We start from the raw sequence: 144179 nt of genomic DNA, 5'->3' as shown, positions 1-144179 counted from the left end.
GTGAGAGGTTCACAACCTCTCTGGTCTAGGCTTCATCATCCGTAGAACAATATCATGTACTCAGCAGGGCTGCTCAAAAGGTACAATGAAGTCATGCCTTTAAAAAGAACTTTGTAAGTAATATTTGCAAGTTAGTTTCCTTTCCTTTTTTGTTTTCCTTTCATTCCCTACCCTACCCTAGAGTACATAATTTTGATTTTTTAACCCCTTTAAAAAGAAATAGCTACAACTAAAGGATGCAATAAATGGAAAATCATAACTCACTAGTTTTAAAATGATTAGGGAGAATTGATAGCTTGTTAATTAATTTTCAGATGAAAGGGCATGGGCTCTGGAGTCAGTTCAACCTGGTTTAAATCTTGTCACATCTTAACCATAGGTAAGGTACTAAGCTTTTTTGAGCTGATTTCACTCTTTGATAGTATCCACAAAATATTTACTTATGATCACTGCAAGAATCAAATAGGTAATATACATGAAGATTCTTTGTAAACCATAAATCAATCACAAATGTTGGCCAGAAATACTGCTTGTTTGTAAAAATAAAAGAAATTCTGTCTCCGACTTGAGGAAATCACACCAGCTGGCTCAGTGGTGGTTTGAATGTGAACTGCGAGGCTCAGCTCTAGAAGCACAATTTAGTTGCCTGTGTAATATTCATTCTCCCCCTCTGTTTTATTAACAAACACCTCACTTTATTCAGTACAGCAAAATGCACAGTTAAAAGCTTGTATTTCTCAGCCTTTTCAGCTATAAGTTGCCAATGAGATATAAATAAGGTAAGTCAAGGTATTGGAGAGGCAGGCAGATCTTCCCAGAAGGCTCTGGGGCTGATTCACTTGAGAGATGTGAGAATCTGTGTTTTTCCTCTTTTTCCCCACTGCCTGGCATGTAGATGTGATGCTTAAAACTGCAGACAACAGCTTATGACAATGACATGAACTTGAGGATGGAAACTATATGCTCATAAAGTAGAAAATATGAAAAGAATTGGACTATTTCTGATGACACTGGCGTTGCTATGCTAACCCCAAACTACTTACTTTTCCTAAGTAATAGATAAACAAACAAAATGTATACCTTCATAAAGCCTCTGGAATTTTTGTTGTTCTTGTTGTTATAAAAAGGCAAACTTATTCTTAGTGCATTAAGAAAAGTAAAGATATATGCATTCCCTTAATTTCAAGCAAAGTTTACCCAAAGGTGTTGAAAACTTATATCTACACAATAACCTACACATATGTATTTATAGCAGCTTTGTTGTCAAAACCTGGAAGCAATCAAGATATCCTCCAGTAGGTGAATAGATAAGTAGACTGTGGCACACCCAGAAAATGGAATATTATTTGGTGCTAGAAAGAAATGAGCTGTCAAGCCATGAAAAGATGTGGAGGATCAAATGCATAGTGCTAAATGAAAGAAGCCAATCTGAAAAGGCTACATACTATATGATTCCAACTGTACGACATTCTGGAAAAGGCAAAACTATGGAGACAATAAAAAGAGCAGTGGTTGCCAGGGGTCAGAGAGGAGGGCAGGATGAATATGCAGAGCACAGAGGATTTTTAGGGCTGTGAAATTACTATCATGAAGGAGACAAACCATTACACGTTTGTCCAAACACATAGAATGAACAGTACCAACAGTGAACCCTAATGGAAATTCTGGACTTTGGGTGATGGTGGTGTGCCAGAGTAGCCCCGTCAGTTGTAACAGATGCACCACTTTGGTGGCAGATGTTAATGGTAGGAGAGGCCATGCATGTGGGGCAGGGGATATATGTGAGCTCTCTCTACCTCCCCTCAATCTTGCCATGAACCTAAAACTGCTTTAAAAAAATAAAATCTTAATTGCAAAATATTTCAACCAAGGACCCTAGAAAGAAATACTTTGCTTCCTCAATGCAGCATCTATTACAAACCTAAGCTTACACCTGATACCACAAGGGTCATGTGACAACTCTCTTCCATCTCTTGATTCATATTTGGTTCTCATCTCTGAGCTGTACTACACGTAAGTGCCAGGGCCATACTGCATCCGTAGCTTGCATTCTAACCAGTGCAAGGGCACATGAAAGTGTCTCCCTCCTAGCCATGTATGACATGCCATTTGGAATACACAGTAATGAAAGTTTGCAGCAATACTTCACGTTAGTACTGTGGCACTATGGACTGCCTGGTAAATTGCTGTTACATATGTTTTTGGGGAACAACTGTGTAGATGCTTAAAGAATCCTTCATTTCTGGGTGATTTATCCAAAGTTGATCATCATAAATGTGTATCTAATAAATTTCTTATGTGGGGGTAGAATATTATTTTATATATTCCAATTTTCAATTTTTCTCACAGTTTTGTGGAATTTTGTTACTATGGTGGTATTTGTTATCATTGATAAATCTTGTTTTCTATTTCTAGCTTATTAAGGGGCATTTACAAATCCAAAATGTTCTTTCCATGCATTTGTATAATCATAATAGCATTTAGTGGTCAGCCTTAAAAAAAATCTCAAGAATTTTAGGAACTAGCCAAAGTTAGGCTGAATTATTTATAAGAAATCTAATTGTCTTCTTTTGTTTTTCTACATATTCCAGGAATTTTTTAACTATCCCATTATTAGATAAAGTAGAGAATCATGATTAACTATAGCATGAAACCCTTTAATCATACTATTATAATAAAACAGTAACATTCACTGACTGTGAGACTCTTAACTACCCACCAGGCACTGTGCTAAGTACTTTGCAAATGTGAATTCAATCAACTGTCCTCAGTACAATTCAGTACAATTTTATTTATTAATTGGCATGAATTCCCTCCATTTTACAAAAGAACTAAAACATAAAATTTCAATAGCCTTCCCATAATTACAAAACAAGTAAGTTGTATGTGCTTAAGGAGGTGGGCATGGGACAGGGGTGAGGGTCAGCAAGCAAACCCAGGCCTGATTCCAAGCCCCATCCATAGTCTGTTAGAATCCACAACGTCTCAACCTCTATTATCCTAATTTCATGGTGCATGGTGTAAAAATAAGCAAAAGCATTATTTGGCCTCAGCTTTCTCCCTACAAAACCCTAATATACTTCTTGTTCACATAAGAAGGTGACTAAAGCAACCATGGATAGACAACCTCAGATGCAGGAACATGACACTGTGTTCCCATGAGGACAGGGTAACCCAGGAGAAAGGGGTGTGTCAAGAGTCAGGGCCTGCTCAGATCCCCAGATGAAGGAGCTCACCCTGAACCGGTACAAGCCACTTCCCTTAACTGAGCTTTGTTTCCTCGTCAGGAAACACTTAGGAGTTGAACGAGGTGCTCTCTTCTATTTCTGAAATCTGTTGAATTCACCCCCAGGACATGGGGGAAAGTTCGAGATAAAATTCTCTGGGGAAGACAGATAAGCTCTGGGGCATCAAGCCCTCGGATGGTTTTCAACCTGTAGGACACGTTCCTTGCCTTTCCATATAAGGCTTCAGAGAGTTTTAAGGGGCAAAGGATTCTGAATCTGAGACAAAAATAATACTTTTCTCTTATATTTTTATAATGCTGAACAATTAACTGGGTGCCATCACGTGTATTACCTCCTCAACAACTGCTGTAGATAGTGGCAGCATTAGTGTTCTAACTCCACAGAGGAGAGGTTAAGCCTCCGGGAGAGGGGGCGACTTACTGAAATTACAGAACCGATTGCTGAACTGCTGGATTTGGACCTCATTGAGTTCTTGGATCCAATTCTCTTGCCTCAGAATACTAACTTTATTATGTCTGTAATCAGAGATCAAAACAATGGAAATTCAGTCCTGACTCTTTGGGACCAAAGGTTCATCAGTATACTTAGGGTTAGTATTTGTGAATCGTGGTTCACAGTGATAATTTCTGCAGTGTAGACATGTCCGTCATCCTGATTGCTTTTCTAAGAACATCTCTGACTTCATATCAACCTGAAGTTCTCTCTCTCTTTTTCTCTGACTCCAGTTTTCTGTCTCTCTCTCTCTCCATATATGGTTGTATGAACATATGACATCACTTGTAGAAAGGTGTATTTTTATTTTCTTCATTTATTGATATGATTTTTGGCACCTGTTCCTTCAACAGAGCACCTACTAACCACTAGATGCTGTGTTAGGCACTGCGGACACCAAGATAGATAAGACATCTCCATCACCACTACCTCGCTCACAGAGCTCACAGTCCAATGGAGGATTCAAATGTGCCCTGAAATAACTAACACAAGGCATGAAGTGTTCATTACATAATAATATAGCAAAGTGAACGGGAGCTCAGAAGAGGAACTGATCCCTTTACTCTTTCTTCTGAAGGTAGGGGAATCCCTAGCAGAAGAGGACAATAAAAGGGGGAGGCTTACCAACAAAAGTTCATTTTGAAAAGTCCCTCAAATATCTCCCGTCCTAGTAGCATGGTGCAAAACAATGTGCCATTGGAAATCCCTTAAGAAAGGATTTCTGCAGACCTCCTGGAATGGAATAAAGAAGTTCTTTGGGCCTTGAATGTATTCTTGTTTTAGCTGTGGAAAGAAAGTAAGTCCCACATGTTGTCAGCCTCTTTGTTGAAGGCCCATTACTGGCTCCTTATTCTGAAACCACTAGTTTTCCTGATGATGTAGGTGGGAGAGAAAAATCTACCTATAAGATGTTAAATAAATAATATTCACATAATGAACACTGCAAATCTTACCAACATAAGCTCTTTTCAGCATCCTCTTGAATGTGCACCTCCAAGTTCACAGATGGGAGTGAGTCCATTGCCCCTGCATTTGAGACCCTACCTCCGCCTTCCGTATCTTTCCCTTCTTTCTAATACATATCCCACCACCTCCACCCACTTCCTCAGCCTTACTCTGCAGCCTAACCCAAGGCCCAGCTTTTTTCTTAAGGCCTTACCCATAGCAGTCCCCAAACCACCCCTTTCTCTCTTTCCTAGTTTTATCACTCATTTGCCAATGATCTTTTTTAATACATATTTTTTATTGAAGTATAGTTGATGTACAATATTATATTGGTACACAATATTATACACAACATAGTAATTCCACAGTTATCTACATTATTAAATCTTCACCCCAACTACTGTAGTTAGTATCTGCCAATGTAAAAAGATGTTACAGAAAAGATGTTACAGAAGTATTGACTATATTCTCTATACTGTCCTTTCATACCCATGACTAATTTATATTATAATTGAGATTTGGTGCCTCTTTATCCCCTTCACCTATTTCACTCCTTCACCCCACTTCTCCCCGATGGTAACCACCAGTCACTTCTTGGTGTCTATGAATCTACTGCTGTTTTGTTCATTTTGTTTTGTTTGGCTTTTGGATTCCACATATAAGTGAAATATGGTATTTGTCTTTCTCCACCTGGTTTATTTCACTTAGCAAAATATCCTCAAAGTCTGTTCATGTTCTTGCAAATGGCAAGATTAATTTCTTTTTTATGGCTGAATAATATTCCATTGTTTATATGTTCCACATTTTTTTTATCCATTCCTCCAACTGTTGATGGACACTTTGGTTGATTCCGTATATTGGTATTGTGAATAATGCAGCAATAAACATAGGGATGCATGTATCTTCTCCAATCACAGATTTTGTTTTCTTCTGTTGCCAGTTATCTTTTTAAAATATCATCATAACTATAGTATGAAAATTATACCAAAATTTATGGTATGAAATGACTAGTTATATCAACGACATTTTTGTGGGATTTAGAGTCAAGGGCTATACCTTCAAGAACTATGCATAAACTGAAGTCTATTTGCCTTTCTTTAAGTGACACATACGTAAAACATTTGTTCATCTGAATGAAGGAAGAATAAAGTGTGAAGTTTGCATGCTGGGCCATACTTTGAAGCTCAAGCCACATTATATCAAACATACTAAAATATACCCATATCTCAATTAAATATGGTATACATATGCATATTTCCATATGGAGAGAACAGCATATACATATATATATGTACATATAAATATGTGTATATGTGTGTGTGTATATATGAATTGAGTTCTATATTACTAGTTAACATAATGTTCTGTTTTGTAGATACTTAACTGACCACATTGATTCCAACTTTCCAGTTTTGTTTTTCATTTAGAACCAATACTTCTTTGGGGATATAATTTTTATGGGATCTTAGCCATTTTACATGCTGTAGGCATCAGACCAAGAGTCCCTAAGGGACAAAGTAGATGTGTGTCAGGTGTGGATGGGGGCGGGTTGATTGGCGACCATCGCTGCTGAGCAGTGGTGAGCTCGTGGTTTTACCCTCGCAGCCCCGTCTCCCTGGAGAGAGGACCTCTTTGGGGAATATTGGTTATGTTGACACAGACATTAGGTTACATCCCTCACTGCTGTTTCCACTTGTCCTGATTTTTCCTAGTGTCCTCTTTTACTCTGAGATTATCCAGGATTTTTCACACCACTTAGGAGATTTGGAGATGGAAATTTTGAGTAAAATGTGTTCACTCATTTTTATGTTATGCAAGAGTGAAAACAAAAAAGCCTCAAACTCAATTTAGGATGGAGTGGGATGGTGTGGAGTGGCGCCCGTGCACGAAAAACTCCAAACTGCTAAATTGCAAAAAGGAAACTTTCCTTGAATTTAATTTTTGGTGTGAGTGGTTTTCTGAAGGGATTTTGGAAAAAATGACAGAATTTTAAAGCAAACGAGAAACACTATTGACACGCATCCTTGCTAAGATGGACTTAAGTGACAAACCCATCTCCACATTCAAGTTGACAAGTGAAGGAAGTTCTTGGAACTGGAAGTTACTATTAGTCATTTCCTAGGGTAACATATAATAATTTTAGGAATCTCTAGGCTCACTACCCCTAACTCCCCATCCTCTTCAATGCCCCTATAACTTACACAATTCTTTGTATTTTGCATTTTGATGTTTTGTACAAAATAATATCCAGGCTTGGTTAAATCTCCAAGACACAACTAAATTAAAATTTCTTATTTGAAGGAAAAGAACCTTTTAATGTTCACCCCATGGAGGACAGTTCAGAATGGTGTTGTGATGATTCCTAAGCATCCTTGTATAAGTTAAATGCAGATAGAGTCATATGGCCGAGTCCACTGTTTCACCCCATCTTCCTTCACACCTGCTGATGGGTGCTTAGGAAATTATTTTGTGCTTTCAGTCACCAAGCTTTCATACTTGCTGTTGTTCATTCATAAATGCCCTTCACGTTTGGTCAAATGTCCACTGTTTCTCTGTGTCCTTCTCTGAGTTAAATGATGAGAAGTAACCAAAGCTAGAATGTGCCTGTGTAGTCTCTTGTTCAATCAGGTTGGGGAATCAGGGTAAGCATCCATAAAATTCCGAGTGATAATCAAATAGTAAGAGGTGTTGTGAGGCAAGATTGCTGAAGAGTCAGAGGAACTATCAGTGTGGACGGTGAGAACTTTCTTTTCAGAGAGCAGGGAGTCTCCTAAGGTCAGCGTAGCCAGAGAAATCTCAGGGTCTGAGAGAAGAGGTACCCCTGAATCCTAGTTCTTGAAGAAGTGGCAGCATTCACACTGTAAGCTTGGTTCAGTTCAGTTCTTTAAGCCTCAGTTCCCTCCTCTGCAAAAAGGCAATATAGAACCATTGGAAATTAGATTGAACAGTGTATATCAAGCAACGAGTACAGTGCCTGATATATAGCATAGGCTTAATAGTTAATAGGATGGTTATCATTATTTTCATTGTAGCTGGAAGAAATTCTACAATAAAATATGTCTATGTATAAATCAGAAAGTTCTCAAATTATTTATACCACTTATGTGTTAGGACCATGGACATGCACCCCTTCACTTCATTAGCATGGTCAGTTGAGAGTTGAGTGTAAGTAGTTGGTCGACAGATTGTTATTCCACCAATGCTAGAAGCTCCAGAAAACCAAAGAACTATACCCACATTCTTCCTGTTCACCTGACATCTATTCATTTCTAAATTGTCCTAGTGAGAAAGTGGCTGCCATTGAAGCTATGTTAAAGTATATATAAAATTATTTTAGTTCCTTGGGGGCCACTAAAAGATAAATCCCCACACAAGTTGAAATTCTGGAAGATAATAGCATTTCTCTCCTTATCTGACAAGAAAAAAAGTGCTTCAAGCAGGAAAAAAGCTGTGACACTTCATACCTGAAGGTGTCAAGCCTCACTGAGTGACACCACCAAGTGGGACAATCAGAAATAATTCAATGCTGTAAAAAGAAGGGAGAGAGGCATGTAGAGAAAAGGAGAGAGAACAGGAGAGACGGGGCTGAATATGTTCTTAATTAACAACTGCAGCAAGGGAGAGACCTTAACTGCTGGAACTGGACATTCTGAGATGTGGTCAGAGGAAAGAAATCAGGTTTCCTGTTTGCCTGAGGGCAAAACATTGGCAGTTCCTCATAGACATAGAATGCAAACTCAGGTTCTTAAAATCCAAGGCAACATTGGCTTAGAGTTTATCGACATCAGAGGTGAAAGGTTGAGGTCGGTATAGAATTTGGCATTGGAAAGTTCCATTGCACTGCCAAGTTGGAGTAATGGTACCTTCAGTGTACCAGAGGAAGGTATCAAGAATGATTATGACATATCCAATCATTCCAAACAATAGGCAAATCCCCCCAGCCTGGACAGCAACTCTAGGGAAGGGTGGGCTCTGACATTTGCATCCTTTAAGTCTGTCCAGCTCCCTGCCTCCCTTCCCCTGTCCCTCCCTCTCTCCTCCTCTCTCCCTCTCCTCCTCCCTAGTGCATAACATTTTCATACTGTAGGATATTTATTTAAAGGGGCATAAAATATATATGCACAGTTTAATGAATGATTGCAGGAGGAAAATCTGGTGAAAACAGCACCCAGGTCAAGAAGTAGAGCATTTACAGAATTCCGGAAGCCTGCGTCTGCCTCTACCCAATAGCAACCTTCTTCCCATCCACTAGTGGTAACCACACTGCTAACTGTCGTCACGATCATTTCTGTGTTTTCCTGGGGAGTGTCAATGCCTGTAAAGACTTGTTTATTTTAGCATTGTTTGGAGATTTATCTATGGTTATTGCCTGTAGCTGATGTTCATTTATTTTATTTTCTGCATAGAATCCGCTAGTATGGAATTACCACAACTCATGTAACTGTTCTACTGTTGATAGACTTGGGTGTTTCCGTGTGTGTTACTATGAACATACTTACATGTGTCCCAGGGTGCAGATGTGCCATAATTTCTCTAGTACATCCAGCTGGGGATAGAAAGACTGGATCATAGGATACATGAATCTTCAACTTTAGGAGCTGATGCCAAACTGCTTTTCCAAAGGATGGGACCAGTTTGCACTCCATTCTGCAGTGAGTGAGAATCCAAAGTGATGAAATTTCCAAAAGTCTAAATGGCCTCCTTTCCTGCCTCTCGCTTTGCCCCCACCTCCCACCATTCATTCCATTCCTCACCCTCACTAACCACATACATGATTAGTACAATATTTTTAAACCACGAATTCACAAATTCTTCCTTTCTATAGCTCAAAGCCTATTTTTGGCTTAAAATTAATTGTATTATTGATTTAAGATTGTTAGTACATGAAAGACTGCGTTATGGACTGCAAAGCATGATGGAAGAAGCCAGACAACCTGGGTCCCTAATTGCAGCCCCACTGTAACCTATCTGCTGGGTGATTCTGGACCGTCATTCCAGCCTGCCATCTGTACTTTGGGAGGATAATGACCCTTTGCCCCGGTGACCAGCTGGGCTGTTGTGAGAATCCGAGTACATCCCACTGAGCACGTGCTTGGAGCATACACAAACAGGCTGGGCACAGATGAGGTGCCGTCCTTGGGAGCCAGGGCCTAAACCTCTGGGAACACGTTCCTGGGCTGTATTCCCAGCTGCTGTTTCCTCGGTTTGGTGATTGTGACCAGGGCCCTTGAGGTTTGAGTAGCACTGTTAGCGCATGAATGTAAGAGGATGAGAGAGAAATGATAATATTTCTTTCTCCATAGGGAACTTCCAGCATCTCTGAGGAAACAGAATTTCTTTTGATCACAGAGGAGCAGGAAATGATATTAACCATGGAGTGTCCACAGGGAAAGGATTTCTGTGCATCGGGCTCGCAGAGGAAGGGATCCCTGATTGGGGAGAGCAGACTGGAAGTGACTGAATGTGCCGGCATGTGGGTCACTGGCTGCGCCAGCCTTGGGCCCAGCACCAGAGATCCCTGTATTCAGTGAGCTTTACCATGACTCCCAGTGTCTTCCCAGAAGTAAAAGGAGAGCAAAGTCTTGAAGCTGAAAAACCAGGCAGATATTGGGGCTGCTTACAAAGCCCAATGCCTATAGAACTAGGCAGATAAATTGTGCAAGTCTGGCAAACAGGAGAGCGTGTATTGTCCAAAGGAGACTAGTCACTACTCAGGCTCAGCCCCAGGCAGCCATATGGGAAAGTGGGAAAGCATGTGTGAGTGTGTGTGTGTGTGTGTGTGTGTGTGTGTGTGGTGGGAGTGCTTGGCACCATGTAGGACGCAGGCGTCAGCGTGTCTATGGAAGCAGAAACAGGAACAGCAGTGAATACTCACGTGCCCACCTGACTCTCTGCCTGGAATCCTGCAGGAGCTGCCTCTGTCTAAACAGGGCGTCCACTGTGCTACCAAGGGTTAACAACCCCCCCAGACCTGAGTGTGTCTCCCTCTGGGTGTTAGAGCGCACATTTGTAGAAACAGTAAATTTGTCAGGGCCAAATGCATGCCTCTGTTCCAAAGGGACTCCTCAGGCTGGCCATGGTGGAGCCCGAGACCCTGGGGGAGTGGGGGCCTCCGACAGTGCTGGCCTGGGGCTCCCAGGGCTGCTTGCAGAGAGGAGCTCTGCTCAGAATCAGCTCCCAAGGCCATGCTTCCCCCTGTTCCAGACAGTCACCTTGCTGCCTTCTTTTCTTTCTTCTCTCTTTCCTCCTTTTTCTCCTCCTTCTTCTTCTCTTTTCCTTCTTTTGAGAAAATAAGTTTTTCTTCCTTTCCCACATTTCCTCATCCTGAATTTCTAGCCACAGACCCAGGTAGCCTACACAGAAATGGTACAAGAAAGAGACAGAGCGGCTACTCTTGGAAGGGGTGGGATAGGCTTGGTTTGGGCCTGGGAAGGAAAGGATAAAGAGGGAAATGATTTCCTCTGAGTGACTCTCAGTGTCAAAGTCTCTTGTACACTTCAGTACTTCAGAAACGATAACCAAACACTTTTCAAATTTGCTTTCGGACCTTCCACTCTGAAGAAAGGGCTGCTAACAGCACTGTTTGGAACCCGGGGACCACAGAGGACGACTCTGCCATTGGACTCTGGTCATTTCCTGTAAGAAGGGGAGAGAATCAACTCGACTCCCCCACGGAGGTGGCTGAAGGGCCACTGCACTGACACGGCCTTTGGGGACTCGCAGATGTCTGTCAGGGCACCTTGGACAGCATCGGAGCTCCTGACCAGCCATCGGAACGCGCACAGATTGCAGGTCAAAATGGCATCACAGACTTTGCTGTCCGACCATCGAGAAAATGTCTCTGGTTAGTACCAAAGACAGTCCCGTCTAGCTGTGTGGAAGTAGCACTGCTGAAGCATAAACACACCTTCTTCTTCCAGATGCTTGGGGCTCTGTTTACAGATTAAATCTCAGGATGTGTATATTCAGTGTTCTTATTCCAGGATATTAATGGCAAAATGAACTTGCCTGGTGATGGCTCTGTCACATTAATGTCTGATGGACGGTTCAGATGTGAAAGGTGCATGGAACGTGCAGAGGGCTCTACATGTGCGAGTCGGCGGCTGCAGGGCTGGAATGCGTGCTTGTTTAGAGTGAGCCCAAATGGAGTCGATTTAACCCTGCAGGAGTCAAGCCATCATAAATACCACAGCCACAGAAGGCAAGGTCTTGATAAATAGAATGAAACATGTAAAATATTTATCTTGTGATTTGCAGTCTGCCTAATGCGGTCTAACAGCATTTCTAGGAAGCTTTGTGGGTTTTAACCATTATTTCCAAATGGATAGTCAGTTCAGAGGTCAACTAGCTACAGGACTCTGCAGGTTCCTAACACCTGTGGAAATCTTCCAGAGGTCTCTGGGTCATGTCTTGCCTGGAGTAATCTGCCGACAATTCTCACAGAAGGTGATGGGCGTAGCTAGGCTGAGGAGCGATGTCTTGGGTTTATTGAGCATTTAGCAACACCCATACTATCCCCATCACTGAGCTAGGCAAGAACACAGGTTTGGGTTCTGAATGTTGCGCACAGTCTGACTGGGAGGCAAGGCTGACTCACAGGAAAAAATACAGAGCCCAATGGAACAATTAAACCTAATGTCTTAGGCTGTAGTAGAAGACATAGCCAGATCTTGAGGGACCCAGTAAGACTTGCGAGTGTTGGCCCAACCCAGGGGTGATGGCAGGTTCAAGATGAGTCTAAGGTGACCCAGCCTGAGAACACAGAGCCATGTGAAAGCACTTGGTGTTGCTTCATACATCATCTTGAGCTGGTGTGTGTGGTACCAGGAGTGACTGAAAAAAAGAGGGGCTGAGAGACAGTGGATTCCTTTCTGTGTCTCCACACCTGTCTTTGAGCAAATGTCTCCTCTTTTACCTTCCAACCTCTTCACACATCACACCCATGACCTTTTAGAGATGACAGAAGCCACTTGGCTGAGGAAAGAGGGGCAGCTCTGGGATCTCCCTGTGACTTCTGCTCCCCGCTGCCCGCTTAAAGCATCAAGAACCTCCTTTCTTCGTATCCTGTGAAGGACATGGTAAACCCTCCCTGTCTCACTGAGGACATTCCAGAGTGTGTAAGTCAACTAATCCGGAGCCCTGCAACTGTGGAGAAGAACAGGTCTGATGAAAAGGTTTCTCTAAAGTTTTAAAAACTTCTTATAAAAAGCAACTTTAATTTTTCCTGGGTCTTGCTTTATAATAACTAGTTGAAAACAAACATCAGGTGCATGCCTATATTTATATGGTTTTAGTCATTTCTGGAATACTTAGCTAAGTACAGAACTGCTTTAAAAAGATGAGCCCATTTTTTCTTAGAGAAAGTTTGTCACATGGACATATAAGAAAATAACACAAATATTTCAGCTCTTTAAAACCCATTCCAGTACCAAGAAGGACGGAGGTACTAGCGTTGCTCCTGTGTCAGCGGCCATCAATCCAGCCAACCCTTGCTGCGTGTGCCGGGTGCCAAACCCCACGTCAGGCACTAAGGAGAGAAGAGTGGCTCAGACATGGTCACTGCCTCCTGAAAATGCCTTGCTCTTCAAGAGACGGTAGCTAAGGAGTGCCCTCTGTGGGCTCTTTTATAGGGCCAAGAGCTCCCCCGGGAGATGCTGCACTTCATCTTGCATCCCTGTACTTCCATGACTCGGATACAAAGACGTCCAGGCTGGAGTGAGCTTAAAAAAAGAAACATGGAAAATGAGAAGTAAATACATTTGACAATACGTTTGAAATCACAAACCGTGGGATTCTTTATATAATACCATGTACTTTCAAAATCAGGCAGTATTTTTCATTCAGCGTGGATTTAAAGGTAGCTCAAAAAAAACATAGGATTAAGGAGCAGGACAGCGAGCCTGAGCCGAACTTCCAAATAAACACATCAGAGGCCTGAGCTAAAAAAAGACAGAACACAAATAGCTTCCTCTTGATGCGCCTACGCTTTCATTTAACTGTTCCCAGGTCATGGACTCATTTGCCAAAAAGAGGTTAACTCCAGTGCAGCAAGGTAGCGTTTTCGGAAACAGGTTTTGTGCACGTGGCCTGTAGAGGCTGGGCCACTTGAGGCCCTGCCCGTGAAACGGCTCTCGGATGAGCACTTTGGAAAACTCTCTAGTATAAGCGAGGGAATGGGCAATGCTTTCAGAAGTTGGAGAATAAGGGCCTTAACAAACATGGACTTGGCTTCTACCCAAATGTTGATATCTCCGATCAGAGGATTAGCCTGAATAAATTTGGAGAGTCTATGTGAACTTGGGCATCCTACTTCCCTTCCTGGGTCAGGTATCCTTCCTTTAAAACAAGAAGCTTGAGTGAGTTGCTCTCTCAAATCCCTCCCAGTACATGGTGGCCCTTCCCCAAAGCCTTGGCACGGGAAGGCCGGCCTCTGCCCCGAGGTGCTGCCCGCTGAGAGAGCAGTGAAGGAGTACACATCTCCGGAGCTCAGCTGCGGGGAGATTTACACTCCCACTGATCTTTCAAACCCTGAGGCTGGAGGGTGAGCAGCAGCATTACATCATTTCCAGGCAAAGACCAGTTCTCCGCTGAGGTCACATGATTTCTCCTCGAATGTCACACTTCATCATTTGCTTCCTCATCTGACCTAACTCACTGAGTCTCCTGATTTCCATGTGGGGGGGAGTTACCTGGGGTTCTGTCAAACATGCACATTCCTGGGCTTTGCTTTGAGTGATTCTTACTCAGTAGGTGTGGGCTGGAGCCAGAAAACAGGCATGCTTGACAAGCACCCCATGGATTCCCATGGACTAGGCTTCTACCTGTTCCGAATTTGAGGTCTATCTCCTTTGTATACGTGGTCACCCGGAGACCAGGGACCCATCTGGCAGTGCAACTTAACCGAGAGCATAGCGACAGGGATATGCCAGATGTTCAATCAAAATCCGATGAGGAAAAGTATCAGTGAACAAGCAAGGCACGCGTCGTAGCGAGAGTGTTAGCACCGTGAACGACCAAACACTGAAGTCACATAGAACTCCTCCGGTGCAGTGTGAGCAGCTGCAGTGAGTGGGCAAGGGGCTACCAGATGGGCTCCAAAGACTGGGTCTCCGTGGGGCCACCAGAAACAGTAGGCTGCTTCCAAAGGGATGTCTTCTTCCCTAGCAAATGCATTTGTCCAGAGGGAGTCCCTAAACCTCCACTATATTTTAAGCTGCAGCCCTTAAAATCTCTAAAATGGGATGGAAGTGTAAATGACTGTCAATCCACTCCTGTCCTCCTGGTACTGCGCTGAGCATTACAGGCCACTTGGGATGTAGGGCAGCAGGGGAGGGGACGGGCTGGGGACGGTGAGCTCCGGTGTGTCTTGGGAGGATAAGGCAGTTCACAGCTGCTACTTTTTGTGACATAGCTTTTACGGGGGGAGAGCCAGAATATTAAGCTCATTGCTTCCAGATGGGAAGGTTGGACAAGGCAGAGAGGCCTTGGCTCGGAAAGCCAGGACGCCGCGGTGCGATATGGATGTGACATATTGAAGTAATCGAGATAGAAGATCTGGCTTTAGCCAAGGCTGTCAGATAGATACTTTTTAAAACATTACATGGTTTGTAACAAGGTATTGTGTATCCTCCCAGAAACCCTGCCGTCTCAGTCTCTGGGAAGGCGGTGGGGGGAAAAAGTGTGCTTATTTTGCTTGAGTTACTAAAGCTCCTTTTATATACGAAGAATTTGGCATCTCCTGGCTGGGAGCGGCTGAGCCAACAGGCTGATGCACTTGTAATGTAGATCATGCTATTGACTCGCTAAGTAAGTCCAGGTGCTTGCATAAGAAGCAGGGTCCGAAGCACTCCCTTATTTAAGCTCTGAAGCAATCATGAGCCAGCGCCTCAAATGAGCCTCAAATCTGTTTAATAAATCATCTGTCTATTTATAGAGTTAATCCAGGAAGAAATCCTCAGGGCTGTGTGGCAGGCTGCTTCCACCAGAGGGCGCCCAATGCCCACCCCATTCCGTCAGGGCTGCTCTTGATTGATGGGGGATTTCAGTTCCCCTGGAAGCCGCATCCAGTCCTTTGCTTCCCGTATAACCTTGTTGCGCACTTACGGATCAAGGCACGGTGAGGATGGGGAAGAAAACCCAGACCTCTTTCGAGGGTCTCCTCCTCCATCGTCCCCAGGGAGAATTCAGTTTCCAGGTTGGCCTGCCCGTGCACTGTGGAAAGGGAGACTAGGTCCCCCTGCATTTGGAAATACCGGGTTCACAACGTGCTGGTTTACTTGTAATTCTCTTAGGCGACGTCCCCCTTCACACCTGAGGACAGGCTGGGAGTCCCTGTTGGACCCAGTGTTCCCCTCAAATTTCAAAGGCTGGGAACTGTTAAGCCTGTATTTGGATTAAAATTTGGTATTAGCTTTTCCCCCTTTACAGTGTAATTTCAGGATATTTAATTTCAACCAATCATCTGAGGGGAGGGGGGGCAGGAGGTATTTGATGTGAAACAGCACACAGGGAAAGCCAGCCAAGTCAGAAGAGAGAGCAGCTCCGGGCTGTGTGGATGTGACAGCTGAAATCTCTTTTGTTCTCCCAGGCAGGCTCTGAAACCAAAGCCCCTGAAGGACAGATCAGCTCTGAGCCTGCAATCCACCCACTTATTGTCCAGGCGGGCCTTCCTGCTGCTTTGGGGCCTTGGGCAAGTCCTTGAAAGCTTCCTGATTTCGGTCACCTGGTTGGGTGCTGGAGACAGGAACACCTACCATTTGTCACTGGCCATGGGGATGTCATAGGAAAAACAGCAAGACTTCAGAAAAGCCATTCTCTGGACCCTGTGGTGGACATTAGTTACAATGTCCTAGCCTGAAATGACTTCAGGTTACAATGGCTACAGTAAGATAAATAAAGGAACATTCATCTCACGTTAGTTCTCCTCAGTCTTGCTATAGGGTGGTGATCAGTTGTTTAAATGTCTGCAGGGTCCAGGCAGGCAATGCAAACATGATTATAAGGACTTTCCTGGCACAAAGCAGGTGCACAATAAATATCTGTTGACTGAATGAGTGAGTAAGAGTGAGCCTGGTGTGAGACATTAGGGAATGGTAGGGACTATGTTAAACTGGAAGGTATATAACCTGGTTTTGGTGTTCAAAAAATAATTATTTAAAACATTACTTTAAATATCTTCTGGCCTGAAGGCTACTGATTTGTATCCCTACATCTATATTTAGTTTGCTTTAGGCCTGTTTAAAAGACTGAGAAAGGAGAAAAATAAATGAGGTGATATAAGAAGTCCTAAATCTGCCCAGTTGATCCTGAATATCCTATCCTCATAAATACAGTTCTATTTGCCATTCTCCTGGCCCACTTCAGATGAAGTAATCCAGTCACTTTGGAAGTAGTATGTATGGATGGTGCCATACAGAATGAAGGACCATAGCAACATTCTCTATTGCCGACCTCTATGTGGCAGACAGACTAATAAGCTAATGATCAATCTCTCCATCATCTTCCTCAAAGAAGGCCCCCCATGAACAGAAGCATAGGGTTCTGATGGAGCCCACAGGAAAGCTGGCCTGGTTTTGGACCTGGTCTTGGAACTGGTCTCTCCTTAATTCAGGTTGTTTGTGAGGATCCGTGAGATAAAGTCATGTGAAAAGCCTTTGTAAATTGGATGAATATAAAGAACTCACTATCAGTTCGGGAGAGAAACTGGAGGAATAATCCTCAGACGGGTTCATTACATCCCTTAAACTGTATTATTGGTGTGGTTCTTTCTATCTCTGAATAAAACTCCTCTTATTTTCTGGGTCAAACTTTGCTTTCCCTGATGTTATTTCTGGCTTGAGTTCATAAATCCACAGCTAGTTTGCATGTTACCTCTGACCCTCACTCAATGCTCACCTGCAGTGCCCCCCATTCTTAGAAAGGAGGTAGGGGGCCAAGCCCTGAGGCGGGACACTCCACAGGCTTCCTGTTGTTTGCATTCCTGTTGTTTCTCGCTTTGCCTCAACGATATTTGGTTACAGAGCTCCTACATTTTAGGTAAATGTGCCATGTGATGCCACCGTGGAACCTAGGACAGTGCAGCCTGCATTGCTCAGGAGCAGGTGCAGTGGAGGGGGTGGCTCAGGACAGCTCTTCCTGCCAGAACCCGTACTGCCGCCTGCTCCCGTGGAGCCAGACGCTTAATGTTTCCGACAAGAGGCCTGGATTGGCACTGCCTAATGGTCAAAGTCACCGTCCTAGGCTGGAATTTGAGGCTCTCCAAATCTGGCAATATTTTCTTGCCTTATCCTCCCCCACCTCCTTCCAAGCACCCTGGGCTTCAGTCACCACAGAGCACCCCCTTTCCATGTACACGTCCCACATTTTCTCACGTCAAGCCTTTATGCACACAATTTCTTCTGCATGAAATTTATATTCTGGAATGTCTGCCTGCTACAGTCATGAGCATTTTTAGAGAGAAATGCCTCTGCACCCCTCATATTTCCATAGAGAGGAGGAGGCAAGGCAGAGCATCTAGCCGCTCTCTCCAAGGAAGCAGAAGGTGGAGGACGTTTCCAGCCTTTCTCTCCATCTCTCGCTCATGCTCCCCATGGGAAGAGGAGTGTCTGGGACCAAGACCTGAGCACACTGGGCTCAGCCCGCCCTCCCTCCCTGTACTCCGGCTCCATCTGTCTGCAGATCAACAGCATCTTTGCTGGTTCCTCCAGGCTCCCTTTGGCTGGGGCTTTGGGCTGCCTTCTAGAAGCAGCCATGAGGCCCCACGCTCTGTGCACGTCCCACCCCTGCAGGGGGCAGGAGGCAGGGTGTGCCCCTCTGCGTTGCAGTCCCAGCCCTGCCCTCACAGGGGTCCCCAAGCTTTCAGCTACAGGGGCAGGGGAGGGGGCCATGTTCTCCCATCCTGATGTAGCAGCAGGAACAGTGAGGATTTCAGCTCCTCCATTCTGACTCCGTCTCTCTTGCTTAATGGTTGTGAATCCTGTAGGGCAAGGGAGAAGTTATCTAGTGCATCCTCAGACCTCAACACCCAAACAGTGGGACTCCACAGAAGTCTTCTCCAACCCTCTCGCCAGATGGGCTCATTCCTTCCCTTCTTCCTCTTAGAGTATCTCCTGCAGAATTCCAATTGCACATTATTTACTTATCCTTTCGTTCAACACCTATTTACAGGTGAGATTTACAGGACAGCTGGGTTTCTCCTGAATTTAAAATATGATGAGAAGTCACATTTCCAGTTGTGACTGCCTCTGAAAATCCAATCCTTGGCCCTTGTGTGATATAAAGAGAACAAAATTGAACGGAAGACCTGGATTTAGGGCTTAGAGGGAGACCTGTAAAATATTGAGGACCTAGTCGGTGTAAGTTTATTCAGTGCTTTTTGAGATATAACCTTGAGACAATTGAACAACATCATTATCTGCTTTTTATGTAAAAGAAGATAACTGAAGCTCAAGGACAAAAACAAGTAATACTAAAGACAGCAGTGAAGCAGCCATGGCCTGTAACTGGCGGTCGGTGGAGCAAGAGCTGCAGGTGCCGACCCTGCGTGTACTGCCCCTCCAGCCTCATCCACACTCTCTGTGCCTCTTGCAGTCCCTGTGCAGGGACGAGGATAACCTAAAAACCTTCTGTAGTGACATAAAGCAATGAGTGATAAATGCCCGAGTAAATGCTTCGAGCTGTGAATGTGGTAAAGATTCCATGCAGCTGGTCCCTGTGGGCTTGCGCGCTCCTGGCTGCTTAATGCAAGGAGTGGATGGATGGCAGCCCTGGAAGAGGAATTATGGAGTAGCGTGGAGGACTGGGGTGGGGGGCACTGAAACGGAAGGTCCCATGGGCACACAGGAACAGAAGCCAGACAGGACAAGGGAAATTCAGAGCACAGTGGATTTCCCAGCCTGGCCAGACGCAAGGTTAATATTCAAATGAAATGGTAAGTGGATTCAGGAAAGACAGTTAGGTCTTTACTTGACAGGAGAGTGATTTTCAACTTAGAATGAACCACAGTACCATCATTTTGAAAATACCTATCTCCAGAATCAGCATCTCTGGGGATGGGCTGGGGCAATTATTATTCTTCGTCAATCCCCCTCAGATGACTTGGATGCTGAATTGAGGCTGAGAATTGCTGAGAAAGGGCAAGAGGCAGCAAAGAGCCCTGGTGTGAGATTCACAAATCTTGGATTTGGGTTCTGGTCTTGGCATTTGCAATGCTCCATGTTGGGGTAAACTTCCATCTGCACCATAATGTCTCATTTTTAAGATAGGAGCAGTAATAACACTGCCCACCTCTCTCAAAACGTCATTATGGTGAAAAAGCAAAATGTCATACTTGCAAGGCCCAGAGCCACACATGCCCACAGGAAAACCTAGTTCGAAATGAGCTGATTCTGGGAGGTGCTGCACGTTGCGTGGTGGTGCTTGGGGCCGGCGTGGCACTCGAGAGGAGCGAGCAGTGAGGACTGGAGGGAACCAGATCATGGCTGATGCAATGATTCAGGTGTGAGCTGATAGAGCCCAGCAATGGCCAAGCTTTGAGGACATCTGTGTGGCCACAGGCCAAAAAGACTCAGATTCTTTGTGGTGAAAGGCAAGGCAGTATCCGTACCTAAAAATAAAATGGGCCTTTCCCCACCCTGGCCTGGGTGCCCAACAGGATAAGACAGTGGGATGGAAACTTCATTTCATTTAAGAAAGTTGGCTTTTTTAATGCAAACTCAAAAGCAGTTTTGCTGGGGCAAAGTGTCCATGTATTACGTCTTTCAAAATATTGTCAGTGCCCCAAAGAGGCGTTGGGGAGGTGCAGAAGTACTGAGAGACAGACTGTCAGGCAGGAGGGATGCCAACACCTCCCAGCAGGCAGGGGGAGAGGCAGAGAACCCAAGCTTTACAAAATGATTCCACACTCCCGAGGCTCCCATTGTGGTCTGACCTGGGCCCTGGAGCAATTCCCTCCTATCCCGAGTTACTGCACCTCAGGGAGGGGCTCCCACTCCCTTCCTGCCCTCCTGGCAGCTACAGGACCCATTATCTCATGAACTTTCCCCATATCCCTTTGAGATAACTATTTCCTTATGGTCGTGATTGTTATTCTCATTTTACAGCTGAGCACGTGCAGACAGAGGGATGGTCCTTTTCTTCCTTTTCTCTGGACTCTGTCAAGGTCAAATCATAAAATGGGAAGCCCAGGGAAGGTCCCAGCTTTCTAAAACCGAGGTAGCAGGCACAGCGGGGAGAAGGGAGGTTCAGTGTGGGTCTGGGGGGCTGTAAAATTCACGTTCCTTTTTTGGGGGGGCGGGGGCAGCAGATAGTTCCTTTTTGTATTCACATGCCAGTAAAGAAAGATGGGGCTTCAGAAATAATCTCATGCAGGCTTCCCTTGCATATGAGGAAACGGAGGCCAAAAGAGGGGGTTTGCAAGGCAGGCTGGGAGGGACGTGCTGAGCCCCCACTCCTAGCTGCATTTGTGCGTGCTGCCTCCCTGCCTAAACTATTTCACAAGCTCCCTGGGCGGACTGTCCAGGCACAGGCACAGCCAAGGGGGGTGCTGCCATTCCTCAAGGTCATCGTGAGACCCTGGCTGGAGGCCGGGCTTATCTCTGGAGTTTGAGAAACATACTGAAATTATCAAGACTTGGAATATGGCCGTCATCTGCAGTGAGCTTTCACCACCTTATCGGGTTCCTAGACTTGAACTTCTCAAGGTTTAGCCATCAGTTTTATTTGCCTCATCGGAAGCCCTGCAATCTTAGGCTTGTCCCCTAGGCTGCCCAGGGTGAGGATTCTGGAAGGTATGGCAGCCGTGCTGCCTCCAAGACCCTCCGATGACTGAGCAGGGAGGGGGATTATGGGAAAACTCCCCAGATGGAGAACCAGCCTGGGCCCTGGGCGGTGCTGGTGGGGACGCAGACCCGGACGGCCTGGCTGGCTGCCCCCAGGATGTCCTCCGGGCGGGAGGAAGGGCATCAGCACAGAGCTATGGGCCTGGGTACAAGAACGAACATGGAGGGCAGCACAGGGAGACCCACTTTCTAAAATCAAGTGCTTGACTAGGGCAGACTCACATAATTATAAACCTGAATGATTCAAAACTAATTTCCTTACAGGCGTAAAGAATGAAAGATCCATCTCTGAGACTTACAAATTTACAAGTACCATAAAAAACTGTATTTTTTGCTTCGAATTTACTTTCAAAAGAACAGCTGCCTACTATATAACTAAAGGCTTTCAGGAAACTTAGAGATGTCTGCTTAATGCTGCTTTGTGTTTTTTGGGGGTTAGCATTAGTGTTTTTGTAAGTCTAAATCAACTGCGTGAGTTCTCCTGGCAGATATCTGGTCATCTTCCTAGTATTTTATCACATCTGAATCTATTTCCTAGTGTTTTTATGCTCAGGAATGTTTCTCAGCAGAAGCATCATCTCCACCACTTAACGTACCCTTGGACGACATTGATAGAAGATACAGAAAAGTAGTCCAGTTATAAGACACAGAGTAGTGAAAGAAACAGCAACAGTTCGCCTCCCCTCCCTTTTTGGGTAACAGCAGACAGGTAGTGGACAGGTAAGGAATTGGTCTGTGCTGACCACTATCACATTACAATTGCCATTGGACAACAGGGAAAAACAGTTCACAACTAATTCAGCATTATTATCATTATGTACTTGTCAGTTTTTACAAATCTGGGGGACTTGAGTTATTTCACATTTTGATCATTACATGTACAATATTTAAATTCATCTTATTTCTTCCATACTACACAATATACAAAACCATATGGAAGTTCAGAGAAAGGGATGGCGAAGAAAAGAGGCTAGAATCAGGACCAAAATGCACAACTTTTTCATATGTGATTTATTCAGCAGCATATCCTCTAATAAGGAGCCGTTCCTCTATTCTCAGCACACTTGGCACACTCCATTGCCTGTTTCAGGGAGATCACTGCTGACAAAGGATGGTATTTGGCACGTCATTGTGTCCAGCACTCACGGAAGTACCATAGTGCCAGTATCTTTATGGCCAAGTGCCCACAGACCACGTGGGTCACTTCCTGGAGTCTCTACTCTCCCTAGTGAGTCCCGGCTGCGTTGGCAGTTCTGGACTCCAATGTTTATCTGCCCAGCACCTTATGACTGCCTCTTCCCAACGCCTTCTGCCGAATTTCTTGGCCTCTCTCCCTGCACCAAGAATTGGCAAATGCACAATATCAAAGCAGTATTCAGAAACCTGTGCACGCAGCTTAGCCCTGTGAGTCTTGACTGCCTCCTTTTCTTATTGTTCTCAGCTAGAACATTGGTCTGCTACAGCGACTGCGTCATAATCAGTGGAAGTTAACATACGTTTTTGAGATTTGTATATTTAGATCTACGTCATTCTTTTTAACAGATGAATAGAATTTACATATATAGTACATTGCATTTATTTATAGATGAATGTTTGGGTGTTTTCCAGTCTTTCACTGTTGAGAACAATGCTGAAATGAATATTCTTGCACATGTTTTCTTGTGCACGTCTTTGAGAATTCTTCTAGAACAAACATCTGGAAATGGAATTGCAGAGATAGAGAGGATGCACGTTTTTAGTTTCATGACTTATGGCCAATTGTCTTTCCAAGTAGAATGAACCACTTTATCAATTCTCTAGCAGCATATGAGTATTTGTGTTTACCACTAGCTTTGGTAATATTTGATTGTGAGACCATTTAATTTTTTGAGCAACAAATGGAAATGGATTTCTATCTTCTTATTTTGGTTCTCATGTTTATTGTATTTCAGGGTTCCTTTTCTAGAAATGTTTATTCACATCTTTGGTCTTTATTTCAGTTGGGTTTTTAAACCCACTGGACACAGATCTGACCCATGGGCGCAGTCCTTGCAGTGACGAATCTCAAGGGTGACTTCTTCAAGCAGGCTATGTTGAAAGCCCAAGAATGCTCTCAGCCCCTTCATCCTAAGCGAGGAAAAGGGAGCGATCAGCCCCTTTAGGGTTTAGTTACTTCCTGCCGCTCTCCTATTCTCTTTGCTCAATATTCCAGCCAAGCTCATTCTGACTTACTCCAGGAAGGCTTATCAAAATAGACCTGATCCTCAAAGAGCACCCCTTCCTCTGAAAACCTCCCTCCACTATTTTCAGCATCTGCTGCTCATGGTACAGTCTAGAACTATGTTGTCTTCCCCAGATAAACTTAGCCCCATGAGGCCAAGCCAAGGGAGTCTGCAGAGAATGGAAGTAGACAGGTCACACATGTGAGCTTGGCTTTTGCTAGTGTGTGATCTGGAACAAGCCAGAGAACCTCTCTGCACAGGAATCCTCATCTGTGACATGAAGAAAGCAATACCAACCTCATAGGAATATTGTGAAGATTAATTACACCTTTACCAAAATGCCTCACCTTATATTCACTCAAAAAGTCTTGGCCATTTCCATTATTACCATGACTCTGTTTTTTCCACCTTGTACAACTCTACATGCCTGACGGGGAATCCAAACATGGTAGGTTGGCCTCATCTCCCACAGAAGCCTCTTATGCACCATCACTTTCCTTATATTACCTCCTGCCTGTTTGCTGTTTGGTTCTTTGGACTCTCAACCCTGGGCTGCATGGCAGTAAGTGTGTCCCAAAATTTGAGTACTGCAGTAGTAGCAGATCTGGAGGACGCTTGACGATGGTGTCTACAGGACTCAGGTAACACATGGAATCCATTTGATAATAAAACTGAGTTGAGGGGGCCCACTGCAGGCCACCCCTCTATTAAATCCTCACTGGCTTAGGGCTCCCCAGCTATAGTTCTTGGCTGCTGTGCTAAGTGTACCAAGTCTGTGAAGCAGATTTTTCCTTTGTCAGTTTACTCAGATCAAAATCTTCCCAAAGTCCAAAGCCTCCATGAGATTCTTTGCTTTGTAACAAGAAGAATCCCATATATTTGTATAGAACATTACAATATGCCAAGTACATGCACATCAATGGCATCACAGTCTCCAAAATAGTGCTCATAGACAGTCAGAGCCTGTTAGCCCATTTCACAGATGACCCCAAGAGAATGGCTGGCCCAGGTTCATGGCACCAAGAAGGGACAGGACTGCTTTGAAGTAGGGGATTTTGAATCTAAATGTTTATTGATATAGTTAATATTCAGAGTTCTCATTGTGTGCCATGCCCTACCCTGAGTATTTTTAATCATGTTAACCCCTGTCCACAGACATTACATGCTGATGAGATAAGTTTAGAGTTATGATGTGACTCAGCCCAGCACACGGCAAGTGATGGCAGAACTGAGACTGAAACTAAGGTCTCTGGCTGTATCGCCATTTCTTTTTCCTACACACCGTGCAGCTTCCATATCCAAAGGTGATGATGCATCAGAAGCAGGCCCTCTTGGCTGAGGTGACAATCAGGCCAGCCTTTAGGGAACAGGGATGCTCCCAGTCTTGTCCCTCACCTCCTCCCCGCCACCTGCCACCTAACAACCCTCCTGCCCCTTGTCCCCGCCCCTGGCCCCTTCAGAGTGCCCCAGACCTGGGCCTTCTGCAGGGGCTGCCCAGCTCCCAAGCAGCCTCTGTCCCACTGAGGGTAGAGACCTTGGCCTGAGGAAAGGAGGGAACATTTTTGACAATAATAATAATGCCAACTTGGACATAGAAATGTCATCTAGAAACAGGCATCATTTTATCATGCAAAAAAACTCAACTTTGAAGGAGTATGTTGAACTTTTGAATGTGTGGCTTATCTAAGTGATCTTCATTTTAACACCTTTGATGACAAAATAAATTGTAAAACATCGGTTGGGTATAAAGGAAACTGAGAAAAACGTCTGTAAGGAAAAGCCAATGGGCTTCTTAAAAGAGCCCAGAAAGTCCATTCATTCTCCCATATTAGGCTGGGCTGGGATGCGCTGGGCAAGGGGACCTTTCAAACATTCCCCAGGCATGAACTACTTGCTAGGAAATACTCCAGGTGGGGGATGAGCAGGGCAGGGCCACTGACCTTGCTAAGCACAGAGTTGCCATGTTCACGGGCTGCAGGACCCCATGGACAGCAGGCTCTAAGAGCTCTGACTCTGCCATCAGAGGGAGACACGGCCAGATCGAAACTGAGCTTTCCTCTCCTCCGGAGAATAGAGGAAAGTCTATTCTCACCCTGCAGTCGAAGTCATCCTGGGGTCAGACCAAACCGCTGGTCTGCCCCAAGTATAGCACTGGCTCCTGCTTCCCTTAATAAAAACCTGAATCCTTAAAAGTGCCCCCAAGGCCCAACTACACTCAACCCCTGCTGTCCTGAGGTGCCTTGGCACCACCCTACCTCTTGTTCACTTCTCTCTGGCCACATGGTCCTCCTGGCTGCTGGCTGTGCCTCAAACAATGCCCGACACAGCCCGCGCTTATTCTGACCGGATCCTTCACCTCCTTTCATGGCTTTTCCTAAGTGTCATCTTCTTGCTGAGAGGTGCCCTGTGACCTTCGTAATTATCAGCTTTTCACCCCTTTGCCCTCCCCAGTTGTTGCCCACCACTTCCTTAGTAAATAATTTGACTTAACTAATTTTTTTCTTTATTGATGTCTTCCACAACTAGAACTGAAGCTTCATTATATTAGTTTGCTATGGCTGCTATAACAAAATACCAAAGACTGAGTGGCTGAAGTAACAGAGATGTTCTTTCTCATCGTTTTGGAAACTAGAAGCCCTAGATCAAGGTGTGTCAGGCTTGGTTGCCCCTGAAGCCTCTCTCCTGGCTTGCACATGGCTGCTTTCTTGCTGTGTGCTCATGACCGTCCCTCTGTCTGTGTTGTCTGTGTCTTGCCTGCCCTGTTTTATAAGAACATCAAAAATACTGGATTAGGGATCACCTGTATGGACCCATTTTACTTCTATCACCTCTTGAAAGGCCAACTCCAAACACAGTCACATTTTAAGGTACATAGGAATGTTGAGAGGACACAGTATTGCCCATAACATCCATTTACCTGAGTATTTCCTCCACCAAGTTCCTCAAGGTCACATGGAAGCTGTTTTATAAACATTTGATGAACAAAGGAAAGAGCGAATGGAAGAATGAGTGAGTGGAAAACCGTGTGCTTCCCAGGGCAAGGCAGACCTCTCACCCACACGGCCCCCTTCCTTGCCCCTCCTCCTCCTACGGTGAGTCGGGAGACCCTTGGGAGCTCGCTGAAGTCTACTGGAGTGGGGATTCTGCCTGCGGTGGTGGAGCTCCCCTCTGGCCATTTCGGAGGAGGCAGGGTGCTGAGGGGTTGCCTGTATTTAAATGGGCAGGAGTCTGGTTATTTGAATCCACTTCAGGTCTTCCCCAACTCCGCTCTCTCTTCCCACACCCAGCAAATCTCCCAGAACTGACAGTTCTCCTTCTAAAGTAGCTGCCACTTCTGACTAGCCCTTGCTTGGACTAGAGCATGAGCTTCCTAACTGGTTTGCCTGCCACCACGGTCCCCATCGTTAACATTACCCTTGTCCTTGTGATCATGATCTGTCTGAAATACAGAGCTAACGATGCCATTCTGGTAAGACTCCCATGATGGGATTTCTAAAAAATCGAGGTCATCTCTGTATTCCTTACATGCCCTTCCTACCATCCATGACCCTTGTCTAGTCCTTCTCTCTAGCGTGTTTTTCAGACTCCACTCTCCTGCAACCCCAGGGCCAAGTCCCAGGGCCCCGGCCTGTGCGTCTCCCTCTCCTGTAATCGTCTCCTGTCCCTCCTTCCCTGAGAAGCCCACAATTCCCAGGCCAGCTCAAAACAACATACAGCCAAAGCTCTCTCACCCACCACTCTTAGTTGTCCCTTGAGCTCTTTAATCATAACCTCAATCGTTTAGTATTACAGCTATTTTGTAGGCATGTATTTATCTATACCTGCTGGACTAGGAGTACCTAGATGGGAAAAAATTGGCTTTATTCATCAATGTCTTGCCAGCCCCCAGAACAGTACCTAGAGTATAATAAATACTCAAAAACGATTTGTTGAATTTTTCTGGATGCCTAATGTGTGCCGGGCACAGAGATACTCATGGATCTGACCTGGAAACAGACCCAGTTTACCATAGTGCAGTAAGGGCTCCAGGTGACTTGGGGGTGGGAAAGGCTTCTTGTAGAGGTGACACATGATCTGGGGCTCATCACGTGAGTAGTGAGCTTATGAAGGAAGTGGAAAACAATTCCCTGCCCTTGGAGGGTGAAAACAAGGGGCAGCATTCCCAGTGGAAGTAAGTGGCCCAACTGGAGAAAAATAAGCAGCCATCAAAAAAGCTTCAGGAATCCTGAGGGGCTGAAGTTATCTGAGAAGTACCATTTGCTGAAAGTCTTCACGTTGAAGTGAAGGCCCTTGGCTTGCAGCACAGGTCACCTGTTTTCATGTACTTCCAGATAGCAGAATAAAAGGCGAGAGCCCACATATGGGATGATTTAAACTGGTGCGAGGGAATGTGTGTGTCACTCTGACTGGGGGTGGTACGTGCTGCATTATTAGGCCCAGCCTGAGGCCACAGTACAGTCATAAATCAAGAGGCGGGTGTTTAAAAAACAGTGGAAGTGTTAAGGAAACATGAAGAGGCTGACCTGTGAGGCTGGGCTCTTCCTCCCTACAAGAATTTCAATGACTAATGATGTGGATAAATAAGTGCTTAACTTTCTCATAACTGCACATGTAATTTATTTAATTCTGGGGGTATTATGCAGTTCTGGAAGCCCTTTAAGATGATGGTGATCAGTTAAAAAAGGTTTCCCACTATTTAGAAGAGGTTGGAACCTTTTTCTCCCGAGCAAGATTTTTTTTTTCCCTGGTAACAGGGATTAATGTATAGGAAGATGGGATTTAGGAGTAGCCACCCACCTTTCTAGTTTAATTTATTGTTTTTGAAGTTCTAACAGCAGATAATCATTCAAATGAGTTTCTGAGATCCTTTTAAAAAAATCAAAATAGCTGAGAAGGAGGTGAGTCTCCCTTCAGATTTATAGTATCACACTGACCGAGATTTATGGCAATCTGCTGAGGGAAAGACCTAAACACTTAAAAGTTGGCGGATGACAGGTAAGTGAAGTCTGGGGCTGACGGCCTACTGTACCATTAATTAGCTGCCACTTATATTTCTGAGCCTCAGTTTCATCATTTTTAGAAGGGGGCTAATAATACCTAAGTATTGTGGAGATCAAAAGGCAAAGTCAGATTCCTATTTCCATACATATGTTTCTTACATGTGTATGAAAGTCAGATATATTTAAGGTGAACTAGCAATATAGGTATGTTATAAGGAATGCTTGGTCCTAGATAATTTAATTATAAACTATAAAATTTCTAATTAGTCCTTACTGTTTTGGTGCAATCTTAGAAATAATATTTCTAGCATTTTGTTTATGTTAATTTATGTGTGTGTGTGTTTGTGTGTGTCTACACACCAGACAACTGGACACAGAGATAATGAACTGAAGCCCAATGAACATAATGGATTATTTGCTTTCAGAACATTCATCTCATCATTCATCTAACAAAAACAAAAAGAAAAATTTTGAGTATCCATTACTTGGCACTTTAGTCTCAAATGTGTGTTAGGATTATGTGATTTTTGTTGATTTCCACTTTCCTTTTTTTAAAAAAATTTAACTTATTTTTCAAAAGATTGGTAAAATGCAGTCACTATCTGAATAACATTTTTTTTTGCTTTTTTACTCTTTATCTTTAGAGAATGCAAAGACAACTCATTTCCTCTCCAAATGTACTATTACAAATTCTCAATTAACTAAGTCTAAATACTAAGGTTTTATTCCATTTACAATTACTTAAGGAAAAAAGATGCATTTGTAGGTTGTAAATGTGACTTAGAAATAGTTTTAGTAAGATTTAAGCTATACTGTAAGCATTTGAAAGCTAACTTGAGTTCTAAATTCAAATACTCCTCCTTTTTACTTTCTTATTTTAAAATAACATACTAAAAAAATAAAGTATAGCACATATGCAAATAGTTTAAAGTACCTGTACCCAGCCATTCAAGAGATGGAACCTTCCTAAGACCCAGGACATCCCTTCGTGATTACAGCTCTGTCTCTCCTGGAGTTCCTCACTATCCTGCCATCTGCAATATCCATTTCCTTAGTTTGCCATACTGTTTACCACCTATATGTTTACAGCAGATCAAGATGATTACAAATTACTTGAAACTCCTCCACAGAGAGGTGGGGTTTATGTTCCCTCACCTCGAATCTGAATGGAACCTACAACTAGTATAACTAATATAATCTGGCAAAAGTGATGCTATGCAGATTTCCAGACCCAGCCCTGAAGAAACTGGCAGCTGCCACTTGAAATCCAGATGCCATTCTAGAAGAAGTCCAAGCCATCACATGGAGGGGGTCTGCAAGGAGAAACATCAAGGCCGCCACCCAGCAGTCCTGCCTGCACAACCAGCTGAGAGTCTCACCGGCAATCCAGCCACATGAGTGCGCCATTTTGAAACTGGATCTTACAGCCCAGGAAAGCTGCCCAGTTAGGCCTGGCTACATAATTTGTGGGATCCAGTACAAACTGAAAATTCAGAGGTCTTTGTTTTCAAAGGATGAGAACAACTCTTTTCTTTCTTCTATGGCCCTTTGGTTGATGTGTCATAGTGTGTTTTGTTTGTTGTTTAATGTAGTCTACTCATTGGCACAGGGAAACATTTGCAGACCCTCAAAGTTCCCTGGGACCCCTGAAAGAATAGGGATGGTTGAGGCAGGTGCCTGGTGGAGGTAGGAACGAGGCAGCTAGGAACCTTCTTTGGGAGGCTGGGAGGTGGCAGAAGGCTAGCCTACCTGTGACCTCAGGCTCCTTACCCTCACTGAATGCTCCATTGTCCCATCAGAATTCATAAAAAAAACAAACTCAAAGATAAAATTATCAAGAATTTAAAGGCAGAGATTGAAGAGTATTAAAACCCAAATATAGGGCCATCTTATAAACATGAGGCCCTCTGCAACTCACAGGTCTCATACCCCTCAAACTAATTGCATCCCACCTAATGCCAGGAGGAAGAGATGAGCCACCCATGCAGAGCCCAGTTCTAAGCTGCAGACTCACAAGCAGAATCTGTGGTTGCTCTTATTTTAGAGTGGTTTGTTTCACAATAATGGAAAAGCAGAATACATTTTGGTACTTAGTAATGGAATGATGAAAAAAAGATTAGAATACAAAATGGGGGCATGCTTTGGGGACTAGATAGCAGGCAGAAGTTGGAAGGGTCTCAAAGAGATCGTTGATGAAGCAGGAAAGGTTTTAAAGACTGCCAGCAAGGACTTGAACTGCAGTGAGTTATATTTACTTGTACCTTATCTGTAAGAGGTAGGCCCTTTTTAAAAAAATTATCAAATGTATATCACAGTGGTTCAACAGTCCCCCTCCACCCACCCCGCCCCTGACCACTCCCCTCCCACTTGGTTCAGACTAAGGCTAGGCTAGGCTAGGTTAGGATAACCTAGGCTAGGCTAGGCCTAGTCCATGCATTTAGTTCTCAAGTTCAGGCTAAGGCTCAGCTAGGCTAGGCTAGGCTAGGCTAGGCCTAGTCTATGCATTTAGTTCTCAAGTTCAGGCTAAGGCTAGGCTAGGCTAGGCTAGGCCTAGTCCATGCATTTAGTTCTCAAGTTCGGGCTAAGGCTAGACTAGGCTAGGCTAGCCTAGGCCTAGTCCATGCATTTAGTTCTCAAGTTCAGGTTAAGGCTAGGCTAGGCTAGGCTAGGCTGAGTCCATGCATTTAGTTCTCAAGTTCAGGCTAAGGCCAGGCTAGGCTAAGCTTCTTCTCAGTGTCTTTAATTATAGTGCTGCATTGTTTCTTCTGTTCACTTTGTTTTTACATTCCACAAATAAGTGAAATCATATGATATTTGTCTTTCTCGGACTGGCTTATTTCACTGAACATAATACCCTCTAGATCCATCCATGTTGTTGCAAATGGCAGGATTCTTTTTCTTTTTATGGCTGAATGATATTCTATCGTGTTGATGTACCTCATCTTCTTTATCTATTCATCTATTGATGGACACTTAGGTTGCCTCCATATCGTGGCTATTGCAAATAGGTCTCTGGTAAATATAGGGAGTATATACCTTTTTTTTTTTTTTTTTGTTGTTGGTCTATAAGTGTTAAAGGGCTTTAATTTTTTTTTTTTTTTTGAGAGGGCATCTCTCATATTTATTGATCAAATGGTTGTTAACAACAATAAAATTCAGTATAGGGGGGTCAGCGCTCAATGTACAATCATTAATCCATCTCAAGCCTAATTCTCGTCAGTCTCCAATCTTCTGAAGCATAACGAACAAGTTCTTACATGGTGAACGAATTCTTACATAGTGAATAAATTCTTACATGGTGAACAGTACAAGGGCATTCAACACAGAAACTTTCGGTTTTGATCATGCATTATGACATATAAACAATCAGGTCAAATATGAATATTCATTTGATTTTTGGACTTGATTTATATGTTGATCCCACATTTCTCCTATTATTATTATTATTTTTATTTTTAATAAAATGCTGAAGTGGTAGGTAGATGCAAGATAAAGGTAGAAAACATAGTTTAGTGCTGTAAGAAGGCAAATGTAGATGATCAGATGATCAGGTGTGTGCCTATGGACTAAGTATTAATCCAGGTTAGACAAGGGCAGCAAGACATCCACGGATGCAGAAGATTTCTCTCAAAGCAGGGGGGGTGAGGTTCTGTACCTCACCTCTGTTGATCCCCAAATTCTCACCTGATGGCCCCCCTGCGACTGTGCCTGTCTTAGGTTGTTCCTCCCTTGAGGAATCTTACCCGTCTCTGGCTAACCAGTCATCTTCCGGGGCCATACAGGGAAATGTAAAGTTGGTAAGTGAGAGAGAAGCCATATTATTTGCAAAGGTTAGCTTTTTACTTCTTTGCAGATTTATGCCCTGTGGCTTCTATGCCCAGCACTTGTCTCGAGGTATCTTTACCACCTGGAGGAATTATGATACTTGGTAAATTCGATATGAGGCACGAATTCTATTTAAGGGTTGTAATTAGGAAGGAAGAAGAAAAGCTATAGAGGTAGCATATGAAGGAAACATGGGAGGATTGATTATTTCTTTGACATATCTTCTTGTAGAGTACCTTAAGTATGTATAGGTTTTAAACTACTAACTAATTTGCACACACATATTAACATAATAGGAATACGGTAACATAAACAAAGCAAATCTATAATTACCATCCATCTCCAGTGAAGCCAAGAAAACCATTTAGGCACCCTAGGCATTTGTGAAACTTTATCTATGATATGATGGATATTGTCCAACTGTACTTGAACCATCAGACAAATTAAAGCAGCCCATTTCTGGGATCTGTTCACATCCCATATGTTCTTTTAACCATAGATAGTCTATAATCATGAGATTTTGGAGTGCTACAACTTGCACCCCTCCCAACTCCTGGTTGAGTTCCAACAGTACAGATCCGGTCAAATTCGTTGTCTCACTGTATGCACATGCCAGCCTAGACATCTCCCTCCTCATTCCTATGGCAAGTCCAGGAGACGGTGGGCTGGATGCAGCCACAACCGCAGCATCGTCCGGATCTCTGTGGAGGCTTTTTGATGATCATCCCCCGGCACAAGTCCTCCAGAGAGTGCTGATGCCGGAAGCTCCTCCTCATATCGTATCTTAGTTCATTTTCTGGGTATCCAAGCTAGGCCTTGATCTTCTGCGTAGAAACAAACAGACCCTTTGCCCACACTTTGACATGCCCTCTATACCACTGTGCAGAACTCATTGGAGGTCAGCACACAGTAACTGCTTTTTTCTTTTTTTTTTTAATTAAGAGAAAGGAATATTATCAGAAAATAGTACCTCCATAGCTGATCATCTGACACCCTTTAAGTGATCAACATTAAGGATATTTAAAGCATGCGTTGATCTTTGATTTACCAATAGTTTTATCCTGTTAAGGAGTAATCCCCCTTTTCTTTCTATCTTTCTTTTTTTTTTTTTTTTAATTTTTAATCTACACTTACATGAAGAATACTATGTTTACTATGCTCTCCCCTATATCAGGTCCCCCCTAACAACCACATTACGGTTACTGTCCATCAGTTAGCAAAATGTTGTAGAGTCACTACTTGTCCTCTCTGTGTTGTGCAGCCCACCCTCCCCTTTCTCCCTCCCCCCCATGCATGCTAATCTTAATACCCCCCTTCTTCTTCCCCCCTCTTATCCCTCCCTGCCCACCCATCCTCCCCAGTTCCTTTCCCTTTGGTACCTGTTAGTCCACTTTTGGGTTCTGTAATTCTGCTGCTGTTTTGTTCCTTCAGTTTTTCCTTTGTTCCTATACTCCTCAGATGAGTGAAATCATTTGGTATTTCTCTTTCTCCGCTTGGCTTATTTCACTGAGCATAATACTCTCCAGCTCCATCCATGTTGCTGCAAATGGTTGGATTTTTCCACTTCTTATGGCTGAGTAGTATTCCATTGTGTATATGTACCACATCTTCTTTATCCATTCATCTACCGATGGACATTTAGGTTGCTTCCAATTCTTGGCTATTGTAAATAGTGCTGCGATAAACATAGGGGTGCATCTGTCTTTCTCAAACTTGATTGCTGCGTTCTTAGGGTAAATTCCTAGGAGTGGAATTCCTGGGTCAAATGGTAGGTCTGTTTTGAGCATTTTGATGCACCTCCATACTGCTTTCCACAATGGTTGAACTAATTTACATTCCCACCAGCAGTGTAGGAGGGTTCCCCTTTCTCCACAGCCTCGCCAACATTTGTTGTTGTTTGTCTTTTGGATGGCAGCTATCCTTACTGGTGTGAGGTGATACCTCATTGTAGTTTTAATTTGCATTTCTCTGATAATTAGCGATGTGGAGCATCTTTTCATGTGTCTGTTGGCCATCTGTACTTCTTTTTTGGAGAACTGTCTGTTCAGTTCCTCTGCCCATTTTTTAATTGGGTTATTTGTTTTTTGTTTGTTGAGGCGTGTGAGCTCTTTATATATTCTGGACGTCAAGCCTTTATCGGATCTGTCATTTTCAAATATATTCTCCCATACTGTAGGGTTCCTTTTTGTTCTATTGATGGTGTCTTTCGCTGTACAGAAGCTTTTCAGCTTAATGTAGTCCCACTTGCTCATTTTTGCTATTGTTTTCCTTGCCCGGGGAGATATGTTCAAGAAGAGATCACTCATGTTTATGTCTAAGAGGTTTTTGCCTATGTTTTTTTCCAAGAGTTTAATGGTTTCATGACTTACATTCAGGTCTTTGATCCATTTTGAGTTTACCTTTGTATATGGGGTTAGACAATGGTCCAGTTTCATTCTCCTACATGTAGCTGTCCAGTTTTGCCAGCACCATCTGTTGAAGAGACTGTCATTTTGCCATTGTATGTCCATGGCTCCTTTATCAAATATTAATTGACCATATATGTTTGGGTTAATTTCTGGGGTCTCTAATCTGTTCCACTGGTCTGTGGCTCTGTTCTTGTGCCAGTACCAAATTGTCTTGATTACTATGGCTTTGTAGTAGAGCTTGAAGTTGGGGAGTGAGATCCCCCCTACTTTATTCTTCTTTTTCAGGATTGCTTTGGCTATTTGGGGTCTTTGGTGTTTCCATATGAATTTTTGAATTATTTGTTCCAATTCATTGAAGAATGTTGCTGGTAATTTGATAGGGATTGCATCAAATCTGTATATTGCTTTGGGCAGGATGGCCATTTTGACGATATTAATTCTTCCTAGCCATGAGCATGGGATGAGTTTCCATTTATTAGTGTCCCCTTTAATTTCTCTTAAGAGTGACTTGTAGTTTTCAGAGTATAAGTCTTTCACTTCTTTGGTTAGGTTTATTCCTAGGTATTTTATTCTTTTTGATGCAATGGTGAATGGAATTGTTTTCCTGATTTCTCTTTCTATTGGTTCATTGTTAGTGTATAGGAAAGCTACAGATTTCTGTATGTTAATTTTGTATCCTGCAACTTTGCTGTATTCCGATATCAGTTCTAGTAGTTTTGGAGTGGAGTCTTTAGGGTTTTTTATGTACAGTATCATATCATCTGCAAATAGTGACAGTTTAACTCCTTCTTTACCAATCTGGATTCCTTGTATTTCTTTGTTTTGTCTAATTGCCGTGGCTAGGACCTCCAGTACCATGTTGAATAACAGTGGGGAGAGTGGGCATCCCTGTCTGGTTCCCGATCTCAGTGGAAATGCTTTCAGCATCTCGCTGTTCAGTATAATGCTGGCTGTGGGTTTATCATATATGGCCTTTATTATGTTGAGGTACTTGCCCTCTATTCCCATTTTGCTGAGAGTTTTTATCATGAATGGATGTTGAATTTTGTCAAATGCTTTTTCAGCATCTATGGAGATGATCATGTGGTTTTTGTCTTTCTTTTTGTTGATGTGGTGGATGATGTTGATGAATTTTCAAATGTTGTACCATCCTTGCATCCCTGGGATGAACCCCACTTGGTCATGTGTATGATCCTTTTGGTATACTGTTGAATTCTGTTTGCTAATATTTTATTGAATATTTTTGCATCTACATTCATCAGGGATATCGGTCTGTAATTTTCTTTTTTGGTGGGGTCTTTGCCTGGTTTTGGTATTAGGGTGATGTTGGCCTCATAGAATGAGTTTGGGAGTATTCCCTCTTCTTCTATTTTGTGGAACACTTTAAGGAGAATGGGTATTATGTCTTCTCTGTGTGTCTGATAAAATTCCGAGGTAAATCCGTCCGGCCCCGGGGTTTTGTTCTTGGGTAGTTTTTTGATTACTGTTTGAATTTCTTTGCTTGTAATTAGTTTGTTTAACTTTGTGTTTCTTCGTTGGTCAGTCTTGGGAGGTTGTATTTTTCTAGGAAGTTGTCCATTTCTTCTAGGTTTTCCAGCTTGTTGGCATATAGGTTTTCATAGTAGTCTTTAATAATTCTTTGTATTTCTGTGGAGTCTGTCGTGATTTTTCCATTCTCATTTCTGATTATGTTGATTTGTGTTGACTCTCTTTTTCTCTTAATAAGTTGGGCTAGAGGCTTATCTATTTTGTTTATTTTCTCAAAGAACCAGCTCTTGGTTTCATTGATTTTTGCTATTGTTTTATTCTTCTCAATTTTGTTTATTTCTTCTCTGATCTTTATTATGTCCCTCCTTCTACTGACTTTAGGCCTCCTTTGTTCTTCTTTTTCCAGTTTTAATAACTGTGATGTTAGACTATTCATTTGGGATTGTTCTTCCTTCTTCAAGTGTGCCTGGATTGCTATATACTTTCCTCTTAAGACTGCTTTCGCTGCATCCCACAGAAGTTGGGGCTTAGTGTTGTAGTTGTCATTTGTTTCTATATATTCCTTGATCTCTATTTTGATTTGTTCATTGATCCATTGATTATTTAGTAGCATGTTGTTAAGCCTCCATGTGTTTGTGAGCCTTTATGTTTTCTTTGTAGAATTTATTGCTACTTTCATACATTTGTGGTCTGAAAAATTGGTTGGTAGAATTTCAATATTTTGGAATTTACTGAGGCTCTTTTTGTGAGCTAGTATGTGGTCTATTCTGGAGAATGTTCCATGTGCACTTGAGAAGAATGTATATCCTGTTGCTTTTGGATGTAGAGTTCTATAGATGTCTATTAGGTCCATCTGTTCTAGTGTGTTGTTCAGTGCCTGTGTGTCTTTACTTATTTTCTGCCCGGTGGATCTATCCTTTGGGGTGAGTGGTGTGTTGAAGTCTCCTACAATGAATGCATTGCAGTCTATTTCCCTCTTTAGTTCTGTTAGTATTTGCTTCACATATGCTGGTGCTCCCGTGTTGGGTGCATATATATTTAGAATGCTTATATCCTCTTGTTGGACTGAGCCCTTTATCATTATGTAGTGGCCTTCTGTATCTCTTGTTACTTTCTTTGTTTTGAAGTCTATTTTGTCTGATATTAGTACTGCAACCCCTGCTTTCTTCTCACTGTTGTTTGCCTGAAATATGTTTTTCCATCCCTTGACTTTTAGTCTATGCTTATCTTCGGGTTTAAGGTGAGTTTCTTGTAAGCAGCATATAGATGGGTCTTGCTTTTTTATCCATTCTATTACTCTATGTCTTTTGATTGGTGCATTAAGTCCATTTACATTTAGGGTGACTATTGAGAGATATGTACTTATTGCCATTTCAGGCTTTAGATTCGTGGTTACCAAAGGTTCAAGGTTAGCTTCTTTAGTATCTTACTGCCTACCTTAGCTCGCTTATTGAGCTGTTATATACACTGTCTGGAGATTCTTTTCTTCTCTCCCTTCTTATGCCTCCTCCTCCATTCTTCATATGTTGTGTGTTTGTTCTGTGCTCTTTTTAGGGGTGCTCCCATCTAGAGCAGTCCCTGTAGGATGCCCTGTAGAGGTGGTTTGTGGGAAGCAAATTCCCTCAGCTTTTGCTTGTCTGGGAATTGTTTAGTCCCACCATCATATTTAAATGATAGTCGTGCTGGATACAGTATCTTGGTTCAAGGCCCTTCTGTTTCATTGCATTAAGTATATCATGCCATTCTCTTCTGGCCTGTAGGGTTTCTGTTGAGAAGTCTGATGTTAGCCTGATTGGTTTTCCTTTATAGGTGACCTTTTTCTCTCTAGCTGCCTTTAAAACTCTTTCCTTGTCCTTGATCCTTGCCATTTTAATTACTATGTGTCTTGGTGTTGTCCTCCTTGGATCCTTTCTGTTGGGGGTTCTGTGTAATTCCATGGTCTGTTCAATTATTTCCTCCCCCAGTTTGGGGAAGTTTTCAGCAATTATTTCTTCAAAGACACTTTCTATCCCTTTTCCTCTTTCTTCTTCTTCTGGTACTTCTATAGTACGAATGTTATTCCTTTTGTATTGGTCACATATTTCTCTTAGTGTTGTTTCATTCCTGGAGATCCTTTTATCTCTCTCTATGTCAGCTTCTATACGTTCCTGTTCTCTGGCTTCTATTCCTTCAATGGCCTCTTGCATCTTACCATTCTGCTTATAAATCCTTCCCGGGATTGTTTCACTTCTGTGATCTCTTTCCTGACATCTGTGATCTCCTTCAGGACTTCATCCCACTGCTCTTGCATTTTTCTCTGCATCTCATCCCACTGCTCTTGCATTTTTCTCTGCATCTCATCCCATTGCTCTTGCATTTTTCTCTGCATCTCTGTCAGCATGTTCATGATTTTTATTTTGAATTCTTTTTCAGGAGGACTAGTTAGGTCTGTCTCCTTCTCAGGTGTTGTCTCTGTGATCTTTGTCTGCTTGTAGTTTTGCCTTTTCATGGTGATAGAGATAGTTTGCAGAGCTGGTACAAGTGACCGCTGGAAGAGCTTCCCTTCTTGTTTGTTTGTAGCCTTTTCCTGGGAGAATAGCGACCTCTAGTGGCTTGTGCTGGGCAGCTGTGCGCAGACAGTGCTTCTGCTTCCTGCCCGGCTGCTATGGAGTTTATCTCCGCTGTTGCTGTGGGCTTGGCCTGGCTGGGGCTGTTCCTCCAAAATGGTGGAACCCCATGGGAGGGGGAGTGGCCAGGAGGCTATTTATCTCCGTAAGGGGCCTCTGTGCTCCCTGCTGCCCAGGGGGTTAGAGTGCCCAGAAATCCCCAGATTCCCTGCCTCTGGTCTAAGTGACCTGTCCTGCCCCTTTAAGACTTCCATAAAGCACTCTGGATCCAAACCAAAACAACAACAGCAACAATGAGAAAGGGAACAGAAAGAAAAAAAAAAGGAAAAAACAAGTGATTTTTTTTTTTTTTTTTTTTTTTTTTTGTCCTCAGGTGCCGGTCCCAGGCACCCGCTCACTGGTCCTGCTGCCCTGTCTCCCTAGCACCAGGGTCCCTGTCCTTTCAATGCTTCCAAAAAGCACCCACCCACCGGTCCCGCAGGGAAGCAACGCTCGATATTCTTTGTCCTCAGGCGCTGGTCCCAGGCACCCGCTCACCAGTCCCGCCGCCCTGCCTCCCTAGCACCGGGGTCCCTGTCCCTTTAAGGCTTCCAAAAAGCACTCGCCAAAAAGAGAAAAAAAGGGGAAAAACGCGCGATTTCCTCCGTCCTCAGGTGCCGGTCTCAGGCACCCACCCACCGGTCCCACAGGGAAAAACGCGGGATATTCTTTGTCCTCAGGTGCCGGTCCCAGGCACCCGCTCACCAGTCCCGCCGCCCTGCCTCCCTAGCACCGGGGTCCCTGTCCCTTTTAGGCTTCCAAAAAGCACTCGCAGAAAAGAGAAAATAAAAAGGGGAAAAACGCGTGATTTCCTCTGTCCTCAAGTGCCGGTCTCAGGCACCTGCCCACCGGTCCCGCAGGGAAAAATGTGGGATATTCTTTGTCCTCAGGCGCCGGTCCCAGGCACCCGCTCAGCAGTCCCGCCACCCTGCCTCCCTAGCACCGGGGTCCCTGTCCCTTTAAGGCTTCCAAAAAGCGCTCGCCAAAAAGAGAAAAAAAAAGGGGAAAAACGCGCGATTTCCTCCGTCCTCAGGCACCGGTCTCAGGCACCTGCCCGCCGGTCCCGCAGGGAGAAACGCGGGATATTCTTTGTCCTCAGGCGCCGGTCCCAGGCACCTGCTCACCGGTCCCGCCACCCTGCCTCCCTAGCAACGGGGGCCTGTCCCTTTAAGGCTTCCAAAAAGCACTCGCCAAAAAAAAAAAACCGCTCCGGTTTTTTTCCACCCGCCGGGAGCCAGGGGGAGGGGCGCTCGGGTCCCGCCGGGCCGGGGCTTGTATCTTACCCCCTTCGCAATGCGGTGGGTTCTTGCAGGTGTGGATGTGGTCTGGATGTTGTCCTGTGTCCTGTGGTCTCTATTTTAGGAAGATTTTTCTTTGTTATATTTTCATAGCTCTATGTGTTTTTGGGAGGAGATTTCCACTGCTCTACTCACACCGCCATCCTGGCTCCGCCCCAAAGGGCTTTGTATATATACCTTTTTGAATCAGGGATTTTTGTTTTCTTCAGATAAATTCTTAGAAGTGGAATAACTGGGTCAAATGGTATTGCTATTTTCAGTGTTTTTTTTTTAATTTTTAAAATTTTGGTATCATTAATCTACAATTACAGAAAGAAAGTTATGTTTACTAGGTTCCCTCCTTCACCAAGTCCCCCCCTACATACCCCTTCCCAGTCACTGTCCATCAACGTAGTAAGATGCTGTAAAATCACTATTTGTCTTCTCTGTGTTGTGCAGCCCTCCCCGTAACCCCCATGCACTATACATGCTAATCGTAATGCCCCCTTTCTTTTTTCCCGCCCTTATCCCTCCCTTCCCACCAGTCCTCCCCAGTCCCTTTCCCTTTGGTAACTGTTAGTCCATTCTTGGGTTCTGTGCTTCTGCTGCTGTTTTGTTCCTTCAGTTTTCTTTTGTTCTTATACTCCACATATGAGTGAAATCATTTGGTACTTGTCTTTCTCCGCCTGGCTTATTTCACCGAGCATAATACCCTCTAGCTCCATCCATCTTGTTGCAAATGGTAGGATCTATTTTTTTCTTATAGCTGAGTAATATTCTATTGTGTATATGTACCACATCTTCTTTATCCATTCATCTACTGATGGACATTTAGGTTGCTTCCATATTTTGCCTATTGTAAATAGTGCAGTGATAAACATAGGGGTGCATCTGTCTTTTTCAAACTGGAGTGCTACATTCTTGGGGTAAATTCCTAGAAGTGGAATTCCTGGGTCAAATGGTATTTCTATTTTGAGCATTTTGAGTAACCTCCATACTGCTTTCCACAATGGTTGAACTAATTTACAACCCACCCGCAGTGTAGGAGGGTTCCCCTTTCTCCACAACCTCGCCAACATTTGTTGTTGTTTGTCTTTTGGATGGTAGCCATCCTTACTGGTGTGAGGTGATATCTCATTGTGGTTTTAATTTGCATCTCTGATGACAAGCGATGTGGAGGCTATTTTCACTTTTTTGAGGAGATTCCATACTGCTTTCTACAGCGGTTGCACCAATTTGCAGTCCCATCCACAGTGAAGGAGGCTTCCCTTTTCTCTTCATCCTCTCCAGCATTTGTTATTCCTTGTCTTTTGGATGTTGGCCATCCTAACTGGTGTGAGATGATATCTCATTGTGGTTTTAATTCGCATTTCCCTGATAATTAGTGATGTGGAGCATCTTCTCATGTGCCTGTTGGCCATCTGAATTTCTTCTTTGGAGAAGTATCTGTTCAGAGTCTCCACCCATTTTTTAATTGGGTTATTTGCTTTTTGGGTGTTGAGGCATATGAGTTCTTTTATATTTTGGATGTTAACCCCTTGTCAGATATGTTGTTTACAAATATATTCTCCCATACTGTAGGATGCCTTTTTGTTCTACTGATGGTGTCCTTTGCTGTACAGAAGCTTTTCAGTTTGATATAGTCCCATTTGTTCATTTTTGCTTTTGTTTCCCTTACCTAAGGGGATGTATTCAGGAAAAAGTTGCTCATGTTTATATTCAAGAGATTTTGCCTATGTTTTCTTCTAACAGTTTTATGGTTTCATGACTTACATTCAGGTCTTTGATCCATTTTGAGTTTACTTTTGTGTATGGAGTTAGACAATAATCCAGTTTCATTCTCTTACATGTAGCTGTCCAGTTTTGCCAACAACAGTTGTTGAAGAGGCTGTCTTTTCCCCATTGTATATTCATGGTTCCTTTATGATATATTAATTGATCATATTCATGTGTTTATATCTGGACTTTCTATTCTGTTACATTGGTCTATGGGTCTGTTCTTGTGCCAGTACCAAATTGGTTCGATTACTATAGCTTTGTAGTAGAACTTGAAGTCAGAGCACATAATCCCCCCAGCTTTGTTTTTGTTTCTCAGAACTGCTTTGGCTATTTGGGGTCTTTAGTAGTTCCATATGAATTTTAGAATTATATGTTCTAGTTAATTGAAGAATGCTGTTGGTATTTTGATAGGGATTGCATTGAATCTATAGATTTCTTTGAGCAGAATGATCATTTTGGCCATATTAATTCTTGTTATCTATGAGCACAGGATAAATTTCCATTTTTTGGTGTCTTTAATTTCTCTCATGAGTGTCTTGTAGTTTTCAGAGTATAGGCCTTTTACCTCTTTGGGTATGTTTATTCCTAGGTGTTTTATTCTTTTTGATGCAATTGTACATAGAGCTATTTTTCTGATTTCTCTTTTTGCTAGTTCATTGTTAGTATATCTAGGAAGGTAACAGATTTCTGTGTATTAATTTTGTATCCTACAACTTTGCTGAATCCATTTATTACTTCTGATAGTTTTTTGGTGGAGTCTTTAGGATTTTCTATGTATAATATCATGTTATCTGCAAATAGTGAGACTTTATTTCCTACAAATTTGGGTGCCTTTTTTTGCTTTGTATTGTCTCATTGCTGTGGCTAGGACCTCCAGTACTATGTTGAATAAGAATGGTGAGAGTGGGAATCCTTGTCTTGCTCCCAATCTTACTGGAAAAGCTTTCAGCTTTTTGACCTTAAGTATGATGTTGACTGTGGGTTTGTTGTATATGGGAGGTAGGCCAATTTTATAAACCTTTTCAAACATAGTATCTTTGTTTTCTATTTCATTAATATCAGCTCTTTTGAATTTTTTTCTTTTGGCTTTCCTTGAGCTAGTTTTTGCTGTATTTTCTTTAACTTCTAGAAGTAAATGCATAATTGATTGTTTTCTAATTATTCTCTATTTCTAATACATTTATTCAAGGTTATCATTTTATTACCATTTTTCAAAATATTTTAAAATCTCCATTTTGATTTCTTACTTGAATCATCATACTTTAGAAGTATATATCTTAACTTTAAAACAGGAAAAATTCTAATTATCATTTAATTACTGACACTTATCTTAAGTGCACTGTGATGAGCAGTTACACCCTATGTAATTTCAAATTCATGAGGTATTCATGAGCGGCCGGGCACCGCCCACCTGGACTTGCCCCCGGGCCCCGCCCCACCCCGCCCCACCCCCGCCCCACCCGCGGCCGGCCCGCCTGCCTCCACCGCCCGGCGGCTCCGGGGATCGCCCAGCAGCCCACAGCCCCGGCCTCCCTGCTCCCGTTCGGCCCCACCAGCCCCAGTCCTCCTCTCCTCTCTGACCCGCCTCACGGCTTGTCCCTGCTGCCCATATTTTCGGCCTTGCTCCCACCGTGATGCCGTTTCACAGGCCTACCCAATGAAACCCCAAGACACTCATCTTCCCAGCCTTACCCTCCCCCTCAATCTTGTGGGCTTGGGCTTGGCAACCCCCCAAACCCCGCAACCCTCCAGGCCCCAACCCAGCCCCCAAGTCCACTTCCTCACAGCCCCGCCCCCTCGGTCCCTGTTCCCGTCCAGCACCGCACCCCGCACGTGGGTCTACAGCTCCCCCTGACACCCCCTCCCACACGGCACTACTCCCAGGTCCTCGTAATCCCAGTTGTAACTTACTTTGTACTCCAATATAAAATCACTTTTTGAATTTTTTCTGCATGTGCTTGAAAGATGATGTATTCTTCTATTGTGTCTGTCCACTTAAATCAACTTTGTTAAATTGTTGTTCAAATATTCTGTAGACTCACTGACATTTGATCTGCTTTTAAATCAATTACCGAGAGAGATGTGTTAAAGAAAAAAATCCCAGTATGACAGTAGAAGTGCTTTTCTTAAAATTTTTACTTTATGTGTGTGGAGCCTTTGTGATTTTAAATTTTCATACAATTTTGTGCAATTTTTTTTCTAAATACCTGTTTTATCTGGCAAATTAAAACTTTTATCACCATAAATTGACTTTCTTTACCTATAATAATGCTTTTTGGCTTAAGTTTTAGTTTTTCTTAATAGTGTTTTGCCGGTTTTCATTTGGTGACTCTTTTCCTGATGCCTCTTTTACTTTTCGTTTTCTTTCAGTATCTTCATAATTGCACTTAAAATGTATCTCTTGAAACAACATACAATTGGGTTGTTTTAAAATTCTAAAAGTATCCTTTTTATATGAGTATTTAATCAGTAACATTTATTGTAACTATACATTTTGGTTTAAATCTATCATATTATTTTGTGTCCTATATTTGTCCCACATTTTCCACTTTTTTCTTCTCATTTACTTTCAGAAATATTCTTTTCATTTTTTTTTCTTCTGTGTTTGTTTGGAAAGTATGACTTTTAAAGATCATTTCAGTGGTTCCTCTGTACGTCATTATATATCTTTGACTTAACAAATTTGAATACCAATTTGGAATTTTGACTTTTAGTTTACTCCTGGATCATGGACAACCTTTAAAACACTTAAACTCAACTCACCCCTTCCTGATTTCTATCTGAATATTATCAGGAATAATAAGGCTATACTTTAATACGATTTTTTCATATACATTATGATTTTTATAGAGTAAGTATTTATGTAATTCTTATTTTCTATTATAGTTACCAGTTTTATACTTAATATTTTCTTTGGTTTTGATTATTTCCTGTTTCTTAGGACTTCCATCTGGAATTACTTTTCTTATGCCTGAAGTGAACTGTATACAATGTACTCTGATGTGGTTCAGATGTGGCCAGTTCTCTCCATTTTGATGTGTTTGCTAACTTTTTTAAAAACACCCATTCTTGGTACATGTCTTGATTGGGTATAGAATTCTCGATTAACAGTTATTTTCATCAGTCCATTAATTATCTTTCACTTATGTTTTTGTATGTAGCCTTTTCAGATTGGCTTCTTTCACTTAGCAATATGCCTTTGTGGTTCTTCCCTGTGTTCTCATAGCTTGATAGCTCATTTCATTTTAGCACTGAATAATATTTCATTGTTTGGATGTACTACAATTTACTTATCCATTTACCTACTGAGGTACATCTTGGTTGCTTCAAAGTTTTAGGACTTATGAATAAAGCTGCTATAAATAGACTGTACAGTTTTTGTGCATGGATGTGTTTTCAATGTATGACTTTTTTATTTTCCTGTTTAGAATTAAAGACTTGTTGAAGCTGTGGATTATCATTTTTAGTCAGTCCTGGAAAATTCTCTCTTGTTATCTCTTTCAAATATTGCCTTTCTCCCTATTTCTTCTTTGCTTTCTTTGTATATATTCCAGAAAAAAATGTATTATATATTTTCATTCTATCTACTGCATTTCCTAATCTTGTCCTAATATTTCCATCCTTATGTCTCTCTTTGCAGCATTTTGGATATTTTTTTCTATTTGTCCCTTTAGTTCATTAATGCCCTTGTGTTCAATCTGCAGCTAAACCCCTTCTCTGCATTTTTCATTTGTTATAGTAATTTTCACTGTTAGAAGTTCAATACTGTTCTAAACATCTCTTTTATAGTTCTCTCTGCTGAAACTTTCGAGCTCATTTTTATTTCCTTAAACATAGTAAGCATACTTATTATATCACCTATGTCTGATAATACCCATACCTGAAATTTTTGGATGAATGCTGCTGATTCTCAGTCATGGTGCTTGCATTTGTAACCTCAGCACTACTCAACTTTGAAAACAGTATTTGCAGAATTTGTCCAAGCCTTTTCTTGAAGGTACCTTCCTCTGAAGAAGATTTGGATTTACTCCTGTTGTTCTTCTCATCTGGGTACTACTAGTCCGTAACTATTTTAGACCGAATTGATAGTTTGAGTTTTCTTGGATTTCTTTGGTGAACTCAAATTTGTATGTCTGCACAGGGTCAGGGCTTAGTTTACAGCCTTCCAGAGATAGGCTTTCTCTTCTTGTATATTCCCTCTTCACCTCAGTGCTAAGACAACTCTCCCGTTTCAAGGACAGTTGGGAGTATAATATGATGTTTATTTTTGCTCACCCTTACCTTGAATGTGTAGTCCTTCAAATTCCCAGTTTCATGTGAATTTGTGTGGATGTCTATCAAACCCCAGATTTTGTGCTTGCTTTCTTCCCTTGCATCCTCCTTCAGGTTCTAGGCAGTCAAACCCAAACTTTGCATTCATCATTGTTTCTTTTTAGGAAGACAAATATCCTCTTGGGAGAAGTAATTTTGTCTTCTCTCTTTAATTTTAGAATCGTTACACTCATGTCTGCCTGACTTTGAGCTAACAGTTTCTCACCATCTAGCCAGCACTTTAATTTTTTTAAGATAATATCTATTTTTTCTTTTGTTATCCGGAGAATTAAGAGTTGCCTTTAAATAAGGACTGGTCTAAATATCGTACTTGTCATTTCCAGAGGCCAAGTTCCCTCCCATTTTTTCTTTTGAAAAAGAAACACATGGTCACCTCACACTTTATTCAGAAAATTTTACTTGAAATAATATTGATATGTCAAGTGTGTTAGTTGCATAGTGGGAAAACTATTCTAAGTATTTGGAATTTTTAATTAATGGGTTTTCACTAATTGTATATGTGCAATCTATGAATTCTCAGTGGATGGTGGAGAGTTAAAACTGTTATATTTCAAAGGAAATAGATTCATTTACTGTAAAGTACAGTAATACAGTTCTTTTGATCATTGTATTGTGATTTAACTCAGACATCTTCATTGTTTGTGCAATTTCTCCAAAACCATGAAAGATGATATATATCCCTCTGGCAGGAAACCAAGACTGGATTGGGCACTGGGTTATGTAACCACCCTGATAAATAATTTACACTTGGGGATATTATGCAGACACCTTTTCAATTAGCTTGTGTTGACAGATAAACAAAATATAGTAGTCAATGAAAAAATTTAAACACATTCTTAACCTATCAGACAGAAATAAACTTATTTAAAATGCTATCTACTTTAGAAAATGAATATGTTAAATGGAAAGGTTGGGGATGATAATGATTACAAATATGAGAATTAAAAATCCACTACTGTTTTGACTTTAGAGAATTTTAACTTTTTATGTACATTATTTTAGTTCAGTAAAAGAATTGTCCACTGTTAGGAAGGAACAAAAGGCTCTAAACTCTTAAAAATGTTCGTTTAAATTTGGGTTCATCAGGCTTTCTGAAATTTATTTAGTTCTCTTACCTATAAATTAGCACTAATAATACCTTGAAGTGTGGCTACAGGATTAGAAGTAAGATATGAAAGTATCTCATATAAATAATAACTGTTCTAGAAAGAACTTCTCTACTGAGTTTGAGCATATCTGCTAATTTGTCATGTTAATTGTTGATCCCTAGTCTTAGGGATTTGCAAGAATGTGGCATTATTTTAAAAAGAAAAAGGCCTTTTTATTTTTTTTTATACATACAGACATGAAAATTAATTATGGGCTGGAGTAAAATACATATTGGTTTTTGTCAGAATTAATCATGTTGGCTTTAGCAAATCATATCTAATCAACTGAAGGCAGATTATTTACTAGGATATGCAATCTGCAGAGAACTGGAAGGCAGTAATCTATAATTTGCCTGAATTGTAGAGAAGCTGCCAGGAACCTGTGGCAAGACTATGTTTTTTTAGCCTGTGAGCCTTCTTTGTTGACATTCTCGCTTCCCTTATACTAATTCCCAACTACCATTCACTGCAATTGTCAAAAATGATGACACACTTACTCAAGGCTCTTTCATATATATCATTTCATGTTTTGAATAAAAGTGTACAGGAAAATCCAGCATTACTTTCACAAACCAGGAGGACCCTCTTCTCCCGATGAAGGCTGACTCATATTCTAGGATGTAGGAAAAAAACCATCTGACAGGCCAGTTAGCTCAGCTCCATTTAACCCAGCCATCAAAAGGCAGGTAGATTAATTAATTAAATATTAATTAATTAAATAATAAGCCTAATATCTTGTGAGAAATTAATATATTACAGCCCCATGCCAGATGTTAGTAGGGAGCAGAAAATGTTCAAACACTTCCCTGCCTTCAAACACACTATAGTCTGGTTTTTGAAAACTCACCTTTGAATCCCCTCTTACCTTTAGCTCTCCGATTTGATTTGCAGCTGATGAACAGAAATAAATATTCCTAGGGTAGTCAGAGTTTCAGTTATGAATGTCTTTCTAATCCATTCACACTATACCCAAAACACTTATGCAGGATTATCCATCCCAAGTCATTCTACAATCTTAATCAAATTGCCTGCTGAAGGAAGCCTAGTATTTATTTATTACATTTTCATTAAATGGGAAACAGCTGTTATAAATTAATCCGTTCTGCAGAAATCTCATATTAGTAAAGATTCTCAGATACTCTCTCAACTGTCAGTCTTTCTAACTATGAATAATATCTTCCTGTGCCCCTGGCTGTGTATTTGAGTGTGGCTGATTCACTTAGCCCCTTCTACCTCTCTGTGAGGTACACTGGAGGCAAAATGCTTCTTGAGCCAGAAGAGCGATATTTAGATGATAAACACATACTTGAAAAAAGAAAAATGAAGACGTTACTTACAAGGTGGTACAGTGAGCAGCACCGGAGCGCATCCTACAAGGCCCACCCCAAGAGCCGTGGCCACCCCAAGAGCCGCGGCCACCCAGAGCATAAACCTCCTGCCTACAGAGTCGCCTAATAGAGGATCACCGCTAGACATTCAACCTCAGATTAACTTCCTGACCTCTGATGCTATAAAAGCTAGTCAAGAGTAGTTTGATTCTAAGCTGTTCCTAAGTGGATTTCCTCACTGGGATACATTGTGCTACCCAAAGGAAAGAGGTTTCCGGTCCTGTTGGTAGTTTCTCTTTGTCAGCTGACATCCGAGGCTGCTAAACTAAGGCCCAAGCATCACACTGCTGTGATTTCTCTCTCATCGGCCCCCTCCCTCTCAAAGTGTAATACTTATTATTATTTTTAGCCAGTGTCTGCTATATATGCCATTGCTTGCTCATTTGCAAGGCGGTTTTTACTTGCAAATTTATGTTTCTTCTCTCCTGTCAGTAATCCTGTTAATCCATACTTTTCAAATAGGAAATAGAATCCTCCCAGGTATTTAGGAGAAAGGTATGGAATATAGTAATTTGGTGCATGCAAAATAATGGGAAGGGTTTAAAGAGTGGGGTAGGTTATAGTAACAAGAATGAATCCAGACATAATACAGAAGTGACCTACAAAAGGGAAGTTATTACTTTTGCCATAATCAGAAAGGTGGGAAGGATTCTGAAAATACTGACGCACAACACACAGCCATGATTCAGAGACTGGGAAACTGGAAGCAGGATGCCATCACCACTCAACACTCATGAAGAAGTGAGTGGACACGGAATGACAGGCCTAACCCAATGCCTTTTGTTATTCAAAACAAAGCAGAGGAAGCAAGACCAAATAGAAACATTTCTGTTTCCACAAGCAGCAGAAAGTAGCCAAGGACAGTAGGAATAAGGCCTCCTTTTCAATTCTCTCTTCAAAATCTCAAAACTGGTTTTCATCCAGCACAAACAATGTAGGTTTTGTTTCTGTTTTCAAAATCTCCAGCCTATGCATGATAAAAAAAGGTGCTCCAGATGTAAGAAAGAAAGAAAACTGAATGTCAATCGATCATACCTAAGATATTTCAGGTTCTATTTGTCTTCTGATATCTTATAAATTAAAAAAAAATTTTTTTTGCCCACAAGGCCTTAACTATTCACTATCTGGACCTTTACAGAAAAAAATTGACGAAAGTGCACAGTTTCCAAATCCAAAAGTGTGCCCATTTCTCTTGATTGTGTCTTTCCTCTTGGAGGCCAGCATGGTGCTCCAGGCACACAGTCGGATGGGGCAGCCTCTAGAGAAAGGCTCCTGTGTGCTGGGGAAGAACTGGCATGCTCGCCCATTCCTTGTTTTATCAGAACATTTTGGTCATTTTGATATTCTTATAAATTTAACACAAGTCCTATTGAAGGTGTTCTACCTTGCACGTGTCCCCCTGTTCACATGTAATCCCTTAATGGATGTGTATGTGTTTGTGGATATGATCAAAATTGTGCATTGGAGTTGGTCGTAAATTATAATTAGTATAACTGTATAATTCATACACTGTGTGAGGTTGTGTATAGTTCTAAATGGATGCTACAACTAATGATTAAGTATGTGATGTATGTATTAATGAATGTACTCATATCACACATAATATAAAAAAATCAGTAAAACAAGGTTCCACTGAAAAGAAGAGCACACCTCTTTGCCTTTTTACATCCAAATGGACTCGAATTAGATAAAGTCCAAAATCTGCTTGTCTTTCCCTTCTATTGTGCTGCATACCTTTCCAATGTAAGCGTATTTGTAGCTTCAATTATTTCTTTCAAAATATTCAAATACAGTTACCTTCCTCTCTTCCAGTTCACAAAGAGAACTAGGGATGTAAAAATGTGTGTTCAGGGAGAAATAAAAAAATATACATCCAAGCCTTCTCCACCCTCCTCAAAAGGCTTCGGTGACTTTTGCAACACCCCCAACTTCATTTATCTATAGTATGGCTCCTTGATAGCTTTGTGTGAGCTTTTTAAAGTTCAGCCAAGCCAGCTGCATGATCAACACAAAGACAATAGCTCCCACACACGGGGCTACATGGATTAAAGAACCCGATCCATCAGTAAATCTGCCAGATGGCAGTGGAAGAAAGCTTGTAACTCTCTCACTTTCATTTCAACAGCAGCAAACAATGTTCAGTGTTTAAAATAAACTCTTCCAGATGAGCTAAAGATAAACTCTGAGGTGGGTGGACTTGAGCTTGGAGGCTGCAGCTCTGAAGTGTTTGATTACATTAACACAAAACCCCCGGGTAGAGCCTGCTTCTGTCAACAGAATGCTCAGACTCGAACACCTACTACATGGAGCCATTTCCTGTGCTTTCATGGGTTGGTGGCAGAAATTCGCTTTGCTTTTTTCACAGACTAATAATGATTATATATTTCTCTGTGCTTGGCGTATCCTCAAACCATATGTACACTTCAAAATGTATCCTAAAGTGCCAATACTTCATGTAGGTCTGCACAGATAAAAATCTTTGGAATCTATTTACAACTTAAACTTCTACTTACTTACTCAGCTTACTGCTCTCTTAATAGCAAAAATGGTGCCATTAGGATTTAGAACCATTTGGCTAATAACTGGATAACTATCTAGATCTCTAGGGTATACCAAAAAAAAAAAAAAAAGGGAAAGATTCAAGGATTTTCTTATTTCAGAATTTATAGAGGTTAAGAAGTGCTCTTGTTGATGTTGTTACTGTTGTTTTTACTAGACCTCAAAATCTGCAACCTAGAGCAAACCAGGCTGAAATACTTCATATGTAGTATGGCAACCGCTTAAGATAAAATGACAATGAGAAGTAACTATATTAAATGATCAGGAACTTACTTTTTTAACGCAATAGGAGCTTTAAATGAGAGAAGCAAACACAGGATTGATGATGAAAATAGATTTTACGCTGCAAAACCACTAGGGACCAACTATATCAAATAATCAAATAAGTATCTTGGGACATTTTAGAAAATAAAACATATCTGAATTTAGATTAGAAATCTTCAGGAAAATGTGATTCACTACACAAAACACATTTATTTCACTCCAAGTTAGAACTTCCCTGAAATGTCATTGGTAGCCTATTTTATACAAAGATGCCCTCTTCTTTGGAATCAGTGGGTTACATGAAAAAGTTGGGTAAAAAGGAAATGATAAAGATGAATCATAGGCACCACAGAATTATTGAACTAAAAACATATAACATGCTCCTTCATTTATCTTCTGATGTAAGGCTAAGGACTTACCTTTGTTGTTTTTCAGAGTGTAGAGTTCACTTGGAACTCCATCTTTTTACACTGTTCTCTTAAATAATATAGTCAATGATTTCCAGCCTGTGTCCTTAAAAATGGAGTCCAAGTTTAAAGTGACTTGCAAAGCACTAACTTTAGATACATTTTAGATTTTTACATATATTTTTAGTGTTTCACAGTTGATTTTACACTTTATTCAATCATAAGTTTCTAGTGACTTGTCTTCATTTAGTTTTTACAAAGAAGTCAGCTTACTTTTCATAGACATTCTTTGTACTCACATTTCATGAGTATGTATTATCACCAACAACTCTTATTATGATTAATAATAAGCACAGCTCCCATCTGCACACAGGATTGGTTGGGTTTTCTTCATTGCCTCCTGTGTCCCCAGAGCCTAGAATAATTCCTGGCTCCTAACAGGCATTCAGTAAGTATTTGTTGAATGAATAAATTAATGCATTCTTCCTAAGTATATAATAAAACAGGTGGGAGCAGAAGTGCCAGGGGTGTGCTGTAGGGCAGCCTGCCAGCTTAGAACATCAGCATGCCCCGGGCATCAGTCAGTATGTTTTACAAGGAGAACGGAGCATCAGTTATTACAGCAAGTCTGTCAGATGATTGTTAATTAAGAGTGCTTCCACTGTTCTTTGATTAAACATCTAACTTAGCAAAAACCCTTCCTTACTGTCAGCATAAAACCAAGCACTCCTCCTAACTTTCCTTTAGGAATAAACTACCTTCTACCATGTTAACCTGTAACTAATTTACCTCCCCATGGTCCAGAGGTTTGTGAAACATCTGAAGCTGTCTGTGGGGGCCAAGCCCCTGAAGGGTGATGAGTGACATGTTGTGCCTTCAGTGTTCCTTAGGGCATTTGGAATCAATTAAATATTCAAATAAAGGTTCTCTCAGATCTCCAGCCAGGCCCAGCAGGTTTGCGAGGGGAGGGAGCTGAAGGCAGATAACTGCTATTGCTCACAGCGGAATCTTTAAATATGTACAGTCTAGCCTTTTATAAGAAGTTTGCTGACTTGGTCTAGCTTTGTTTCAATCCTACATATGCTGAACATTACTAACATTAATATCTAAACATTACTAATTATTATTACTATTAATAGTGATGATTAGGTACACTGGGGAACGGGAAATAGATGAGTGACCGTATGTGCCAGGCACTTTGCTAAACACTTCATATACTCTGCCCATTTAGTCACTGAACAATCCTTTAAAGGATTATCTCAATGATAGAGCTGAGAAATCAGAAAGGGAGGTTAAGTAATTTGCCAATGTCAAGGGAGAATTAAGTAGTGGAGTTGTAAACCAGGCTCCGTGTGGTGATGTGGTTGAACAGTGAAACCCCTTTTCCAAACCCCTTTTACAATCCCACTATACAAAATAGTTACTTTGAGTTGAGGCAGAAGACCCAGCAATCTGCCCTTTCCCAGAACAAGCTGCTTGTTCTGTATTTCAAAAGATGAAGCCAATAACCAATACAAAAATGGGCTTCCTGCTCAGTCATTCTGTTACCACAGGCTTCTAACAATATTTTTTGCAAAGGGTCAGAATAAGTATCAAAGTAACAGAATTGCCTTTTGTTTATTCCTCTGCCCAGCAGTGAAATAGTTACAAGTCAGTCAGCAAAAAGAAGAGAGGAGCAAAGGGTTTAAATAATCTTTAAAATCTAACTTGTCACACTATAGCTATTTTTTTACTCTTCCATTCCATCAAACACAGGGTGGGAAGGACATCTTCCAAACGGCAGCTCATTTTACCTTAGGAGCTGGTGTTTCCAGATGACTTTCTGGTTTTCCATCAAGATAAATTAATATATCTTATTTTATTATGGTGCCACAAACAAGAACTCTGAAAGGCTCAAGTCTTACAAAAGGCTCAAATCCCCTGAGAAGCATCAGGTATCAAAATGCAGTCAGAAAAGATGGTATAAAATGAAAAAAAAAAAAAAAGCCCCTTTTTAATGAAGTAGAGGTGTAGGACAGATTTATTAGCTTCCATTTTTCCAAGTTGCTTGCGGTGTATTTCCTGCCCATATTTCTAAGTTCAGCAGGTCTCTTTGTAGGATTATTTGTAAAAATGTTTCAAAGAGCAGGATGCAGCTATACCTACTACACCTGCACAGACACACCTGTGATGATACACTTACGTGTTCCTCACGTTCACAGCCCAATGTTCTAGGAGAAAACAGACCTTCTGTATGATCTGCTCAAGGTCCTGCCATTCTCAAAAAGTGATACTGGTAACCAGATATGATAAATAGTATTACAAATAATAATAGACTATTTGTGACCAAAATGGTCATTACATTCTTTCTTTGTAGTTCAGTCTATCATTTACAATTATAATTCCTTTTTTTCCAATCTTGAGATAGTTAAGATGAATAATTATTTTTGATGCCTACAGTATTCCTATTTAGGCTCAACTATTTTTAAGCACACTGTTGGTATATTCACTACTTAACTAATTCAAACATCATTATTCAATGTTTATTCTGTGTCAGGTATTCTACTTGATTCTTGAGGAAGGAAAACTGGTAAGAAAATAAAATAAGCTCTTGCCTTGGAGGCTTCCTCCAACTGTCTAGACTTGGTAACAAGTAATTATTGCACTAAATTCCCAATAAAGTTGCCAAGATTAATGAAAACAAAGTAGAAAGAAAACTGATTCTGCCTACAGGGATTGGAAAGGAATACATTTGAAGATAATGTTAAAGGCTAGGTAGTATTTCCAGCACAAAGGAGAAGGGTATTCCAGATTGAAAGAACAGTATGAGGAAAGGCCAAGAGGCAAGTGACAGGTGACTGGCCTATAGCAAGGACCTAAGTTATACAATGCAATGACTAGAGATGTGCTGCTCAAGACATTAGTCACTAGGCACAGGTGTCTATTTAAACTTAAATCAACATTCAAGAAGATGAGCAATTCAGTTGTCGTATTTCAAGTACTTACTACCCATAGAGTCTACCATTTTGGACAGTGTAGACAGAATTATTTCCATCACTGCAGAAAGTTCTAGTGGACAGCACTTACTGTGAGAGTAAAAGGTAAGCCTGTGGGCAGCATATTAAAGAATTTAAACTTCAAATAGAAATGGTTTATAAACCACTATATTCTACAAAGACCCCTCAGGAATGGCCTCAGGAGAGTCCACTCTGTAGCAATGCTATAACCCGTTTTACCCATCCAGCTTCTACATGTGAGTTAAGACTTCTTTTGAAAAAAAAATTCTGCAGCTTGAAAAAAGAGATAAAAGGTAAAGGAAAAAAAGGCTGTAAACCTACCGTTATTGGCAATTGAAAATCACCACAGGTTTCTAAGCAGGGACATGACACCATGATACAGATTTGGGAGTTAGAAATACTTCTTTTAAACGCATGCAGAATCTGAGGTAAGAAAAGACACTGGACATACCACACAATGAAATGATAAAGGATTAATTTCAGTGAAACTTAACTTGCATCAGTAAATTTATTTCAAGAATTGTGCACACACAACCGGCATATTATCATATAGAAGCCAGTACTGTAATAAATATATTGAATACTTTGGCCATGAAACTCTAAGATATTTGAAAAACTTCTCAAGGTGTGCCTATTTTAAATCACTGAATTCTTTAACATTGGTAATCCATACTTGTTCAATTTTAATTTTTAAATTATAATTGTTCATTATAATTATTCAATATGCTTAATATATATATTTAAAACATCTTTTTGGAAATTTTGTTCTAACTTTTTAGTCACTTCAAAATCTCCATATGTACTTCATAGCATGTACTATAAAACCAAAATTGTTTTCAAGTAGCAAGTCACACAAGCCACACCATTCCTGACCACAGATGTAACTGTCCTCCAGTTTTACAACTAGCTCTTTCACTCCATGTTCCTATTTTAATATGCCAACCATTACTTCACTGATATCCCAGAGTTTTCTTGCAACAGACTCATCCGTAGCTTTGGGCAATAGTTCTTCCTCTTTACAGTCGCCAAAGTACTTCCCTGACATACCTTCTACCTCTGCTGACGAGGCTAGATAAATTGAAGTCTGGGCACCTTCTGCTGGAGTTTTGAAGAAGGCCCATGACACCAAATTGAAAAGTGGTTTGACCAACAGAGGAATGTGGATATGCCTCCCCAGATTAGTTCGCACAATACCAGGGTGTAATACATTGACAGTGACGTTTGTGCCTTCCAAGCGGCGGGCTAGTTCTCTGGTAAAGAGAATGTTAGCCAGTTTGCTCCGACTGTAACAAAAACTTTTACTGTAGCTTTGTTCACTGTTTAAGTCTTCAAAGTTGATATCTCCATATTTATAAAGTTTGGAAGAAACTACCACAATCCTGCTGGGTGCTGAACTTTTGAGGAGTCCAAGGAGAAGACTGGTGAGTAGGAAGTGCCCCAGATGGTTCACTCCAAACTGCATCTCAAACCCATCTTCGGTCTTCATGTAAGGGCACTGGAAGACCCCTGCATTATTGATCAAGACGTCCAATCTAGGCTCTTCCTTTAAATGTCAAAAAAGGATTGCAGAATTATGAACACAGGCCTTAAATGTACCTAAAATAATTTTTAGAACAATTTTTGCAAACTACTAAACTTCCATAAAATGCCTGAGTTTTCAACAGTTAGAGAGACAAAAAATGACTTGCATGCCTAATAGGAGCCTGGCCTTGTGCTTTTCACACTATCTCATCTGCTCTCAACAACTCCATCAACAAGCTGAAGCACTGAAGTTAGTGTTCCCAAGTGACAAAAATCTCAAGATGAAATATCAAAGTGATGCCCCTGCTCCTAATTGGTAAACTGGCTTGCTTTTCTAAATGGGATTTTCAGGCCATTGCTAGAGACTTGATGTGAGCTGGAGCTGATGTGAGCTAGAGAGTAGACATACAGCAGAAGACAGGCCATCAATTCCCAGAGCTCTAGTATCAACCCTGGGGGCAAACAAGAATTGCTTTATTTTTTAAGTTTTCTAAGGATAAATGGAACCATGGGGATGGAGCAACTTTTAAGTCATTTTTAAAAAATTGGGACAAGCAATAGAGAGGGTCAGGAATGCAAGTTAAGACTGGAGAGATCATAAACAAATTAACATTGAGGAAAAAAATCAAACAGGTAATATAAAAATAACAGAAGCAACACATGAAGCATGAATTCTAAGTCTCACAATAACAGCAAGAGAGTTAACAGAAGAGACGGAACCAACAAATACTATTAATGTCTATTATGATCTAAATTCACAGTTCATTTTTCCCTAAGTGAAATTTGCCTCTTTCAAACTTTGAGGGGCTCCTAACTTAGAAGATTTATATAGTCAGAATGTTACACTTTGACCATGTCCTCTTGCATCTTTCTACATAAAGTCTTAAAATTTATAGACTGTCCTCGAAGGGAAGTCTTTCATTCCTAATTCACATCAGTTGGTTTTCCCTTGCTTTTTCCTGGCTCCTTTCTGATTCTTTTGATGGGAAAAGAAAACGAAATGTACAACACGTTCCAGGTGTAAAAAGACATAGTGATGACCTACAGTTAAATAAATTTGAGGTCAAATTTCAAATTTCACTGGCCCTTTTGCCAACTGTAAGTGAAAAGAAAAATGTGTTAAATTTCACAACTGTTATCAAAACCTACCTGTCAGAGGATTAACTATTTCTCATTTTGTCTGTCTAGAACATTTAGCTTTTCCAATAGTCAACTTCAAAAAGAAGGCAAAAGTTCACCCGTGGGGAAAAGAAAGGAGTGTTCTTTTTCACTAATCCTTTGGAAGAGTTTCCTGTATTAATCATTTCTGGTACATCATTCTTTGTTGGGCTTGTGTTATTTCAAGACTTTATCATTTATTATTTTTTTTAAATTCTAGGAAATAAATGACATAAATACCAAGAATACCAAACTGTGAGAAATTTACACTTACATTTTTTTTTTTTTATAAAATCTGGTTAGTCACAGAACTTCAGAGCCAGGAAGGAACTTAATATTTTGAAGCACAACCAATAACCTAATTATGTCTTTATCTCCTTAACTTTTAATTGGTTCTGTCTCAAGTGGCCAAAGTTGTAAAATACCACAGGTATTAGGAATGAGAAATGTATCTTGCCCCCCCATCTACGTTTTAGTGACGAGGAAGACCCACGTTAACACTTCTAACATCTCTTACACACTATTATTTCTTACTTCTTAGCCTGTTTTACCTGGTAGTGAAATACTAGCCATAAAGGTAACAAAAAACCTCTCCTGATCTGGAAGAGCCCCAAACCCTGCATCAAGGTGCTCTGGAGTGTCACAAGGACCTCTCAAAGGTGCTAATGGAGAACTTTCAATATTCAAACGAAACAAAGTGATACTCTGCTCAACATCTCAAAAGCTACTAGCTCCAGGTGGTTCACAGCTTGAATTACATTATACTGTACTGTATTCCTTTTGATGTCACATATTTGCAAAGCTGTTTTTTTTACTGCAATATAATTAAAGTACAGTTAAAAACCAATGTAGAACAAGAAATGAGGGCGGCAATGTTGGATCTGACTCCAGTCTGAGAAGTTGGTGTAGTGAACAGGTGCACATTTCCCATTAGTAACTATGGTTACTGAAGAAATAAAATTACCTTTTTTGCTTTCAACTATGTGTATTATTTTTTCAAACAATTCACTAAGTTGTTAGGACATAAATACTTAGCTAGGTTGTCTAAATCTAATTACTATATAAATACAGTGGTGGATAGTCTTTTTGAAAAGATGAATGTTCGGGAACCTCTGATCCTGACTCAGACTGCATTTCCAAAATTAGCTAATTTTAAACTACACTCTTCTGAATGTCTTCTTGCCAGTCACTTCTGCAGAAAATGCTTCTACCTTAATTTCAATAGAGGACATCCACTTTAGTGGAATATTTACCATCTAAACAAAGGAATCTCCCACCTCACTGGCAGGTGGCAGGAATATAGGAGTTAAAAGCAAGAGATCTGGAGACAGACTCTGGGCAGATTCCCTTACCTTACCTTTGCCTCAGTTGCCAAATGTAAAATGGGGACAATAAAGCCTACCTCAGAGTTACGGTTAAGATTTGCTGATAGTAATAGCCAAGGGCATTTTAATTCCATTCAAATTTTAAGTATCTGAAATACCTTTAACAGCTCTTGGCACATAAAACCTTCAATAAATGTTAGGTATTATTTTTATTTCTGTTCTTATTTTGAGCACATGACCGTTGGGATTCCCTGCTTTCATCTATTTGGAAATCAGGCCAGAGCCTGGCTAAGAATATGGTGCTAATGAGTCCACTGGTGGCAGAGATTAACTTCCTACCCAAGCAGGAAAAAAAGAAAGATTGCTCCAAGCTCCTCGGCTACCATTTTCCTCTACGTGCACTCAGGTCTTCCGAGAGCAGATGGCTTGGTGCAGATTCACTTCGGAGAAGGGAAAACCAATCCAGAAACCTGGTGTATCTCCTCCCAGGCACAAAAGGTAATGTTCAAACTGCTTATATTCATTCCTCTTTTGCCCATTTTGTTGTCAACAGCCTTGAAACCTATTTGCCTGCCCTGCCACTTTTCTGCAACTCATAAACCTCATTTGTTTCTACTTTTAGTCTCGGTCATTTCCAAGGTCACACACCCTTGACTCACATAAGTCCGCTCCCGCTGTCCCCTGCTGGGCGGCCCCTCCCCGCCTGCCCGCCGAGACCCGCCCGTCCCCAGATGTTCAGCTGGCTCCCGGAGCCCCACACCTGGAGCATCTCCTGACAGAAGGCCCGCACCGAGCGCAGGGAGGCGAGGTCCAACTCCCTGACGACGAGCTCGCCAGCCCCACCGGCACTGGGGCCTGGCTCGGGGTCGCCGGCCTGGAGGAGCTCGCGGCGGAGCTGACCCGCCACCTCCTCGGCGCGCACGCGGTCCCGGCAGCCCATGATCACCCGCGCCCCCAAGCGCAGCAGCTCGGCGGCCGTGGCTCGGCCCAGGCCGCTGTTTGCCCCCGTGATCAGCACGGTCTTTCCGTGCATGAGGCCGGAGTCCCCGCCTCCGGGCAGCCGCTGTACGCTGAACCGCCGGGCCGCCAGCCACAGGGCCCCGCCTAGTGCAGCCAATACTGCCGCGAGGGTAGCCACAGCCATCGCAGCGGGGGACCAAGCGTCCACCGGCCCTTGCGCGCGACTTCCGGAGTCGCCGCGTTTCGCGAGCGGAGGCCTCCACCTGTACGCACAGAACTCTGGGGCGCGGCCTGCGGTCCCCGACGGGGCGGCGCAGGGCATGCTGGGACTTGTAGTTTTCCGCCGAGGGCGCTGATTGGTTGGGGGAGTACATCCCTCTGGGTCGCGGTACCTCGGTGGAGCCGGCTCCCAGCCGGAGAGGACGGTGAGCACAACCGCGAGTTTTCAACCTGCTGGGGTTCCTGCCCTTGGAATTATCATAGCGGTGGTGGTCTTCCCTGTGGGACTATCTAATGAATACTTTGAATTTACAAATCTCTATATAGGCTGGTTTACAAATTCCACGCTACGGGACTGGCTTAGTTTGTTTTCGTTAAGGACTCCCGGGACTTGTGAACCCTCACTTCAATTTAATTTCACCCTCCGGAGAATGGACCCGACCCAACCGAATTCGGAGGAATGGCTCTATTTTCGTTCACGGGGCCAAGAACTTAGCAACACCAATCAATTGGAAATGGAATGGGCGAGCGGTTCGCAAAGTTTTGCGTTGCAGCGGAATCACCTGCGGGGCTTGTAAAAACAACAGCAAAAAAGAAATTTCGGGGTCCCAGTACCCGAGTTTCGAATAAAGTAGGTAAGAGCTGGGACCTGGGAATTTACATTTCTAATAAGTTCCCAGGTGATTCTGCTGGTTCTCTGGGGACCACAGTTTGAGAACTGAAGACCATTATGGCATTGGTCCCTACAGAAAGAGTTAACCTCAAATTGTCTTATTTGACACTGGCAGAGTTAGAGTGGGAAAGCTTGGGCTTACTGTAAACAGACTTCCCAGCAGTCCAATTCACAAGTGCCTTTCCACCCCCTCCATGGGACTATTAAATGTAACAATGGAAGGGAAAGTGCTTTGTATTCCCTACAGTGCTTCAAAAATGTCAGTGGTTATATTGCCACAGGGACCAATCTTCAAGCTGCAAACTTAATAGCTTTGGACCAAGCTACTCTTGTCATTCATTCATTCGTCTACTCACCCATGTAATACGTGCCAGGCTGAGTGCTCTGTGAGAGTCACAGAGAAGTAGGACACCATTTCTGCCCTCAGGTAGTTCACTGTCTGGTACAGAGACCTGCCTGACTCAATGCCCATTCTAGAATCTTCAGGACAAGAGAACAGACACAGCTTTTGCATAACTGAAATAACTTGCTTAAAGATTTTGACTGTCCTTTGCTGGCTTCCATTTGGGAAGGACGTAACATGCAAAGAATACTAACACTACAAAGACAAGAGGAGTCAAATGCCAGAAGGTTCCTTATGTGTGGTGAGAATCAGAGGTGGGAAGGAGCACTATTATTAAGGCACAAGAACAAAAATCCCCAGGGCTGAGCCTTTATTCCACTCTATCTGTGATTTGAAGCTGCCTCTCAAACGTACTGAGCCTGGAGCACATCTATTTCCTCTTTCTTTCTATCTGTACATACCTTTCCTGTCTTTCAAAACCCACCTTAGTTCTTCCCATTTCCTGACTTCTTCCAGCCCATACAGATCTCAGCCTCAACCTCAGGTGTGACCCTCACTTGTCACGGGGGTCAAACTGCCCTCTAGTGTTGGCTCTTTGAGTTTGCACATCTGACTTCCTCTGGGATAAAGTTTTACCTTTCCGAAAGGATGGGGTTATGTCTGAGTCTGTGGTCTTCAGACTGAAGAATGCATGGATAACAGCAGGTACACAATTAGTGTCGTGATTGGTTTATTTTGAACTGATTTATATCAAATTAGGCGGCAGATCAAAAGATATATGACAGCAGTAGTCTTTAACTAGACCTAGAGCTGAAATATGTGTATGTGGTTGTGGTAGAGATAGGGATGGGGGTAGAATCAGTAAGAGAGGGTGTGAAGAAGAGAGGAAGAGAATCTGCAGACCTGCTTTGTAACTTCTATTAGTTCAGGCACTAACTGGAATGACTAATCTGTTCAGGGTAGGTCCAATGGCATGGAACCAATAACTTGATTTGGAAGGTTGCATAACAGAAAAGAGACAGCATGTATCAACAGACCTGGATTTGAATCTTAGTCCCATCATTTATTAGCTGTACATCCTTGGATAAGATGCTTAATCTTTTTTAATCTTAGGCTCTTCATTGATAAAAAGGATGATAATAGCATGTCACAAATGTTTGGTTTAATGACAAAATGAGGTAAGATGAAAATAACCAGCTCACTGCACCTAACAAGTAGTAGATTATAGTTAATAACCAATCAATCTTTTTGGAAAAGAAAACAAAAATCACAACAGAATGACAGTGAAAGACCAGGATCCTATACTTTGTGTCACATTTTGAAGTGGCCAAGGCTTCCCTTTCCCCATACAGACATTGGGCCTAACTGCCAGGCCCAAAGCCAGAGATTTCAAATATGAGGTTCTGTGGTCCAGTGGTGATGAACACACTAGATAAATTTCAAAGAACCCTTCCCAAGAGCTTTCTGTCTGGAGCTCATCTTAGATGGAAAGTGCCCTGTATGAATAACCAGCTGATTTATTTCTGAAATGAGCAGTGTCAAAATTGGTACGCCCATGCAGGTAGAGAGACATTTTCATTTTGCGTTGATTAAAAGGCTGGTCATAAGGGCAACATACTAAAAAGTTCTAATTTTCAAGAGTATACTTAATCCTACTCTTTCTACCTTTGAAGACCACCATTCTATAATTCATTCTATCTCCCAACATCAAAAAATGAGCAATCCTTTGTCAAACTAAATAGGCTTCTGAAATAACTCTTCAAGCATTCAGGCATTCAAATTCTAAATTTATTCTAAAGAGTCATTTAACTTGAAGGTTAACTTGAGGGTTTAAATGTTTTCAGAAAAATCAAGGGAAAAACGTTCCAAATGGACCAAGTTCTGATGTCCAATCTTCAGAAATACCTGACTACCCTAGAGATCCACAAGAGGTGGCTTCTGTACTAGCAGACTGACTGCTTTATTTCTCCTCCCCATACCTAATTGTTCATTTTTTCATTAATTCCATAAGGTACATGAGCTGTGATGGTGCCGAATTTCTGTGCCCCTTCAGTGTTGAACATGCGGTCATCAAAGAAGATGTGGGGCCTTATTTTCACCAAGATGGGATCTTTGGGAGCTCCAGCAAGGAAAAGAGCTTCATCTATCTCTAGACCCCAGTTGTGAAGGGTTTTCAGCACACGGGTTCCTGAACTGGCTGCACTGCTGGCTGTAATCAGGTAGGTCCTGATAGGACAAAGTAACCGCTCATCTTTGGCATAAAACTTCTTTTGCAGTCTGCCTAAATCTTCCAGAAAGCCTTTCAAGGGACCCTGCAAAAGGAACATATGTCACAGTTGTGATCTACTGTGCCGAAGGAACGGAATGCTAAAAAAGCCGAGCTTATGAAAGGATATAATACTGCAAATTGGCGGTGTTATAGGGCTAAGGGCGCAATACTGAAACTCCTTGCATTCATATTAACATATTTCTTTATATCCTTGCATTCGTGGAATAAATGTAGGGTTACCATACAAATTTAACATCTCAACACAGATATTTTAAAAGTGAAATAAATTTCTATGAAAGGTTAAATCAGGCAAAAGACAAACTATCCAAATGATAGCAAACGGGACACTAAATAAAATTCAGTCACAAAAAGCACTGCTTTTAATTAGCCTTTTGTGAATTGCACATTTTAACCTTATGAAGTATATGCCATTTTCTCACTCAGGGTTTTCTTCAGTCCAGCCTTGTGTTTTATTTTAATTATTTTGCATATCTTCCCATATTTATCTTTAGCCTCTCTGAACACTTAGTTGTAGCTGTATCTTTGGTACAGAGCATAGAACTTTATTTTGCTATGTGATCCAATCGGATAGTCTTAATTTTTGAAATGAAAGTTAAGTTTTAGGCCATTTATACTTACTGGTATTACAAATATATGTGATAATGGTTCTGCTTTATAATTTTATGACATTTTTGGGTTTAAAGATTTTAAAGGATTGTTCACTGAGTGTCCTTTTTCTTTGTGCACATGTGCATCTGTGTTTCTTCTAATATTTAAAAAGGTTTCTATTATTTCCTTTTATTCATTACCTTTATAACTAGAACTTTTATAGTACCCTCAATCCTCTATTTTTTAAAAATCCAATAACTACTATTTATTACATAAGAAATAATGAAATTAGGTTACGTCTTCACCTTTCTCTTTTCCTCTATTTCTTCTCACCATCCAATTTTATTTGTTTCATCTTTCTCAGTGTTTGCATTTGGATTATTAGAGATTCTTATATTTCTGTTTAACAGCTTTACATTTTATCCTTTGATCAGCTATTGTAACTAACGGTATCAGCATACTTACTTTTCCTTTGACCTTTTTCCTCCACATTTTCCCAGTTTTCATTAGTTACATAATTTCTGCATCATTAGGAAGATAATATGGGCTTTCTTTTTGCTGCCCTAATCCTTACAATTGTTTCAGTTGTATTTCTATGGCCAAATATATTCTGTGCCCTTTGGTGCCTTTGTGTTTCCTGTCATGTACATATTGGCTCTACCACTAGTCTTCTCATGAAAATGTTACGGAAATAATAATCCCTGAGAATGCAGTATGTTCTCAACTGTGGATCTATTTCCTTTTCACTTGAATGAATCTTTGGGTATAGAATTTATATTTTCTCTCCATATGATCTTGTAAGTAGTGCTCCACTGTCTTTTGCTATCAGGTGCTGTTGTGGAGAAGACTGCAGACAGCTTGAACTTTTCCCCCTACTCGTGTAAGCAGGCTGCCCATATAATCGCTTCTTCATCTTTGAAGTTAAATAATTTTACTACGGCACATCTCAGCGATGACCATGCTATTCTGTTTTTCTATTACATAATGTGGCCTTTAATCTTTTAACTGTTTAATGTATGAATTAACATTTTCTGATAATTCAGGATGTTTTCTTGATTTATGTTTTTTTATATAAATTTGTATTTTGTATATGCCACACAGAACTCTCTCCAGAAGATAATTTCACTGTTTTTCTTCAGGGATTACAATCATGCCTATGTTGGATTTGCTTTACCTGTGATCTATTATTTTTGCCATTTATTTTCCCCAAAATTTTCTTTTTCAATTCTAGTCATTTCCAGAGTTCTACACTTCAGTGTCTTATGATTTCCTCCTTGCCTTGTATTTTTTGCTTTGTGACCATCCTTTAAGTTTGAAAGTCATGAGAATTATTTAGTTACAATGTTCACCTATACTTTGGCTTATATTTCTAGTGAGAATTCTCATGTGTTATTAGATTTTGCTCTTTTTCTTTTTCATTGTATCTTTGCATATATTCTGTGCTGGTTCTTTTTTTATTATTCATCACTGAAGTAGATTGGTTTTTCTTCTAACAATAAGAGGGTTCCTGGGGAAGGTTAAAGGAGCATTTTAAGACTGACATTTTCACAATTCAAAAGCTCTTTTTTTTCTGCTGTCTTGCAAAAGATGTCTTTTTCTACAAATGTGGCTTACTTATGCACTTGTTTAGTATTTCTTTCTCTGAGGCTACATATATCAGGAAAAACATGCAAAAATATTAGTTGCTTAAGGTGAGAGGCATATACATAGGTGAAAAATCTGTAACTTTTTTTTTGTCAAAAACAGCAAAGGGAACGTAGTGACTGTTAGCAGGAGGCACTCCACTCATAGTTTGACTTTACAGCATAGAGGAACACAGTTCATCTTGCTTTGAGTAATTACCAAAGGGAATAATTAGGGACTGGTCAGTGTATGTCACCATATTTAAACCAGGTATCCATATCATCCTTTCTTTCTTCCATTTTTAGTATGTTTTATAATTTGTGTATCTGTGCAGTAGTACAAGAGTATAACTTGTCAATAAAAAACAGGAATATGAGGGTGAGTTATTCAAATATCTTTTTGAGGAATTGTATGATTTAAAATATGTGGAATCTTCCTAGGCAGTAGAAAGCTGGAAAGAATTTTACTCCTAACAATAAGAATAAGCCAGATAATCTAGTAAAAAGTTCAGGTAATTTTTAAAAGCAACTGGTAAAGTCCAAGTATGGTTTAATGAGAATACAAACCCTGGAAGCCACAGACAAAACAAATATACACTCCCATACAGGCTTTTCCCCTTATATGTACTTGCCTAGTTTTCTGTAAGAAACCCTGCAGGCAGGGTGAGAGATGAAAGAATGCAACCTTTGGTGCAGGCTTGGAGGGGAGGAAGCAACTACTGCTGTGAGGAAAGACTAAAACTCCACTTTGTCTCATGTCTCCTAAAAAACAAAAGTCTTAAACTGCTGGAAGAAGGGCTTCAGACACTGTTACTCCCAGGGCACTGGTAAAGATCTACTGCTATGGGTAAGGGAAGGGGAAAACCTTCAACCACTGGGAAAGGGACAGGAGACTTACACACCCAGCCCAGTGGATATCTCCTGTCACTGGGGAAAAGGCAAGATCAATGTAAAATTTCTTCCTTAAAACCTAGGAAGATACAGTTTGTCTGAGATTTAGGCTAAGCGAGGACAACAGAAAATGCCCTTCCCCATGACCTCACCAAACTGTTCTGCAGAGACAACCAGCAATAGTTGAGAGAGGGATAACAACATGGAGACCATCTGTGAGGTGTGGACACAAAGGAGAGGCCTAAAACTGAAAGTAGAAGAGGAATACTGTGAAGAACCTTCTTGCACCCTACCAGAGGAATTTGAAGTCTGGGGTGAAATGAAGGTAACAACAGAAACAACAAAATGCCTACTTAGTCAAACTCCTGATTTGATTAATTCAATCCTTTTACTAATTGGTAGCAGAATAGGAGGCATAACTATTATCAGGCAAAATAACTAATTATCAAGTATCTACAGTCTACACACTATGATTGGAAATTAAAGCATTATGACATTGAATAAAACAAACAAAAAGAGCAAACAACCTTGAAAAGAAAGTAACTAACAGAAGAAAACTCAGTGATTACTTAGAGGTTGTAAATACAAGAGAGGGAATTGCAGAGAACTGAATTCCCTAGTTCAGTTATGATACCATTATCATAACTGTTTTGGAATGTGGAGAACATATGAGTAGACTAGTAATTTCAGCAAAGAAATGGAAAAATAAGAATTGAATGTATCGTAACTGTTTTGGAAGGTGGAGAACATATGAGTGGACTAGTAATTTCAGCAAAGAAATGGAAAAATAAGAATTGAATGGAAATGTTAGAAATACAAATTAAAGTACAGAAATGAAGAATGCTTTTGATGGATTTATTAGTACAGTCAATGCTGAGGAAGAAATCAGTGGACTTGAAAATAGGTCAGCAGAAATTACCTTAATGGAAAATAAATAGAAAAAATAGTGGGGAAAAAATAGCAGGGCATTGAAATCCTGTGGAACCCCTTTCCCCCCAACACACCATATTAAACTGCTAAAACACAGAGAAATATAGAAAATCTTGAAGGCAGTCAGAGAAAAATAGACACATTTTATACAGAAATCCAAAGATGGGATCTCAAACCATTTGTTTTCAGAATCTATGCAAGTCAAAGATAGTGGATGGGTATCTTTAAAGTGCTGAAAGTAAAATGTGGTAAATTCAGAAAACTATATCCAATCAAAATAAAGTATTTTTTAAAAATGAAGGAGAATAAAGATTTTCAGGAAAAGAAAAAGCAAAGCCTTTTGGCAACAGCATATCAATTCCACATGAAATGTTAAAAGATGGTCTTCTGGCAATGATTGCAATGAATGGGAGGTGAGGAATTGATAATATGCCTGAATGTGGAAACCAGAATGTTGTTCATGTGAAACCTTCATAAGAGTGTAGATCAGTGACTCTACTAATAGAAAAAAGATGGTCTTCTGGCAAAAGGAATATGATTCCATGGAGAAACTTGGATCTACACAAAGAAGTGAAGATCCCTAGAAATGGTTAAAATGAAAATGAATACAAAAGACATATTTTTTTCTTATTTATTCTAAAGATATTGTTTCACCAAATAAAAAATAATAGCCAGGTTTTGTGAGTTTATGGTATAGGTAGAAGTTAAATGTATGACAACACTGAATATGGGAGGGAGGGATTGAGAGTATACTGTTGCAAGGTTCTCACATTATCCATGATGCAACATAATACTGTTTGAAAGAAGACTGTAATTATTTAAAGTTGTATACTGTAAATCCTAGGGTAACCCTAAAAAACAGTTAAAAGTCAGTAGTAGAAATAAAATGGAATCCTAAAAACACAATACATACAATAAATTCAAAAGCAAAAGGTAAGGGAAAAGAAAGAATGGATGGAATATATAGAAAAAAGTAGGAAGATGGTAGATTTTAATCCAATCAAAGTAATAATCACATTACATGTAAATGGACTAAAAACAGCAATTAAAATACAGGTACTGTCATATTGTACAAAAAAGCAACACAAACTATGTAATATCTACAAAAATCACTTTAAATATAGAGATAACTAAAATGTAAAAATAAATAGGTTAAAAGAAAAAATATAGAAAATATATACAAACATTAATGAAAAAAATGCAAAAGTGGTTATATGAATCTCGGGGGCATTATAATAATGAAAAGGGATTAATTTTTCAAAGAAGGTGTAATTGTCCTAAATATTTGGGCACTGAATAACAAAGATTAAATACATGAAGCAAACGGACACAATTGAAAGGAGGGATGATCAAAGACTTCCATGCCACCTCCTCAATAGTAGATAGAAGAAGTAGACAGTCACTGACAATATTAAAAACCTGGGCAGCCTGACCTGAATAATACACTATCAATTTACTTAATCAATCTGACATTTATTAAATACTCAACAATAGCAGAATAAACATTCTTTTCAAGTATATATGAAACATATTCTGGGCATAAAACATTCCTCAACATATTTAAAGAATTGAAGTTATAGAAGAGATAGTCTCTGACTACAAGAGAATTCTACTTGTAATCAATAACAGAAGGCTGTCTGGGAAAATTCTAAATATTTGACAGTTACCCAACTTACAAGTACATATAAATCAAATATATTTTAAAATACATATAGATCAAAGAAGTAATCAGAGAAATTTTTTAAAAGGCTTTAAATTGAATGAAAATTACAAACCACCAATCAAAATTTGTGGGATGCAACTATGTCATCATTTAGATAAAATTTTAGAGTATTCAATGCTTATTTTAGAAGAGAAAAGTCTCAAATCAGTGGCCGTAAGTATACACCTTTTAAAAACTTAAGAAGAGCTGGTTATTGGAAAGATAAATAAAATTGTTAACGTCTACCCAAATTGACCAATGGGGAAAAAGAGAGAAGACAAATAATATTTCTAATATCAGGAATGAAAAGAGATACATCACTTGAGATCCTAAAAATAGTAAGAGCACAATAATTTGTGAAAAACTTTATGCTTATAAATTCAATGACTTATATGGACAAATTCACTTTTTTTGGTCTGAAAAAAAATGCAAACTCATAAATTGCCAGAAGATGAAGGAGAAGAAAAAGAAAATCAGAATAGTAGTTCTATAGCTATTAAAACTAATTGAATTCTTAGTTAAAAATCTTCCTTTATAGAGAAGTCCAAGCCCAGATAGCTTCTCTAGAGAATATTACCACATATTTAAAGAAGAAATAATACACAAAATCTTCCAGAAAATGGATGGGGAGAAGATACTTCCCACCTCATTTTATTAGGTCAGCATTATTCTGTAAAATATTAAAAGAACACTACAGTATTATCTCTACAGAATATAAAGTCAAAAGGTTTCTAAACTGGATTTTAACAAATTGGATCCAATAGTATATGAAAAGAATAGCACAACATGACCAGCTTGAACTTCTACCTGCAATGCAAAGCTGCTTCAACATTTTACAGTCCATCAATATAATTTATGTAACAACAAACTGGAGAAGCCACATGATTTTCTTAACAGATACAGAAAAGCCATCTGACAAAAGTCAATATACACTTATAAAAATTTTCAAAAAATAGGAATAGAAGGCAACTCGCTTAACCTCACAAATGGCATCTTGAAAAAAACCTATAGATAATGTACTTAGGAGCCAAAGACTGAAAGATCTCCCCCTAAGATCAGGGACCAAGAAAGGCAAGGGTGTGCATTCTCATGACTCTTGTGGAACATCATACTGAGTATACTAACAAGGGTAACAAGGCAAGAATGGTGAATCAGAGACATAAAGAATGGAAACAAATGAAAGTGTTTTTATTCACAGTCAACATTCCCTGTGTAGAAAGTCCCAAATAATCTACAATAATTTTACTGTGACTAACAAGTGACTTTAACAAGGAAGTTGCAGTATATGAGGTCACTATACAAAAATAATTGTGTTTCTGTATATTTGCAGTAAACAAATTGGAAGTTAAAAATTTTAAAGTATCATTTTTAATAGCACCAAAGAATTATAAAATACTGAGGTATAAATCTAAAAAGATAAGTGTGATATCTGCATGCTGAAACCTACAAAATACAGATGAAAGAAATCAAAGATGAGTAAAACGGAGAGATATATGTGCACATGGACTGAAAGGCTTGATATTGTTAAGATATCTATTCTCCCAAGATTAAGCTATACATTCCACACAATCACAATAAAAATCCCAGCAGGATACTTTTTTCCTCCATAAAAAGACAAGCTAATTGTTAAATGTATAAGAAAATGCAAAGGAATCAGAATATCCAGAAGAATTTTGGAAAATAACAAATTTGGAGGGCTCATATCACCTTGCTCAAGATTTTCCATAAAACTATGATAATCAAGACAAGAGACTGTGATATTGGTAAGAGGATAGATACCAATATTAAAGGAACGGAAAGCCAGTCTTTTCCACAAATAGTGTTGGAACAACAAGGATATCCATAAGTAGTAAAAATGAACTTTAACCAATACTTTGTACAAATTGAAAAATGAACTAAAGTTAAATCATAATACTAAAAGAATAAAACTTAAAATTTAAAAACTTATCTACAAAAACATGGGAAAAATTTATGACTTTGGGTTAGACAAAGAGTTCTTAGATATGACATTAAAAACAATTCATAACAATAAATTGGTAACTTGAACATCAAAATTGTTTCTGCTCATCAAAAGACAGTAAAGGATATTAAGAGAATGAAAATGCCAGCACAGACTGAGAGAAAATATCTGATAATGATAAAGAACTTATATCCAGAATATATAAAGAACTTTCAAATCTCAATGATAAAAAAAAAAACCTAGTACACATAAGCAAGAGATTTGAACAGATGTTTTTGCCAAAGCATACATATCATGACAAATAATCACCTGATAAAATGCTCAATATCATTTGTCATTAGGGAAATGCAAACTAAAACTACAGTAAGAAACCATTATATAACCACTGGAAAAGCTTAAAACAAGCAAACTAACAAACAGAAAACCACTGATTATGTCAAATACTAGCAAAGATGCAGAACAACAAAACTGTCTCATACAGTGCTGTTGGGAATGCAAAGTTGTATGGCCACTTTGGAAAATAGTTTGGCAGTGTCTTCTGAAGTCAAACATAGACTTGCTATGTGACCTAGTAATCGTCTTCCTAGGTATTTAGCCAAGAGAAATGAGATCTTATGTTTACACAGAAGCTTACAGGAAAATGCTTCAAGTGGCTTTATGTATTAAGGCCAAAAACTGAAAAAAGACCAAAATATCTTCCAGTAGGTAAATGGATAAAGAAAGATGGTACATCCATACAACAAAATACTACTCAGCAATAAAAAGGGACAAACTACCGATACATGGAATGACATGGATAAGACTCAAAGGCATTATGCTAAATAAAGCAAGTTAGATTCAAAAGACTGCATCCTGTGTGGTTCCATTTATATAACATCTGAAAAAGGTAAAACTCTTGGGATAGAAATCAGGTTGGTGGTTGATCGATCCTGGAGGCAGGAGGCTAGGATGACTGCAAACAGGCATGAAGGAATTTTGCGAATATGTTGAGTATTTTAGTTTGGTTGTGGTTTCACAACTATGCATTTCCACTAAAAATGATGAATTTTACTATATGTAAATTATACCTCAAAAACTCAGATTAAAGCACACACACTCACTAACACACACTTGGAGACCACTATTCCAGAATGGTGGGACTAGGTACGTATCAAATCAAGAGACATCCATTACTAGTCATGGTACCACACTGAAGGTTTATCAGCTGAGAGTAGCCAAATCAATCCTCTCCAGCTGTCCCTTTTGCTGGTGACTTTCAGAGCTCCTCCATTTGAGACAAATGGGACACTGTCATAACCAAACCACAAGCCCCTTACCAACAAACTTGAAATCCTTGGGTAGGAATAGTATCTCGTAACCTCTTTTTCATCAGTGAAACACATCTGGCAAAATCTGATTTTTACAGGAAAGCTACCCTTTTTATGTAAAAAAACAGCATTTTTATCCACTGCCAGAAGTACTGCATAATGAAAACAAGTATGCTGAATAGAAATTTGTCATTTATACCTGCAATAACTAGTGCTAGGCTTCACAATTTTAGTTGTTTATTGGGAAAAAAATGATTGAAAACTTGGAAAAAGGAACTGATAAATGCAAGATCAAAAAGATATTTGGATTATTTCCCTGAGATGAGAAAATGCTAATTGAAGCTTATCTTGAAGTAACTCTTTTTTTTCTTGTTCTTTTTTGGAGCTTTTCCACATTTCAATAATAAAGGCTAATAAACAATGGGCTCTGAATTTCAGTAAAACAGACTTATGTAAAATATAACAAAACTTTGTTAACACTGAATGACTTCATGACACAAGATCAAAGCTTCTAAAGAAGCTATTTAGGAAGGAACTATGAAGTTAAACACACACACACAGTTTAAATATCACTTGCAGTAATGTGAGACGAGTTTGTAAATCTTTTCAGCTTTCAATTAGTCTATTCATGCTCTTAAGTGAAAATAGTATATTTAAGTTGATCTTAAATTCAAGAAGAGCTGAGGGAAAAAGGCTGATTAAATCCTTGGTTAAGATTCATAGATTAAAACTGAATGATCTATCATTTCAAATTCAGTTTGGAGAATATTTTGATGGTTTCCATTTCTGTTTGTTAAGAAATGGGTTTTGTTCATTTCAGACTATGACTTCAACCCTTCAATACATGGATTGATTCCCCAAACACCTAAATACTTAGTTTCATTTTGATTAAGTGTTCATAGTTTGTACTTGTTTGAAGCTCATTTGGTTTAGTTTTAAGCTCTCAGTTTTACAGATTTTTTCAATTAAGTGATGTCTTTATGGAGCTTGAGGTTATGGACAGAAAGATGCAACAAATATTTACTGACCTATTGGAAATGACCTTACTATTTTGAGAACCTGCTATGGACAAATGGCTTACTGGTAAGCTTATTACTTCTCTTACGCATAATTTAAGGACTATCATGAGAAGATCATAGAAACATTTTCAAAACAGTAGACAAAAGAATGCTGAAATTTAAAAAATGTCAGTGGCAGATGCTTCAAAATGAGGAGTTTATGAAAGAAGGAGAAAAATGAAAAGGTGAAGTAAGGAGTGGCCTTCCTAAAACAACGTAGAAGCCATTACAATGAATATATATATATATATATGAAAGCAAGTAGATCAAAATTAATTAGAGCTCTTTGAACCTACCTGAGCTAGAGGCTTATTCTCAAATAGTGTTTCATGTTGAAAGAATTTGTCTAGCTCATGCTCCTTGGCAATGTGCTCAGACTCGTCAGAGAAGAGGACGGCATCCCCATCAAAGGCCACACGGAGCTGGGTGTCACAGTAAGCCATGTCTTTGACTCCATCAAACATTGTTGCAGAGGCTATCCCTGGCCAAACATGAGGACTGATTAATACTCTTCTCAGGGCCATGAGTTTTAGTTTCTACCATTAAAAAGAAAAATTCCCAGACCTTGCATTTCCTTGTTAGCTATTACATGCTGACTAAATTCCTCTTCACAACCACACATCTCAAAACAGTTGTCTACACTATTTCTGTCTCTATAAGGGATGGGAAAGTGTTAAATGGGTTGTGGGACAATGACTGAGGGTGTCCACCTCCACGAGGGTCAAAGCTCTAAAAGACAAACTCAAGGGCTGCCACTCGTGGAGACCCCTTGTGGAAAATTCAACAAAGACATAAGCCACATAGTTATATACGAAACCCATCCGAAGGGAAACCAACACAAACTTCTTTATTAACTAGAGGGGTAAAAGCAAACTAATACCTTCTTGTATTGCTTCTTGTACTTTTTCAGAATCCTCAGAGAGATAAAAGTTGGTAAGATATGCCTTCAAGTAGCCAATGGGGCTTTTTCCACCAGTCAGACAGAAGCGGTCAATTAGTAAGCCTATTATTGGGCAAGAAGGATTTTGCTCTATCAGAGACTAAAGACAACATACTTACTGTAAATACAAATTAAAGTCACCTTAGGAATAACAGTGCCTATTGAGGTTTTAGAGCTGCCTTCAAACTTTCAGTATGGGACAATGTCTCAGATATGTTATGACAGTGGATGTGTGCATGACAGCTTTTGAAGTACATCCATGTAGACTGTGCCATTTTATTCTCACAGAGGCAGGGCAGGCATTCTTATCCTCATTACTAAAAAGGAACCTGAGACATAAAAATTTGGATATTTAAGTCCACTGGTTCACACTGATTGTCCAGAATAGAACTCACTTGTCAAAAGGGCCAGTTAAAATGCAACTCTATCTTAAGTACCATTTTTGTATTTTTTCAATAACAATACAATACTAATAACAAATAATGCTGGGATTTGAACTGTGTTCTAAAATCAGCAAAAGGTCTAAAGTTGTCTCTTCCCTGACTTGAAATTTTAAATGCAATTATTAGCAGACTAAACATTGATAATACACATTGAATGCCTTGCAAATCAACAACAGTTAATAAAAAACCCGCTAGATGAGAGGTTTGTAAAACAGGCACCCACAAACCTTATGGATGAAAATATAAATTGGTACAGGCTATCTAGAAAGTGATTTGACAGTATGTATCAGGAGCTTTTAACAGGTTTATACCTTTTGACTTAGGATTCTTTTTTTAAGGAATTTATTCTGGAGAAATCTGAAACTCTTGATAAAGATTTATGTAAGAAGTTCTTAGGGCAGGATTATTTATAAAAGCAAAACATTGTTTAACCGTGTGAAAACAGTCAAAGTATAGCATGCATAGAAGACATTACATACCCATTCAAGGACCTATGATAGAAAGCACATGATAGAAAGCAGAATTTTGAGTCCAGTCAGTTGTTTATTATCTGTATGGACCAAGACAGTAGATAGCATCCATCAACAGTTAAGGTGGGAGTGTTTGCTGTGGTATTAACAGAATAGTCTCACTTTTTCACTTAAGCCAACATTAGGCATAAGTGGCACAAAAGTGTACGAATTCTTAAATAATATTAATTTAATGATCAGTAATTATTTCAGAAATGATTAAAACATCATCTGTCTTCTCAAGATCACAGTTCATTGAAGGGCCAGGAATATAAACATACTTGTTATGTAACAAGAGAGAAATATAAAATATTTTCAGCACCCTGAGGAGGGAAGTACCTAAGTCTTTCAGGTAAATGGTTGTTATTCTGTGAGCAAGCCTGCATGAGAAAATTAGGCTCAGTCCATTCATTAGTAGAATTAACATGTAAATAATTCATTATAGTACTAGCCTGGCTGGGCTCAGTGTTGTGAAGGATAGATAGATGTAAATCACCTGCTAAATGGAACAAGACTATGTGTTGTGAAAATAATTACTGCTGTTTACTGAGTGATTATGCCACTCTTCTATGCTAAAGCTTTTATATACATTCTCTCATTTCATGTAATAATCCTATGAAGGCTGCATTTTGAAGTGCAAACATTTTTAAAAGTATGTCTTAGTAAGACATCAGCCTTATAATTAGGATAATATAAAATTCATAAGCTGCAAATATATCTTATTTATGGATATATATAAATATAAAATAATAACTATAAAAGTATAATTATAAATTAAATTATTAATTTAAATATGCCAAATGTAAACCTTATTTTGACATGACATTTCTATAAGACTGAATATGTCACTTAGATAATAGGCCAAAGGTCTCCAGATAAGAAGTCAGGTAATTCCCTAACAGGAAAAATTGACACTAAGTCTCCAACACACTGATGGATACACTCTGAAGACACGAGAGTTAAGACATGAGAGTCAATCAAATTTTCCATGTAAAGGAATAAAGACAATTTTCCTGGCATGAGTATGGATTTGATGTGTGTGGAGAGAGAATCATGTTTTAAGAGTGCAAAGGAAAAAGTGAAAAACTTTAAACCGTTAACGTGTATCTGTGGTGAACAAGAAGTTTGATCACCCAGAGAAAGCCTCTGGGTTGACGGCTCCTTGAAGTCAAGTTCAGAAGTGAAAAACATAAAACAGAGAAATATATTGCAGGATCTGGGATTAAGACTTTGAAATTCACACTTGACAAGTTAAGTCCAGAGCTTTGGGCCCAACTCTGTGCTGAAGTTAAAAATGAGCATGGCCTCTCTTGTTCTGACATAGGCAAATAAACATTCCTCACGCAGAAGGGGGTTTCAGTATCAAAGACACTGCATTAGTTAGGCCACAGTTAGCAAAATAACATGGCTTCTCTCTTCCAGAGCAGCGAGCTGTTCTCCCACATGGTATTTATTTTACTTACCATAGTGATTGACGCTGTTTATAAGCCGCACTCCCACTTGGGCATGGTTATTAGTCATCAGCACAATATCAAATAAGTCCTGTTCATCAGGATACAGATCACGGAGTCTAGCATTGACGTGCTGCAGTGCCTGAGTCACAAACACAAATGTGTGTGAAGACGCCAGGCAAGGTGGGCATTGGGTGTCTCAAGAGAAGAGATCTCATCCGTGTCAAATTAAAGCTTTAAAGACTTCACTCAAAGATTATGGCTCCTTTATGGGAGGGTATGCCATTAATATCTGTTTTTGCAGTCTCTGATACACAGGACCTCAGTTAATGTTTACTGAATAGATGGGTAATATGTGTTGAAAATTGTTACAACATTTGATTTACTAGAATTATCTCTACTGGATACTTAGAAAGATCAGGCTAACCCCTTTTTGCTCTATTTTTTGAAGGGGGGGGGATTTTATAAAATCTGCCTCTCGATCATCTGATTATTATTTTTCGTGAAAAATAGGGAATGATTCATGAATTTGCATGTTATCCTTGCACAGGGGCCATGCTAATTAATGGTCTCCATATTGTTCCAATTTTAGTATGTGTGCTGCCAAAGCGAGCACTTTGTCTGCTTATAGACATGAGTCTTTGGAATAGGTTTGTGGTTTCCTCCCGTGCTGTTACCATGCCCCATAAGTAATTTCTGCTCACAACTTGTTGAGGTATCATTTGTTACTGCCTGGTTATGGTGTTATTGTGTAATATCTGTATAAGTTATATACGGGACCAGACTTTTAAGTGCTATACATTTCAGTATAAGGTTAGAAAAACCTTCCTTTCTGTATTAAAATCATTATCCTAGGTGCCAAAAGCATCTTGGTTTTCTAAGTATGCTGTATTTAGGGATGGAAAGCTAAAGTGAAATCTCATCTAATTTTAACGAGGACTTTTATTTCTACTACTCAGAACTGTAAACTCATTGCTTCTGGTTACTGCTCCATCCAAGGAGAGAACAGAGGTTTCTGTTCCAGGTCTGGTGGTTAGGATTCCACCTAGAAGAGCTCAGCATTGCAAATCTAGGGCTGGAGTCCCTTCCTCAACAGTCTGGAGCCTCTGCGAAAGCTTAAACTGCCCTGGGGTCAACTTTCAAAGGGCGAGAACAGTAAGGGTGGACCAGGAATGACAAGGGGACCCGGATGAGGTCCAGGGCCGGCCCGGGGCCTTCCCTCGCCATCCAGGGCTTCGCAGGGTACCTTGACGAAGTGGAAGGCAGGCCCCGGGGTCAGGATGACGTTCTCGTTGTGAAGCTGGTACTCCATGTACTTTTCCAGACCCTCCTCTTCGTAGATCTTGCTTCCGTCAGCCATGTTGAAGAGCGCCCAGGATGACACCGCGACGGTGATGGCATGCTTGAGCTTGGGCTGCAGCGAGGGGCCACCGGGACGGGGGTCACACAGACCGAAGGGAGCGGTACTAGGATGCATCCCAAGAGGGGGCGGAAAGAGAACAGCTGAGCACTGGGCTGCTGGACAGCCGAGGGCGGGGCCCCTCCTGAGAGTGTAGGTGGGAGGTCTGGGGAGGAGAAGCGGGGAGCTGGGACGGACTTCCCCACTCCACCCGGAGGGGGGGAGCTGGGAGAGGTCCAGGCCACGGGGCTCCACGAGGGGAGCCCCGGGCACAGGGCGGCGGGCGTGCTCACCAGCCGGGGGCGCGAGCAGTCCGGGATGTTCTCATACAGCGTCCGCACGGATGCCCAGTAGGCTTCGTCGTAGTCATCCTCTTCCTCCCGCCTCTGGGTCTGGTCGGACACGGAGTCACGGTCCATCTGGGACGGGTTGAGCGCCCTGCATTGGGCAAAGGACTTCCATTCTGTGGGGGGTGTGCGCGGGTAGTCCCGGGGATGCGTGTCCCTGGCGTCCCGGGACTCACGGATCTCCCGCCCCATGCCGTGAGCCCCGGATTCCGGATTGTCGTGCATCTTGGTGCTGCGCCAAGACCCCGCCTGGGACTGGTGATCCGGGGGCGTGGGCGGATGTGAGAAAGGCATGGAGGACGCGGGCGGTGAGGGCAGCGATGGCTTTGCTGACAGTTCCCCCGGTGACTCTTGCTGGCTGGGGGAGGTGGGTGAAGTCTGGGAGGTTGCAGAGCTAGTGGGGAGCTGGAGCAAGAAAGTGGCAACTGAGTTGGATGCTCCTCTGGGGTCTTTGTCCCCATCTCTGATCAGTTGGAGTCAAGGACCTGTCCCCTTCTGTTTCATTCCTAGCCCTTAGATAGATCCTTGATAATCTCAGCTCTGTGCTGCAAGGTATTAGACATTTCTGTTAAGTGGACAAAGACAGTCTGCTTTCATTTCCCCTAGCATCTCTATCAGCACCTCACATTTTTGTTTGTTTCTTGGAGCAGATAGAGCACAGGTCCTCTTCCTTGCCATTAAAAGACAGCTGGCACATAGTTTGCAAAGTTCTGTCACTTGCCTCTGGTATACCTGCTTGATTAGAACCTTCAGTTTGGACAGAAAGGTTAAGTAAGGGTCCTTGCTAGCCACTCTCTCCACCTGTGACCTCCAGGTAACTCCATGAGCAACCAGACCAGATGTTCCTACAAAGCCCCTTGGGGCATCTCCTTCCACATTTGCCTAGTGTTTAATACAATGATTGCTGGGAAGGTTGGTAGGCTGGGGTATTGAGTGTTTTCCCATTGCCTTCAGAGCTCTGTGTGCCAGTGGATTTCAAATGGAGAGAAGCATCTTCATAAATAGGAAGAAACCATTCTAGAGAAAGGACTCCATTACTGAAGTGTGCAATATATTATTAAGCATCCATATATTATTTGTTTTTGTAATTGTTTCAAAAGGCATATTCTTGGTTAGATTAATGAGCTCACAGAGACCGATGGGTTGGTAGTGGCTAGGTCTGTATTCTCTCTGAATCCAAAAACTTAATCTCAAAATTTATGGAGCTAGACCTAGTTAAGAGCCCCAAGTGCTGTACAATCTAACACTCTTCAACAATTTATCTCCTTTGTTGATCTTTCTATCCTGCCCCCCTCCTGAGTCTTGGGTGCTCAATGAGTAGTTATTGAGTAAATGAAAAAAGCAATGAGAGCCATAGAGTTTGAACATGAAGTGTGCAGCTTAAAGACCTAGAGCCCCTGGGTTTTAATCTAGCTCTGTTAGTGCTAGTAATGTGAAGTTCTAGGCAAATAACTCTTGTTTCAATTTTCTCAACTGTGAAATGGGGCTAACAGGGCTTTTTTTGTGAGGGTTACAGTAGCTAAAACATATAAAGTACATAGAATAGGGCCTGGCACATAGAAAGCCTTAATGAATGTTTATTATTATTATTCTGTTATGTCCTCTTCCCCTTCATCTCTTCTCTACCTTAAGACTGGTGTTCCTGCTTTTTGGCTCGTCTACTGATGGAGCTCTGGTGGAGGGGCTCCGTGCAGTTCGGGACCACTGATTTCGTGTGAGGTGCCCTCCGGAGTCTTCCTTTGGCAAGGATAATTCTTGTGCTCCCTTTTGAGGAGAGAAGAGACCCAAGAGTGTAATACCCACTACCCACTCTTTCCCTGCGTGTGCCTACAGAATAACAATGTCAGGCTAACCACAGCAAAGCCCAGTGAGAAGGTCCCTGACCTCTATGTCCCTTAATTCAGCCTTGCCCTTGTGTAGTATTCTAGCTTTGGCCCAAACCTGACTTCTCTGAGGAACAACAAAGTGGGGATCCACCCAGAAGAGCATCCAAAACCATGAAACAAATCCAAATCTCGTATCTCACATGTGACTCAGAGCTCTTATAGGCAACAAGTAGAGTTGACCATTTTTCCTCCCTTCTCCCTAAGGATAAGCCTGCTGGCAAATTCTAGAAAGTCCTAGCTGCCAATTTTTATAAGACTTCAAAGGTGAGAGCAGCTGGCACCTACACAAGGAATAGAGCCCTTGAGCATTCCTTTTCGGGGGAACAAGCGTGGAGGAGATCATGGAGAGACAAGTGGGTGAGTTTCTCTTCCCCGTGTCCTTCCCCTCACCCAGGTAGCCTGTAGCTCCCCTCCAAAATCAGTAATTTGATCTCTGCTCACCCTGATCATGGTGATCTGCTGGCCCTGCTGCCACAACAGGCACATGTGAATATACACACGAACTGTGCGGCAGGGGCCAAGAAGCACTGTTCCCTCAGCTGCACAAAGGCAGCATCTACACGACGAGTGGCCCCGAGTGGGACAACATCTCAGCGAGTGATTCGGATTGACTGCACGCCTCATCTGGAAGATTGTGCAGAAAATGGTCAGTGTGGTGGTCAGACTCCCCTTCCCTCCCGGATCTGAGCAAAGGCCAGTCTCCTCCCATAGGCTGAGCAGAGGAGATGACTGTAGTTTCAACCCCAGAGGTTCTGCGTGAACATGGGGATGTGCACTGGAGGGGAAGGCAGGGCCCAGCTTCTCCTGGTTTTCCCTTAGCCTCTCCTTGAGGATATTAGGTATCTCCTAATACAGATCTTTACAGCTCAGTCTTCTCACAAAGAACTCCCCTGCCCCCTAATATTTCCCAATGTGCTTTCTGCTCTTTAATTCTCTCACCAGCTCTGAAGAGGTCAGCTCACCTGAGTGCTGAGATGACCTCCTGATTTCTCGGAGTCCCGTCTTTTCTCTGCTTCAAGGCTGTCTTTTGAGTACCTTGTTGTAGTTTCATTCTTAATATGGAAACAAAGAATGTTTATTAATTTTTAATCTCAGGTGCATTACAAGCCTTGGGTTTGGAAGTAAAAGGATAAATAAAAATCAGAACTTGTCTTTTTGCCAATATGAAAAATATATAAATTTTTGACATTTTCCCCCTGTTCTAACAAGCATGAGTAAAAAAATAACACATCAGAGAACTATATAAATATTCTTTAATATAGAAATTTGCTGGTTTATAGATTTGGGGAATGAGGCATTTATCACTTAAAAAATGGTAGCTCGGGAAATGTGATGGGAGAAGTTCCTGGGGTCAGCAGGACTTGGTTTTAAAGTGAAGTTGCCTCCTTGGGCAAGGAAAACAAAAGCAAAAATGAACAAGTGGGCCTACATCAAGCTAAAAAGCTTCTTCCAGCAAAGGGCACTATCAACAGAACAAAAAGCCATCCTACAGTATGGGTGAATATATTTGTAAATGACGTATCCGACAAGGGGTTAACATCCAAAATATATAAAGAACTCAGCACACCTCAACACCCAAAAAGCAAATAGCCTGATTAAAAAATGGGCAGAGGATCTGAACAGATTCTTCTCCAAAGAAGAAATTCAGATGGCCAACAGGCATATGAAAAGATGCTCCACATCGCTAATCATCAGGGAAATGCAAATTAAAACCACAGTGAGATATCACCTTACACCAGTCAGAAAGGCCAACATCCAAAAGACAAGCAACAACAAATGCTGGCAAGGATGCAGAGAAAGGGGGAACCCTTCTACACTGTTGGTGGGAATGTAAACTAGTTCAACTATTATGGAAAGCAGTATGGAGATTCCTCAAAAAACTAAAAACAGACATACCATTTCACCCAATAATTCCACTCCTAGGAATTTACCCAATGAAAACAAGATCACAGATTCAAAAAGACATATGCACCCCTATGTTTATCACAGCACTATTTACAATAGCCAAGACATGGAAGCAACCTAAGTGTCCATCAGTAGATAAATGGATAAAGAAGAGGTGGTACATATACACAATGGAATATTATTCAGACATAAGAAGAAAAATCCTACCATTTGCAACAACATGGATGGAGCTAGAGAGTATTATGCTCAGTGAAATAAGCCAGGTGGAGAAAGACAAGTACCAAATGATTTCACTCATCTGTGGAGTATAATAACATAGCAAAAACTGAAGGAACAAAACAGCAGTAGACTCACAGACTCCAAGAAGGGACTAGTGGTTACCAAAGGGAAAGAAGTTGGGGAGGGTGGGTGGGAAGGAGGGAGAAGGGCATTAAGGGGTATTTTGATTAGCACACACATAGTATGGTGGGGAGGGTATGGGGAAGGCAGTTTAGCACAGAGAAGACAAGACAGTAACTATAGCATCTTACTATGCTGATGAACAGTGACTCTAATGGGGTATGTGGTGGGACTTGATAATAGGGGGGAATATAGCAACCACAATTTTGCTCATGTGAAAACTGAGCATAAGATTGTATATCAATGATACCTTAATAAAAAAAAAAGTTGCTCACACAGAATAACTTTCATTTTTCTCCATTACTCTGAAGATTGCTATTTATGGAGCTTTTCTTTTGTCATGTAGAATTGAAGCATCTCTTGCTTGTTTTCTTAGTGAACTGTAGCTCCAAGTTTCTGTGGATCTAAGCCTCAACAATATTAGTCTGATTTTTAAAATCAAGGACCTTAATCCTGTACAGATCTATTGAAGGCATATCTTCTGTTCATATTATCTAATTACTCATAGCATCTAGAGTGAAAAGAGATTTCTATTAATAAACTAACAGAGAAGGCCACGTAGGAGAGCCAAGAAAATAACATCACAGACGCCTATCCAAGTATTTGTTTTCATTTTCAATTGTAGGAAATGCTGTTGTATTGGAGTACTATTTGTATTGTTTCATGCTAATTCAGTAGCTGTAATGTGATCAAATTAGTGTTACTTATCTGTTTAAGGAGCTTAACCTCTAGTCTAGACCAAGGTGCTCAGGGGGAGTCTGTTCATCCTTTTATGCTGTGTGCCTTGCATCCAGGAAAAATCTCATCCATGTGAGTTGATTCAGTTGATTTCATCTGGACTGCAGAGAATGGCATAGCTGTGTGGTCCTGGAACTAATCCTAAAATCCTTGCATCACCCCCATGCCATCATCGTAAAATCTTCCCATATAATTCTAAGAGCTATTTAAAATCCAATCCTTCCTTTCCATCCCTATTATCGTTGTGTTGTTCCAGGCTTCAAATCATCATGAGCCTCATTCTTAGAATATAGCCTTTTGATTAGATTTCATGGACTCAAATCCTCCCAACTTCTAGATCCATCTACCCATTTATTTAGCATAGTATTTGTAAAATATAAGTCTAAATATGCTTCACTTCTGGATACACTCTTCATTCACTTAATTAGACCAGGAGTCTCTTGATGCATACTGTCTACCTCCCACTTGCCCTCCACTCTACAGTTTATGTCTGTATTCTTCTTCTGCCAAATGACTTGTATTTGCCTATACCACTCTGTTTCCTTGTAACCTCTTCTTCCCTCTAATGTTCTTAAAAAATTTCAGCTCAGCATGACCTGGGAGAAGTTCCCAAAGCTAAACATTCCTCTGTGTTGCCTGTGTCTTTTATACATACTTTTACTGAGCACTGAGTTGAACTTTGTTTTCCCTTTCCTACTAGGCTGTGCATTCTTCCAAGATAGCAACTGTGTTTTCACCTCTTACCACCAGCACATGAGCAAATGCTCAGTAAATGCTGACTTCCTGGGTTGCTTTGTACTGTATGCTTTACTCTCCTTTTCCACCCCACTCTTCATTTCTTTTATTTTTCCTCCCCTTTTCTCAACATGTTGTTATCTGAAATTATTTGATTGTTGTAAAGCAATCCCTGAGATAAATGATGGACTGACATCTATATTTCCTCAGCTCTTTGGCAAAATTCTAGGTCATTCAATTTACTCACCTTCTTTTTCTGTTTCAGAGATGTTTGACTCATTTCTTTTAATTATTGAACTTCTTTTGTTGTTGTGCAGGTTTTCATCCCCCCAGCTCCATTTCCTTTTGCTTCTGTGGCCCAGTCTATTTGCATTTAGAATGTCAAATTTATGACATCATATGTGATTCCATAGTAACAAACAAACTCTGAATATGTGCCTGAATAAAATAAAAGCACTATCTTTCTTGAAAGCCAAGCTTCCTAGATGCCATGAAGTTATGCTATTGTTAAGCAGTTTTCCCATATCATCCAAAGTTGGTTGATAATGAAATTATCATTGCCACTTCTAGTTGTGGGAAAAAAAAACCCCACAAAAGGACATCAAAGACATTTTAGAGCACTGTAAAAATGGGCAAGTCGCATTCTCCATCTATCTGCAGCAAATCTGTTTTGATTCTTGCCAAGGCTTCTGAGAGTAATATACTCATTACCTTGACAGTGCTAAGAAGATATTCTGAGTGACTTATGGGACATGATTCCTACTTGGTCATTCTTCTGCTATTTCCTATTTTCTTGGGGAGTTGTGATATTATTCAAAATTTCTGGGAACACTAGTAGACCCCTCTTTAGCCAGGAGGTTTTCATAACATAGGACTCATATTGAGTAATACAGCTAGCTAGGCACTAGTATCCTGGGAAGACTCCAGAGAATCTTCCTTGCTATGGCCACCCTGCTGCATCCTGATCTATGAAATTAATATTGTGGGAAGTGGCTCTATTGCCTTTGTAACTTTTCTTCCCTAAGTTGAAAGATACAAAAGCCACTAACATGTCATAATATCAACTACATTTACTACTATTTTAAAGTGTTTAGATATAGACAGATAAGCTCCAAAATAATGAAACTTAGTGGAAGTTAGAGAGTTCAAACAAAGAAGGTATTCATGAATCATCCTAAGATAGTTAGAATTATAGTCTTCCAAAATTTTTTCATCCGCTTCTCTAAAGTTTAACCTTTTCTCTTTTGTACAATATTGTTGGAATTATATAGTATATATAATTCAGTATCTTGGTTTTTCCTGTATAATTTTAAACGTGTGTTTTCCATGCTGTTACTTAGTTTGAATAATCATAATGACTCTCCATCATGCTCTAGAGGGGGCATACTACAATTTGCCCATCTATTTCGCTTCTATTGAGTATTTGGGGTATCTGAGTGTTTGCTATTTTAAGTAATATTTCCAAGTATCTCCTTTCTTTAGCTAAAGTATAAGTTGCTCAGTATAAAATCTTTCTGCAATGACTAGTACATTAAAATGTGTAGTTATATGGGCCCATCAGACCCCAAGACTCCATGATGGAGTCTCACACCCATTCAGCAGGGTGAATTCTGCTTGATTTGGCTTTAGGCAGTTGGCATTTATTTTGACCTGACTACTTGTTTTTTGCCTCCTCTGGTCTTGCTGTCATGAAAGCTGTTCGTGAGCGAGGACCTGTAAACCTCTTCCGCTGCCGTGTTCCTAGTGCCTAGAATACCAGGAAGTACCACAATAAATATTTGTTGAGTGAGTATATCAGTCCTTAAAAAAATGCACAGGAGTGATAAGCAAGATACAGAGTGCGGTGTTAGCAGCAGTGGCCAAGGTGAACAGTCATTTACTCGTGTCTTTGAAAAGGCTCATGAGTCAGCGAGTGGGAGGTGGGACTGGAAAAGTGCTGTATTTCTTTCCTATCATTTTAAATTCTTTCTCTAAAGATCAGTGATTCTCAAAGCATGCAACAGAATTACCTGGATAGCTTATTAAAACAAGATTGCAGAAAGTGAATTGTCAAACAAGCTGACACATCCATGTGGTCCAACACTACTCAGCAATACAAAGAAACAAACTACTGAGTCACACATTACCCTGGATGACTCTACAGAGAATTACATTGAGTGAAAAAGCCAATTCCCCAGAAATATATGCTGTATTATTCCATTTATATAACACTGTTGGGTGACAAAATTATAGAAATTGAGTCAGTGGTGGCTAGGGACTAAGGAGGGCTGAGGGCAAGAGGGAAGTGGACGTGACTATAAGAGGGCAACACAAGAGATCCTCTGGTGGGGGTAATAATCTGTGTTTTAATTTGGTTTTATCAGTGTCAGTATCCTGGCTGTGATATTGTACTGTAGTTTTACTAGACATTGCCATTGAGATAAATTGGGCAAAGGGTGATGGGATTGTTCTGTATTCTTATAATTGCCTGTTCATCTAGAATTATTTCAAAAATTTAAAAGAAGTTTATTAATTAAAAAAATACTCACAGATTATTGGCCTCAATCCCAGTGTCTCTGATCATTAGGTTAGGGTTAGAGCCCAGAAATCTGAATTTCTAATGATTTCCCAGATGAAGTTGATACTGGCCTGAGGACCACACACTGATGATCAGTGAACCAGAGCAACTGGGAATGCTTCCTGCCCACAGGACAGAGCTAGCGAGCCCACTGATTCCAAATAGTCTCTTCCTCATCTAACATCTCATCTGTGGTAGTAAAGCCCATCATCAGTGACACTGTCTCTGGGATGGGCCCATTACACTGCAGGTGCTCATGAGGGAGGCTCACCTGTGTTCAGCAGGAGCAAGTCTGCGTGGCCGGGCTTCATGCAGTTCGTGAGCAACAGCTGTGACTGACTTTTCTGACTGCCTCGACTGGAGGAGAACTGTGCAAGCTGGAGGTTCACATCCTTGACTGTGTGTAAGAATGACATAGGAGCTCTTAAAAATTCCACTGCCCAGACCATACGCAAAGGCAGGCAGGTTTAATCAGACTCTCTGGGTATAGGACCCACATATCAGTATCATTTGTGTTGGGGTGGAGGGCTGAGCCCCAGGCTCTAAATAGAATTTATAGCTACCTAACTGCCCCCTGCATTCCCCACAATTACCTTGGGTCCAGTTCCCCAGACTCTACAGAGGGGCTGGACAGCAGCATCCTTAAAAAGCTGGACTCTCAAGCTAGAATCCCCAGTCTTCTCTCACTCCTACCTCTCCCTTATTTCAGGTTCTTTACAAGGTGCATCGCTTTTCTCTCAGCGTTGTTTCGCAAAGCCGCCTTCCTTTCCGTTTGTCTTAGGTCATCTTCATCTTTAGAACGAGCTAAGCAAGAGTCTCTTCACTGGGCCTAGTTTACAGCACTGTGTTCTTCTCAAACCTATCATTATACAGCCACTACAGGCATCTTTCTAAAACTAATAGGATCTTCACTCCCTTATTTAAAACCCTTTGAGGGGAACCATTATTTTTGAAGGAACAGATTCTGGTCAGAATAGGGTGATATACAAGGCTTTTCATGACTTAGCATCCCATCCATTCCTTACCTGTGTCCCTAGCCTTATAACTTCAGCTGCCCCTACAAAACCTTTCTTACTGTCTTCTTTAGAAAGTGGCTCTTTGAGATATAATTAACATACCATGCAATTCATCCATTTAAATTGTATGATTCAGTGGTTTTTAATATATTTACAGAGTTGTGCAACTATCACCACAGTCAATTTTGGAATGTTTTATCATCTGCAACATAAACCTAGTACCTAGTACCTTTTGGCTTTACCTCCCTATCTGCCCATGTCCCGGCTGGCACTCCGTAATTACTAAGCTACTTTCTTCACAGCCCATTTTACAGACCTATATACCACTCCTAAGTAGAGTTTTGAATTTTGGAGTTTTTTGAATTTGGGAGTAAGATTGACCAGGGTTCCAGTCCCACTCATTGTCTTTGGATCTGTAGTCCATTCAGATTTCAGTGTTGTTGCCCCAAGATAGGAATTATATCTGCCTGTCAGGGAAACTGTAGGGATTACTGGTTGTATAATAAGATGCCTAACAATAATGGGTATTAACTATCATTTTGCTTTTGTGAATTATGAACATAGAATTTTACAAAGAGCATTGCTGTGATCCTATGACCAATGCTTGCCAACTAGATAAGGTAACTCATTGAACATGAGAATATGTGGTCTAATGAAATATTTCAAATCAAGGTTATTTTAGAATATTTAATATATGAACCATGGACACTGTCCGTGTTACATGGTGGGTAATTTGGGAGAATAATAGTCAACACAGGTGCACCTTTTCTGAGATGACAGAGTGGGCTGTGATGAAGGAGTGACTCAGGTTTTTCTGTTGCCTGCATCTGCCCCTTGGATTCATTTTCTACTGCTGCATAATAAATAACCACTTATTTAGCAACTTCAAATAATATCTATTCATTATCTCACAGTTCTGCAGGTCATAAATCTAGGTGGTCTTACCTGGATTCTCTGCTCAGGGTCTCCTAAGGCTGAGGCCAAGGTATAAGCTGGTGGGCTCTTACCTGGAAGCTCTGGGGAAGAATCTGCTTCCAAGCCTATTCCTGTTCTCGGTAGAAAACAGTTTCTTGTGATAGTAAGACTGAGGTCCAAGTTACTTGATATTGGCCAGTTATTACTCTTAGGTTCTCAGCCATTCTTGGATCCTTGTCCCATTCCACCCCCATCTCATTAGGAGAACTTCCCTTGTATTGAATTCCTCTCATGCTTTGAATCTTGCTGCTTTTCTTTTCTCTTCCGAAATAGAGAAACTCTTTGTTTTTTTTTTTTGAGAGGGCATCTCTCATATGTATTGATCAACTGGTTGTTGACAACAATAAAATTCTGTATAGGGGGGTCAATGCTCAATGCACAATCATTAATCCATCTCAAGCCTAATTCTCATCAGTCTCCAATTTTCTGAAGCATAATGAACAAGTTCTTACATGGTGAACGAATTCTTACATAGTGAATAAGTTCTTACATGGTGAACAGTACAAGGGCATTCATCACAGAAACTTTCGGTTTTGATCACGCATTTTGAACTATAAACAATCAGGTCAAATATGAATATTCATTTGATTTTTATACTTGATTTATATGTGGATCCCACATTTCTCCCTTTATTATTATTATTATTATTATTTTTAATAAAATGCTGAAGTGGTAGGTAGATGCAAGATAAAGGTAGAAAACATAGTTTAGTTTTGTAAGAGAGCAATTGTAGATGATCAGGTGTGTGCCTGTAGACTATGTGTTAATCCAAGCTAGACAAGGGCATTAAAACATCCACAGATGCAGAAGATTTCTCTCAAAACAGGGGGGGTGAGGTTCTGAGCCTCACCACTCTGTTGATCCCCAATTTCTGACCTGATGGCCCCCCTGCGACTGTGCCTGTCTTAGGTTGTTCCTTCCTTGAGGAATCTTACCCGTCTCTGTCTAACCAGTCATCTTCCGGGACCATACAGGGAGATGTAAAGTTGGTAAGTGAGAGAGAAGCCATATTGTTTGAGGAGGTTAGCTTTTTACTTCTTTGCAGATTTATGCCCTGTGGCTTCTATGCCCAGCACTTGTCTCGAGGTATCTTTACCACCTGGAGGAATTATGATGCTCGGTAAATTCAATATGAGGCACGAATTCTATTTAAGGGTTGTAATTAGGAAGGAAGAAGAAAAGCTATAGAGGTAGCATATGGAAGAAAACCTGGGAGGATTGATTATTTCTTTGACATATCTTCTTGTAGAGTACCTTAAGCATGTATAGGTTTTAAACTACTAACTAACTTACGCACACATATTAATGTAATAGGAATACGGTGACATAAACTAAGCAAATCTATAATTACCAGCCATCTCCAGTGAAGCCAAGAAAACCAGTTAGGCACCCTAGGCATTTGTGAGAATTTGTCTATGATATGATGGATATTGTCCAACTGTACTTGAACAGTCTGAGAGAAATCAGACAAATTAAAGCAACCCATTTCTGAGATCTGTTCACATCCCATATGTTCTTTTAACCGTAGATAGTCTATAGTCGTAAGATTTTGGAGCGCGACAACTTGCACCCCTCCCAACTCCTGGTTGAGTTCCAACAGTACAGATCCACTTAAATTCGTTGTCTCACTGTGTGCACATGCCAGCCTAGACATCTCCCTCCTCATTCCAGTGGCAAGTCCAGGAAACGGTGGGATGGACGCAGCCATAACGGCAGCATCACCTGGATCCCTGTGGAGGCTTTTTGATGATCATCCCCCGGCATGAGTCCTCCAGAGAGTGCTGATGCTGGAAGCTCCTCCTCATATCGTATCTTAGTTCATTTTCTGGGTATCCAAGCTAGGCCTTGATCTTCTGCGTAAAAACAAACAGACCCTTTGCCCACACTTTGACATGCCCTCTATACCACTGTGTAGAACTCATTGGAGGTCAGCACACAGGAACTGCTTTTTTTTTTTAATAGTTTTATCCTATCAAGGAGTAATCCCCATTTTCTTTCTTTCTTTCTTTTTTTCTTTTTTTCATCTTTAATCTACACTTACATGAAGAATCTATGTTTACTATACTCTCCCCTATACCAAGTCCCCCCTAAAAACCACATTACAGTCACTGTCCATCAGCATAGCAAAATGTTGTAGAATCACTACTTGTCCTCTCTGTGTTGTACAGCCCACCCTCCCCTTTATCCCTCCCCTTTCTCCCTCCTCCCCCATGCATGCTAATCTTAATATCCTCTTTCTTCTTCCCCCCCCTTATCCCTCCCTGCCCACCCATCCTCCACAGTTCCTTTCCCTTTGGTACCTGTTAGTCCATTTTTGGATTCTGTAATTCTGCTGCTGTTTTGTTCCTTCAGTTTTTCCTTTGTTCTTATGCTCCTCAGATGAGTGAAATCATTTGGTATTTCTCTTTCTCCGCTTGGCTTATTTCACTGAGCATAATACTCTCCAGCTCCATCCATGCTGCTGCAAATGGTAGGATTTTCCCTCTTCTTATGGCTGAGTAGTATTCCATTGTGTATATGTACCACATCTTCTTTATCCATTCATCTTCTGATGGACATTTAAGTTGCTTCCAATTTTTGGCTATTGTAAATAATGCTGCGATAAACATAGGGGTGCATCTGTCTTTCTCAAACTTGATTGCTGCGTTCTTAGGGTAAATTCCTAGGAGTGGAATTCCTGGGTCAAATAGTAGGTCTGTTTTGAGCATTTTGATGAGCCTCCATACTGCTTTCCACAATAGTTGAACTAATTTACATTCCCACCAGCAGTGTAGGAGGGTTCCCCTTTCTCCACAGCCTCGCCAACATTTGTTGTTGTTTGTCTTTTGGATGGTAGCCATCCTTACTGGTGTGAGGTGATACCTCATTGTAGTTTTAATTTGCATTTCTCTGATAATTAGCGATGTGGAGCATCTTTTCATGTGTCTGTTGGCCATCTGTATTTCTTTTTCAGAGAACTGTCTGTTCAGTTCCTCTGCCCATTTTTTAATTGGGTTATTTGTTTTTTGTTTGTTGAGGCGTGTGAGCTCTTTATATATTCTGGACGTCAAGCCTTTATAGGATCTGTCATTTTCAAATATATTCTCCCATACTGTAGGGTTCCTTTTTGTTCTATTGATGGTGTCTTTCTCTGTACAGAAGCTTTTCAGCTTAATGTAGTCCCACTTGCTCATTTTTGCTGTTGTTTTCCTTGCCTGGGGAGATATGTTCAAGAAGAGGTCACTCATGTTTATGTCTAAGAGGTTTTTGCCTATGTTTTTTTCCAAGAGTTTAATGGTTTCATGACTTACATTCAGGTCTTTGATCCATTTTGAGTTTACCTTTGTATATGGGGTTAGACAATGGTCCAGTTTCATTCTCCTACATGTAGCTGTCCAGTTTTGCCAGCACCATCTGTTGAAGAGACTGTCATTTTGCCATTGTATGTCCATGGCTCCTTTATCAAATATTAATTGACCATATATGTTTGGGTTAATTTCTGGGGTCTCTAATCTGTTCCACTGGTCTGTGGCTCTGTTCTTGTGCCAGTACCAAATTGTCTTGATTACTATGGCTTTGTAGTAGAGCTTGAAGTTGGGGAGTGAGATCCCCCCTACTTTATTCTTGTTTTTCAGGATTGCTTTGGCTATTCGGGGTCTTCGGTGTTTCCATATGAATTTTTGAATTATTTGTTCCAGTTCATTGAAGAATGTTGCTGGTAATTTGATAGGGATTGCATCAAATCTGTATATTGCTTTGGGCAGGATGGCCATTTTGATGATATTAATTCTTCCCAGCCATGAGCATGGGATGAGTTTCCATTTGTTAGTGTCCCCTTTAATTTCTCTTAAGAGTGTCTTGTAGTTTTCAGGGTATAGGTCTTTTACATCTTTGGTTAGGTTTATTCCTAGGTATTTTATTCTTTTTGATGCGATGGTGAATGGAATTGTTTTCCTGATTTCTCTTTCTATTGATTCGTTGTTAGTGTATAGGAAAGCTACAGATTTCTGTGTGTTAATTTTGTATCCTGCAACTTTGCTGTATTCCGATATCAGTTCTAGTAGTTTTGGAGTGGAGTCTTCAGGGTTTTTTATGTACAGTATCATATCATCTGCAAATAGTGACAGTTTAACTTCTTTACCAATCTGGATTCCTTGTATTTCTTTGTTTTGTCTGATTGCCGTGGCTAGGACCTCCAGTACTATGTTAAATAACAGTAGGGAGAGTGGGCATCCCTGTCTTGTTCCCGATCTCAGAGGAAATGCTTTCAGCCTCTCGCTGTTCAGTATAATGTTGGCTGTGGGTTTATCATATATGGCCTTTATTATGTTGAGGTACTTGCCCTCTATTCCCATTTTTCTGAGAGTTTTTATCATGAGTGGATGTTGAATTTTGTCAAATGCTTTTTCAGCATCTATGGAGATGATCATGTGGTTTTTGTCTTTCTTTTTGTTGATGTGGTGGATGATGTTGATGGATTTTCGAATGTTGTACCATCCTTGCATCCCTGGGATGAATCCCACTTGGTCATGGTGTATGATCCTTTTGATATACTGTTGAATTCTGTTTGCTAATATTTTAGTGAGTATTTTTGCATCTACATTCATCAGGGATATTGGTCTGTAATTTTCTTTTTTGGTGGGGTCTTTGCCTGGTTTTGGTATTAGGGTGATTTTGGCTTCATAGAATGAGTTTGGGAGTATTCCCTCCTCTTCTATTTTTTGGAACACTTTAAGGAGAATGGGTATTATGTCTTCTCTGTGTGTCTGATAAAATTCCGAGGTAAATCCGTCCGGCCCCGGGATTTTGTTCTTGGGTAGTTCTTTGATTACTGTTTCAATTTCTTTGCTCGTAATTGGTTTGTTTAACTTTTGTGTTCCTTCCTTGGTCAGTCTTGGGAGGTTGTATTTGTCTAGGAAGTTGTCCATTTCTTCTAGGTTTTCCAGCTTGTTGGCATATAGGTTTTCATAGTAGTCTTTAATAATTCTTTGTATTTCTGTGGAGTCTGTCGTGATTATTCCGTTCTCATTTCTGATGCTGTTGATTTGTGTTGATTCTCTTTTTCTCTTAATAAGTTTGGCTAGAGGCTTATCTATTTTGTTTATTTTCTCAAAGAACCAGCTCTTGGTTTCATTGATTTTTGCTATTGTTTTATTCTTCTCAATTTTGTTTATTTCTTCTCTGATCTTTATTATATCCCTCCTTCTGCTGACTTTAGGCCTCATTTGTTCTTCTTTTTCCAGTTTCGATAATTGTGATGTTAGACTATTCATTTGGGATTGTTCTTCCTTCTTCAAGTGTGCCTGGATCACTATATACTTTCCTCTTAAGACTGCTTTTGCTGCATCCCACAGAAGTTGGGGCTTTGTGTTGTTGTCATTTGTTTCTATATATTCCTTGATCTCTATTTTGATTTGTTCATTGATCCATTGATTATTTAGAAGCATGTTGTTAAGCTTCCATGTGTTTGTGAGCCTTTTTGTTTTCTTTGTAGAATTTATTTCTAGTTTTATACCTTTGTGGTCTGAAAAATTGGTTGGTAGAATTTCAATATTTTGTAATTTACTGAGGCTCTTTTTGTGGGCTAGTATGTGGTCTATTCTGTAGAATGTTCCATGTGCACTTGAGAAGAACGTATATCCTGTTGCTTTTGGATGTAGAGTTCTATAGATGTCTATTAGGTCCATCTGTTCTAGTGTGTTGTTCAGTGCCTGTGTGTCCTTACTTATTTTCTGCCTGGTGGATCTATCCTTTGGGGTGAGTGGTGTGTTGAAGTTTCCTAAAATGAATGCATTGCTGTCTATTTCCCTCTTTAGTTCTGTTAGTATTTGTTTCACAAATGCTGGTGCTCCCGTGTTGGGTGTATATATATTTAGAATGGTTATATCCTCTTGTTGGACTGAGCCCATTATCATTATGTAGTGTCCTTCTTTATCTCTTGTTATTTTCTTTGTTTTGAAGTCTATTTTGTCTGATATTAGTACTGCAACCCCTCCTTTCTTTTCACTGTTGTTTTCTTGAAATATGTTTTTCCATCCCTTGACTTTTAGTCTGTGCATGTCTTTGGTCTTGAGGTGAGTTTCTTGTAAGCAGCATATAGATGGGTCTTGCTTTTTTATCCATTCTATTAGTCTGTGTCTTTTGATTGGTGCATTAAGTCCATTTACATTTAGGGTGACTATTGAGAGATATGTACTTATTGCCATTTCAGGCTTTAGATTCGTGGTTACCAAAGGTTCAAGGTTAGCTTCTTTAGTATCTTACTGCCTAACTTAGCTCGCTTATTGAGCTGTTATATACACTGTCTGGAGATTCTTTTCTTCTCTCCCTTCTTATTCCTCCTCCTGCATTCTGCATATGTTGTGTGTTTTGTTCTGTGCTCTTTTTAGGGGTGCTCCCATCTAGAGCAGTCCCTGTAAGATGCCCTGTAGAGCTGGTTTGTGGGAAGCAAATTCCCTCAGCTTTTGCTCGTCTGGGAATTGTTTAATCCTGCCATCATATTTAAATGATAGTCGTGCTGGATACAGTATCCTTGGTTCAAGGCCCTTCTGTTTCATTGTATTAAATATATCATGCCATTCTCTTCTGGCCTATAGGGTTTCTGTCGAGAAGTCTGATGTTAGCCTGATTGGTTTTCCTTTATAGGTGACCTTTTTCTCTCTAGCTGCCATTAAAACTCTTTCCTTGTCCTTGATCCTTGCCATTTTAATTATTATGTGTCTTGGTGTTGTCCTCCTTGGATCCTTTCTGTTGTGGGTTCTGTGTATTTCCGTGGTCTGTTCGATTATTTCCTCCCCCAGTTTGGGGAAATTTTCAGCAATTATTTCTTCAAAGAGACTTTGTATCCCTTTTCCTCTTTCTTCTTCTTCTGGTGCCCCTATAATATGAATATTATTCCTTTTGGATTGGTCATATAATTCTCTTAGTGTTGTTTTGTTCCTGGAGATCCTTTTATCTCTCTCTATGTCAGCTTCTATACGTTCCTGTTCTCTGGTTTCTGTTCCTTCAATAGCCTCTTGCATCTTATCCATTCTGCTTATAAATCCTTCCAGGGTTTGTTTCACTTCTGTGATCTCCTTCCTGACATCTGTGATCTCCCTCCCGACTTCATCCCATTTCTCTTGCATATTTCTCTGCATCTCTGTCAGCATGTTCATGATTTTTATTTTGAAATCTTTGTCAGGAAAACTGGTTAGGTCTGTCTCCTTCTCAGGTCTTGTCTCTGTGATCTTTGTCTGCCTGTAGTTTTGCCTTTTCATGGTGATAGAGATAGTTTGCAGAGCTGGTACGAGTGACAGCTGGGAGAGCTTTCCTTCTTGTTGGTTTGTGGCCTTCCTCTCCTGGGAGAATAGCGACCTCTAGTGGCTTATGCTTGTCAGCTGTGTGCAGACAGGGCTTCTGCTACCTGCCCGTTTGCTATGGAGTTCATCTCTGCTGTAGCTGTGGGCGTGACCTGGCTGGGGCTGCTCCTCCAAAGTGGTGGAGCCCCGTTGGACGGGGAGCGGCCGGGAGTCTATTTATCTCCGTAAGGGGCCTCTGTGCTCCCTGTTGCCCAGGGGGTTAAAGTGCCCAGAGATCCCCAGACTCCCTGCCTCTGGTCTAAGTGTCCTGTCCTGCCCCTTTAAGACTTCCAAAAAGCACTCTCCAAACCAGAACAACAACAGCAACAACGAAAGAGAGAAAAAAAAAAAAAGGGAAAAATGCACGATTTTCTTTGTCCTCAGGCGCCAGTCTCAGGCACCCGCTCACTGGTCTTGCTGCCCTTTTTCCCTAGTAGTGGGGTCCCTGTCCTTTTACGGCTTCCAAAAAGCAGTCACCAGAAAAAAAGGGAAAAATACACGATTTTCTTTGTCCTCAGGCGCCGGTCTCAGGCACCCGCTCACCGGTCTTGCTGCCCTGTTTCCCTAGTACTGGGTTCCCTGTCCCTTTAAGGCTTCCAAAGAGCACTTGCCAAAGAAAAGGGGAAAAACGCGCAATTTTCTTTGTACTCATGCTGCGGTCTCAGGCACCCGCTCACTGGTGTTGCTGGCCTATTTCCCTAGTATTGCGGTCCCTGTCCCTTTAAGGCTTCCAAAAAGCACTCGCCAAAAAAAAAAGGGAAAAACAGGCGATTTTCTTTGTGTTCAGGCGCCGGTCTCAAGCACCCGCTCACCGGTGTTGCTGCCCTGTTTCTGTAGTATTGGGGTCCCTGTCCCTTTAAGGCTTCCAAAAAGTACTCGCCAAAAAAAAAACTGCTCCCATTTCTTTGTTCTCCGGCATCAGCCTCAGGCACCCGCTTACCGTTCCTGCCGCCCTGTTTCCCTAGTATCCAGGGCCCCATGCATGCACTGTGTCTGCGCTCTGGTCCGGAGTCCTGGGGCTGGGTGTTCAGCAGTCCTGGGCTCTCTCTCCTTCCCTGCTGACTCCTCTCCACCCGCCAGGGGCTGGGGGGAGGAGTGCTCAGGTCCCGCCGGGCCAGGGCTTGTATCTTACCCCCTTAGCGAGGCGCTGGGTTCTCGCAGGTGTTGATGTGGTCTGGATGTTGTCCTGTGTTCTCTGGTCTCTATTTTAGGAAGAGTTGTCTTTGTTATATTTTCATAGATATATGTGGTTTTGGGAGGAGATTTCCGCTGCTCTACTCATGCCGCCATCCTGGCTCTGCCTCGAGAAAATCTTTGTTTTTAAAGAGCCGATGTGATTAGGTTATGCCCACTTGAATAATCTCCTTTTCAGCTAACTCGGAGTCAATTCATGAGTAACCTTAATTATAGCTACAAAACCCCTTTTGCCATGTACAGTAACATAATCATGGGAGTCATGTCCCATTGTATTTGTAGGGGAGGGAATTATTCAAGAATGAGGATCTTTTATAGAGTCATCTTCAAATTTTGCCTACAATGCTCATTTACCTAACTTGGCATTGGAGATCTTTCAAAATGGAAAGCCAAATGAATAAAACTTAGTTTTTTAAATTGGTGACCACCATCATCTACCTCAGGGAATATGTGCTAACCCAGGCTGCTCTGGGCACTTAATATAAAGAAATTTCCTAGTTTTCTGAGAAGATGGGTTGGGAAAGATAATATATGAAGAGGTGTGTGAGCCTGTTATTAAGTCCCTTAGATTCATGTGTTTGGGTATTTTGTGGAGGAGTGGTGGACATTTCCCTGTAGCTCTCTGAGGTCTGTGATTGTTGTGGCAGGTATGGAACAAAACTAAGAGTTTCTACACTCAAGATATTTTCTTTGGAATAGTCTTAAATAGTAAATAATAAATGTGAGGACAAAATGATATATTTCTTAGTTCCTTCCTGTGGAAAAGGAGGCACCTGTCATGATTGGCCTTCAAAATATGTATCTGAGGTATTAGTGTTGGTTTGGAGTCATACCTGAGTTTTAAAGCCAGCCCTGCTAGGAACCACTTGGTTAACCTCAGATAGTCCTTAATGTGTGTGAGCCTTGTTTTTCATTCTGTAATAGGTGTATGATACCTAGGTTGGGGGTGTTTTAGGGAGAATACATGGGTAATACATATAATGTGCGTGGCCCAGAGTATCTGGTTCTGTGGCTGAGTCATGCACAATACATGCAGCGGTTGCCATCAGGGGGTGGAGTCTGTTTCTCACCACTTGAATTCAGGTCTGCCTATAACTTGCTTTGTCTGTCATAATGCTGGGGAAGTAACATAGTGTAAGTTCTGGAGCCCAGGCCTTCAAAGGCTTGCAGTAACTACTTTTTCCCTGTTGGGATGCTATTGCCATATGGATGGTTTGAAGTCTTTATGAATGAGAAAAAGATGGACAATGAGAACTAATGTTATTGAGTGTATACTAGACACTATATATTTCATACTACTTACTGCTTTTTAACTCCCAAGCATAGTGAAACAACTTGTCCAAAGTCACAAAATTGACAATTGGAGGATTAAGATTCTAGTCCCATCCTACCTGCTGCTAAAGCTTACAAAAATGGTTTTATTTGTTTAATTGCACTTCGTCTTCAGGGAGCTGCTCCTGTGTCCGGTTCTTCATACAGCTTAACAGCTGGTCAGTCTGGAATCTTACACAGTTGGTTGAATAGTCTAAGGAATTGGATCAGACAGGACTTCACAGTTTCTATCTCTAAGCCCTGACTGTGATGACTGTGACTGTCAGTCTCAGAGAGTGGTTAAGGAGCAGCTTCTCCTCTCAGCAAGGCTCATGGTGCATGTGCAGAGTACTCAGGTCAAAAGCTGCTATGTGGAAATTCCTGTTCAGAATATTGACTGGGAGCCAATATGCATAGGCCAGGCTCTGCCCACATGGCGGTTATGTCAGCATTTAAGTCAAGACTGCAAAGTACAAGTTCTGGGAAGGTTATCCAGAGAGGAGAGTATGCCATTCAGAATTCACCAGTGAAGAATAAATGATTTTTTGAAATTTGTATTTCTTGAGTCAGTCTCTTTTGATTATCAAACATGACTCAGGTTACCATGGATTCAGGGGACCAAGAGAGTCTTTCTATGGGATACTGGGATGCAGTGTGTTAGATGGATTGGGAAAGAATTTTAAAAATGTTGAACACTTGCACTTTAGAAAGGAAATTTAAAAAATTATCCCGAGGGCATTTTACAGGTAAAGATGCTCTGTAATATAGGGCCTTGAAAAACAAAAATGCCAGCTAATTGTGTCAATTAAAGCTTTGAGCTTCAATCTCTTCATCTGAAAAATAGGACTTAAATGCATATGTACATGTCACAGTTTTGTTGAATGAGATCATGCGAGTAAAAGCACATAACACAATTCACTGGAAGGTCTTAACACGTGCCTCCAAGATGACTTCCATTTAAAAAGCATGTTGAACAGGGAGAAACGGTCAGTCAGAGGTGGCCAAAGGGCTTGAAAGTTGGGCAGGCCAAGTCGAAGTTGCTAACCACCCTCTTACAAAGGCGAGGGAGCTTGGTGCCAGTGTGAAAATGGGGTCTTGCTTCTCTTAAGAAAATCATGATGTGGTTTTTCCACTCTTCCTTTGGCTCAGCCGCTGTGGTCCATGCTCACCATTTTTTTTCCACCCTCCCTTCAACACCTACTTTCCTAAGTAAAGTTAACAAATGATCCCATTTCTCCCATTAGTAACAGCCATTAGCAGGAATGTTCGACACTCACCAGCATTAACCAAATCCTAATTAGCCAAACACTGCGTGCCACCCGCTTACAATACACACCTTTCTTTCCCAGTGCCTGCTGTGGCTCTCCTAAAAGAAACATTTGTAGAACCCCCCTCCTTCGCTCACTCTCCCTCACATCATTAATCAGCTCAGTGTGCCTCGTCCAGTTTCCGGCTGCATGCCAGCCAGAGGAACCAAGTGCTAAATAGGACTTAAATGTCCCCTCCTCATGTTCACCGCACCTGGGACTACCGTGTGTCCTGGATTTCACAGAGGCTGTCTTTAAGCTGTCTGGGCCCGGGTGACGCTCTGATGCTCCTGCTCTCCAGAGCCAAGTCTTGAGTGGAACAAAGCAGGGAAATATCTCCTTGCCTGGGACCTTCAGGAGTTTATCAGCTTGCTTGGAGCACTCTGGCAAGGACTGCGGGGACAAAGTAAGGGGCTTTCTCTATTATGTAGCTTTAAAAACAGGGGGGGAAAAGGAATAAAAAAGAGAGTGTTGAGGTGTTTACACATACAAATGTTTATTAAATGTCTCGCATCGTCGCATATTTCCTGCATGCAGGTGACGTCTATAGGTGCTTTACTTCCAGGCACCAGGAGCAGCCAGGCTGGACATTTACCTCCACGCAGGGGCAACATGCGGCTGAGAAAAGGAACAGCTTTCTTGTCTGCAGGCTTGGCTTTGAGCATGAGCCCTGCCACTGCCTCGGCGTCTCTGCAGGTGGCTCAGCCTCACAGCCTGCTTGCTCGTTTGTAAAATGGGAATGATAATAACACCGACCTCCTAGCGAAAAAGGAAACAGGAATGTGAAGGATGAAGCACAGTGCCTGGCACAGAACAGGCACTCAGTAACCATCCTCTTCCCAGGTCCCCTGCCTCCCAATTCACCTGCATAAACACATTTCAGGGGCTCTAGGGAGGATTTTATCTGGACCCCATGGCCACCTAGGGAGGGCCTTGCCCTGAACTTCATTGCCCCATGAACAGGAGACGAGGAGTCTTGTCTCTTTGTTTTCCTTTGGCCTGTTTTTTATTTGGGGTCTGTGTGATTTCCTGGCAACAGCCCTGTTGGTGGTGAGAAAATATGTGTATTTGCTATTTGAGGAGCGAGCTGCTTGTTTCTAGAGGTGTCCCTCTCCCGGTATTGTTGAAAAATGTAGGTCAGCAGTGAATGTCCCTCAGTGCAGCTCTGCTCAAAGTACAACCCTCAGTCTAGTCCAGCTTGGATTCTGTATTTTTGCTAATGCATATAGAAAAAATTGGCTTTTGTGACATTTTTCAGTTTTTGCAATTTGGCTTTGAGATGATAGCCTTTCCTTTATTTTCTAGGGTCCCCTCAGCTGTCTACTTCCTCCTCCCCAGTAACACAAAAAAGCTTGCTTCCACCCCTGCATTCCTATCTTTATGAATGGCATTACCATCCTCCTGGTAGCTCACATGAAATCTCAGATTTATCTCAGACCTCTGTGTCTTCCTTCCTATCACTTCCTGTCACTCATTAGCATCTTTTGACTTGACTTCCTTAATAGCCTTCAAAGCCAGGCATGTCTCCCCATTGCATGTTCACTGTCATACCTGGTCCCTTCCACACCACCCTGTGCAGCCCCTATCCTATGCACTAAGCACATTGATTTATTGTTATTATTTTTCTTCTATAATTTATAAAAGAGATTGTAGGGTCATTGAAACACAAGAAACACAAGTCACGCAAAACGTTTCCTACCTCTACCTTCTGCCGTTCATTTGGTCGCTGAGTCTTGCTGATTCCATTTCCATAACATCTCTTGAATCTGTAACCCCCCTGCCCATCACTGTCTACTTCCAGCTCTCGTCACTTCTTTTAGGAACTTCTGAACTAGGTAGGGTCACTGACTTCTGTAAGCAGAGGTGACCACTTCTTATTTGGAGCCACCACAGTGCTCATTTAAAATCCCTACCAATGTAAAGTTTTTCATATATTGGTTTAGATACTCCCTATTATACTGTGAACTGATTGAGAGCAAGAAATGTTTCTATTGAATAAATACGTGATATTTTGGAATTATGTCATTTGAAACTTAGACATGTAAATAGTGAAGGAACCTTTGAATTCTCTTTACTCAGATTCGCTTTTTGTTTATGTTTAATTTACATTTAATTCTCTTTCCCTCTCTTCCTAAATAGGTAGGTAGGTAGATAGGTAGCTAGATAGATAGCTAGGCAGATAATGGATTTTTTCTTTTTTTATAATTTCAGAGTTGGAGATCTTGTGTTCCTTATACCACTAAACATTTCAGTGTTGCTTACTAAAATAGAATATTCTCTTTTATAACCATAGTGTAGTTATTATAATCAGGAAAGTTAGCATTGATGTAATATTATCTAATCAATATTCACATTTGGTAACTGTCTCAATATAATGTTCTTTTTATTGTTTTGTCTACTCAGGATCAACTCCAAGATCACACATTACATTAGTCTTCATGTCTCTTTCATCCTATATCTCTGGTACCATTCTTCAACCATTCTTTGTCTTTTTGACCTTGACCTTTTTGAAAATCATTAGCAAAATATTTTGTAGAATACCTCTCAATTTGGGTTTGTTTGACAGTCTCTTATTATTAGATTCAGGTTATGTATCTTATGCATTCAGTGATGTTGCTGAAGCAGTATTGTGCCATTCTCAGTGCCTCTAATTAGGAGGGTCATCATGTCACTTGGCCCCAGTATTAGTGATACTAGTTTGATGACCAGGTTGAATTTTGTGTCCTAAGATTTCTCCTAATTGTTCCTTTGTTGTAATATGTAATTGTGAGGCAGTGCATTGAGAGACTGTGTTAATATTCCTCATCAAACTTTCACCTCTAGTTTTAGCTTCTGTTAATGCATTTTCAGTTCCATCATTCCTCCTTTATTTGTCAGAGGGCATTCTATTTTAATAAAGTAGGTCACTTCTCACAAATTTACTCATTTCTGTAAGTATGTATGTACTCAAAGATTTGTACTTTATTCAATGGGTGTAATTCATTACTATCATTATTTATTCAGATGTTCAGATTGTCTCAGATTTGTCCAGGAGGAACCCTTCCAAGCATCCCTGTGATTCTTTCAGCACTTTCTTAGTTTCTGGAATAACAAAATTCTCTCAACTTATCTTGTACTATCTCTTTTCCATCTTTGGATTCATCTGTTTCTCCAGAGCTCTATTTCCTTTTAGTCAACAACAGTGTTTAGAAACTAACATCTAGGCATTAAATGGCTCGCTACTCCTACTATGGCATTGCTTCAGCCCTTCCAATGGAGGGTGCTATGTGATACACTAACACGTACATGCACATGCATACATCTGTGTTTGTCTCCATGTCTGTTTATCTACCTACCTGTCTATGGCATTAAAAACCGTGAGTTTATATTATATCTCCAATGGCAGTCTAGCTCTATACGTTCCTTCTATTCTCCTTTTATATATTTGTAGCTCCCTTCTTCTGGCTTCCCTCAACATATTTATTTCTCAACTTTAGTGTACACATAAGAATTTTAGAATTTCTAACCCATAACACTATGCAAATATAGTTTTGTTACAAATTAGGAGCCTTCTTCCTCGTCACCCTGCCCCCAATATTTCTTGCCCCAATTTCTTACTTTCACATAGCAACCAGAGCACACTTTAAACATATGACACTCAAGAGATGATGAAAGAAAAAATGCAAAGGATCTAAAAAGACCTTAGGCCATTTTTACTGAGAAAAAAATATTTGAAAACAGAGCCAACAGTGCTTATTAACATGTTTATAATAAGCATCAGATTAGAAATCTGCTAATTTTGCTACTCAGTGAGCAACTGTGTCATTGAAGATACTTGTTTTATATAACGTTATTGATGATTAAGTCTAAATAATATTCTAATGAGAGAAACTTCTTAGCTACCCATATTGACTTTGAATATATAAAGATCTTGTGGACACTTGTATTTGTATGCATTAACATTTTTAGTGATAACAAAAACCATAAGCTTGCAGAAAAATTAAAGAGGACACTAGCAAATGGAAACTCATCCCATGCTCTTGGCTAGGAAGAATTAATATCGTCAAAATGGTCATTCTGCCCAAAGCAATATACAGATTTGATGTAATCTCTATCAAATTACCAATAACATTCTTCAACTAACTGGAACAAATAGTTCAAAAATTCATATGAAAACACCAAAGACCCCGAATAGCCAAAGCAATCCTGAGAAGGAAGAATAAAGTGGGGGGGGATCTCACTCCCCAACTTCAAGCTCTACTACAAAGCCACAGTAATCAAGACAATTTGGTACTGGCACAAGAACAGAGCCTCAGACCAGTGGAACAGAATAGAGACTCCAGACATTAACCCAAATATATATGGTCAATTAATATACAATAAAGGAGCCATGGACATACAGTGGGGAAATGATAGTCTCTTCAACAGATAGTGCTGGCAAAACTGGACAGCTACATGTAAGAGAATGAAACTGGGTCACTGTCTAACCCCATACACAAAAGTAAATTCAAAATGGATCAAAGACCTCAATGTAAGTCATGAAACCATAAAACTCCTAGAAAAAAACATAGGCAAAAATCTCTTGGACATAAACATGAGCGACTTCTTCATGAACATATCTCCCTGGACAAGGGAAACAAAAGCAAAAATGAACAAATGAGACTATATCAAAGTGAAAAGCTTCTGTATAGCAAAGGACATGATCAATAGAACAAAAAGGTACCCTACAGTATGGGAGAATATATTCATAAATGACAGATCCGATAAAGGGTTGACATCCAAAATATATAAAGAGCTCATGCACCTCAACAAACAAAAAGCAAATAATCCAATTAAAAAATGGGCAGGGGAGCTGAATAGACAGTTCTCCAAAGAAGAAATTCACATGGCCAACAGACACGTGAAAAGATGCTCCACATCGCTAGTCATCAGAGAAATTCAAATTAAAACCACAGTGAGATATCACCTCACACTGGTAAGGATGGCCACCATCCAAAAGACAAACAACAACACATGTTGGTGAGCTGTAGAGAAAGGGGAACCCTCCTACACTGCTGGTGGGAATGTAAATTAGTTCAACCATTGTGGAAAACAGTATGGAGGTTCCTCAAAAAGCTCAAAATAGAAATACCATTTGACCCAGGAATTCCACTTCTAGGAATTTACCCTAAGAATGCAGCAGCCCACTTTGAAAAAGACAGTTGCACCCCTATGTTTATCACAGCATTATTTACAATAGCCAAGAAATGGAAGCAACCTAAATGTCCATCAGTAGATGAATGGCTAAAGAAGATGTGGTACATATACACAATGGAATATTATTCAGCCATAAGAAGAAAACAAATCCTACCATTTGCAACAACATGGATGGAGCTAGAGGATAATATGCTCAGTGAAATAAGCCAGGCGGAGAAAGACAAGTACCAAATGATTTCACTCATATGTGGAGTATAAGAATAAAGAAAAACGGAAGGAACAAAACAGCAGCAGACTCACAGAACCCAAGAATGAACTAACAGTTACCAAAGGGAAAGGGACTAGGGAGGGTGGGTAGGAAGGGAGGGGAGAAGGGCGGGGAAGAAGAAAGGGGGCATTACTATTAGCATGTATAATGGGGGGGGGCATGGGGAGGGCTGTGCAACACAGAGAAGACAAGTAGTGATTCTACAGCATCTTACTATGCTGATGGACAGTGACTGTAATGGGGTGTGTGTGGAGGACTTGGTGAAGGGTGGAGCCTAGTAAACATAATGTTCTTCATGTAGATTAATGATAACAACAACAAAAAAACCATAAGTTTGCTATGTTTTAGTGTTCCAACAGATGATGTTTATAATAATCCTTTTGTATGCATAGATATCTGTGAAATAGTTATTCAACTAAAATCCTAATACTGAAGTTCCTCTAGAGGAAGACAATTATTTATTAAATTATTATCTTACTTTAAAAAATAGCCTTAAGCGCAGGAGCTGAGTATTTCTCCCACCCCTATATTCCTCTTTTATTAAGCACACAAGAGAGTTTTGAAACTGCCAAGTTAGTGGCAGCTCTTACCAGATTTGGATGGTTGTTGATGTGCGTGAACATGATGTACATTCCTCTGATATCAAACATATTAACTGACACTTTAGTTGTCATTTATGTCTTTCTTGCAACACCTTGATTATATTTTGAACTCTGATGCATTATACTGTTTTTCTTCATCACAGGCCTCAAGAAATGTTTCTGAAGGAATGAAGGATGCATGACTAACTTCTGAAATAAGTGGCTTTCCCTTTCTCTGGGATTTGTTTAAACCATTCACTTCAAGGCCTGATCTCACAGCGTGAAGCTCAGGTGTAGGCAAGAAGGGGCACACACACAATTCTGAAATAGGATCTGTGACGCAACAAACAGATTATAAGCAAAAACCTATACTGAGAAACTGCTAGATGCCAGATGACTGTGTTTATCTTATTTCAGCCTGACAGCAACTCAGTGATGAAGGAAGTAAGAGTCTTGCTTTGCAGATGCAAGTTTCACAGAAGCTAAGTAACTTTCAGAGAAAATAGAGGAATCAAAATCCCAACTCTGTTTGGTTGGACTTCAGAGCTTGAACTCTTTTTGCTGTGTGAATGCCCACCAGAGTTTGGATGATTTCAGCTATTCCGGGAAGGAAAATCAAGAAGAAACATAAGAGAAATGTTTGCTAATGGATGAAATTCTGTTGTGCAGGGTGCGTCTCCCATGTAAGTGAAGTCATCATGCAAATACATTGGTGAATACAACAGGTTGTTGTATTACGAGGAAGTGTGACCCTTTTGTGGGACAATAGGCTTTTAAAAAATTATGGATAAGAAAGTAGATATTTCCGATTCCACCAAGAAAAATGAACTCATTTTACAAAGGAGGACACTGAGCCCTAGAAAGAAGAAAAAACTTACCTAAGTCACACAGCAAGTTGATGATGCAGCCCAGACGAGGAACCAGGACTTCTCATTCTATCTCTTACTCTATGTAGCTACTTTCTTTAATTTCATTGTCTCTTAGTCAGTGCATCTTTCTCATTTGCTTCAATTCAACAACAAAACAGTGAACGTCAGCTTTGTAACAAGCCCTGGGCCAGGCACTTGCGATCCAGAGCAGGAGAAGAATCCAGGGCTAGCAAAACCTTTTCTCTCTCACCCTCCGCAGTGGATGGCCGCTTCTCCCAGGGCAGACAGAGGTCAGAATGTGCCAGTACATGAATATAGCCCTTCACATACTGTGTTCCTTATTACCGGGCAGAAGTTCCAAGGCTCAGTGTCACAGTATGTAGTGCCCACTGATAAACAGTAGACAGAGAATGGACAAGAATGATTACGAAGAGGGAGAGAATGTCCAGATGTTAGGAGCTTGTAATGTTTTAATTTGGAGTAGAGCTTTCACCCACCACCATCACCAAAGGTTTGTCTTTGGTTTATTTGTGTTATCACAACAGTGACGATGGAGTTAAATGCAGCCTTTGAAAAGAGGCTTTTTGCTTGTTTCATTTATATTCTACTGTTCTTTCCTTAAACATTTCTAAATATCCACGGGGCCCAATTCTTACAAAAATAAATCAGATAAACCTAGGGTTCTTGCCAAGTCAAATATCTACACTTTCTGGCAATTATGTAATTTCCAACTCTGCTGCAATAACTATTGCTGATAAGTCAATCGTCATAAAGAGAAATGTTCCAGACCAATCTTTATTAGTGTGTCCTTCACTGTTATATGCAAAGTCTTTTTTTAAAAGCAGAATCGTAACTTTTTTTTGTCCCTAGGGACTAGCTTCTCATCATAACAATTCATATCTGGATAATGTCATAGTAAAATGTAAAAATGGTAAATTAAAACCCGTGAAGTTGGGTTCTGCTGTTACTAATAAAAACTGCTCTGGCTTTCACCATTTTGTTATGATGGCACTGTCTTATAATGCAACTTTGCAATAATGTGTTTTTGGCATGGCAAGTTGATTTGGCCCAGACAAAAGCAATATTTAGAAAGTTACTCTGTGGAACTTCTCTGGAAAGAAGGAACTTGAGAATCATGTGCTAATTTAAAAACCTCTTTAATGTTCAGGTTAAACACATTGATCAGGAAAAGCTTTTATGGGTAGAGGAGCTATGCTGTTCTGTAGGAGTGGTAGAAAATAAACAAAATGAAAATATCAGCATACTATTTTTTCTCCCAGAGTACATATCTGTTTGGTGCAGATAGACATTGTTTAAAACACATTTACATGAAAAGAAAAGCATTATTTTCAAGTTAAAGTTTTTCTCATGCTTTGATAGACTCCCTAGAGGCTGAGTCCTCTGTAGCTGGAGCTCACACACTATGAATTTGCATTCATTGAGCTCATTACAGTCTGTAAACTATTTTCGATCACATCATCTTATTCATTTCCTACAGTAGGCCTAGGAGGCAGGCAGGGTTTCATTCCTTTTAGAGATGAGGAAGCTGACACTCTTCTGAGCCTTGTGCAATGTTCTTACAATACTTCTAGCAAGTAGAAGCCCTGGGATTGAACCAGGCTTTCTGCCTCTGACCACCCCTCACCCCAACACTGTGCTGCAGGAGGGAGTTGGGCCTTTTATGATGTACAGCAATAACGGTCTCACTCTTGTGATGAATATATACTGTAGATCAACACAGATTTCATTTATGTGAAGGGAGAGTAGCCTTAGAGTCATCTTGGTTTAGATGCTGTCCTCTCACAAGACTGAGGGGTAACCAAGACGAATTAAAAATCCTTTCCCGCCTCCTGCTCACATGGATTCAGTGAGGAAGAAGCAAATGGGTGGATGCCTGAGGCCATGGAGAGCCAAGACTTTTGTATTTTCTAACAGCAGGCTTGCTTTCCAAACTGTCATTAGTATTCTGTTGATGGGGACAGTATCTTTCAATTTCTTGAAGATTTTTAAAACTAGTTGGCTGTTGCCCTTTATGGAAAAATGCCTTTCTTTGCTAGTATCAGTAAAAAATATTGGAAAGATGGGAATAGAATTTATTTCTAATGGCTGAGAGTCATTCCTTTCAGGTAGGTGCCTGCTTCTTTGGGTTATTGGTCTGGCTTGGTTAAATGGAAATTTCTAGCCACAGGACAAGGGGAGATGATCAGCCTCGATAGATAAGGTAGGTAAGAAATTTCAATCGAGAAGGCAGAGTGATTGAAGAGGACTAGAAACAAGGTTTCCACAGGCTCTTAAGACTAGTGATATATAACTAAAGTATATATAGTATTGTAAAGGATGGAGCTAAAAGAAAATACACTAAACATGTACCAAGATAATATTGGCTTTGCAGTGAAATACAAAAAAAAAGTGCGAATAGTTTTGAAAGCACATGATATTTGAGTTGCAAAAATTAGAATCCAGAAAGCATGATCTCTCCTTGCATCTACTCAGCACTGGGCTAATTGTATAGGTTTCAAGCTGTTAGACGGTGTTTATCCCCATTTTGTGTGTGCAAGATAGGGACCGGTGACGGAACAGTTGCAAGGTGATACATGTATAATTGCAGGGATAAGAGTATAATTTACAGGGGGGCCATCAGGTGAGAAATTGGTGATCAACAGAGGTGAGGCTTAGAACCTCACCCCCCCTGTTTTGAGAGAAATCTCTGCATCCGTGGATGTTTTATTGCCCTTGTCTAGCTTGGATTAACACACAGTCTACAGGCACACACCTGATCATCTACATTTGCACTCTTACAACACTAAACTATGTTTTCTACCTTTATCTTGCACCTACCTACCACTTCAGCATTTTATTTAAAAAATAATAATAATAATAAAGGGAGAAATGTGGGATTCACATATAAATCAAGTATAAAAATCAAACGAATATTCATATTTGACCTGATTGTTTATACTTCATAATGAGTGATCAAAACCGAAAGTTTCTGTGATGACTGTCCTTGTACTATTCACCATGTAACTTATTCACTATGTAAGAATTCGTTCACCATGTAAGAACTTGTTCGTTATGCTTCAGAAGATTGGAGACTGACGAGAATTAGGCTTGGGGTGGATTAATGATTGTGCATGGAGCATTGACCCCCCTATACAGAATTTTATTGTGGTTAACAACCATTTGATCAATAAATATGAGAGATGCCCTCTCAAAAAACAAAAACAAAAACAAAAAAAAAGTGCTAAGGTGACAGGTAAATACATACAGAATGAATTATTAAAAAAAAAAAAGTATAATTTATTAGCTTGAGTCTCAGGGCCATTTTTGTGATTGAATACCACGAGTTAACCATGTTGTTGTCTACTTACCAATCTGTCACTTTCTCCACTGGGCTATCAAACCTCCTTGCTGGGATGGGGTATGTCTTGGAGAATTAAGGGGAGGAGAGGTTACAGGGAAGGAACCTGACCCTGCTCTTGTGAGACCCTGTTAACATAGTGGGTCATCTGGTCAAAAGCTCAGACAAGTGAACATGCCCTCTTTTGAGGCCCTCTTCTGGATTGGCTCCTACTGCTGCTGATCTGGTTCTCAGAGTTCAGTGTTAATGCCGATCTTCTGCTGAAACAGCTTTCCTGACAGTAAGCACCAAACAAACGAGTAGATGTCTTTTGGGGTTTGGGTCAGCACTTCATAAAGGATCCAGAGAGCCACCTGGCTACGTCTTGGAGATCGACTCCTCATCTGTGTGTGAGGTGAAGGGCTTGGGTATCTTTATTTACTGTTCACACAATGGCATAACAGCCAGGATAATAACACATCCATTGTCCAGGTGCCCTTATCTTCGTCCAGCCTCCACTTTACTTAGGTCACAGAGAGCCCTTTTTGGAATAAGAAGAAGGAAGCCAGATGACTTCTTCCCTGTGTCTTCCAGGGGTGACAGGGGGTATGATGGCAAGCCCTGGCTCTCCTGAGTTCTGTGCCTTAGAGAGGAACCACTGCTGATGCAGCCCGGCTCCCGCCAAACCTGCCACACCTCTGCCGCTGTTCTCAGAGTAGGGGAAGGATTGCCGGGCTCCCGCGTATTTCCTTTAGGATTACTTTGGAAATGAGGGTGCTTGGATTCCCTGCTGCTCCTGTTTTATCTAGGACTATGTAATGGGGATGGGGCCAGGGAGAGGTCTGCAAAGGCAATTATGGTGCGGTCTACACAGCAAGTTTTATAAGCGTGGAATCTCTTCAGGTGTCCTCCCTGGGAGCGTTCCCCCTTGAATTAGAAAGCTCTAGTTTTAGTTTGATGACTGGTTTGTGGTTAATTCAATTGTTCTAGCCCCTGCAGGAATTAGAGTAATGAATATTCAGAGCAGGGAATGTGGCTTTCTGAAATGACATCATGAATAGTGTTGCCAGATTGAGGAAATAAAAATTCAGGGTGGCCAATTAACTCGGTATTTCAGATAAACAATGAATAATTTCTTAGTATAAATGTGTTCCAAATATTGCAATATTTGGATCTTGCAATGGACATACTTATAATAAAAAAGTTACATATATGCAATTCAAATTTGATTAAACATACTATTTTATTTGGAAATCCTAAACATGAATAATTAAAAGTTGATATTGATTTTGCTCACAGATAACAATTTATACGATCACTGGTCCATCAGGATCAATAGGTATATTAGATGTTTGTTCCCAGGTAAATTACAATGAGGATAAAACATATGTTCTCTTTAAATTGTAGAAATATGGGGCTATCCATACAAATATGAATATTTACTTGTTATCGATACAGTAATTTGCTATCCGGGTTTAGGTTTGATTTTGTGTAACTCGTGACTGAAGAGTGATACCTCAATTTGAAATTCTTTTTTATTTTATGAAATGAGTATACAGAGTAAATATTGTGGATTGGGTATACTGGGAAATTGAAAAAGGATAATCTTTGATTACATTAATGTATATGCTCTTTATAGGACATTTAGAAAACTACATATAATGTAAGAAAAATACACCTGTAGTGTTTTTTACGTATATTTTGTGTAGAAACAGTTCAGAAACACATTGGGATTATCTTACAATACAATGTTGTTACCTTTTTAAAATTCACCATTTCAACATGAATTTCTTTTCATTCTATGAAAAATGTTTAGAAAACATTTAATTTAATTAATTTTTTAAAGTATCATTAATGTACAATCTTACGAAGGTTTCACATGAATAACATTGTGACTTCAATGTTTACCCTGTATTATCAAGTCCTTACCTTCCCTATTGCAGCCACTGTCTATCAGCATCATAAGATGCTGTGGAGCATTTAGAAAACATTTAAATAGAGACACCCTAGTCTTTTTCCTTAGTGTTTTGATTTCTTTTCCTGCTCTCATGTTAAAATGAGAATATTGGTACATAGCTCTTTGTTTGTATCTCTGATTATTTTCTTTGGAAATATTTTTGGAAATGCACTTACTTGATCTACAGATGAAAACATTTTTAGGACATGAGCTATTTGTTGCCAGTGCTGACGGCTGGAAGCCTACACTCCCTGGGCTTTACCGTTCAGTGTTCTGGCCAGAGGGACCCTTCTGGGCTTTTCTGCCCTCCCACCTCTGCTCAGTCCTTCTGACATGACTTATCTATAGGGTGAGTTTGGAAGCAGGCAGTTTGGTTCAGCTCCTAGATTCAATTTCTTTCAGATGTAGCTGCCCAGATAGAGGGCACCTCCGGGTCTTCTCTTTGCCATGTGGTCAGATTACCAAGGCAGCACTGGCTGGCTGGACATGCCTGTAGTTGCCCACATTGCTTACAGGTACATTGAAGTTGGGCAGAAATATTAAAATGTTCACTGTAACGATTCATCTAATTAACATCCTCCTATCCAGTTATTTTAAGTAGTACATTAGGTGTTTGGTGTTCATCTGTCTAATGGCCGTGTGTAATTCTTAACTAGTCCCCAATTCAAATTGGGGAGAGAGGTGTACCTAATTATCACAAGTTAAAACTCTAAATATAACCTCATTGACCAAGAATAATTGAGCCATAGTTTGAGGCACTGGCTCTTAGAGCCCAGAGTAACGAGAAGAGAATGAGAGGCCCTGTACTGCCAGCACCGACGTGAGGTGGTCCCGCTTTCCAAGCACGGGCCTTGCAGTTTTTGGCCTTTAAGCTTGGCAGTTGGCATCATGTCTATTGTAGTTGTGCAGCTGGGATTATTAATGGTTGGGGCCACACCAGCTCTGGCAGACATGACTTGTGTGGTCCTCTGGGTATTACCTTGATCTGATTTACAAAGGTGTGGTTTGGATGAGATGGGGATTAGGTTGCTAAGAAAAAAAGTCTCTTAGATCTTGTTAAAGATAATTTTAGAATCAGTGTATAGGCTTTTTAACTATTTGCTGATGAAAGCTTTTTTTTTTCCCTCCCTCTACAGAGGACTTTTTTAGCATGGATAGCAGGCCAGGGATGATTATTTTAAAGGTAGCTACGTTCCACGAAGAATAGACAGCACCAGTGTGCGGGTTCTGTCCGCTCTGTGTCAATCTTTGGAATTCCAGAGACAAAACACATTTTGCTGAAGCTTTTCACTCCCCACCTCTCTGCTGTCTTTCCTTAGTAAACAACATATTTAACACCCTAACTCTGGAGCTCCATCTTAGATTTCTAGACATTTCAATATCCAAGCTGTGAGAAAGGAATTTCATCTGTTCATCTTCCTCCACAGGGCAGATCTAATTTTCAGGGGAGTGAGAATACGAAAGAGAAGGAATACAAAATTGTCAATACAGAATTAGGTATGAAAGTAAATATTTATTAAGAACATGAAACATGATCACAGCACATTACTACAGGCTTGGAAAGCCAGATCTCTCTCTGTGAAATCTCTTAGCCAATTTAACAGGAATGCGTCCTGATTGTGGCCTTGCTTTTCTCTCCTGCCAGAATACTCCATGGCTCCCAGAGGTCAAAATGGCAGGCCCTGCTGCCTAAGCTTTATTAAGCCTCATCAGTTTATCTATGCCTTCCTCAAAACCTGACCTTCCAGGCTCCATTGATTATCTAGGAGAGAATTTATGTCTTCTGAAGGGATGCTGACACCTCGGGGAGATGATTCTCCACATTCAGAATTCTGAGATTCCTCACAAACAGAGAAACTTAGTCCGACACAGAACAGAAGTGCCCATGTCACTGGGTGCTATAGGATGAGTTTGCAAGCTGAGTTTCTTCTTCACTCATATGTTGAAGTCCTACATACAAAGGCCTGGCATTTGTGGGAACCTCTCTGAGACCATTGCTACTTTCATCATAGTCATATCTGTATTTGCCCTATTTCCCCTCCTTTCTTTCTGTCCCTCCACTTAACTACTGCCTCCTTCCCCAAACTAACCCTTAAGCAACTTACAAACTACCTAGTACCTTAGAATGTGTGATGGGGTGTGCACTTGGAGATGGGGCCTTTAACGAGATAATGCGTGTAAAATGAGGTCATATGGGTGGGCCCTAACACAATATGACTGGTGTCCTTATGAGAAAAGGTGATTAGGATGCAGACAGACATGGAGGGAAGACCATGTGAGGATGCAGGGAGAAGGCAGCCATCTGCAGGTCAAGAATGGAGGTCTCAGAAGGAACTAACATTGCTGACACCTTAATCTTGGACTTACAGCCTCCAGAACTGTGAGAAAATGAGTTACTTGTGTTTAAGCTACCCAGCCTGTGCTGTTTTGTTATAGTTGCCCTAGCTTGACTAATACAAGGAGATAGAGGCAGGAGGGGCCATTGATTGTATGCTGAATGGGGCAGCTTCCAAGATCCCAGGTATGGGGAAAGAATGGGCCATCGTGAGCATCAGGAGCCTGCAGAGCATTGTGTCCTGAGGAGCCCTTTCTGAGGATGAGTTGGCTCCTTGTGAACAGCTGTCAGGGGCAGCTCCTTGTCCTCTGTCTTGTACTTTCTTGACTTGCATTCCAATCTGTTACAAACTCATTGTAACCATCCCTCCTGCTGCCTTTTCAGATCTCATTCCTGGTAGGGGTAACCACTGACTACAGGCGGTGGCTGTTTTCTGACTGTGCCACCTACTGATCGCTTCTCTGTAAATTCATGCTTAATCACCTGCTACTCAGTGAAATGCTGAGTTGTTCAAATAAACATTGCTGGGAGAGCTAAGATCAACAATATAGGCCTGTGTGTTCAATCATCTCCAGTGAGAGTAGGGAGGCCCAGTCTTCTGGTCCCAGATCCACTGTCACTATCCCTGAGCATCCCTTGCTTTCCCACATCTCCCTCACCCCCAAATGGGTTAGGCACTTCTTTTTTGGAATTCCTATAGCATTAGCTCTGTGCTTCATTCTTACCTACTACTTACCATATTACAGTGTGAGTATTTACTCAAACATCTCCTATGCCAGACTAAAAGTTCCTTTAACTCCTGGGTTGTGTCTGATTAATATGAACTGTCATTACTATGGGCTATCACAATGCCTATCAGAAAGTAGGTGCCACATAATTGAGCCTCAAGATAGCTCTTTGTCTGAAATAAAAATGATTTTTAAATAGCAGTGATCAAGATCATATTCTTACAGGCTTTGCTTCTTAAAAGCTTTTCTTTTAGGTCATTGGTCATTTCTATTCAACAAACATATGTTGAGTACCTGCTATGTGCCAGGCATCCTCAGAGAGTGGGCCATGCAGCTAGAGGATGAGTAGAGGGCACTCTAATTATATTATATTGTTTCCCATCCTGAAAGAACCAGGTCAAGACACCTCTTCCCTTTTCTCCATGAAGCCATTCTTTACCCTCTCCCTCAATCAAATATGCTAAGACCTTAACCCTGCTCCACTCCTCAGCCTCTGTCCCCACCCTCCTGGCCTGGCATTTGTGGGAACCTCTCTGAGACCATTTGCTACTTTCATCATAGTCATATCTGTATTTGCCTTATTTCCCCTCCTTTCTTTCTGTCCCTCCACTTAACTACTGCCTCCTTCCCCAAACTAACCCTTAAGCAACTTACAGACTCTGCCTCCTCAGCATGTTATGTAGTGTAGCTGAATGTGTAGATGCTAAGAAAATATTCATTGAATCTATTCAGAGATTTATGAACAAACTGAGATTTCTCAGACACTGGAAGGAAGCTTAGCATAGTGGAAAGAGCATGCTTTGGAGTTGGAAGCCCTGGATTGGGCTGCACCATGTATACCAAGAAATAGGAAGGGCCACTTAACCTTTTAAACCTTAGCTTCCTCCTTGTCTAATGAGGCTAATAACACCCTGTAAAGGCATTACCTACTTAATCATGATGAAAGCACAGCACAAGATCAGCATGAGAAGTGTCTTGCTAACCTGTTCCGGACCAGTACTCCAAGCCATGTATCAGATTTGTCTGAAGATAATTAAAATTTCTAAGTATCTAGGTCCATCACCAAGATCTGACTTAGTAAGCCTGTGGTGGACCCTGTTAATCTGCGTTTTTATAAATATCCCTCAGTGATGTTACTGTGTGACCAAATTTGTGATTATCCTCATTGATTGCAGAATCTTTCATAAGATAATGGGCAGCATGGATTTCTGTAAAGGCTTAGAGTTTATGCCCTTTTTATTACCACAAGGCTCTTGTCATAGACTGCCTTGTAAGGTTTATGTTTTACAAAACATGCTTTAGAACTGCTGTATGAAATGTTTCAGGTTTCAGTGAACTTATATTTCATCACTCTTCTACATTTAACTGTATCAAACAAAAGAAAATAGATTTGATTCTTTACTGGGAAACAAGATAATGGAGTGACATTTTAAAAAACAAAAAAAATTCACAAGATTTTTCACTAATTTTAATTAAGATTTTCTGTAACTACTTACACATCAATAATTCTTTTGGCTAAAATGTGAACTTCTTATTTACTTTTTAGTTTGTATCTCTTTTTGTCTAGGAGACCCAATTGTTGGTCTAACTTGCTGATTCCTTCATTTCAACAAAGCCTTGCACTGCTTCTGCCCCCTTACCCTGATAATTCCCTCAAAAACAAAAGGATAACAGTCCCCTGAGGCGTAATGATTTATTTTCAGTTGAATCCTTTTTGGTGGATTTCTCCAAGACTGAAAACTTTGTTTCAGTTTGGGTCGATCCTTTCATATTCAATATCCAAGTAAGCATCAGACCCTGCAATGATTCCTTCATACATTTTTCAGGCTCCACCCCGTTCTCCCTTTTCCACCACCAGCCATTCCTGCCTCTGCCGTCCATTTGCACTACCTGTTCATTATGGACTGAACTGTGTCCCCCAAAACTCAGATGTTGAAGCCCTTACCACTGGGGACAGGGTCAGGAAGATTAGGAGAAGTCATAAGGGTAGGGCCCTCGTCTGATGGGACTGGTATCCGTGCCAAGAGGAAGAGACACCAGAGCATTGTCTCTCTGTTCCCTCCCTTCACAGGCACCGAGGAAAGGCCATGTGAGGACAGAGAGCTGACCATCCACAAACCCAGGACAGAGGCTTCACCAAAAACCAACCCTGCTGGCTCCTTCATCTTAGACTTTCAGCTGCCAGACTATGAGAAAATAAATTTCTGTTGTTTAAACCACCCAGGCTGTGGTATTTTGTTATGGCAGCCCAAGCTGACAAATACCCTATTTGTCACTGTTTGCATGGAGAAACCAGCTTCTCTCTTTCCAGATCATCTTGCACAAGTGCGCACAATTAACACAGATATTACATTAGTTTTCTACTGTGCATAACAATTTACTACAAACGTGGTGGCTTAAAACAACCCCCATGTCTGATCTCACAGTTTCCATGGGTCAGTAGGGTGGGCACAGCTTAGCTGGAGCCTCTGCTCAGAGTCTCAAAAGCGGCAATCAAGGTGTTGGCTGGAATGGCAGTCTCATCCGAGGTTAAGAGTGCTCTTCAAGCTCACATGATTTTTGGCAGAATTCATGTTCTTGCAGCCGTAGACTTCATGGTGGCGCCTTCAAATTCCTCAGAGAATCTCTGAAGTTTCCAGTCTCTTTTAAAGTTTTAGTCTCTTTCCAGACCTAATCTGATTAGGTCATGTCCGCCCTGTGTAATCTTCCTGACTGATTCAGTGAGAGCTGGTTCAGGTTCTTAATTACATCTGTGAAACTCTCATTACCTTTGGAATCCATCATATGCAAAGGTCCTGCTCAAAGTCAATGGGAGGGATTATACATGGTGTATATGCCAGGGGTGAAAATTTTGGAGGGCCATCTTATGTTTCTGCCTACCACAGATATGATTCCTTGATTACTTTTCAGCACTAAAGACTGCACGAAGCTTGGATACGTAGTTTCTGTCATACTGAAGCTCAAAAACAGTGCCTAAATGAAAAGATGGTAAGACACAGCAGGAGGCCTTACTACCACAGCAGTGGTACAGCCAGCCGAATGTGCCAGGAGTTCTGAGGACCTTCCTGGGCTCAGGCTAAGGCTTCTGGAGATTGTAAAATACCAGTTGAGCCTTTAAAGATGAACTGAGTTTAAAGTGCCAATAGGAATACTTATACTGTCAGTGTATAATAATATTTGCTATTTCACACTGTCTACTTTTACTTAATAATTTCACTGAGTTGAATTAAATGCTGGTGAATATTTCCCATGACAGTTTTCATTGCCTGCCTACAGTACACTTATCTCTGTAATGCAGTCTTTTTAACTTGTTCCTTGTTGTGGAAGGTTCTATTTAGAAAGTAGGTAGCAAGATCAGAGATAAGGGTATATATATAGTTAGCCACTACCCATTTAGCCTTTAATTCATGGGGAAACCTGGTCACTTTCTTTTTCCTGTTTGAAATGCCTTTCTTTGTAAGCTGAGAGTTTAGATGGAATGATTTATGAAGTCCTTTCTCTGATTTCCTCCCTTACCCACACTTCTTTAATATTCCAAAATAAACTAGGTGTCCTTTTTTTAAATATGTTTCTATAGTGTTTGCACCTCTACTTTATAACCTTCATCTCTTTTGTAATTACTTATCAAAAATTTATCCCTGCTGGGTTTTAAACTATCCATGGTCATGGAGTATACCTCATTTACCATCAGATCCCCATGCCTGGCACAGTGCTTGACATGTCATAGGTGCTTAATAATTATTTATTGACCAAGTAAACAACCACTTACGACCTGCCAAATGAGTATTTTCTTGTTTCTGTATGCTCAGTCAGTATTTCAAATGCTCAAGCAATGATAAGGCAATTTCATTGTAATGTGATTTTGACCACTTTATAAAACCTACCTATTAGAATATTATAAAAATGTTAGTCTTGTTTTCTCTAATGGGCTGGGTGGAGCTCCCAGTGGCCCCATCTGTGGAGTACAGTGGAACAGGGAGTCTTGGGCCAAGTGAACTCTTCAAGGCTGTTCCTTCAAGGTGGTCAGAGGAAATCATATTATAACCCGAGGAGTGTTATTGAGCAAAACCAAAGTTGAAGCTAGGAAAGTGGAAATAAGCAACAAATTGAGCAGGTAAGGTAAGGATGAAAGTGGGCAGCAAGTTTAGTGGACAGAGATGTTGGAAGGCATTATTGAATCAACCGCAGGAAAGGGATCTGAAAGAAGGATTTAGAACTAAAACAGTGAGCAAAAAGAATGTGCTCGCTCTGTTTTATTTTGTACCCGACATGCCTGCAGGCAGAAGGGGAAGTGTAGGATTGGTGACCTAAGGATTTACACAGATAGGGGAGATTTTATGTCTTTAGTGGGTCCCTTCTGTGGATTTATCGGATGCTATTCTCGAGATTTACAGTGCTCAACTTTAAAAGAGACCATAATCAGACAATTCACTTTAAATTCCACTTTATTTAGAAACTAAAATATTTTCTCATGGATTCAGTGTTATGTGAAAGTTGATTAGATTTTTAAGACAATTCAGGAGCACTGTTTAATGTGTATTTCACTAAGAATATTTTGGAAATGTTTATATGGTTTTCTTTTTGAGAAGTGAAGCATATTTATCTTTTTAGATTGCCTTATAGGAAATAGTTTTGATATATGTATTACACTTACCAGTTTCTTAGTCATAAATAACTAAAATACTTCTGTAAGTTACTTACCACTGTTTTGCTTAAAATTACAATTTTTTTTGATTTCTTGATTTTCTGGGAGTACGTGCATTAATTTCCGTTTGAAGCCTTCATTTTGTATGAAAATTAGAACAATTTGTTCAAGTCCTGCAGTTTTTATCTTGAATAAATATTGCTAAATTTTCATTTGAACAACTTGGCTTTAGTTTAGTTTTGGAAAGTCACTAACATCTTTTCCTTCTTCATTTATTTCTTCCGATCCAAATTCCTTTTCATTTCCTTGCTTGGTAAAGTTACTTCATAAGGCATCTCTTTGCCCAGCTATGAGAGTGAATTTTTTGTATAGTTGCTCATTTTAAATAGCACACATTCTATGCTTTTATAATCAGGAGCATTGCATATATGTATGATGTGAATTGGATTCCATATTAAATAATTACCAGACTCTCAGTCTGGTATTTAAAATGCTCTCAGTTTTAAGGCTGTGAAAACACCAGACTCTCATTTTTAAGGCTGTGAAAACACCAGACTCTCAGTTTTAAGGCTGTGAAAAACCCTTTGAGGTTATCCTACATTAACCCTTTCAGCTACAGGTGGGGATAAAAAGATCCAGAAAAGGTGTATAATGTGTCTGACATGACATGAAAAGTTAAACCTGAGCCAGAACCAGAATTCTGATGTCTCACCTCCCTGTTCCGTGACTTTTCTGATATACCGTGTTACCTTGCCTATAGCATTTGTTTTCATTTTAGATTCTGGGCAAGACTGCTTTCCTGTATTCAAAAAAACTATCTTATGTATAGTTTTATGCAAATTTCATAATTAAAAAAATAGTCAGCCAATCTCCAAAGGGCTTGGCAGAATCTTTCAATGGAAGGGGTGTAAAAGATGTTTTCCCTCTCACAGTTTAATCAGGTTAATTTGTCGTGATGTTAGGAAGGACTAAATATTGAGCCCAAGGACACTGAGATCATTACAAGGAGAGAACTTGGTTCCATAGCACAAGTAGAGATTCCTGACCACATTGTTTAATTGTTTCCACTCCTAGAAAAAATAAAGGCGAGACTCAGCTATCTATGTTAACTTGTAGAACATGGTAATTACGGAGTTTAAGAAGCAAGAAAATGGAGTGTTGTGTGTCTAGGTACTTGGACACTACTAGGTACTTGTACACTGCTTGTACATTACACAGATTTCATTCATTCATTCAACATGCATTTACTGAGCTCCTATGGTCAGACTGATGTGGATAAAAGATGTGATCTCTGTCCTCCAGACCCTCATCATTTGAAGCATTAAAGGAAAGGTGACAGAGAGAAGGTTGGAGGGTAGAATCTAGAAATAATCAGGTCCTTTCTGCAATGAGAGGAAAAGTCAGCACCACTGGAGTGATTGCCCTCCCTGTACACCTCCAGCTGTCTGAGTTTTTGTTATTGAGCCATTTCTCCCTTTGCTGCCCACTGTCCTTGTTGTTCTCTGATTATTCCTTTCCTTGCCAACCTTTCTGTAGCCCTAAAACTATTTATTTTAATTGTTCCTTGGAAGAACTTAAGATACTGTGCTGAGAACCTTCATATTTTCCAAGGAAAGTACTGTAGAAGTTGCATGTAAACAAGAACTATTGTTTTGGACAAGCTCATCCAGGACAAATCATCCATGCTACCAGTTTCTGGCACAGCCCTCTCACTCACCATCCATCTTATTCATGTTTGAGATTGAAGCACTTTCCTTACCTCATGCTCTTCCTCCCCCCCTCATTTTCTGGTATTTTCAGTTCTTGCCAAATATTTTTTGATTAGAGGTTGCATAGGTTGCTACCAGGTCTCCGATAATGTTGTCATGCAAGCTGAGATTTGTGTTGAAGCTCTTCCATGGGGGAGGTGGTACTGGTTTATTCGCTGATTTTTTCTTGAATATTTTATTGTTAATGCAACTGCTGCTCAGACCTGGAATGATTGGTTAAAGCATTTAGGTCAGTTATTGAACCGTGAACACCATTTGTCTTTAGTGAAATGTAATTTTTTTTTTTATAATGGCAGTGGGGGATGAGGGTGAATGGCAGATTGTCTTGAAGATCAGAGCTAATAAATGGTCATAATTCCATGTTCTTCCCTTTAGTTCATTAAGAAATAAGAATAAATTGAGCCCACCTCTATGTTTGTGCCTGGTACTCAGCTAAGCAGTTTAACATGGATTGTGCCACTTAATCTTCACAGTGATGCTGTGAAGCAGATAATGCTTTCCCATTTCACAGGCATGGAGGCTGAGGCTTATTGAGTTTAAAGTAAATGCCTGTCTGTCACTTATCTCTTATGTGTCAGAGTCAGGATTGAACCCAGGTTAGTCTGCAAGGCTTGAGTTCTCAATCACTGTTAAATTTGCATTTTCCTTCATTTCACAATTTTTTTAAATGAGTTTTATTCTTCTTACTCTCTTCTTACAAAACACGGGAGACTTGGTGTACATCTCAAATCTTTATCTAGTAGAAAGGATTTTAAATTACTTCATAGGCATGAGGAGCCCAGTATCAACTTAGAACATTAGGCTCTGCACCTTCAAAACCCCTCCCACCCCTGACAGTCTGTGAGTCCAGAGTGTGATCTGGGTCTGAGCCACTGCTGTTCCACTTTCTAACTGCAGACAAGAAACCTTAGCTCTCTGAGCCTTAACTTCCTTTTCTGTAAACTGGGGGGAGGAACCTACCTCAGAACTGATAAGGCATTAGTGAAAGCATTGACCACAATGTGTGGTGTTTCCAATCTTCAGAACTAGGCTGTTCAGATGGCAAATTTTCTCGGGGGTAACTTAATTTTTTATGATGAAGATAATTTCTTAGTAGCCCATTAATTAGAAATGTCACGATCAGTTGAGTTGAGATAAAATAGTTGAGATAAAGTATATGCAGTTGAGATAAAGTGTATCTTTTCATGAAGACCGGGTTTTCTCAACTAATGGACAGAATTTCAAAATGGTGAGTAAACCTAGAGGTGATGTAATCCACTTCCATTATTTTGCAGATCTCCACGCTAAAGTCCAAAGAGGGTAAATGGATTTCCCCAAATGACACAGTAAGTTGGTGGTAAATTCAAGTCCAGGAATTCTTTTTCCCACTTCCAGATCCACTGTTTTTGCTGCAGAGGTTTAATAAACTCAGCATGAAGGTGAGGGCTCGTGCAAAGGCCACTTTAACTACATTAGAAAAAAGACTTTTATGTGTACTTTTTTCCATTTCTATATTAATAATTCTTTATGTACTAAATATTATTGGCAGTAAAGAATTAGGGGAAACAAACACACACCAGAAACCTTAGACTATTGAGTCCCACAGACCTTAGGATTGGAGATACTGATCTGATGCTTATGAGCTGTGTGACCTTGAAGCTTTAAATTCTGTCTCAGTTTCCTTATCAGTAAAATAGGGATAATGATTATAACTGTCTAGTGGTTTGTCAGAGACAAATGAGATAGTATACCTGAGGTGCTTTCTGGAATGCCTCGTATATAGGCATTTTATCACAGATGGTAACTCTTAATGGTAACAATACTGACATAAGTCGAAGGGAACAATTTCAGCCACATTCACAACTACCCCATCCACAGGCGAATTCATCCTAGAGGAGCTGAAAATAACTGGTTTCTAGTGAAAGTCAGTAAATGCTGGGGCCAAATAGACACACTGAGTTTGGAGGTAGCCAAGCTGTACCTTTACAGCCTGCTCACACCACTGACTGATTTAGGGAATATCCCTGAAGCATCCGCTGGTGTTTAGTCGTGAACCATGATGTTGTAGTGGCCTTTCACTGAATAGAATCTGATGCTTCTTGTCACCAGAAAGTCATTTATATTGCCTTGCCTTTGGGCAAATTGAGTAAATGCATTGTGCAGTTTAGCCTGTGGGTGATGGAAGCTTGAAGGAAGAGATTAATGTCAGTAATAGCATTAATAATCATTAACATCAGTGCTGAAAACTTTTGAATAAACCTAAACCTACAGACAACTGCTATTTGTCAGTTCTCCTTTTTAAAGGGCTGTAATGATATTTAGAGGTTAGGAGATATCAACATTAGGAGAACACGCATATATGCAAGATTTGTTATTTTTAAGGAAGATCATGGCTGGATAAGCTAGTTTTATAGAGTGATGGATATCAGTAAGAGAAACACTTTTATCTTTTTCTGTATTTTACTCCAATAATTAAATACAGTAGTGTGTTTTTTCTGTTATTAAGAATTTCCTGAGTCATAGAAATATGGGAGAAAAATAACCCATTCTTCTTGAACTCAAGGCAAGTGATACCTGGTATACTAAAATGGAGGTTATCCTATTTCCAGTTGAAAGTTTTTTTAAAAAAATAATAAATATCGCAGTTCATCTTATACCAAAGAAAACCCAATACTTTCTGGGCTAGATTTTATACAGATAACAGCCTCCTGATATCTGTTTGCAAATGCTCTCTTTCTGTTTAATTATATTAACTGTGTTGGTGAGAAAGTAGGATTATTGTTACAAAATAGTATTTGATTATTTTAGCTCAGTGAGAGTGGAATCTAGAATGAAGGGAGGATACCCTGAAGGGGAAGTTAGGTCAGTGCGAATTTTGATAATTAATTCAATGTGGGACCTTGGAACCACTTCCCAGAGTCTTAAGTTGATTAGACACTGTAACAATACATTGTTCAAATGTAACAATGGGTATGTAGAAATTGGTCCATGTTTGACCATTTATTCCTTCTATGTTTGATAATATTTTAAAGGAATCCCTAAATATTATTTGTTAATGTATTTTTCATCCCTGAGTTACTAAAGCTACAATTACAGGAAAAATGTAAAGAGAGAGAGAGACAGAGAGTAGAAGAGAGAGAGAGGTAGAGACAATGTAAGAGAGAGAGAGAGGAAGGAGGAGAAAGACAAGGAGGAAATATGACAGGAGGAGGGGATGGGTAGTAAGGGAGGAAAGGAAAGTGAGAGAGAGAAATGCATTAAATGACACTTGACCAATGTGTAAAGCAGCTATTGCTCACATTAACATTTAGCTATTTCTCAATTTAGCAACCAAAATGTAGAGCAAATATCACTTGGTTGTTGCATCTCAGAAATACAAAAGGACTCTGAATAAGTCCCTCCTAAAGAAGACGTGCCCATCTTGAGAGAGGTCCTAGACTCTTATGAAGGGCCCATAATCTGTTCATCTGTCAGCACACATTTCTCATGTCTATTTTTCGGTCCAGAACAATGCTGTCCCTACTTGCCTGTTGTGTCTTAACTTGTGTTTTCATTGCTGTGTAAATATTTCATGATTTGGAATATTTCCACTGGCAATCATGTCATCTTTAAGAAATTTGAACAGAGTACACATTATCTTCAGTTGTGATGAGTTGATTCATTACCGGATACTAGTTAGCCAAAGATAGAAGCAATTTTTATGCTATTAATTATGTTTTCTGCAAACTCTATGGTAGTTGTCAAAAAAGAATGATTATGCAAACATTTCATCTCTTACTGTTATCTTAATGTTTGAAGAATGTCTCATCCTTCTTCAAGGAAGGTGTGCACGCATGATTTAAGGAAATGTAGATCTATTGGTGTGTAGTTTTCAAAAAGGAAGTAGATGCTGCCTATGCAATCCAAAAGGAAATCATTCTAAATTGATAGGGAGATCTATGTGATATTTGTTATTTTTGGATTGGAAAGTAATCTCTTTAGTCATGCTTTTTGTCTTATATAAATAATAAACTTGGAATTAGGGAGAAGTACCTGTGAAGGTTGTTATCTGTGGACTAGAATACAGCCAGGTTTTGAGCCTGGCCAGTGAACCTCATACTGACTGCCCTTATGTCAATCTTGCACACATTAATGTTATGTGACTTCGTTATCTTCTGTCAAGTGAGAAAATTAATTACATTCATTTACCAACCATTTATGGGATGTCCACCGTAAGTCACAAACTATGTTAGATGTAGAGTATATAAAGATGGATGCTCACCCTTTAGGAGCACAGATCGTAAGTGAGGATAAATAGGCTTATAAACATGGTAAAGGCTAAGGGTAGCACTTGGCCTAGTCCAGACTCCTTCTTCTATTAGATGAGTGATGCTAGACAAAGTAGTTTGCCTTTCTGAGCCTGTTTCCTTATCTGAATAATGGGCATGGCAGTGGTGAAACTTCTCTGAGGAGGTTGTCAACTGATATAAAAATGAGATAGTATAACAATGTCTCATAGATAGTAAAGTACTCAACATATGGAATTATTTTAGAAAGGGAATATTATGGTTCAGTGGAATAGGCATGGCTTTGTGGGTCAATAAACTCATTCAAATCTCAGCTCTATCACTTAAAACTTATATGAAATTGAGTTGTCATGAAGATTAAAGAAAGTCATTCATTCATTCATTAATCCAAACAAAAATGTTCGTAAGTACCTACTATATGCTTGGAAAACTCTTGCTGTAAAGGGCCAGATAGAATTTCAGGCTTTGTGGGCTGTAGTTGAAAATAGAATTCATAAGCAAATAGGTTTGCTTTATGTTCTGATACAACTTGACTTACAAAAACAAAGTGGTGGAGTGGATTTGGCCTGTGGGCTGTAGTTTGCCCAGTCCTGCCTGTTAAGGATACTAAACATGGCCCTTGATCTCACGGTGGGGGCAAGATAGGCAAAACATGAAAAAACAGGAAAAAGCAAGATGACTGCAGATACCCTGTGTCTGATCATCCCGGAAATGACTGCCACAGTGTTGAGTGTGTGGCAATGAGTAGGAGCTTAATGGATGTGTATTGAGTGGATACACGTAGAGATATTTTCTACTTGTTCTCTAATCTCTGTAACTGCATTGTCTTCACGTTGAACATGCAGTTGGTATTCAATAAAAGACACACTGAATTCTCACTTAAAAGTTGTGTGTCTCAACAAGATCCTGAGCCCAGACATACTATTGAATGCTGATCTCTTAGGGGCCATTCATTGTCTTCCAAACTTTCAAGGTAGTTGGTCTTCATTATCTTCAAAGTGAATTCTGATTCTGCATTAGTACTAAGACTCTGGGAGCAAAGGTGGTCTGTGGTAGGCCATTGAGAGGTGTGCTCAGTGTCTCCTGCACAGGTTCAAAAAAGTCTTAGCAGAAAGCCGGAGAGAACTGTCTGATCTCTTGTCCTAACATTTACTGAGGTCACTGTATAAGGAAGAAATATCAAATGAATTAAAACTAATTTTCAAACTGTATTCTTAAAGCAGAATCTGCTTTCAAGAGCTCTCTGTAAGTTTGAACAGTTATAGGGACAGTGTGACCACAGGATCTTGGATTTTGTGACTGTCACATTCTCAGACAGTGCTGGATCTCATAGCACCCAGTCAGCCTTTTCCTTACTCCCCTCCTCCTCCTCAGGGGTGCCTGGGGCCTGCAAATACACAGGGACGACCCAAACTCCCCACCCACCTCCTCAACCCTCCAAATCATATGGACGCTAGGGGATAGATTTACTCAGATTGATCACAGAAATTTTAAAATTGTTTACTTAAGAGTACTTAGATTTCATTTATTCCAAACTATTCATTTATGGGTAGAGAAACAGACTAGAGAAGTGCATGATTGTATTGGTTTTGGGATTTGGAAGTATTTAAAATGGGATTAATTTCAGTTAGAGAAAAAGTGACTTGATTCTTTTAAATTTTCATAAGTAGTATTTTAGGATTCAACATATAATCATACATTATTTTAAACATTAATAATACCATTTATGTAATGTCTCCTATGATGTAGGCACATCAAACCCTCCCAGTCACCCAGTGAAGTGAGTGCTATTATTAGCATCCCATTCTACAGACACAACTGAGGGAGAAAGATTATAAAGCGAGAATACCAAGCAAGGAAGTCATGGGGCTGGAACTTGAACCCAGTTCTTCTGCTTGCAGAATGAGACGTGCTCTACGATTTACAAGATCATTTTTCTCCTTCAGTTCTCGTAATAACACAGTGTGACAGAGATTGGACCCTCAGCAGGATTAACATTTGAATATAGAATTTTTAGGATGTAAATGAGTAACATGAATGTTAGTCTATTTCAGGCGATAACAATGGACACCAGGATTTTTCTAGGAGGTGTCCTTAATGCTGGTCACGGTTAGAAGAGCCCCATTCATACATGAATCATACTTCATGAAAATAAGTCTTGCAGGCTATGATTTGGCTGCTTGCCTGTAAGACTATGAGATAACCAGCTGTGTAATGGCTGCTATCCAAAGGTATTTGGAGAATTTATCTGTGAGTTCTTAACTGAGAGGTTCTCTAGAAAGCATCAGGGAAAATTGCATGTTTTCTTGTACTTACCTCAAATTGGTACTTTCAAAGATTAAAAATTGTGAAAATCTGAGGATAAGAAGGCAAGTATACAAAGTGTAGACAAAGTAGACAAAGGAGTCATGGGGGATCTCCAAATCTGCGTTATTATTATTATTTTAAAAAGAAAAGGAATGGAATTGAATAAATTAAGAACAAATCCAAAGTCCTCAGCCTGGGCTTTGAGAGCCTCCTGATCACGCCTTGACTAGATTTTGACTTCTTTTCTGTCACCCCTGGTCCCTTTCCCTCGCTCTCCAGCCGCTCGTGACTGCTTGCTGCTTTTTCCTGCCCCAGGACTCCAGCGCCGTCCCTCTTCCGGGGAGTCCCACTGCTGACTCACCCTGCGCTTACTTCAGGTCTCTGCTCAGTTGTCACCGAAGGGGAGCAGCCTTCCCTGACCTCCCCCACCCATGTCACTGCTTTTTTGTGCTTCCCAGCCCTTGTTAGCATCTGATCTATATAGTGTGCTTATTTGTTTATTGTCTGTTTCTACCAGTAAGGAGAAAGCTTAGTAAGAAAGGGGACTTTTTTGGTTCACTGACATATTCCTATGCCAGAATAGTGCCTGGGACCTAGTAAATATTTGTTGAATGAATGAATCAGTGATGAAAGGAGAGGGATGCAAATGCAGAGCATCTCCTTCTGACTTGCTGAGGCTTTGCTGAGAACTGTAACTGTGACCACTGGGTGGCCACAGCTGCCTTCGCCATCCTCTTGGGCCATAGTCCTTGCAGGGCATACCTTGCTGCAGAGCTCTGTACATGTCTTTCTTCTGAGGGGAGGGCTTCAGGCCCTTTGTCTTGGTTCGGCTTGCCCAAGGGAAATGATTCTTTAAAAGACCTGGTCAGACCAGACTTGCCACTCTGCTTCGCCATCCACACTCATTCACTTCTTGACTTAGCTGACATTTACTAAGCACCTGTTGTATGCCAAGTACTTAAGAGAGAGAGGTGAATACCCTAGGGTCCCTGCTTGCAAGTGGCTGGCCCAGGTCTTTTGGAGGAAGCAAGGGAAGGTAAAGTCATAATCCTTCCCCATTAGCATTCTGGCACAGGGACAGGAGGTTAGGGAGATGGAGGAGGGGCACCCAATCCAACCTGTAGGAGCATGTGAAAGAAAAGGCTTCCTAGACAAGATGCTTTGAAGGAAGCCAAGGCTTATCCAGGTGGAGGTGGTGGAAGTCTCCCCGGGAAGAGGAAGCAGCAGGAAGAAACTCCAGGAGCTGGCAGAACATGGCACATTTGAAACTGACCTGGGTTATTCTGTCTGAAGGATGAGGTACCAGGCAGTAGAAGGAAGATACGAGGTTGGATTAGGAAAGCTTAATGCTGCAAGGAAACATTAAGCTTATTTGAAATGCAAATTCCAGAAATACATGTATGAAAACCTCAAGGTGGGTTTTCAAGGGAGCTATAACTTAGATGACAGTAGCCTATCATTGTTTCTGTGTAATTCAGGAAACAGAAAGTATAAAACTCTCAACTCTAGTAATTTATTCATTCTACATTCATCCTACTAACTTTGGTTCAAATACCTGCCATGTGCCAAGTACTATGTTAGGTTCTAATGGTGCAGAATTAAATACTAAAAGCACATAATTATGTGTTAGAAGCGTATAATTAAAATGCTATCCATGTCAGTCAATTTATATCCAGGAAATAAATTCAATTAAGATATAAATACATGACAGGCTGGCTTCATGGACATGTGGGCTGTGTAGTCGCACAAGGTCCTGTGCCTCGAAGGGCCTCACACATAGTTTAATGCTCTGCTGTAGCTGTCTGGAAATTCTTAATAATTTTTCAACATCTGACATTCTCATTTTGCAATGGGCCCTGAAAATTATGTAACTTATCCTTATAGCTGAGGTAGAATTGTGAATTCATCTAGAGAAGGAGTATGCAAGCATTGGCTCCTGGGCCAAATCCAGCCTACCTCCTATTTTTCTTTGGTCTCTGAGCTATGAATAGTGTTTTTGTTTTATGTAGCTGAAAAAATCAAAAGAAGATTAGTATTTCATGACATTTAAAAATTACATGAAATTCAAATTTCGATGTCCATAAAAATATTTTATTGATACATATCCATGCTTTATTTTTTCCATGTTCTCTATGGCTGCTTTTGTGCTATCATGGCAAAATTCAGTAATTGCAACAGACTGTATAGCCTGTAGAGCCTAAAATATTTATCATGTGAACCTTTATAGAAAAAATGTGTTGACCCCTGATCTAGAGAGTATTCTACTATTTTAATTATTAGACTCCTTATTTTCATTCACTTCCCATTTGCTGTCAGAGTTACAGCTTGATTTTCATTTGCTGTATGCTCATTGTTAATCTTCAGATCTAGAATAATACCTGATATATGCTAGGAATTCTGAAATATTTAACAGAAGCCGGATGTTGTTAAATATGAACCGTAGACCTCCATTATATCTCTTCTGGACCATTAATAGGCCTTGTGTGGGCTTCCTGCTCACTTTTGTCTCCACATATTCATCACTTGCAAGCAGATGATTGTTATCTGTATCTTCTGTTTCCCATTATGTTTTACATCCTCAAGGAAGTGGTTGTATGGGAGAGAATGTCATGCCCAAAGGCAGCTTGTAGAGTACTTTGTACATAGAATTTGCTCATGCTCCATAAATGTTTGTGACAATGAATAGAAGACCAGTAGTGGCTGTTTAGCATAGTATTGCTGATGGCTGCTAGATTCCTTTAGAAGTAGAATGTTAATCAGTGGATAAATTCTTGAAGTATGTTTGAAAGCTTTTTTGAGATGAAAGACTAAAGATAAAAAGCAATTTTTTTTTATCTTAAGGCTCAAGGCAAAATAAAAATGCAAAGTGCATGTAATGTCTTCTTGAGATAAGTAGAACTTAGCCCATCAAGGATGCTGATGCATGATACAGACCACTGCCTTATTTGTGTGATTTTAACTTCGAAATCTGCAGTTTTCTGTCCTGACTTATAAATTTATATATTCAGTTGTTATTTAACTTCTTCATTGGATGATGAATGGGCAATTCAAACTGAACAAGTCCCTAAGTGAATTCTAGGATCTCCCTCTAAGTCTATTTCACCCCCTATGTCAATAAGCACTATCCCAGCGACTCAAGGTGAAAACCATGAGTCATTCTTGGGTTTTATATTTTTCTCTCCACTCCTTTCCCCCACCTAATTCATGACCAAGTCTTTTCACTCTACCTCCAAATTAGATTCAATATCTTCTTTTCTCTCCATCTTGTGTACTGCCTCCTGAACCGTAGACCTCCATTATATCTCTTCTGGACCACTAATAGGCCTTGTGTGGGCTTCCTGCTCACTTTTGTCTCCACATATTCATCACTTGCAAGCAGAATTATCTTCATTATGAAACATATTGAGCACACAGAAATTGTGAAGAACAATGTAATGAATACCTATGTATCTATCGCCTAATTTTAGAAATAAAAAAGTGAAACCTCTTGAATGCCCTACCATTATCCTTTTATCCTCTGTCCTCAAAGGCAACCATTGTTTTCTAAAAATATAGTAAATGTCATTTCCATGAAAGTATTTATGTTTTTGCTATATTGTTAAACAAGATACAGATTTTTTGTGCATGTTGTTAACTGTATAAATTGTATTATAATTTTTGAATCAAGTAGTATTTTTCTTTCCTCATTGTTCTCTTTCCTGTTTTTAAGATTTGCCATTGGCTCTAGCTTTTAAATTTCACTGCTGTATAATTTTCCAATGTATGTCCACATAGCAGTTTTATTTGTTACTTTCTGAATTGATGAATGTTGAGATCATTTTCAAATTTTTACTCAATATGAAGAATGTTATAATTGACCATTTTGGACATCTCCCAGTGCACATGTGCAAGAATTTCTCTAAGGCAGAGATTTTCAATCATTTTTTAGTGTAACCACAGCAAGACATACTTTTAAAATGATAACTTTTATGTTTTGTGTTCATAATATGTCTTTATATGATTGAAACTGAAATTTCATCAAATAATACTCTGATTACTTTCTGATGATTTGTGATAATTTCTTATCCTTTATTGTGCTATGTAATGCTATGCTATGTGATTCTAATTTATGAAAGTGTTATTCCTCATCTATAACATTGATTTTATGTACTGTTAAAGGGCCAACACCCCCAGTTTGAGAAACAGCATTCTTTCATGCACTAGGAGTAGAATTGCTGGATATATATGTCTTTAACTTCACTAGATTATTGCCAGATTATTGCCCAAGGTGGCTGGAAAAATTTGCACACCTACCTATTCTTGGCATTGTCCAACTTTTTCATGTTTGACAATATGATTGTTGTAAAATAGCATCTTGTTTAACATACATTTCCTGATTATTAGTGAGTTTGAACATATTTTATATGTTTTATTCAAAACTCTTAGGTGGCATCCAAAACATTCGAATAAAGTTCTGCCTCCTTCCTCGGTCAGGTCCTTTCTGCTCTAACCCCGCTCCTTTGATCTCATCTTGCACCATTCTTCTCTTTCTATTCCTCGATGTGTCACCAAGCTTATGTTTGTTCCACTTGCTTCTGTTGCCTAAAATGGTTCCTCCCATAGTTTTGCATCATAAGGCTTTCCTTTAATTCTGGTTTAAGGTTAAATGTGGCCCCTCCAGAAAGACTTTTCCCACCTGAAAGAAGAAAGTCCTATCCCACCCTTCCCGTTCACTCACAGCTATAACCACACTCTTTTCCCATCAAGATGCCTGATATCTATTGCCTTAAGGTTTGAGGTGAAATTTCTATCTTAGCATTCAGATATCTACAAAAAGTGATTCAGGTTGAGTGATCAAAAGATTATCTATACTTGGAAGATGGCAATCAAAGGAAGTGTGGCTTGAGGCGAGACTATCTGAAAATATAGTCAGTGGTTCACTAGGGGAAGAAGGCCTGAAAAATGAGAACAGGTAATGCATGGTCCAAGTGCGTACACATGAAAATAATGGGGAGTCACTTACTATGGCTGGTAGATTAGCCAGGGTGGTCTTGGAGGGTGGGCTTCTGAGGAATGGTAAAGCTGAGACCAGACTGTGGATTTTATCCTGTACAGAAGAATGTCATTGTATTTTGCTTAGTTTATTATCTTGACCCCGATAATGATCCAGTATTTTATTGCATCCTGTCAAATCAGTGGCCTGACCTAGAAGTCCTGATGTTCAATATTCTTAATTCTTTTCTGTATTATAAAACTATGAGAGTAGGGATTTTATCATGTGCTCACACAATACTCAGTGCCTAGGACAGTGCCTCCTGGCAGGTGTTACTATTGTTTGGGGATAAAAATCTTGATTTTTGAAGATGGTGGTGTGAGTAGAGCAGCGGAAATCTCCTCCCAAAACTACATATATTTATGAAAATATAACAAAGACAACTCTTCCTAGAATAGAGACCAGAGGACACAGGACAACATCCAGACCACATCCACACCTGTGAGAAACCAGCGCTTCGCGAAGGGGGTAAGATACAAGCCCCAGCCTGGCGGAACCCGAGTGCCCCTCCCCGCAGCTTCCAGCAGGAGGAGAGGAGTCAGCAGGGAGAGAGAGGGAGCCCAGGACTGCTGAACACCCAGCCCCAGCCATCCGAACCAGAGCACACACACAGTACATGCAGGGGGTGCTGGATACTAGGGAAACAGGGCAGCAAGACCGGTGAGCGGGTACTGGAGGCTGGCGCCTGAGGACAAAGAAAAGTGAGCATCTTTTAAAAAAATTATCTATTTATTTATTTATTTATTTATATATTTATTTTTTGGCGAGTGCTTTTTGGAAGTCTTAAAGGGACAGGGACCCCAAAACTGAATGGAAGTGTCCTGGGACACTTACTCCAGAGGCAGGGAATCTGGGGATCTCTGGGCACTCTAACCTCTGGGCAGCAAGGAGCACGGAGGCCCCTTATGGAGATAAATAGCCTCCGGGCCACTCCCCCTCCAACGGGGTTCCACCATTTTGGAGCAGCAGCCCAAGCCAGGTCACACCCACAGCAACAGTGGAGATAAACTCCATAGCAGCTGGGCAGGAAGCAGAAGCCCTCTCTGCGCACAGCAGCCCAGCACAAGCCACTAGAGGTCGCTGTTCTCCCAGGAGAGGAAGGCCACAAACCAACAAGAAGGGAAGTTCTTCCAGCTGTCACTCGTACCAGCTCTGCAAACTATCTCTATCACCATGAAAAGGCAAAACTACAGGCAGACAAAGATCACAGAGTCAACACCTGAGAAGGAGACAGACCTAACCAGTTTTCCTGAAAAAGAATTTAAAATAAAAATCATAAACATGCTGATGGAGATGCAGAGAAATATGCCAGAACTAAGGCATGAAGTCCGGAGGGAGATCACAGATGCCAGGAAGGAGATTACAGAGATGAAAAAAACCCTGGAAGGATTTATAAGCAGAATGGATAAGATGCAAGAGGCCATTGATGGAATAGAAACCAAAGAACAGGAATGCATAGAAGCTGACATAGAGAGAGATAAAAGGATCTCCAGGAATGAAACAATATTAAGAGAACTGTGTGACCAATCCAAAAGGAACAATATCCGTACTATAGGGGTACCAGAAGAAGAAGACAGAGAAAAAGGGATAGAAAGTGTCTTTGGAGAAATAATTGCTGAAAACTTCCCCAAACTGGGGGAGGAAATAATCGAACAGACCACGGAAATACACAGAACTCCCAACAGAAAGGACCCAAGGAGGATAATACCAAGACACTTAATAATTAAAATGGCAAAGATCAAGGACAAGGAAAGAATTTTAAAGGCAACTAGAGAGAAAAAGGTCACCTATAAAGGAAAACCCATAAGGCTGTCATCAAACTTCTCGAAAGAAACCTTACAGGCCAGAAGAGAATGGCATGATATATTTAATGCAATGAAACAGAAGGGCCTTGAACCAAGGATACTGTATCTAGCATGATTATCATTTAAATATGATGGAGGGGTTAAACAATTCCCAGACAAGCAAAAGCTGAGGGAATTTACCTCCCACAAACCACCTCTACAGGGAATCTTACAGGGACTGCTCTAGATGGGAGCACTCCTAAAAAGAGCACAGAACGAAACACCCAACATATGAAGAATGGAGGAGGAGGAATAAGAAGGGAGAGAAGAAAAGAATCTCCAGACAGTGTATATAACAGCTCAATAAGTGAGCTAAGTTAGGCAGTAAGATACTAAAGAGGCTAACCTTGAACCTTTGGTAACCATGAATTTAAAGCTGCAATGGCAATAAGTACATATCTTTCAGTAGTCACCCTAAATGTAAATGGACTGGATGCACCAATCAAAAGACACAGAGTAATAGAATGGATAAAAAAGCAAGACCATCTGTATGCTGCTAACAAGAAACTCACCTCAAACCCAAAGACATGCACAGACTAAAAGTCAAGGGATGGAAAAACATATTTCAGGCAAACAACAGAAAGAAGAAAGCAGGGGTTGCAGTACTAATATCAGACAAAATACACTTCAAAACAAAGACAGTAACAAGAGATAAAGAAGGATACTACATAATGATAAAGGGCTCAGTGCAACAAGAGGATATAACCATTCTAAATATATATGCACCCAACACAGGAGCACCAGCATATGTGGAACAAATACTAACAGAACTAAAGGGGGAAATAGACGGCAATGCATTCATTTTAGGAGACTTCACCACACCACTCACCCCAAAAGATAGATCCACCGGGAAGAAAATAAGTAAGGACACGAAAGCACTGAACAACACGGTAGAGCAGATGGACCTAATAGACATCTATAGAACTCTACATCCAAAAGCAACAGGATATACATTCTTCTCAAGTGCACATGGAACATACTCCAGAATAGACCACATACTAGCCCACAAAAAGAGCCTCAGCAAAATCCAAAATATTGAAATTCTACCAACCAACTTTTCAGACCACAGAGGTATAAAACTAGAAATAAATTCACAAAGAAAACAAAAATGCTCACAAACACATGGAGGCTTAACAACATGCCGCTAAATAATCAATGGATCAACGAACAAATTAAAATACAGATCAAGGAATATATGGAAACAAATGACAACAACACAAAGCCCCAACTTCTGTGGGATGCAGTGAAAGCAGTCTTAAAAGGAAAGTATGTAGCAATCCAGGCACACTTGAAGAAGGAAGAACAATCTCAAATGAATAGTCTAACATCACAATTATCGAAATTGGATAAAGAAGAACAAATGAGGCTTAAAGTCAGCAGAAGGAGGGACATAATAAAGATCAGAGAAGAAATAAACAAAATTGAGAAGAATAAAACAATAGCAAAAATCAATGAAACCAAGAGCTGGTTCTTTGAGAAAATAAACAAAATAGATAAGCCTCTAGCCAAACTTATTAAGAGAAAAAGAGAATCAACACAAATCAACAGCATCAGAAATGAGAACGGAATAATGATGACAGACTCCACAGAAATACAAAGAATTATTAAAGACTACTATGAAAACCTATATGCCAACAAGCTGGAAAACCTAGAAGAAATGGACAACTTCCTAGAAAAATACAACCTCCCAAGACTGACCAAGGAAGAAACACAAAAGTTATACAAACCAATTATGAGCAAGGAAATTGAAATGGTAATCAAAAAACTACCCAAGAATAAAACCCCTGGGCCGGATGGATTTACCTCGGAATTTTATCAGACACACAGAGAAGACATAATACCCATTCTCCTTAAAGTGTTCCAAAAAATAGAAGAGGAGGGAATACTCCCAAACTCATTCTATAAAGCCAACATCACCCTAATACCAAAACCAGACAAAGACCCCACCAAAAAAGAAAATTACAGACCAATATCCCTGATGAATGTAGATGCAAAAATACTCAATAAAATATTAGCAAACCAAATTCAAAAATATTTCAAAAGGATCATACACCATAACCAAGTGGGATTCATCCCAGGGATGCAAGGATGTTACAACAGTTGAAAATCCATCAACATCATCCACCACATCAAGAAAAAGAAAGATAAAAACCACATGATCATCTCCATAGATGCTGAAAAAGCATTTGACAAAATTCAACATCCATTCATGATAAAAACTCTCAGCAAAATGGGAATAGAGGGCAAGTACCTCAACATAATAAAGGCCATATATGATAAACCCACAGCCAACATTATACTGAACAGTGAGAAGCTGAAAGCTTTTCCTCTGAGATCGGGAACAAGACAGGGATGCCCACTCTCCCCACTGTTATTTAACATAGTACTGGAGGTCCTAGCCATGGCAATGAGACAAAACAAAGAAATACAAGGAATCCAGATTGGTAAAGAAGAAGTTAAACTGTCACTATTTGCAGGTGACATAATATTATACATAAAAAACCCTAAAGACTCCACTCCAAAACTACTAGAACTGATATTGGAATACAGCAAAGTTGCAGGATACAAAATTAACATACAGAAATCTGTGGCTTTCCTATACACTAACAATGAACCAATAGAAAGAGAAATCAGGAAAACAGTTCCATTCACAATTGCATCAAAAAGAATAAAATACCTAGGAATAAATCTAACCAAAGAAGTGAAAGACCTATACCCTGAAAACTACAAGTCACTCTTAAGAGAAATTAAAGGGGACACAAACAAATGGAAACTCATCCCATGCTCATGGCTAGGAAGAATTAATATCGTCAAAAAGGCCATCCTGCCCAAAGAAATATACCGATTTGATGCAATCCCTGTCAAATTACCAGCAACATTCTTCACCGACCTGGAACAAATAGTTCAAAAAAAAATTCATATGGAAACACCAAAGACCCCGAATAGCCAAAGCAATCCTGAGAAAAAAATAATCAAGTAGGGGGCATCTCACTCCCCAACTTCAAGGTCTAGTACAAAGCCATAGTAGTCAAGACAATTTGGTACTGGCACAAGAACAGAACCACAGACCAGTGGAACAGATTAGAGACTCCAGACATTAAACCAAACATATGTGGTCAATTAATATTTGATAAAGGAGCCATGGACATACAATGGCAAAATGATAGTATCTTCAACAGATGGTGCTGGCAAAACTGGACAGCTACATGTAGGAGAATGAAACTGGACCATTGTCCAACCCCATACACAAAAGTAAATTCAAAATGGATTAAAGACCTGGATCTAAGTCATGGAACCATAAAACTCTTAGGAAAAACATAGGCAAAAACCTCTTAGACTTAAACATGAGTGACCTCTTTTTGAACATATCTCCCTGGGAAAGGAAAACAACAGAAAAATGAACAAGTGGGACTATATTAAGCTGAAAAGCTCCTGTACAGTAAAAGACACCATCAATGGAACAAAAAGGTACCCTAAAGTATGGGAGAATATATTTGTAAATGACAGATCTGATAAAGGCTCGATGTCCAATATATAGAAAGAGCTCACGCACCTCAACAAACTAAAAACAAATAATCCAATTAAAAAATGGGCAGAGGAACTGAACAGACAGTTCTCCAAAAAAGAAATACAGATGACCAACAGACACATGAAAAGATGCTTCACATCGCTAGTTATCAGAGAAATGCAAATTAAAACCATAATGAGGTATCACCTCACACCAGTAAGGATGGCTACCATCCAAAAGGCAAACAACAACAAATGTTGGCAAGGTTGTGGAGAAAGGGGAACCCTGATACATTGCTGGTGGGAATGTAAATTAGTTCAACCATTGTGGAAAGCAGTATGGAGGTTCCTCAAAATGCTCAAAATAGACTTACCATTTGACCCAGGAATTCCACTCCTAGGAATTTACCCTAAGAACGCAGCACTCAAGTTTGAAAAAATCAGATGCACCCCTATGTTTATCGCAACACTATTTACAATAGCCAAGAATTGGAGCAACCTAAGTGTCCATTGGTAGATGAATGGCTAAAGAAGATGTGGTACATATACACAATGGAATATTACTCAGCCACAAGAAGAGAACAAATCCTACCATTTGCAACAACCTGGATGGAGCTAGAAGGTATTATGCTCAGTGAAATAAGCCAAGTGGAGAAAGAGAAATACCAAATGATTTCACTCATCTGTGGAGTATAAGAACAAAGGAAAAACTGAAGGAACAAAACAGCAGCAGAATCACAGAACCCAAGAATGGACTAATAGGTACCAAGGGAAAGGGTCTGGGGAAGATGGGTCGGTTGGGTGGGATAAGGAGGGGAGAAGAAAGTGGGTATTATGATTAACATGCATAATGGGGGTGGGTGGGAGAAAGGGGAGGGCTGTACAACACAAAGAAGACAAGTAGTGATTCTACAACATTTTGCTATGCTGATGGACAGTGACTGTAAAGGGGTTTGTTGGGGGGACCTGGTATAGGGGAGAGCCTAGTAAACCTAATGTAATTGTAGATTAATGATAACAAAAAAAAAGAAAAGAAAAGGGGGATTACTCCCTGATAGGATAAAACTAACTGTAAATCAACAATTAATGCATGCTTTAAATATCCTTAATTGTGATTATTTAAAGGGTGTCAGATGATCAGCAATGGAAATACATTTTTCTGATAATATTCCTTTCCCTTAAGAAAAAAAAAAGCAGTTCCTGTGTGGTTATCTCCAATAAGTTCTTCACAATGGTATAAAGGGCATATCAAAGTGTGGGCAAAGCGTTTGTGTTTATACAGAGGATCAAAGCCTAAATTGGCTACCCAGAAAACAAATTAAGATACGATATGAAGAACTTCCAACATCAACATTCTCTGGAAGAGTCATTCCAGAAGATAATCATCAAAAACTTCAACAAAGATCCTGGTGCTGTTGCAGTTGTAGCTGCATCCATCCCACCGGTTCCTGGACTTGCCATTGGAATGAAGGAGATATCTAAGCTGGCCTGTGCATACTGTAAAACAACAAATTTGACTGGAACTATACTGTTGGAACTCAACCAAGAATTAGAAGTGCAAGTTGCAGCGCTCCAAAATCTTGCGACTACAGACTATCTACTGTTAAAAGAACATATGGGATGTGAACATGTGAACAGTTCCCAGGAATATGTTGTTTTAATTTGTCTGATTTTTCTCAAACTATTCAAATTCAGTTAGACAATATCCATCATATCATTGATAAGTTTTCACAAATGCCTAGGGTGCTTTACTGGTTTTCTTGGTTTCACTGGAGATGACTGGTAATTGTAGGTCTGCTTTGGTTATGTAGCTGTATTCCTATTATGTTAATGTGTGTATGCAATTTAATTAGTAGTTTAAAACCTATACATGCTTATGTTACTCTACAAGAAGATATGTCAAAGAAATAATCAATCTTCCCATGTTTTCTTCCATCTGCTACTTCCATAGCTTTTCTTCTTCCTTCCTGTTTACAACCCTTAAGTAGAATTCGTGCATCATATCGAAATTACCGAGTATCATAATTCTTCCAAGTGGTAAAGATACCTGAAGACAAATGCTGGGCATAGAAGCCACAGGGCATAAATCTGCAAAGAAGTAAAAAGCTAACCTCCTCAAACAGTAAGGCTTCTCTCTCACTTACCAACTTTACATTTCCCTGTATGGCCCCGGAAGATGACTGGTTAGCCAGAGACGGGTAAGATTCCTCGAGGGAGGAACAACCTAAGACAGGCACAGTCACAGGGGGGCCATCAGGTGAGAAATTGGGGATCAACAGAGGTGAGGCTTAGAACCTCACCCCCCCTGTTTTGAGAGAAATCTTCTGTATCCGTTGATGTTTTGTTGCCCTTGTCTAGCTTGGATTAATACTTTGTCTATAGGCACACACCTGATCATCTACATTTGCCTTCTTACAACACTAAACTATGTTTTCTACCTTTATCTTGCATCTACCTACCATGTCAGCATTTTATTAAAAAAAATAATAATAATAAGGGAGAAATGTGGGATTCACATATAAATCAAGTATAAAAATCAAACGAATATTCATATTTGACCTGATTTTTTATAGTTCATAATGCGTGATCAAACCCGAAAGTTTCTGTGATGACTGCCCTTGCTCTGTTCACCATGTAAGAACTTATTCACTATGTAAGAATTTGTTCACCATGTACGAACTTGTTCGTTGTGCTTCAGAAGATTGGAGACTGTTGAGAATTAGGCTTGGGGTTGATTAATGATTGTGCATTGACCCCCCTATACAGAATTTTATTGTTGTTAACAACCATTTGATTAATAAATATGAGAGATGCCCTCTCAAAAAAAAAAAAAGGGCACATACTGTATAATTCCACTCATATAAAATTTCAGAATAGGCAAATCCAGAGAGACAGAAAGCAGGTGAGTGGTTTCCAGCGGCTGGCAGAATGGAGAACGGGGAGTGAGTGCTAATGGAGTTACCCTTTGGGGGTGATGAAAATGTTTAGAGGTGGTGGTCGCACAACATAGTGTTTGTACCAAATGCCAATTGTTCGCTTAGAAGTGGCTTGTTTTATGTTATGTGTATTTCATCTCAATAAATTACTTGAAAAACAAACAAACAAACAAAAAAATCTTGATTTTTCCCATTTTCATTCATTTATTTTTCTCAGTAAATACACAGTGAACTATTGTATATGGGGCATGAAGTAGGGGTTCGACCCTTGTCTCAATGGAAATATCTTCTAGTGAAGCAGAGGAACATGACCAAATGCACTCATTTTAGCTAGTATGGCTGCATGCAGTCAATGTGGGGCCCTCTGGCCACCAAAGTGGGGGGGTACCTGATCTTCCTTGGGGGTTAGCAGGTGTTAGGATTTTTCCCTGTTTAAGGTGATGCCTGATCTGAATATTAAGCATCAATTAAGAGCTAACTCCATGAAGAATATGGGAAAAGGGCATTATATGCATAGAAACAGCATGGTTAATAAATGGACTTTAGAAATAGTTCTGTATTTTTAGGCTATAACATGTAAGTCAGTAAATAGAGCAGAGAAGAAGAGCAAAATCTCATTTATGAAGTTTTGCCAGCCATGCTAAAGAGCTAATGAACACTAAAGAGCCCTTTAAAGGTTTAATCAGATAATAGCATGGTAAAATATATTTTAAAAGACCACTCTGTGGATGATGGTTGAGTTTGCAGAGTCAAATATTAAGGGAAGAGACTTTCAGTTCTGATTAGTATGCAGAAATGTGCATGATGCAACCACTTTACCTTAACAGAAAGAAAAAGTCACAAAATCATAGCTATTTTAAAGCCTAGAAAAGAGTTAAGCATGCAAATAACCTTAAATGAGCTAAATTCCAGGAAGAAGCAAGCTTTTCCTAGGAGAAAAGAGACTCATGGCTGCTTTTGACCCTGATGGAATGGTACAAGGAGCAATGAAGATACCATATATAGGGATAAAGAGAAACAACCTGAAGGTTTAATGAACTTTTAGTGGCCACATATGGGCTGTCATGGGGATTGGAATACTGAGAACCCCCAATTACAGAATAAGTCCTCATGTGTCCACCAATGTTTACCTCTGGGCATTCATGGAGAGCAGAGACATAGCCAGCTGAAGAGTACATACACACACTTCTCGGTCATTTGGGGACTGGTGGTGGAAAACTGATCACTGAATCTGCTAGGTTCATTCTGCCTCCTTTTTGAAGATTTAGATGACTGTGTGTAGTGAGGTATTGCTGCATCCTTCCTGAAATCTAATCTAGGTACTGCATAGATTCAGCAGTTTATACTCTAGTCTTTTCTTATGTGCCTGGTGAATGTACTGTCATAAGCTCTGGTCCTCAATTGGTTCAATAATGATAATATCTATGTAATAGTATTGTTATGGTAATTAAATAAGATAATGGAGTAAAACATTTAGTGTGCTACTTTATTATTCGAGGAAGTTGTGCATCTGTGTTATACTTGCTCTCACTTGGTGTTCCCATAATGTTTTGACATTTTTTTTACTGCTGTACCTTTTACCACTTCAGACTGCATTTTGTAAAAGTGCCCAACTAGTCTATCAGGGTCGGAATTTCTTCTCTTATATATATGCGTCTTTAGAACTCACCATGTTCTGCGACAGTATACTGGGTACTCTAAGTTTGCCAATTGTAGGCATGACTACAAGAAATGCCCAAGACTTGATTTGATGGAAGAGTCACAGACTACAGTCTAATCACCATGCCCTTTAATTGCCTGTTGATATGGGGACAGACTACCTCTCTCCATCTCATGGAAACACCCATTGATATGGAGATGCACTAAGGCCAGGTGAGAGTTTCTGGAAATATTGCAATTTTATCCAGAGTTGTAAAGTCATACAAGCACTCCACAAAAGAACTGAGATACAAGTACCATCCTGGCTGTTTCCGCTACTGCTCGTGGCCACTTCTGCCCCTTTTCTTCCAGCACTTGACCTCTCGACTTTTTAGCCAGTGCTGTAACCTCTGCACTCCTGACAGGCCATTTGCTTCGTTTATTCCCAGCATTTAAGTGCCAGCTTTCTTGCTGACTCACCTGAAGTGGACCTGATCTCTCTTCAGCACCACTCTACTGCTTGCTTGCTACACACCAGTGAGTGCCTGTGATCTTCGGCAGGGTTGCAGGGGATTCAGTTTTTCACATTTTTTGCTCTTTAAATCTGACCTCTATTTGTACTCTTAGCATTCTTTTCCAGTGGACTACTCCTCGTCATCTATGCTCCGTCCAATCACTTCAAAGTGCCCACATGCCTGAATGTTTTCCCTGGCTTGTGCTCAGGCTCTCCCTGCTGCCTGCATAATGCACAGAAGTATTAAAAAATCT

General features: G+C 40.4%; 2 protein-coding genes, 1 long non-coding RNA gene and 1 other non-coding gene across 10 annotated transcripts; 1 reads left to right on the top strand and 3 right to left on the bottom strand.

Moving 5' to 3' along the window:
- Positions 1 to 55717: 55717 nt before the first annotated feature.
- Positions 55718 to 60506, bottom strand: RDH14 (retinol dehydrogenase 14). Its single transcript, XM_017672594.3, has 2 exons — positions 60005 to 60506; positions 55718 to 56783 (listed from the first exon to the last, which is right to left on the bottom strand). The coding sequence occupies exons 1-2, from the start codon at positions 60386 to 60388 to the stop codon at positions 56166 to 56168; spliced, it is 1002 nt and encodes a 333-aa protein (XP_017528083.3). The 5' UTR covers positions 60389 to 60506; the 3' UTR covers positions 55718 to 56165.
- Positions 60507 to 60522: 16 nt separating this feature from the next.
- LOC140844384 (uncharacterized) lies at positions 60523 to 108350 on the top strand. The gene is made up of 3 exons (XR_012122610.1): positions 60523 to 60629; positions 63451 to 63658; positions 106407 to 108350. It is a non-coding gene; the product is annotated as an uncharacterized lncRNA (long non-coding RNA).
- NT5C1B (5'-nucleotidase, cytosolic IB) lies at positions 62499 to 84901 on the bottom strand. 7 transcript variants are annotated; one of them, XM_073216142.1, is made up of 11 exons: positions 84787 to 84901; positions 81725 to 81814; positions 81204 to 81386; positions 80503 to 80640; positions 79053 to 79281; positions 78823 to 78967; positions 78377 to 78596; positions 77143 to 77272; positions 74668 to 74790; positions 74084 to 74268; positions 62499 to 63751 (listed from the first exon to the last, which is right to left on the bottom strand). In XM_073216142.1, exons 1-11 carry the CDS (start codon positions 84817 to 84819, stop codon positions 63419 to 63421), a joined length of 1809 nt encoding a protein of 602 aa, XP_073072243.1. In that variant the 5' UTR covers positions 84820 to 84901; the 3' UTR covers positions 62499 to 63418. The 7 variants fall into 7 exon arrangements, with proteins under 7 accessions (XP_073072243.1, XP_036882382.2, XP_073072236.1 ...); XM_037026487.2 differs by having other exon boundaries at positions 78377 to 78544; positions 78823 to 79281; XM_073216135.1 differs by having other exon boundaries at positions 74084 to 74262; positions 78377 to 78544; positions 78823 to 79281.
- LOC118973947 (U6 spliceosomal RNA) lies at positions 77636 to 77746 on the bottom strand. The gene has a single exon (XR_005063503.1). It is a non-coding gene; the product is annotated as a U6 spliceosomal RNA (small nuclear RNA).
- Positions 108351 to 144179: the final 35829 nt, after the last annotated feature.

Source organism: Manis javanica, chromosome 1 (assembly GCF_040802235.1).
Source record: "Manis javanica isolate MJ-LG chromosome 1, MJ_LKY, whole genome shotgun sequence".
Classification (NCBI taxonomy): domain Eukaryota; kingdom Metazoa; phylum Chordata; class Mammalia; order Pholidota; family Manidae; genus Manis; species Manis javanica.
The sequence above is the reverse complement of the archived record's forward strand: the minus strand, read 5'-3'. Positions and strand labels throughout refer to the sequence as shown.

What these genes read in the sequence shown, in the direction of transcription:
- RDH14 (XM_017672594.3), bottom strand. Translation starts at nt 60,388, where the DNA reads ATGGCTGTGGCTACCCTCGCGGCAGTATTGGCTGCACTAGGCGGGGCC. An exon ending in TCTGTCAGGAGATGCTCCAG is followed by an intron (nt 56,784 to 60,004) that starts GTGTGGGGCTCC and finishes TGACATTTAAAG; the next exon opens with GAAGAGCCTAGATTGGACGT.
- NT5C1B (XM_037026487.2), bottom strand. Translation starts at nt 84,819, where the DNA reads ATGAGTCAAACATCTCTGAAACAGAAAAAGAAG. An exon ending in CTCTGAAACAGAAAAAGAAG is followed by an intron (nt 81,815 to 84,786) that starts GTGAGTAAATTG and finishes TTCCATATTAAG; the next exon opens with AATGAAACTACAACAAGGTA. An exon ending in AGCAGATCACCATGATCAGG is followed by an intron (nt 80,641 to 81,203) that starts GTGAGCAGAGAT and finishes TCTCCTCAAAAG; the next exon opens with GGAGCACAAGAATTATCCTT.